The following is a 144179-nucleotide window of genomic DNA, read 5'->3' on the forward strand; positions in this document are numbered from 1 at the left end:
CAAATCAAAAAAAGGTTTGCATCACCTCGGTTCCAAGAGTTCCGGAACTTGTACAGAAAATTGGAATAGAAATCAACATAAACATCATTTCCGCCCTTTTTATTGCTCATGAAAACCATACATTGCATGTTGTACCACCATACAGCAAGACCTTCGGAGGTGGTGGTCCAGATTGCTGTACACACTGGTACCTCTAATACCCAATAGTACGTCCTCTTGCATTGATGCGTGCCTGTATACTATCCACAAGTTCATCAAGGCACTGTTGGTCCAGATTGTCCCACTCCTCAACGGCGGTTCGGCGTAGATCCCTCAGAGTGGTTGGTGGCTCACGTCGTCCTTAAACAGCGCTTTTCAATCTATCCCAGGCATGTTAGATAGGGTTCATGTCTAGAGAACATGCTGGTCACTCTAGTCGAGCAATGTCGTTATCCTGAAGGAAGTCATTCACAAGATGTGCACGATGGGAGCCCAAACTGTCGTCCGTGAAGGCGAATGTCTCACCAATATGCTGCCAATATGGTTGCACTATGAGTTGGAGGATGGCATTCACGTATCGTACAGCCGTTACGGCGCCTTCCATGACCGCCAGCGGCGTACGTCGGCCCCACATAATGCCACCACAAAACAGCAGCGAACCTCCACCTTGCTGCACTCGCTGGACAGTGTATCTAAGGCGTTCAGCCTGACCGCGTTGCCTTAAAACATGTCTCCGACGATTGTCTAGTTGAAGGCTTATGCGACAGTCATTCGTGAAGAGAACGTGGTGCCAATCCTGAGCGGTCCATTCGGCATGTTGTTGGGCCCATCTGTAACGCATTGTGTGGTGTTTTGGTTGCAAAGATAGATCCCGCCATGGACGTCAGGAGTGAAGTTGCGCATCATGCAGCCTATTGCAAACAGTTCGAGTCATAACAACACGTCCTGTGGCTGCACAAAAAGCATTATTCAACATGGTAGCGTTGCTGTCAGTTTTCCCCCGAGCCATAATCCGTAGGTAACGGTCATCCACTGCAGTAGTAGCCCTTGGGGGCCTGTGCGAGGCATGTCATCGACAGCTAATGTCTCTCTGTATCTCCTCCACGTCCGAACAACATCGCTTTGGTTCTCTTCGAGATGCCTGGACACTTCCCTTGGTGGGAGCCCTTCCTGGCACAAAGTAACAATTCGGACGCTATCGAACCGCGGTATTGACCCTCTGGCATGGTTGAACTACAGGCAACACGAGCCGTGTACCTCCTTCCTGGTGGAATGACTGGAACTGATCGGCTATCGGACCCCCTCCGTCTAATAGGCGCTGTTCATCATTGGTTGTTTGCATCTTTGGGCGGGTTTAGTGACGTCTCTGAACAGTGAAAGGGATTGTGTCTGTGATACAACATCCACAGTCAACGTCTATCTTCAGGAGTTCTGGGAACTGGGGTGATGCAAAACTTTTTTTGATGTGTGTATATACCACGTAACAACTTTTTTTAGCCCAACTACTCTACAGCAAGTCACACGTTGTCAGTTCCTTTACTTTATGATGCTTGACTTGACGACGTGACTCATGGTACTTCTCAATCAAACGAACCCAATTCCAGCAAAAAAAAAAAAATGTAATGACCCTCCTTAATTAGACTAGACTAGCCCACCTACCCAAATTAACATTAAATGAAAGTGAATTTTTGTTACAATTTGTAAATGGTTCTGATTCATCCTTAGTTATGTAAATTATACTGTTTTCCTAGACTTGCAATCCTGGATATCAAACACCCCAACAGTACTACAAAAAAGACAGGTAATTTTATACCTAGTATCCTTCAAATGATATGAATTATTTCTCTTAAAATAAATATAAAAATGTGTCTCGCACATTCAGCAAAAGTTTATTCGCACACATAATATTCAGTAACGGCGAAATTACTAATTAAACTTGAAGCAAAGTTGTCCTGCATTGGATTAGTTGCTTTGCGTTGGTGTTTTTCAATTGCAATTGGGACCATATCTGGAACGTCCCAGATTCCTTGACGCATGCATTTCTGTTCTACTACAAAACGATCCTAGAACCACTGACTATTACATTTAATGAAAACAAAATTGATGTGTCTGCAGTTATAACGCTGATTGAAGTTGACTATTTTTTGTCTGATAAGTTTTTTTGGGATATTGCGTTGTTTCTGTGATGTAAGCCAAAAACACACCAAACTGTATTCGTTTTTCATTTGCGAAATGTTTCCTTTTGGCTGTGTGTTGTGTGAACTGGTAATTCGTGGATTTCTGCGTATCTATGTACAGTCATGTATTGGATTTTAAGTGCATACCTTTTTCCGTAAATGGATAAAGTGCATTTTCCGCCAAGTTCGCCTAGTTCTTTGAAGGAATGTAAAAAGGGTCGTCGCTTACGAAGAGAAAGAAGCTACACAATATACTTTACCTGATCATCCTGAAAACGCATAAAATTTCGCACTTTACGACATTAACTCACAAGGTGATTCGTAACAAACCTTCTGTGCTATTGATCAAAATTCGAAAGGTAGCAACTAAAAGAAAGCGACCTCTGTTGGCATATATCGGATATTACACCTGCAATGTTGTGATTATGTGTCATTTATTATTCGCTAGACGAGTCACGACTATGCGGCATTGCGCTGGTTTTTGACGTCATGCGTTAAGTCTTCTTCGTCTTCTCCTTCTTGAAACGTTTCTCTATATGCAGGTCGATCTCACAATCTTCTCTTTTCACCCCAGCATTTCCTCCCATTGTAGTCATCTTCGATTCACCTCACCCTTGACTGGCCTCTCCATCTAGTTACTAGTCTTCCGATTGGTCTTCTTCCAGATTCTATTCATTCCAGAGATCTTCTTGGTAGTCTTTCTTTTCCCATTGTTTTAACATGACCAAACCATTTCACCTTATTTCTCTCCATAGTTTCTTTTATGGGACTGAGTTGAAACATTTTTTGTATTGTTTCATTCCTCATGCCATGCCCTCTCGTCTTAGACAGGATCCCTAGCACAAAGCGCATATCTGTCGTTCATATACTGCTAAGATCTTTCTTTGTCCAAGTTCAACATTTCGATTGACAGATCAGAAGTGGTAGATAATACGACTGTATATCAAGATATTTGCTAATTATTGTTGCACGACAGATCCAGTTCAATTCCCCGTTGCACATACAAATTTTTAAAATTATTACTTGGCGCATACGACAGACAACCAACCCGGCTCATACTTTGTGTCACAATCGAAATCTGGAGCTCGCAAAGAATGCCAATGTTACGGAAGGCAGGGGGCCGCTCGTGACCTATTACCACTACGAGGAGTGCAAATGGCGCAGTATGATAACACCCAATATGTCATTCATCAAGTCACACAATAGGGAGTAATAACATGTAATATCCAAGCTCAGCCGCTCCACAGAATCCTAGCACTGATGGAAAGCGCGAAGGCAGGGACGATATTATGTCCAGCTTAAATAACCCCATTTTGGACTCAGCGTTTTATCTTACCACCTGCATCTCTGGTTCCGACAGAATGACAGTCTGTTTGGTTACCTGGTAACTTGGTTGGCGAATCGTGAAGTGCTACCTGCAGCCTATGCGAAGACTTTGCCTATGAGCACTCAGCCAGTCTGCTGAGGTGGGACAGTTGCTCCAGGCTGCCACTGCTGTTTAGTCACATCCGTGATGGATAGAAAAATGTGGACGAACTGGGCCTTCCTCTGACGAAGGGCTGTACCAAGTGCCACTGCCTTCAAACTGTTAGGCGAGGCAACTGAGAACCACCTCACCAACTCATAGTAGGCCAGAGTCCTATTTAACCTGACCAAAATGGCAAAAATATGCTCCAATATGGCCAAAAATGGATATAATGGGGTTTATGACCCTTCTGCAACGAATTTTAAAACAAAATTGAAAAATTCAAAATGGTAGATCCATTATTGCGAAAAGGATCTGGAAAAAATTAATGATGTGGGCAAAAAATGTTTTCAGTGAACGTTTATGATTTTAATTGTAAACTTTATCACAAATCTGCTTCTATTAATGCCTTTATTACAGAAAATACAATTACACTAATAAAAAAATTTTTAAGTTCTTCCTCTTGTGCTTTTTATGCTTCATCGCCATTTCCTTCTTCATCTTCTTCCTGACCGATATTTGTATCCTCTGCATTGTCCTCAGCATCTGATTCCTCGTAATCCTCTACATCAGATACCAAGAGGGCAACAGCTTCCGATGACAAAGTTTTCAGTTTCCTCGAATATTATTTCCACAAAAAAGAACATGCAGTAGTAAAATACAATTTGACAAAATCAAATTTATCATCGAAAAGCTTATAGACATGAAATAATGTAATTATTTTGTAAAGAGTACTTTTTTTATAATTTTAATGTATTTGAAATATAATTTTACGTTTGATAATTATATTTTTATTTTGTAATAGCTTATTGGCAATGTTACAGAAACAATAACTGTATTATTATGAGTGTATTTGTGTTTTACTCCCAATTCAGTAAAATTTTAAATTCTACTTTCTCAGTGTAAAGAACGGCATTTTGCAACTATCGCTTAAAAAATGGCTCAAAGCCGGAGTTGCGGCTAGCAGCTGGATTTTAAGGCTAAATCTAGAAGATAGTAGTACATACTTAAGGACGGAATGAAAAAGAATATTAGAATTTTTTGGTTGAATTCCACCTAAGAAGTTAATTAACAAAAACCAATTGTTAATTAATGATTAAAAATGAAATGATTGTTCGTAATTAAGTGGAATAACCTCCATTAAAAAATTCCTTCTGATTATGCTGAACGAAAGTATTTCATCCCAACGAAATTCAACCTTCATAAGACACAACTGGCAGGTTCTGACACCGGAGTTCAACAGTCCCATTATTACTCTAGCCAACCTATTAAATGAAACTTCTAAACTCTGAACTTTTTTAAAATTTATGACCACTTTTTCGGGATTCTGGCCCAATGTGCACCTGTACCTAATACCACTTGCCCGGCTGTACACTCTGTTGCTGATTGGAGTCCTGGGCTTCCGCCTTCCCGACATTCGCCACCAATGGTACGCCGTTTGTACAGACATGTGCCGCACTCATTGTTGGTCAGCCACCGTAGGCTTGTGCCCGCAGACAACCGGTCCATATTACCTGCACAACATCGCTGCTGAGTCCCGACCTGTGGCAACGCCCGTAGCTTAATGGTGCATTCACATTCCTCACCATGCACGGATGGGCATGTCAGCACACCTTTTGTCACGCCAGAGAAGCCTATCCATGTTGCGGAACCATGAAGAATAAATACGTTTCCAGACAAGGCTGGTTAACTGATGCCTTTGGGCATGTGACAGCCACCCTCACCCTGAGCTCGACATCCTGCACCTGTAGTGCCACCACCTCACCTACTCAACTTATGTGCCCACTAAAATCCTGGACCTGAGGATGACCACTACTGCCGGCGGTTAGAAGTGATTCTGCCGCTGACGCAGTTACGAATGGTGCCAGTTTGTGACATCAACGTCATAACCACAGCAGTTTTGCTCATCTTGCAGTCAAAGCTTCACACAGCGCAGAGTGGTTGGTGAGTGATAAGCATTTTTTAACCTTTAATTTGAAGGTAACTCTTGTACAGCAGTGTGAACCTTCTGACCTGTCTGAGTTTAGGGATAATTTTTGTGAGTTGTATTTTACACCTGTGAGGTGTGTTTTGCAGTATTTCTGGACACGAATTGCCATGCACGAAGCTGTTCCAGCAATATGTTTCACTTGACGACCTTGTGGTCATTTCTCATGAGGTTGTAGTGAATGCAGATAGGCTATGACATGTCAACAGGACTAAAGTAACTTTTTGTGTACTGCATACTCTGTAGTGTGAATCTGGTGTTCACTTCCTTTTGTATTGTATATTCCTTTCTGGTTTGGGCAGTAGTAGAATATGCGAGAAGCTGGTAGAATCACGCACCATTAATACGGGTGATTCTCTTGCCTCTATGATAGAGCAGACTGTTTGGTTACAAGTTGAACTTGAATAGAAAACTGGGCAAGTAGAATATGTCAAAAACCAGGCAAAAATACAGTGTGCTGAGAAACAACAAGTACTGGGGTAACTTGGGGAAATTAAGACTATACTTAGTGTTCCCTCCCCTTCTATAGACTCTGCAACAGCAAATTTGATACCTGCTTTTTCTAGAATGGAGTCACTAACAGGAAGGTACCGGCAAAAGAGAAATGATTGTAGAGCATAAACACACACTCCGGTGGTTACATGGTTCTGCACTTAAAAATTTTATGTTGTTAAAGCCGCAGGGTTTCTGAAGTATTAGTCATGCAGAATGCAATGCTCTTAATACCCTAATGCAAGATATATTTGTCCAACATCAGATAAACAACCACTCAGCAAGTTTCCTACCCCAGTCACTATGGTGACAAACTTTGAAATGATAAAACAACTTTCCTCTGCACTATTCTGGTGTTCTAGGAAGGCATCGACGGTGTGTATTCACCACTCAAGCTGCTTATAAATCAACTAGAATGAAGTCTTGAGACTTCTGTTCTGCCTCTTAGGAAATTCTACCTCTTTTTAAGTCGGAAATGTATGTACCCTCAATCATACTTATTGAGGTAACACCCACGCCCTTCTGCATGAAAACGCAAACAAAGAAGAAGCAACTTCTTAGGAGGGAATAACCACCACGATCAGTAGCCAAAGGAGAGGTAACAGTCTTATTGCTATACTTAGAAGGAGAGACAGCATTGGTCGTATTTTTTTGTTTTACTAACCGCAAAATCGATTTTCGGTCACTTAGTGACCATCCTCAGTGCTGTAATATACAGTTTAAATTGGTAGGCACTGGTGTCAACAAGCTTAGAGCGATCAATTTATGCGATCGCTCTAAGCTTGTTGACACCAGTGCCTACCAATTTAAATTGTATATTACAGCACTGAGGATGGTCACTAAGTGACTGAAAATCGATTTTGCGGTTAATAAAACAAAAAAATACGACCAATGCTGTCTCTCCTTCTAAGTATATCCATTATCTGGTCGTGGTGCACAGGACTCTCTATGGAGTCGCCAATCAATGGTCTTATTGCTGTTCTCAGTGGCATCACCGCAGCTGTGGTCGCAGTCCTCTTGCACAAAGAAGTCCAGGTCCGATGTTACGTAATTTTGCTCATATCTAGGATTATATAGCAATTTCATCCTAACAACACATCTCTCGAGTACACCACCCACACACTATTAAAGCTATTAAAGGTGATATATGTGGCTTCGGTCCACTCTCCTACAGAACACTCTAGGGAATGGCTGAAGTCTGATAAACCCATTGGTTCTTCTCCTTAATACTTAAGGCATAACCAGTGCTGTTTTTCTGGAGGAACGCTGGGGGATGCGTACCCCTAAACTTTTTCGTCAACAAAGTAATTTTTTTACGATGTTGAGAACTTGGAAGAGTGCCAAAGATTTATTTAGCGGACGTAAATTTTTTATTTCGTTTTTTCGTGTTGGTAATTGCAATATGAACGATACCAGTGCAGTTTTTGGTGGGAAAAGCGATGTCATTGACATTCTATTAATGTACGTTACACTGTAGTTTTATAGTTAAATAAATGTTCAGCTGTATTAAAAACTGGGTCAGTTGAAGCACGGGATACCACCCATCATCTATGCCATTTCGGGAGCCAAACAAGGTTACAAAAGATTTTTGTAGTGTAGTTTCTAGTGTTGTTGATGATATGTGTGAATGGTTTTTGTGGTATTGTGTCTTTTAGTAGTGTTTTATATGTTAAAACATGTGTTCGGTAATATTTGCTTGTATTGTTTTGTATGTCGGAGGACTGATTGGACTCGCCTGTTTCATTTCAGGTGTATTAACGGTCAAATGAAGTGTACGACACCATTTTCTTTTATTGTTCAGGGGTTGAATCGCATACTTCATTTGAGGTGATATAAACTGAAGTGTTCGATACCATATTCTCTTGTATGTTTGGGTGTTTCTCGGTATCGCCTGCTTCCTTTAAGCTGAAAGTCCTTTAAGCTGAAGAGTCCGATACCACTTTTTTTTGCAGTTCGACAAGTTTATTATATCATGGCTAAAAGCAGACTGGTGGCATCACATACTTCAGTTATAAGTAATTTGAGTTGCATTATATCCAATGTCGGAGTACCCTCAAACTTTTTTTAGAAAAAAAGCACTGAACACCACTACTCGTGAGATTCAACCATAATTCGTTAACATCTATATTCGACTGCATGTGTGAGAACACAGTTATGGATTGGGATAGTGAGATTCAACCATAATTCATTAACATCTATATTCGACTGCATGTGTGAGAACACAGTTATGGATTGGGATACATATGTTTTGCATGCTTTAACATGGCGCCTCTATGTAATACTTATGTTGCCTTTGTTGAAGTATGTGTTATGAAAACCAACCTAAGGGGGGTATTAAAACTGAATGCAGCCAGAGAATAGAAAAAGCTTTCCTTGGTCTTGAGTGTCTGAGTATCACCAATCCACCTGAATTCCACGCATTTCATCGTACTTTTTCTCTAATTTGATGTATTCTCAGTCAGTTAATGTAATTTTGCACGTTTTTTTCGCGATTTTACACGTGTCATGGTATTTCCCTCAATTTTACTTATTTCCCATTCATTTATCGTAATTATACCAGGTTTTCCTCAATTTTATGTAATTTTTTCATGTTTTTTATATTTTTCCGTTTGTATATGGTCATATTGCTGGCATACCCATGCATTGTTTGATATTATATGAGGATATTTGCATGTCCTATACACCAGCATACCAAAAAATCCTAAGAATTCGCCTCTTTCCGATGATACATGCATGCATTTTGGGTAGGAAGATCTTGGAAAGTAACACACTCTCGCACCTAGATAAAAGTCAATGTGTGGTGCAGATTAGAAACTCGAAGTCTGGTAACAAATCCGTGTACTACTATGGCACATCAGAGAGGTTACCTGCAGACTCAAGTCGCGAAGTACTTGATGGAAACTGAAAGTCTGGAACAGTTCTACACGTTCGTTTGACGGCCACTCTACCATGAAGGGAATTGCAACAGTGAGCTGACATTACTGTGCCACTATGATATTTTTTTCCATAAGCATACTCCCAAATTACTAACCAGATGAGCTTCACTACCTTCTGTTTGCACCTTCCAACTCTGATACGTCACCACAACCATGTCAGGTCATCTGCAACCTGCAGACTTTGGGTATTTTTCTTATTCTAGTAATAAGTTATTCGTTAGTTGACAGTATGTCGACTGCACTAAGCATGCTGGACTGTGAGTGTTCTCTCCCTGTACCTACAGTGTGTGCACTCCCAGCAACGTAATACATAGACGAACAGTTAGCAAATTATGCATTCGAACCGCAAACATCCGGCGCTGACAGCTCTACACATATATCACATTGTTACTGATATGGATAAGGTAAATGTAAGTGGATATAAGCTCTCTGCACATGTAATGAGAGAAAATATGGAGAAAGGAGGAGTTGCCATATATGTCAAAAGTTATCATTGTGCAAAAAGTATAGAAACAAAAAAGTTTTGTGTAGAGAAACATATAGAAGCATGTGCCTGTGAGCTTAAATTAAATAAAGGCACATTTATAATTGTAACTGTATATAGGTCCCCATCAGGAAATTTTCATCTATTTCTGAAAAATTTGGACTCCTTGTTGTGCAATCTGTCAGACAGGGGGAAGCAAGTTATTATTTGTGGGGACTTCAATGTAGATTCTCTGAAAGAGGGTAATAGGAAAAATGACCTTGAAGTATTACTCGGTTCTTTCAATTTGACACCCGTTATTGATTTTCCTACTCGGGTGGTAAAGGATAGCAGCTCACTGATAGATAACTTCTTTATAGACCAAGATAAGTTTAACCAGATAAATGCTCAGCCTGTTGAGAATGGTCTTTCTGATCATGGTGCACAGCTAGTTACAATATATGACATAGCTCCATTCAGCAATACTAAACAGTCCTCCAAAGTAGTACGCTCAGTCAACGATTTAACAATTGCAAATTTCAGGGAAAGCCTACAGCAGTTAGACTGGGATGAGGTGTACCGTGAACCTGATGCCAATTTAAAATATAATTTATTTCATGACATTTTTGTAAATGCATTTGAAAACTGCTTCCCCAAGAAAATAGTTAAATATACTCGTAAGAAACCTTGTAACAAACCATGGCATACTAAGGGTATAAAAATATCTTGTAACCGGAAAAGGGAAATGTATCTGACAGCAAGAAAGAGTAGTGACCCAGAAACTATCAAAAATTATAAAAACTACTGTGTTATATTAAGAAAAGTTATTAAAAAATCCAGGAGTATGTGTATCATGTCTGAAATCAGCAACTCTGATAATAAAATTAAAACAATTTGGAATATTATTAAAAGAGAAACAGGTCAACCAAGAGCAGAGGAAGACAGTATTACCATCAAATTGAATGAAAACTTTACGAACAAAAAGTCAGAAGTTGAAAATATTTTTAATAATCATTTTCTAAATGTTGTGGATATAGTAGGATCCAGGTGTTCATTAGAAGATGCTAGGCTATTAATGGAAGAGGCCATACCAATGCAATTTGATACAATTGAAATCTCACCCACTTCTCCCTCTGAAATTAGGAAAATAATAAACTTGCTTAAAAGCAAAAACTCACATGGAATTGATGGCATTTCCAGCAAAATACTAAAAGCTTGTTCTCAACAGATAAGTAAGATTCTCAGCCACCTGTGTAATAGCTCTCTGGAACAGGGCATTTTCCCTGATAGACTGAAATATGCTATTGTTATACCTTTGCATAAAAAGGGGGATAGATCTGATGTCAACAATTACCGTCCAATCTCCCTTCTAACAGCTTTATCCAAAAATTTTGAGAAAGTAATGTATTCAAGAGTAGCTTCACATATCTGTAAAAATGAAGTACTAACAAAATGTCAGTTTGGTTTCCAGAAAGGTTTTTCAACAGAAAATGCCATATATGCTTTCACCAGTCAAATTTTGAATGATCTGAATAACCGAACACCACCCATTGGGATTTTTTGTGATTTCTCAAAGGCTTTTGATTGTGTAAATCATGAAATTCTGCTAGACAAGCTCAAGTATTGTGGCATGAGTGGGACAGTGCACAAATGGTTTAATTCGTACCTAACTGGAAGAGTGCAGAAAGTAGAAATAAGTAGTTCTCGTAACATGCAAAGATCAGCACATTCCTCAAACTGGGGAACTATCAAAAATGGGGTTCCACAAGGGTCAGTCTTGGGTCCTTTGTTGTTCTTATTATATATTAATGACTTGCCATTCTATATTCATGAAGAGGCAAAGTTAGTTCTCTTTGCTGATGATACAAGTATAGTAATCACACCTGACAAACAAGAATTAACTGATGAAATTGTCAATACTGTCTTTCAGAAAATTACTAAGTGGTTCCTTGTAAACGGACTCTCACTGAATTTTGATAAGACACAGTACATACAGTTCCGTACAGTGAATGGTATGATGCCATTAATAAATATAGACCTTAATCAGAACCATATAGCTAAGGTAGAATATTGCAAATTTTTAGGTGTGTCCATTGATGAGAGATTAAATTGGAAGAAACACATTGATGATCTGCTGAAACTTTTGAGTTCAGCTACTTATGCAATAAGGGTCATTGCAAATTTTGGTGATAAACATCTTAGTAAATTAGCTTACTACGCCTATTTTCACTCATTGCTTTCATATGGCATCATATTTTGGGGTAATTCATCACTGAGGAATAAAGTATTTATTGCACAAAAGCGTGTAATCAGAATAATAGCTGGAGTCCACCCAAGATCATCCTGCAGACATTTATTTAAGGATCTAGGGATATTCACAGTAGCTTCTCAGTATATATACTCTCTTATGAAATTTGTTATTAACAACCAAACCCAATTCAAAAGTAATAGCAGTGTGCATAACTACAATACTAGGAGAAAGGATGATCTTCACTATTCAAGATTAAATCTAACTTTGGCACAGAAAGGGGTGAATTATATTGGCACTAAAGTCTTTGGTCACATACCAAATAGTATCAAAAGTCTGACAGATAACCAACAAGTATTTAAGAAGAAATTAAAAGAATTTCTGAATGACAACTCCTTCTACTCCATAGAGGAATTTTTAGACATAAATTAAGGAAAAAAAACAAAAAAATATTTTTAAAAAATTAAAAAAATAAAAATAAAAAATAAAGAAAAACAAAAAACACAATAAAATAAAGTTGTTATATTAACTTAAGTATGTTGTTAAATTGACCTAATTATGTCATGTATTGGAAAATTCGACTCGTTCCACATCATTATGAAATATCGTATTCATGATCCATGGAACTAGTATTAATCTAATCTAATCTAATCTAATATACATATAGAGACTATGCATGCATAGTCGCGAAGTCTCGATTTCAACCGCTTGCACTTTATTTTCTACAGTGCCACAGTCCCACAAATAGCGAAAAACTCGGCGCAAAACGATTCTGTAGGGGATGTAAGCACATTTAAATTCTTCCTGCTGAAGAGTAACATCTTCGATGCAAGTTATGTTACCGATATTTCGTAGCAATAATGTCTAGATTCTCCAGAAATAACAACGAACCAAGACATCCTACTGAGCCTATCACACCTTCTTTTGTACTCTTAAAGACCCATGATGACGACACTTAATCATCCCAGTTCCACTATTTTGTGTGTTGAATGTCTGTTGGATGGAAGGAGACAGTCCTTCGTGAGTATTGTGTTTATGTACAGTGCAGAAGAGCACATTAGTCGAGCGGTATAGCACAATACTCGAATGTGTTCAGTCATCAACAACCATGTATTCTACAGATGCAGTGTATTTGCTCTATTTTCTGTATGTAGACATATCTTGAATTACAGCTTGTCGTGAAAACTAGAAATGATAGTGTTTTTCCCGACAGGTGAGTAGATTGCATGAAACGCTGTGATGATCAAATGTCTTACAATCTGTTGTATGATAGAAGCGTTACAGACATGTCTGAAGAAGGGAGTTATGGAGCAAAAATGTCAAATGTAAGCAGGTAGATGGTACTTCCTGGCAGATTAAAACTGTAGCTCAGATGGTAGAGCACTTGCCCGCGAAAGGCAAAGGTCCCGAGTTCGAGTCTCGGTCGGGCACACAGTTTTAATCTGCCAGGAAGTTTCATATCAGCGCACACTCCCCTGCAGAGTGAAAATCTCATTCAGGTAGATGGTAATTGGTTTCGATGTAATGAAAGGGAGAGACACGTGGTAAAATCTCATAGGAGGTTCTATTACAAGACAGACTCTCACAATTTTTTTCATAGATACAGTTGTGATATAGCATTGCATTGGTTAAATGGGACCTGCCATAGTGTGCAGAACAGCAACATCCTCTTGAATTACAGCTTCTTGTTGCCGAACGTAAAATGTTTATGCTTTTTTCCGACACGTGAGCTAATGGTGTGAAACATTGTATTCTCTAATGTTATTTCACATGTCTGAAATGTCTATAATACACACATGCATGACAATTTATTTACAGACACTGATTTGAACGTAAGAGACGCTCTCAGGTTGTGTAATTTGTCCATCAAGCTGAATGAAACTGCGTAACACAGATGTTTTTTCTTCAGAGTTTAAATTCTCGCTTTTTCTTTACTTCGAGTACGTTTTTGAAAGAATGAGGACATTCTACGGCGATTAGTAGTTCTCACGGAAAAATAGTGGACATGCAGTCTGACCATTTGTAAACGGCTGCGGTACAAATTAATGAGATGCGAATTGTATCCTGCAGCTGAACGTAAAAAAACATTCCGATTTTGCTGGTAAAACTAAAAGAAAACGGACTGCGCCTATTGTCGTGGAAGGAGGACATCTATAATCGTCAATACTGTGTTTTCCTTTTTAAAAGATGCTTGTTTATAAGAGATGCATTGACATTAAATACATTTGTTACAGTGCACTGTTCTCCATCACAGAACAGCAGACGCTTGCGGGAGGGGGGGGGGGGGCCTTGTGGGGGATGGTTCAGTGTGTGTGAAATCACTAGATCACTGACGCATCTGTGCCCGATCAGGGGTGCAGCGTGTAGGATGGGGCAGTGCCACTAAATTTACCTTTTGTGTTGGCAAAGGACCTTCCCCTCAACAAGACCGCGAGCTCATGGCATGCCCACTCATCTGCTGGGGAAGGAGAGAGGGAGGGAGCAGGAGGGAAGAGGGGAGGTAAGAGGGAGTGTAATTTTGCTAGTGCCTGGCTGTACATCGAGAAGAATGCAATTCCAACTACCACTCATCTGCAGTCTTTTGGGATGAAGATTTTCCCCAATACATACATTGCATTGTGACATGTTCATTATGAATGCTGTTTTTTTCACAATAATTTCAGTGTGTAATTGGAAATGCGATGCATTTTTTATCGGTTGTGGTAGCGTATATTGGCTTCAATTACCTGCACTGCAGGGTGATTGTCGAGCAGGCTTCTGTAGTGAACTCTGTCGTCAAACAGCGATAGATACCGTGCTCAGCTTTATGCTTACGGGGGATACACTCATTAAACTCCTCTCTGTACAACGCCAGCATCTCGTCAGTTGAACATATTTCCCACCAAACAAAATGAAGATAGTACCTTACAGCCTAGCCTTTTTGCCGCCAGATCATAGGTGAAGGTTAGGGTTTGAGTACATATTCCACTAGATTCGAGCGGTGTTGTGAAATTTTTTCCAGCAGGATAACACCATTTGTATTGCATCGTCAATTTTTGAGCTGTATTGCGATTTTAGGCAGTCCTTGTGTAGCGCTATGCATACAGTTGTGTGATTAGGGCCGATCTTTTGGTTAATTACTTAATTAGGACCGGTTATTACGTCAGTTTCCCTACCAAAATAAATAAAGTACTCTAATGTAACCTTCTTTTTCTGCATCCGGTTAGTTTCTATGTGTTTGGGGGGTACACTTGGGCTTTCTGTCCAGAAGGACCAGGGTTGGAGTCCCGAAAATGGCACTGCTATTGTAAATTTCCCACCAATTCCAGGGTGGGAAGGGGTGGGATGGGACATCAGTTCAGCCCTGGGACAAAGAAATTCCTGCAAAATTCGAAACTCCCGCCAATAGGGTAGGTGGGGGAGGGAAGGGAGCAGGGTCCCATATGGCAGCTCTGGAAAACACGTGGCGTCATCGGGAAGGGATAATTAATTGATAAATTTAATTTGCATATCAAGTTGATATCAAGAGTGTTCCAGCACCACCATCTCCCTAAAACTGTAATCGACCTCTCAAAGCATGTCCCGTCATACCTGAATGTAGGACCGTGTTATGCCATCATCATGTATAATGGCCAACTTCAAATGTGTTCCATGTGCAGACAAGAATTCATGTTAGATCAGCATGCCTTCTGTGTTGTCTTAAGACCTCTCCACAACAGGGTGTAGTCGTACCCATAGAGACCACTATTCTTCCCCTCCATTACATCAAGTTTCTCACACCTCCCTTGGCAGGTGATGACCGTTGCGGTGTGCTGAAGGAAACAGTAGCCACAGGAGGGCAGGACACCACGGCACTGGAGCTTCCAACAAACTCGATGACATCTACTGTGACCATAGGCCGCAAGCTGCCTGTGGTTGTGTCTCAAGAGAAGATTGGTGTGGATGCTAGGCTCATGCCAGCATCAGCCTTCCTTATGTATAACAAAGTACCAATGGAGTGTCCACCGCCAATACTGAAATCCATGTCCAGCAACAGTGATCATCTCAGTGCCACAAGAAACAACAGTGGGCTTCTTCAGATAAACGCCTTTTCACGCATGTGACCTGGAAGAGGACAATGATGATGATGGTGATTTGGAAGATATGCCAAACAACGATACTAGATGACCAGTTCCCCACCTCAGTCATGATACTGGTGTCACATTACTACCCAGCCATCCAATGAAACAGCAGCCCTCAAGGAATGGAATGGGGAGTCATCCATCCATCTAACACCAGCTCTTACTCAGTATACTGATAACGTTGAGGTTGTGGATGATGTGGCGATGGGGGAGGTAGAGGGTCATAGCATATTGTCTGCCACTTCTGACCACCATCTCCTTTAACCGTGGTTGTGGTCTGTGAAGTTCAGGGATTTTCTCTCTCGGAGTTGTCTGCTATGACGACACCTCCAGCTTTTGTGCTTAGACAATAGACTTTCTGTATAGTCACTATTGACATCAATACAATACACACATGATATAAGCTAACATTTGTCCAACAAACGCTCAATGCAGCAGATGTCAACATTTCTCCTTCTTACGAGAAATCCATGTAGCAAGCTTCCCCAACTTTTCTGAATTGAAGGCGTGTGTCGCACATGTGTGCCCCTCAGACAGAAAGGTTGGCATCCTTATCCATGAAGTTCTGATGGCACCGACGTACAATACGTGCAGAATGCGAGGGGCATGGCCTTAACAGACAATGCCATGCAGTTTGTTGACATCTACACTCCTTATAGCTCAGGACGACACTAGCGGAGAAGACACTGCAAGAGCCATGAGAGTGGATGTTTCAAGGCCACCAAAGGCAATAAACAAGATGTGTACAACTACAGAAGAATTGCTTTACAACCAGTTGCATATAACATACTCTCCAAGATCCTACTAAACAGAGTAGAAACAACATTATAGAGTAATTTAGGCGAATATCAAGGTGGTTTTGGGATGGACAGATCATGTCCTGGACAAGTGTCTAATCAGAAGTCAATCATTTGCCGCAGAATACTGAATTTAAAAGGTCAGTATTTTTCTTTGGAACTGCATGTTGCATATTGAGCTAGCATGTGGTATGAGGTATTCTTAAAGCGTCACTTTCGTGATGGCACTATAGGTAGATAGTCTCAGGCTCATACTAGAAATTCGATAGCCTGATCCCAAAAACTTCTCTTTTTTATTTTTTTGTAATATTAAAGTGCTAATGATAAAATTTTAATATATCTAGACAGTTCAGTTGCTACATGTGAAACTAATGTAATCAATTTAGTTATGTTACTACCCTTGTAAGTCAAAAGGCTACAGGCAATCACACTGTAGCCCATTGGTATATTTCTGAAAAAGTCGTCACTGAGTATGTGGACCGCATGAATCATCTATTTGGTGCTTATAAATTTTTTGGTGATGTAAGGAGGTGTAAATTTTTCTTGTCCACCACTGGTGTTCCTGTGTTTGATCTTGTCAAGCCACTTTTTCTGGATAAGAATCCAAGTGGCTTGAGTTTTACAGGCATAAAACGTAAAATAGACAAATATTTTCAGGATAACCTTGCTCTGGTGGCAGTTTTTCCTTACATATAAACAATCAGTGCCATCATATACCGAAGGTATGGCCTCCTTGCAAGGTCTAACTCGTGACTGTTAGTTTCGATGCGAAAATCCACACTGTGCCCTATCTTACACAGATTCCACACTCAAGAACATGCTGCTTGTTCACACATCAGACTCAGGGCTCAAAAACGACATCTTCACTTAAAGTAACCCACTTTACATAATTGTTTATTCATGGTTCATGCTTTTGAACAAGCTCAAAGTTCTGTACGGGCATTTGAATGCAGTGATCCTGATGTTTTTCAGATGATTTCCAGCATTCTGCTGTTACTGACAGTCGTTGGTCAGGTCATCAGTGCCAGCCCCATGGACCTCAATAACCACTCCATCCCCCCACCCCCTCTACTGTTGGTCATCCACCACTGAGGCATCAGCAATGCTTTGGGACGTGGATTCTGGTTCACCTACAACTAACTCACCACTGCAACCTTAGGCTTATACTCATTTGAATATTTTCTCATTTTATGAAAGCATCATAGATGTATAGATCTTTAGATATTTTCTTTGTTTTTGAGTTTGTTTACTGACTCATGTGGTATGGTATAAGTAACATACAACGCTCAGTATAAATAGAATGTGAAAATTAATTTAGTTCATATTTTATGAGAATCGATATCAGAAGTTAGGAGATGTCGGATTGTGGTGGTTGTCAAAAGGTTCAGCTGATGAAGACAATGTAAGATGGATCTAAGGACAGGATGTAGACAACAGTTGTTGGAAGCACAAGGATCCATCAAGATGGACAGTATTTGGACAGTGAAGCTGATGATCAGAACAGCAGATAGGATGTCTCAGTGTAGTTTGGTTGCATCTCAGGGAGGCAACAGGTAGCCCATCATATTCAAATTACATGTTACAATTGTACAAGGGAATCAAAAATATATAATTTATGACTCACAGAAGTTGTGCTGAAAGACAGAAATTTGTTCACACACAAGAAATCTTTCATTTAACTAAGAATAACATGGAATGACTTAAATACATAGGGTCTTCAGAAGAGATGAAATGGCATAAACGTACTATGTACAAACACTATTAAAAATAATACTTGGGGCATTCAGTATCTGTATGTAAATATACATAGCAACCTCAACAATTACATAGAAACACATTCACTCACAGTTGTTGTTGTTGTTGTTGTGGTCTTCAGTCCTGAGACTGGTTTGATGCAGCTCTCCATGCTACTCTATCCTGTGCAAGCTTCTTCATCTCCCAGTACCTACTGCAACCTACATCCTTCTGAATCTGCTTAGTGTATTCATCTCTTGGTCTCCCTCTACGATTTTTACCCTCCACGCTGCCCTCCAATGCTAAATTTGTGATCCCTTGATGCCTCAAAACATGTCCTACCAACCGATCCCTTCTTCTAGTCAAGTTGTGCCACAAACTTCTCTTCTCCCCAATCCTATTCAATACCTCCTCATTAGTTACGTGATCTACCCATCTTATCTTCAGCATTCTTCTGTAGCACCACATTTCGAAAGCTTCTATTCTCTTCTTGTCCAAACTAGTTATCGTCCATGTCTCACTTCCATACATGGCTACACTCCATACAAATGCTTTCAGAAACGACTTCCTGACACCTAAATCTATACTCGATGTTAACAAATTTCTCTTCTTGAGAAACGCTTTCCTTGCCATTGCCAGTCTACATTTTATATCCTCTCTACTTCGACCATCATCGGTTATTTTACTCCCTAAATAGCAAAACTCCTTTACTACTTTAAGTGTCTCATTTCCTAATCTAATTCCCTCAGCATCACCCGACTTAATTCGACCACATTCCATTATCCTTGTTTTGCTTTTGTTGATGTTCATCTTATATCCTCCTTTCAAGACACTGTCCATTCCGTTCAACTGCTCTTCCAAGTCCTTTGCTGTCTCTGACAGAATTACAATGTCATCGGCGAACCTCAAAGTTTTTACTTCTTCTCCATGAATTTTAATACCTACTCCGTATTTTTCTTTTGTTTCCTTTACTGCTTGCTCAATATACAGATTGAATAACATCGGGGAGAGGCTACAACCCTGTCTCACGCCTTTCCCAACCACTGCTTCCCTTTCATGCCCCTCGACTCTTATAACTGCCATCTGGTTTCTGTACAAATTGTAAATAGCCTTTCGCTCCCTGTATTTTACCCCTGCCACCTTCAGAATTTGAAAGAGAGTATTCCAGTCAACATTGTCAAAAGCTTTCTCTAAGTCTACAAATGCTAGAAACGTAGGTTTGCCTTTTCTTAATCTTTCTTCCAAGATAAGTCGTAAGGTCAGTATTGCCTCACGTGTTCCAACATTTCTACGGAATCCAAACTGATCTTCCCCGAGGTCCGCTTCTACCAGTTTTTCCATTCGTCTGTAAAGAATTCGCGTTAGTATTTTGCAGCTGTGACTTATTAAACTGATAGTTCGGTAATTTTCACATCTGTCAACACCTGCTTTCTTTGGGATTGGAATTATTATATTCTTCTTGAAGTCTGAGGGTATTTCGCCTGTCTCATGCATCGTGCTCACCAGATGGTAGAGTTTTGTCATGACTGGCTCTCCCGAGGCTATCAGTAGTTCTAATGGAATGTTGTCTACTCCCGGGGCCTTGTTTCGACTCAGGTCTTTCAGTGCTCTGTCAAACTCTTCACGCAGTATCTTATCTCCCATTTCGTCTTCATCTACATCTTCTTCCATTTCCATAATATTGTCCTCAAGTACATCGCCCTTGTATAAACCCTCTATATACTCCTTCCACCTTTCTGCCTTCCCTTCTTTGCTTAGAACTGGGTTGCCATCTGAGCTCTTGATATTCATACAAGTGGTTCTCTTCTCTCCAAAGGTCTCTTTAATTTTCCTGTAGGCAGTATCTATCTTACCCCTAGTGAGACAAGCCTCTACATCCTGTATCTGTATGTAAATATACATAGCAACCTCAACAATTACATAGAAACACATTCACTCACAGTATAAAATCATTTCTCAAATGAAGTTTTTAATTTTTTTCTTAATTTCTTTTCTTGTTCCAATGTCTTTATGTAAGTTGGCATTTCACTTGTTGCAAAATACAATTTCAGAGTCCCTCATATATTTTAGAGAGTAACTTCCTTTTATTCCTTAGTTCCTGTAGTTCTAGCTACAACACCAAGTAATCGTTTTGGAGCTCTCTAAAGATGACTCTCATTGTTAGCAGGTCTCATTTCTTCACTATGAGTGTCTGGGATGAACACTGTACTTATTTTAATTTAACAATTTCATCTAATTTTAATTCCAAACAATTGTGCCTGCTAATAGCATACAATGTACAGAGTGTAAACGATAGCTGCCTACAACATTCAATGGTGGTGCAGGAGAAGTCGATATCAACAATCTGGTACAGGACATATGTGCTCCATTAAGCTGGAAAACAACTTTAGGCATGCTTACAAAAGTTACCTAACCTACAGCAGATGTGCACCACGAGAGATTTTGAATATCATTTCGCTGTCTTATGCCACCAGCTTAGAAGTGTTAACTGACTGAAGCTTACTTCTTTTTCACTAGAATCTACAGCTGTTCTCTGCAAACTGTTATGAAATTCTGAATTTAACGTTTGTGTAAATTTTTGCTCAAAACTATGTGAGTTTTGACAGCTTAGCCCTTACAAGCACAATATTCTTGTAGTATGAAGGCCACAGGAATAAAACAACTTAATTGTTAAGTTCGTACTCTTAAAACTCACAAACTTTTGAGATAAAATTTACACAAATCCAATTTCACTGTGCAAGAAAAAATTCGAGGACGATTTTAGTGAGGAAAAGGAATGAGCTTCAAACTAGTAAGATTGATGTAGCTGATGGTGTAAGAGGGTGAGAAGATATTCAAATTATCATGTGTTACACATGTGCAGTAACTTAGGTGACTTTTGTAAGCCAATTTGAGATGGTTTCCCAGTTTGACATAACATAAATCTCCTACATAAAACTATCTACGTCAATGTGGTACATAGTTAACAGTTATCATGTACACACAATGAATATTAATAAAACCGACTAACGGCAGAGATGTATTCCTGATTAGAAATGGAGGAAATCTCATGTGATTTTGGTATGTCGCATTTTCGCCCATATAGTGCTTCGCATATTTTAAGTGCTAGTCCTTCGCTGCTACAGATAGATCTCTTTCTGAGGTACTGTGAAACTTTGTACAGTTTACAGACATCTTAACAACTAGATAATAGAATCTGAAGTTGGCTTAAAGACATGAAGAGGAATGGTACTGTGCTATTTCGCCAAGAGCAACATACAACAATTACTCAAGTCACAAAATGTTGCCAATAAACCTTTATTTATTCCTCCTAAAGCAAAGAAGATGAAAGAAGTTAGTAGTAACATGGCATCTTTATGTAATGAGTTGACGAAAAATTGTGAAATCTGCATATATTCTGACAGTCATAGCAAAGGAATCTCAAACGTTTTACGAAATGATCAGCAAGTAAACGCCACTAGTTTCGTTAAACCAGGACCTCCTATATGTGAAATAGCTAAGAACTGTACCAATAGCAGATGCTGCACGATATTAATAGCAGGTGCCAACGACGTTTATAAAAATGATGTCAAAGGAGCCACAAGATGCTTAAGGAAAACACTGATGTTACTCGAGAAGCAAACAACGATTGTTGTAGGAATTCAGCACAGATACGATCTTCCAAATTTTCCCTGTGCTAACAAAGCAACTGAGAAAGCAAACAGATTGTATTACAAAATTTGCCAAACCTTTCACAACATATGCTTCCTACACACAGAGGATATGAACCGTCGACTCTTTACCAGACATGGTATGCATCTCAGTGGGAGGGGAAAAACTGTTATCTATTAAAAAATGGTGGAAATTATAAAGTGTACTCTTTGTACATCTAGTTCAACTACCATTCCTCTATCCCAGACAGTCCCAGCAGTTCTGGTAAGTGCTACTCATGTTCGTATTAAGCACAGTGAAGTTCCCATACCTAAAGAACATCATCAGAGAAGTCCTCTCAGACTGAAAGTACACAAGCAGTGTTAACACCAGATACCTCTCATCGGATATGACCCAGAAATAGTTATGCTATAGTCTGATCTATGAACGATGCCAGTTCGTGCATGTCGAGGTCTGGATGGGGATGGCATTGTTGATGATTCCAGCGACAGTTGCTTTGTGAGCATGAACGTGCTTCCCGCTTGAAGGACGCATGTATCCTTCAGAATAGATCTCTCACTTGTTTGTGCACATTTTATCATTTACAACAACCATCAGGGATAACAAATCGCAACAAATGTAATAGAAGTTCTCGAAATAACTCGCTATGATTAAGTTTCATGATCACATTAGCTACAGCATTCAGAACAGAGCGCTCCGAGCATTTACTCAACACTCATTGGCTGTCAGAGTATGCGTGACGTAGATGTGTAGAACAAGCCTAACTTCGATCGCAATCGTTCGTGACTCCAACCATAGTACTTTGAAGACAGCGACATCAGTTCCAACCACTTCTATGAAAACGAATATACAAGAAACAGCACCAGCAGCAATGTCCAATCAGGTGACTTGAAGGAAAAAAGTGCCTCCTTCCCATCTGAACGATTTTTTAGAAGAAAGCAGACCAAGGAAGTACATAAGCTAAACAGAATAAGGATGTAGGTAAGTGGTTTATCAGAAATGTCTAAAAGTAGTAGTAATAAACAAAACAAAACCAACTTTTTCCCATTTCATATAATGCATCATAATCTTCAATCTCTAGCCAACAAATTACAAGTACTAGAAATAATACTAGACTCTGACATAAAAGTTGAGCATTGAATACAAAAAAATAGAAACTGTAAATATATCTGGTTTTCTCCTAGGCAGTTCATTCTGGAGGTCTCATGATAAACATGGTAGTTCAGCTGTCTTTGCAAATTAGAATCTAAGGTATAAAGAAATCCAAATACATTCTGATGTTATTAAGGGAAAAGTATTTGAAATGGCAGCTATTGAACTTACGGACATCCACCTTTCTATTCTAACTGCATACAGATCACCTGATGGCGACTTTGAGGACTTCCTGGGTAAATCTGAAACGATGTTAAGTAGTCTAGATCCAATAAAAAAGGAAATAATTTGTGGTGACTTAAACATTGATTTTTTGAAACCTTCAAACTGCAGATATAAATTACTGAGAATGGCAAATCCCCATGTGAATGCCAGCAAGAACTCCTAACCATTGTAAAACAGCACTAGACCAAATTTGTATTCAAGAAACCCACTCTCCAAACATAATAAAGTAGTAAATATGGGCTACAGTGACCATGAGGCTCTGTTTCTAATACCTTCCAAGAGTACTTTAGCAAATGATCTCATCCAAAGTAGCTTTCAGGTCCATAATATGCACCACATTGAAAACCACAAATCCCCAAGTGGGTCTCTGTTTCTGAAACAGGTCACATACAATGAGCAAATACTGGCAGTTAGATCATTAAAGAAACCATCATGTGATTTTGGTGATATTCCAGGCTGTTTTATAATCCAAGCTGGATATTATGTTGTAGAACTACTGAAGCATATTATTAATCACTCTTTCTCCATCGGTACATTTCCAAACACCCTTAAGGTTGTGAAGTAACCCCCTTGAACAAAAGGGAAGCCACAGTCAATGTTAACAATTACAGGACTGTAGCTCAGATTAGTGGCTTCTCAAAGATCTGTGAGAAGCTCTTTTACAATAGATTGCTAGAGTTTATTAACAAAAACTCTTTTCTGTCAAATCATCAGTATGGTTCCAGCCAATCAAGGTCCACAACCATAGTGGTCTATGAATTCCTGCATGTTGTTTGATGCAGCTGTCCATGCTACTCTATCCTGTGCAAGCTTCTTCATCTCCCAGTACCTACTGCAACCTACTTCCTTCTGAATCTGCTTAGTGTATTCATCTCTTGGTCTCCCTCTACGATTTTTACCCTCCACACTGCCCTCCAATACTAAATTGGTGATCCCTCGATGTCTCAGAACATGAAATGGTGCATACCAAACAAGAAACTTTATTTGTTGATGGCACCAATATTTTGATTACAAGTTAAACCAAAAAGACCTTCAAATATCTACAGACACATCATCGCTGAAGCTAACACACTGGTTTGGAAGAAATAAACTTATCATAAATGTTGAAAATACGATAGCTTTGAACTTCCATGTATCCCACACTAAGCAATAAATGTTGTCCCACTGATAAACAAATAACAAAAGTTTAAAGTTGGGTGATGATGTGAAATTCCTAGGAAAAGCTTTGCAGAATTACTTAAAATGGAACACACATGTTAAAGTTCTTACACCTAAAGCTGTGACAGAGAAACAGTAATACAGGCATCTCATACACACCTCCAATCAGCCGTCAGATATGGAATAATATTCTGGTGGGATGCACCTTGTAGTCAATCCATATTCAAAACCCAAAAATGAGCTTTCAGAATCATATGCAATGTAAAGAAACAACAATCATGTTACCCTTTTTTCCCAGCATTAAAGATACTGAACATTCCATGTCAGATTCAGATTCTTTATTGGTCATTCAGCATTATTACAAGCAATAGACTTCGTCAGTTCACTTAACCTATTAATTTTACAAAATAAATTTTTACATTTTTAAGTTGATATTGGGCATTTCTAAAAATTCTTCTAATGAATAGAATGGATTAGTTAACAAGAAGTTATGCACATTTTCTTTAAGTAATTAGTGAGGCTTGATTGACGCACTTTTAGACAATTTGTTATATATTTTAATTGCCATATACTTATGACTATTTTTAGTTGTACATATTTCAAACAATAGTCTTTACCAGAGAATATTACGAAACCTCCATTGCATTTCAGCAAAACAGCACTGTGCATAGTTATGGGGCAAGAAACGACAATAACATTCATTTCTCCTATGCCAGGACATCAACCTACCAGAAAAATGTTCTTCATAGAGGTACGCAATTATATAATGACCTTCCTAAAAACATCTAATTATTAAAGGGTGTAAGCTTGTTCAATATATATAATATCTTTATCCTCTCGGTATTCTTTATTGACTTGTCCTATATCAGTACAAAACGTCACAAGACCAAAATTAAGTAAATAAAGAACATACATATACAACTTCTATGGTAGAATCCAACGTCGTTAATTTAAACTCGTTGGTAGTATCTGTGCCAAATATCACATATCTTTGACTTGTTTTTGTTTTGGGCTGGTGTTGTTGGACGGACACTAGTAGACAGTAGTAGAGGCGCAGAGTTCTGATTGCAGTCTGTAGGAAATTATGTATATGGCACCTAGAATTATAGAATAATGTAACTATTCCCATTTGATGTACAACGAGCTTCAAGACGAATGTTTCAGGTTAATGACAAGAGATCGAAATAATGCCGTACGGTCTTTCAAAGAAATATTCTCATTGACCAGTGAACCGAATCCTGAACAGACTTAGGAATTGCATATTTAAATGTTACAGATGTATTCCGTTTTGTTCAGTATGCAACAGTCCTGAAGTGTTGAAAACTGGTAAGCTGTAGTTTCATTACTGCTGTGATATTTTACACAGAAACGAAACTGACACTTTTATGAATGTTACGGCAGGGCTCTTAAAGAGGAGTTGTATGTATGTGTAGAGTTCTACTAACCCGAATTTCTCGAAGTTTAATATCATGGGTATTACGCTACACGTATGTAGATCATAGCATCTGTCTGCCTTATATCTTTACGCTAATGTCCAGAAATTTATGCTGGGTCCCTCTAACTCCTTGCTGATCTTTAATTAGTATTCCACTGATTCGTAGCTTTACAGATTTGTGCAGTTGTCTATTGGAATCACATATTTGTGGAAAATATGAACCAGAGGCGCACTAATATCAGCAAGGAGTTAGAGAGATCCTGCAAAAATTTCCTGGACATTAGCGTAAACATAGAATACAGCAATCATAAATTTAAAATTACCGAAGAGACTCCTTTGCTGATACATTTATCGCAGTTTCTCCCAACATTCTACAGCCTATAACAAGCAACATTCTACCATATGATCGACCACCTCCTTTCTATACCCATGTGAAGGATTTGACCAGCAACTTAATACAATAGCCGCAGATAATGAATTTGATTCCCAACATCACCGACAAAATTCTAAGTTAAAAGATGAAGAAGCGAACCAGATCCCTATTTTCCCTAATAAACAAAACAGACAAACTGGAAAAGAAATTGAGCAGATTACCTTTTATAGGGAAAATGTCAAAACAGGATAATTAACATTTTGAAGGCAAATGGTTTCTCTGTGCTTTTACGTCTCTCAGACAATAGGTAGCTGATTGTTCAGTGCAAAAGACAGACAACCAGCCATCGCAAAAAGTGGGGTTTATAAGATCATATGCTGGGAGTGTCAATTTTGCTACACTGGACAGACTAGGAGTTCAGTCAGCACCAGGCTTAAAGAACATAATAGAATGTGGAGATTGAAGATGCCTGATTCAGCCTTTGCAGAAAATTTCCTTAACAAAAACCACAAATACATAATAGATGTACAGGTTTTACACATAGAGGAAATGGGGGCAAAACAGCCAGTTAGAAATCCTAGAAATTAAGAAACAGATGTGTATATCCTGACACAAACTGAGCAAACCAATTCAATTATTCACCTCTTTTAGATGATATCACAAATCCCAGATAAAGGTAGAACTTTGGGCCACAGTCCATAAGTAGATAAAAAGTTCTAGGGCGATGCATAACTTTATTCCGAGGTATATCTAGTTGTGTTAGTGTAATTGCTTAATTATAGTAAGTCTGTATGTAATTTGTCTAAAAATGGTCATTTGAGTAATTTTGCATTAACCCAAGGTTGTGCAGTAACCATAATAAAATTTGTGAAACAAGGCAAAAAAAAGACAGTGTTTGTTTAGTTAATTACCTATTCTTTTACTGATGGTGACATATCGTTCACATACAATATAAATATTAGTGTATTGGGCGTTGGGCCTTGTACTACCCCCATAGTTCACCACTTGAAAATCAGCACAGTCAAAGGCTTTTGAGATATCCAGGAATACACTACAAACTATCTTTTGTTCTTCTAATGTTCTGATTGTCATGAAGCTTGCCACTGCTGTTTTTGTAAACTTTCCTTTTCTAAATCCATGTTGTGTGTCATACAGAACACTTCGTTTTTCTATAAAACTCTGTTTTCAGTAGCCTGTTTCTATAATTCTTTGTAAGGTTGGTGCAATCGTTATAAATCTATAGTCTCCAGGATCACCCCCTTGTCACCACCTTTATAAATTGAGTCTACTTTACTCTTTTTCAGATACATTGGGAACCAACCATTCTCCTTTGTGAAGTTAAATAGGACTCTCAGGAGCTTTGCTAGATACTGTGAGCAATGTTGGATTCCTTTTTCAGATATCCTGTATATATTCCCTGTGTCTTTGTTTTGCAGTAATCTGACTAGTTTTTTAACATCTGTTTCATTTGTTGGAGATGAAAAGGCATCTTTAGGGTATGATCTGTAGAACATGATGAAAGGTTAGAAAGAAGGGGTCAAATTCTTGAAAAATGTCTCCATGTTATACACTTCATTAGTTTTTGTCTGCTTCTTGTCAGTAGTAGTGCATCTACGTCTACATGGAAACTCTTCAAATCACATTTAAGTGCCTGGCAAAGGGTGAATCGAACTACCTTTACAAGTGCGGAAAGAACGAACGTATATCTTTCCATACGAGCTCTGATTTCCCTTATTTTGTCGTGGTGATCGTTTCTCCCTCTGTAGGTCGGTGTCACCAAAATAATTTCACATTTGGAGGAGAAAGTTGGTATTGGAATTTTGTGAGAAGATTCTGTCGCAATGAAAAACGCCTTTGTTTTAATACTGTTCACCCGAAGTTCTGTATCATTCCAGTGGCACCCTCTCCCATATTTTGCGATAATACAAAAAGACGTGCTGCCCTTCTTTGAACTTTTTCGATGTACTCCATCAGTCCTATCTGGTAAGGATCCCACACTGCGCAGCAGTATTCTAAAAGAGGAGGGACAAGTATAGTGTGTGCAGTCTCCTTAGTAGATCTGTTACTTTTCTAAGTGTCCTGCCAATAAAACACAGTCTTTGGTTAGCCTCCCCCACAACATTTTCTGTGTGTTCCTTCCAGTTTAAGTTGTTCGTAATTGTAATACCTAGGTATTTAGTTCAATTTATAGCTTTTAGATTAGACTGATGTATTTTGTAACTGAAATTTAAAGAATTCCTTTTAGCACACATATGTCAATGCAAATTTTCGCACCATTCAGATATCTTTTCTAAATAGTTTTGTTATTTGTTTTGATCTTCTGATGACTTTATTAGTCGATAAACAACAGTGTCACCTGCAGTCAAGCTAAGATGGCTGCTCAGATTGTCTCCCATATCGCCGGCCGAAGTGGCCGTGCGGTTCTAGGCGCTGCAGCTGGCACCGCGAGACCGCTATGGTCGCAGGTTCGAATCCTGCCTCAGGCATGGATGTGTGTGATGTCCTTAGGTTAGTTAGGTTTAACTAGTTCTGAGTTCTAGGGGACTAATGACCTCAGAAGTTGAGTCCCATAGTGCTCAGAGCCATTTGAACCATTTTTTTGTCTCCCATATCGTTTATATACATAAGAAACAGCAAAGGGCCTATAACACTACATTGGGGAATGCCAGAAATCACTTCTGTTTTACTTGATGACTTTCCATCAATTACTACTGAAAGGTATTCAAAGTTTTTGTATGCTATTATAACATGAAGATTTTATGCCTGTAATTTTATTATATGTGACCATAACTAAGAGTTAAGTAACCACTTCAAATGTCTTTTTCAGAGTTACCACAACTGTAGTTCGGAGAAGCTAGACTTCAGTTAAAATGACACGTAAACAATATGGATACTCCTGGGAAAGTTACAAGACCAGTAGAAAGCAGATTACATGCACGTAAAGGTAATACTTCCAGCAAGTTCTGTTCCCAAGCCCACTTCACCTGATATCTGTTGTGATATCTCATACACATTTTATTTTTATTTCTTATATTTATTTCCCACTGAACTCACTGGCGTGATCTGTTTTGTGATATAGTCTTCAAGAAGTATCATCATAGAATGTTATATATAATGAGAAAATAATTTACTTGGGCCTGTGCTGTATCTTTTTCTTGTATTTTCTAGTGAAATGTCCAAAACAACTTTAAAAAACTTACTACAGATAAAATTTAAATATAGAAGGTAATAGGTCATTACTTACACCACAGAGGAATCGTGAGCTATGAGGAGAAATGGTGTTCAGTGTTAATAGTTCCTCTAGTTAGGAATTATGTTTTACAAAAACAATGAGAACAGTAGGAAAGGGAAATACTGAAATATTTAATACTGGCAACGCATTTGGTTCACAATGTTATCAAAATGGTGAGCATAAGCAACTCGTGTAAATATAAAATGACAACTGTGACATCACACATATAATAAAAATAATAATAATAATAATGATAATAATAAACACAAAACAGCACTGGTTTCCTGAAAGCGAAAATATTTGAAATTATTGGGAAACTGGGACTGAAGATTTTCTAGGCGAATTTCATTGACAAAATCTTCTTGTTACATCACAAATCAAAGAAGACATCTAGTACTGGAGGCTTCCGTTGACCCATAGCAAGCGCACTTTTGTACATCTGTGATGTGATAGCGCAGAATGGGATATATGATTGCATGGGATACAAACTTATTAAGCAGGGTAGGGGGAGATGTCACTAGGTAATAACTGTAAAAATAATATCAGGAGCACAGAGAAAATGGATTAAAGACAGAGAAACAGAGGTATGCTAATGTTCATGAAGAAGTGGAATTGGATGGATAATATCTTTCTGCAACACATTTGTGTTTGGCTCTTTCATTTCATTACTAGTTAATAAGATTAATTATGTTCTTCAAGACACTACAAGCCCTACATCTTCAACAACAAGCTATAGATATCCAGCATCAGGCTCAGTCTCAGAAAGCGTCTGTTTGTTGTTGTTGTTGTTGTTGTTGTTGTTTTTTCATTGTATCTCATTCTGTCCTTGTGTCATCTCTAAACTGAAACTGGCACAATGCTTACTACTACATTCTTTTTACCACCTTCTTCCTCTGATGCCTCTTCCATCATCTTTGTTTCCTGTCGCCGTCACAACAGGTAGGTTTCTCTCATTTTGGGGTCTGAGTGGCCTTCCTTTCCTTTTTAACCTTCCCCAACCTATCCCTCTATACTCCCTGAAGAAAGAACTTACAGTTCTGAAACCTAGGAATAGTTTTTTTAATTGTATTTATTGACAGTACAGAAATTTTACCTCTTGAAGGTAATCCAGTTACTTTAAATGCTTTGGTGTTCCAGTAGTTCACTGCCTTTTTTTATTTGTCTGTGGCAGTGTAGGTATAGTTACTGCTATCTGACAACCTATCAAGTCATCATCCCATTTTTCTGATGAGGCATGTAATTAGTGTTCTCAAGCATCTTTGCCCCAAAGGGAGCTCAGTAGCAATACTTAGATTTTGATGCCAAATTAATTATTCATAGTACTTTGCTATCAGTCTATGCAATCTTTGGGATTACAGAAGTGTCAGATTCCACCCATCTGCTTTGACCCATGATGTCATCAGTATTGTGGAAATGGCTATTCTAAGTGTCTCCATTATGGTGCCATGATGTAACTATGTACACATGCAACAAACACGAAAATACAAATAAATAAGACAATAACATCTCCCTCCAGAAATACAATCAGACTAACGGGACAACTGTGGGAGACTGGGGGTTTAAAACCTAATGATGGGGACAAGCTAAATATAATAGCAGTAAATAAAGAAATAATCTAAAAAAGAGTTGCACACCATGATCTCAAAACAAAAAATGATGAAAATTACAACATTCCACTACAGGAATCCGACAATTCCCTTGACCTGTATAGGTAAACCACATCTGATGCACCTTCAACTAAAACTACAAAAATTGGAATCGATTATTTCTCTTGACTTATATAGATCAACTGCAACTATTGATGCCAAAAGACCAACACCTGCAACTATGAAAAATAAAAGCAAAACCACACCACCTCAAAAATCCAAAAACCAAACATCCTTACATAAATTAAAACACATTCAATACACCGTAAATACACAAAACCTCACAACCCGAGAAGAATAGACAAAAAACAAACTTTGGTGTGGAATATCATCAAATGGTGTAGAACCGTCTTCATTGATGAGTCCCATTTTGAAATGAGCTCCGATGGCCAGCAAAGACGTGTCTGGAGATGCTCTGGCCAACAATGGGATACTGACCTGCCCGTCGCCTGGCATGCATCCTGACTACCAGGAGTGAAGGCCCGAGGTGCCATTTCTTTTCATAGTAGGACACCTTTGGTTGGAGAGTTTCTACCGCATGACTTCGTGCTTGCCAAACACTACTTTGGCCAATGAAGAATGTTTGGAGAATTGTGGGCAGGACCTTCACCCATCTCGGGATTTCGATGATCTAACTCATCACTTGGACAGAATTTGGCACAATATCACTTAGGAGGATATCCAGCAATTACCTCAATCAATGCCAAGCCAAATAAGAGATGGACAAATGCATGACTGACTTGCTCAATTTGTGAAGCTCTTGAATAAATCATCCATTTTTTCTGAAATTGTAATCATTTATTTGATTACGCATGTACATCACATTTACAAATTCCTGTCCCATTTGAATAATTCCTTTGTGGAGCATTGTTTTTGTATATTCTTGAACTGAATGTCACCGCAAATAGGAGGGGTGCTTTGTGTGTGTGTGTGTGTGTGTGTGTGTGTGTGTGTGTGTGTGTGTGTGTGTGTGTGTGTGTGTGTACTGTAAATATTGTGTTCAGATTTGCTATGAGGTGCATTGTTGTCATTTACAGTGTTTGCCAGCATATATGACACGCCAGGCTAAAGACTGCTCACTTTTTAAGACTATTTTTTAGGGATAAAATTTCTCACTTATTACATCTGCTGCAAAACAATTTTAACACACACGTGCACGTTCATCAAATATCTAGGCAATATAAGTAGAGAAAGGTGCTTACCTTTTAATTTTTCTCCTCAGATCTGCAAAACTCATCCTCAGGGCTGAAGGAAGAAATACTTGAAGCCGCCATGTCAGACTTTGAATCCTCATACAATATCCTCTGCACCATCCAGTGCATTACTGATTCCATACATTATAAACAATTTAATCACTGTTTCAGTTTTTAAATAGTTCCCTGATGTTTTCACCCTCCCCCAAACTAGAGAAATACTAGGTCTCTTCCTCCTCGCTGACAGTGTAGTTTCAAAATCTGAAGATTGCACCCATCTGTTCCACTTCGTCCTTCATAAGTCCCTTAAATGCTCTGTAGATACATACATCTAATAGCTGAAGTAAACTAGTTACCCCCCCCCCCCCCGCCCCCCTGGAATTACAACTAACAGTCTTCAATTCATTCTGTCTGTTGTTAATGTCTTCTGTTCTGTGAGAACGAAACTGATCTATACTAACAGGACAGGCTTCTTCAGCAGGCTCCATGTTGCGTAGACCAAATTGTATCTATACACAACCTCATTTTTCGTCCATCCATCTTCCCTTTATTTTGTACATGGACAAATAATTCTTTTGGCAATTGTTCCTCAGGAACTGTCACTTGATACAAATCTAGCAGGATAAAATGGCTTTGCAGTGACTCCTTTCATACCCTGAAGTTTTGACATTAACACTTTTTGTGTCCTCGGATTCCACAGGTATATTAGAAGGCACATCAGAGGTTAGCAAAGTCTCATCCATGTTTCCAGTTTGTGAAAGTAAAAACTTTTCTCTTTTCCTTGTGTTAATGACAGATCGGTGAAATTCAACAATTTGTTCTTTATATTTGACTGGTATCTTCTGTGTTTTTTTTTTTTCTCTTGGTCTACATACAAAGCCAATACCTCTTCATAAATCTTGAACACCATGATGATGATCCAGTTCTTAAAGGATGGGGCCCCTCCACGCCCGCACCAACGTGGTGACCAAACCAAAAGTTCTACTGTCACCTCCGTAAACATGTTAGTTTTTGAATCAGGCGTCACAGGATGCAAGCTGTGATGTTATCCATGCGTCTGGGTAAGATTACTCATTAACATGGTCCATCAGGAGATAGAAGTGGTCGAAAACGATTGAAGGGTAGCGGTTGTAAGGGCAGAGGAAAAAAAGTGCCAAGGCCAGCGCCAAGGGAAAAAAACCTCTGCGACAGTAGGACGGGTAGTAAGGGCAGTAGCGGCTTGCTAGCTGCGACAGAGCATGCAAGGTGAGGGAAGGTTAGCGTGAGGTATCGTGCATCGTTACCTATGTGCTGCGTGGTCGTTAGCTGGGTCTGTCCGGGTGCCGCGGCTGGGCTCGCTTGTAGTCTCCTGGGCCGGCCGCAGTGGCTTCTTCCCTGTAACATAAGAGTCCGGCGCGGCAACGCATGCGTTGCTGTTAGGCCCTCTGCTGCGCCTTGTCGTCAGTGACTTGGTGCAGCTTCATCAGGCTGGTGCAGAACGGCGGCGATCGGCTACCGTTCAGCGTCCTCCTCTACTGCACGGCGCAGGACTTCTGCACTGCAGCTTCGAGCAGCTCCGCTTGTTCAGTGAGCTGCGCCGCTTCAGCGTCGGAGAAATGCAGGCCGTTCGCTCTCGCTGTCGCGATGAGGGTCGCTCCCGCAGTCGTCGGCGTCGCCACCGGTTCCGCTGGGGCGGCGGTTGTCTTCTTTGCGCCTCTCACCTGCGGTGCTGCTGGGACAACCGCTGGGATAGGCGTGCGAATGTCCTTCTGCGAGGTCACAGGAGTGTTCGCAGGTGCGACTGCGCTGAGGCCTTGGGCGAAGACTGCACGCAGTTGCCTCAAGGCCTTTTCCTTCTCTGCAGCCATGGCGGCTGCGAAGGCAGCCCTCTCCGCCGTCATGACGGCTTTGAGGGCTGCTGTGGCCTCCTTCACGGCGGTGCCGAGTTTGAGGTCACATCTCTTCACGGGAGAGCGAGCTGCGTCCTGGCTGCCCGTTTCCGAGCGGCCATCCCCGCCCCTGGCAGGTGGATCTGCTGCTGTGCCGTCCCTCAGCTGCGCCGGGCTGTTCTGAGCCCTACGCCGTTTCCGACGTCGTCTTCTCTTCTGCTGCTGCGTCGGTGCGGCCGCGGCCGCTTCGCCGCCCCCGGCACGGTTGCGGCTTGAGAAAACTGCACAACCGCGCCAACTGGCGACGTGCAGGCCGCCACACCGGACACAAGTCGGCAGAGCGTTGCTGCCGCGGTCGCAGACGCGGCTGTCGTGCTCACCTGAGCACTTGACGCACTGCGCCGCGTTGCGGCAATACTTCGCAACATGGCCCTCGCCCTGGCACCTGAAGCACTGGGGCTGAGGGTCCATGGTGGTCGGGAGAGCCTCTGTCATAACCAGGAAGCCCAGCAACTTCCGCAAGTCGAAGATGTCGCTCCCGCCGTCGACCGTTTGCACGGTCACAGCATAGAGCGGCGCCCTCTTCCTGTTGGTCCGGTTGTGCAACCTTGCGGCTGCATTACCAAACCCGGCTCGCAGCAGCCCTTCCCGGACCGCTGCCTCATCACAGCACCAAGGTAACCCCCTGAGGAGTGCCTTGGTCGTCTTCATCCTTCCTACGGAAGGTGCCTTCTCATGCGCCGGCGGCGCGTCGACGATGTGGTCGGCCACTGCAGCCTTGATCGCCCTGTGGTCGGCCACGTTTGCGGCTCGAACGCAGATCAGCGAGTCTGTATCAACAGACTTGTAGACCACCTCGTTCCGAGCGCAATTCGTCATGGTGTCGAACAGCGCTGTCCACCCGCCTTTGCACTTGACGTACAAAGGGGGGACAGGCCGTGACTCGTCTTCTCGGGAGTTCGTTGCACGGTCGGCAGACTCAGTGAGTTGCACAACCGAAGGACCCTTCGTTGCGGCAAAGTCAGTGATTCCTTTGGTAGTAGATACTGAGTTTGCTTGATGAATGATCAGTTTCTTAGAAACTGAAGTTCCTGTTTGTCGTAAAATGCAATTATGAAGTTCTGCTTCCAGTTTTGGCCATTTAACTGTTACATGTCTTGGATTATGTTTACTGCAAGGTGCTTTCTTCAAAACGTGTTTCTGATTCTGCTAAGTTCTTGTCAGTATTTCAGTTGGAGATGGCCCTAAATGCCTTTCTGCCAACCTGGTTCCATGCTCCTTAGGATATGCAATCACTTGCACCCTAAATGCAGTTGTATAGCAATGCTATTTTTCAGCCATAGACTGCAAATATGACCACAACATAGGTACAACACAAGCGTATCTCTACATTAAACACAACAATAACTGAAGCTTGAATGAACAATATAAAAACCATCAACAGTGCGACATGTACATCCACTAAACTCTGTACAGCAGGAATGCTCAAAATTCACAAGGAAGCTAACAATGAATTGCTTCAAGCTGAAAAATAGAAATTTTGAAGAAATGGAGCTTGTAGTATTATGTTAACTTGCTACCAGCATCTAAGATGCATCCAATTTTTGAGACTATTTTTTAAGGAAAAATGTGTGTCTTATGCACTGGCAAATACAGTATATTGGTGCTAATACCGAGATTTTTTTATGTCTGCTTACTTAAACTGAGTTAATTTTTTCCACAGAAAATGATGTCACTTCAAAAACAACCAGCGTTTATGATGATATTCCAGAAAATGAGATTTCTAGTAGAGAGGCTACACGTGTGGGACAGTTACCAGCTCAAGTACATTGCTCAGACTATCTACAGCAAACTTTAAGTGATCTTATGCAGTTAAATCCTGATGATTTTGTAACACATGATCAGCTGCGACAATTTTCTCATCATGTGCCACAGGTCTGTTCCATATCTAACATAATTTTTCAAATTCTTACAAGCAAAGGTTGACATATAAGTAAACTTAAGTTGAAGATTGCATTGTGTACTAGTCCTAACTTTGGTTTGACTGCCAGTGCTTCATTCCTGTTCAAGGTGGCAACTCATTTACACATGAACAGTATAAGCAGTTTCTCATCAGCACAGGTTCCTTAAGAGCTCATCAGAGTATTCAACAGAAGTACCCAGCAAACAAAATTTTCTGGAACACGATTTCTTATTACAATGACATGGACAGAATACATTGTTTGTTGGGTACCAGGCAGCAATAATGGCGAACAAGCTAATCTGGCAGCCAGAGGCACTGATGTAGACCCTCTCAGTGATACAGTGGTATGCTTTTACCTCATGGCATAGGAGAATCATCAAGGCTCAATAGGATAGTGTCTGGAGATGTAGAGAAATAAGCTGTGCTGCATGATGACAGCTTCAGGGTCATGCCAAATGTCACTCTCATTGTTCTAATGGAAATGCTTTAGCACACAGTCACCTTCATCAGGCAGGAGGCCCACCAGTTTTGATATGGCACAATGTAGCTGATTGTTTTGTGTTCTGGCAATAGGGCGACAGTTGGCATTGATAACAACGTGTCCATTATGTTTGTTTTGTGGAGAGAAGTTTTTATCATTTTATGCATTGTATAGATTTGTGCCCAAACTAGTATATTTTAATTTGAGATACAGTGGTTGGTCCATTGTGAGTGATCAACCAATCATGCCCATCTATTATTTTAGTTTTGAGTGGTTGGTCTTGCAAATTTTACTTTTAATTTTACCAAATACTCATGTTAATATTTATACTTCACTAAGCACTTTTCTTTGTATAGATATCTGTTTTTTTTCAAATCCTGAATGGCTTTTATTGTTTTATGTGAAATATATTCAAAAGTAGAACAGTGGAAATTCCAGGTAAGAATATCAATGTAGGAAAAGACAAATTGCTACTTACTGTAAAGAAGGCACATTAATTTGCAGACAGATACAATTAAAAGACACTAACATATAGCTTTCGACCACAGCTTTCATCAGCAAAAAAGAAACACACACAATTCATACACAGAAGCAAGCACACCTCTTACACACATGACCACCAACTGCAGCATCTCGGGCTGGAATGCAGCTATCGTGTGGGATGCAAGCAGCAATCTCGGGGGAGTGGAAGGGATAGTAGTGTACGGGTGAGGAGAGAAATGAATGTTGTGTGGCGGAGTGTGCAGGGTCTAGAATGCCTACAGGCAAAGTGTCATGAGGTTATTGGGCAGGGATGTGGGGAAAAAAGGAGAGGAGTGGGGAAAGACAGGCAGGTGCGTTGGCAGAGGGCGGCAAATAAACAGGATGGGAGACAAGAATGAGAATAGTCGTGTATGTTTGTGTGTGTGTGTGGGGGGGGGGGGGAGGCACACGTGCATATTGTCTGTTTTTAATGAAGGCCTTGTTGGCCAAAAGCTCACTTTCTGACAGTCTTTTTGCTGTGCCTATCTGCGACTTGGCATCTCTACTATATGGTGAGTAGCAACTATCCTTTTCATAATATCGTTGGTACAAAGGCATAATTTTAGTTCACTCCAGTCTAAGACAGTTTTGTAAATTTATAATTCTTGTGCAGTCATATATTTTCTACAATGCCTTATTTATTGTTCCCATCGGAACTGTGCACACAGAGGCATTTAAGAAGTCATTTCTTCCTACAGTCCATCTGCGTGTGGGATGGAATGAATTTTCAATATTTGGGACACTGGGAAGAATCCTGTGGCATGCAACTGTTCATGGCTTACAGCATATGGATATAAATGTACAGGATGCCCAGGTTAAACATTTAACAATATTAAATGTAATTACTTGAGACATAATTGAGATATTTGTTTGTACAAGTATGGCAGCTCGAAATGTTTTTTGGGTTTACTTGCGGCAGTTGGTACCATGTGTGCATGCACGTAATGCTTTGTTCACGTAGTAGTCCTGTGGACTCTACTGTAGAAAGTGTTCCATGTGCTTTCTCTCACAAAGCTAATGTGTGTTACACTGGTACAATGTCATTTTCAGCATGAGTATGGACTGTGAACAACTGACGATGTTACCACTTGTGTAACAATCAAGAAATGAGAAAATCTGCTTTGGGAAACTGGGAGTTTGCCTTTGATATTGGGCCACCACATCAAACGCACAGTTTCAGAGGCTACTGTTGAATTAATCTCTATGTCCTTCAGCGGAGCCCTCACAAGTCAATCTGACAAGAAATTAAGCTGTTGGTTACCTCATTTGACAGTATGTGATGTTGTCCATTAAAGGTTGCACCCATGAGTGTACAAACTGCAGTTTAGTCACAAAATCAAGCCTGAGGACAAGCTGTGATGGAAGGCATTTGCAGAGACAACTCTGGCAAAAATGGATGAAGATGAGGCATTCCTTGATTTATTCTGTTTCTCAGATGAGGTCACATTTCACACTTTGGCATGGTAAACACCCACAGTTGCCTTGTATGGGGAACTGAACCCCCCCCCCCCCCTTATATAATTGTAGAGTGTAAACATGACTCTCCCAAAATAAGTGTATGGTGTGGATTTTTGAAGGACAGGGTTATAGGTCCATTCTTCATCGTGGCCAGCAGTTAATGCAAGAATGTACATAGACATGTTGGAGCTGTATGCTGTGCCACTTCTTCTCTCGTGATGTGATCTTTCAGCATGATGGCACACCATGCCATTTTGTGAACATTGTGATGGATTTGTTGGACCGTGAGTTGTCAGATCACTGGATTGGGAGAGGTAGTCCATCAAGTTGCTTGGTCCCCTAGAAACCCAGACAGTAACCCAGTTGATTTTTTTTTTTTTTTCTGCGAGGCTTTGTTAAGAATCAGGTGTACCAGATGCCAGTTTGTGATCTACCAAATCTGTGCCATCACTTATATGCAGGTATCACAAATGTTATGCCAGCAATGTTGCAAAACATGGAGAAAAGTGGAATACAGTGGTAGTGCCAGTAATGGTGTGTGTATTGAGGTGTATTGGATGTGTAAAAAAGTATCATAAGTTACCATACTGCAAATAAATACCTCACTTACTTCTCAAATTATTACATTTTATATTATTATGTGTTTAACTTTGACAGCCTATGTACGAGCTGTGGTCAACTGATCAAATGTCTTGGTAATTTCTTGGCAAGTTGAAAACTGCCTTAAACAGAGTCAAGCCAGTGGCATTTTTTGCTAGTGTTCCTTTCTTTTTTTCCATTACTTACTCTTTCTGTATTTGTCCAGTCCATTGGTGGTGGGTAAGGATAATGGATAAAGATGATGGAAACTGATTTTAGGGGAAACTGGAAGTCTCTAGTTTGAAAGTGCATGCAGGTGGCAGATGTATGATAATCTCCTTCCTGTAATTCAGATTTGGTTTGGTGTCCAGGCAGCCCTGTTCAGAATGCTGGTGGCCACCTCACACATGGATGGTCCTAGGAAATCTGAGTTAAATGCCACATTTTAAGTCCAATTGGACATCTGCACCCACATGGTCATCACGGTTAGTAATCATAAAATGAAATAATTAAATTAGCATGAATTTGGAACATAAAATGTAAGAATATTACTGGCTAGCACACATTAATGTTGGTTATTGCTCTGATTAAAACCAGGTTCCTAGATAAAGGAAAGTTCATTGAGGGCAGTACAAGTTATGTCATACTTTGCAATAGTTACACAGAAGAGAATGCCACATCTGAAGTCTTCATTTTGCAGCGAAGACCAGTTTGATGAATGAACAGTATTAATGGCTCATGAGCCTTTGCTTACCTTCTTTGTATACAAATTCATGACATTCATTTGGCTAAAGTTTAGATAAGGGGCACTGCTAGTCGTGGCCGTCTACTGTTGGAAGATTGAGAATGCATCAGTTTCACCAAGCCAGTGGGATATTTTCATGTGACCAGTGAGAGGTAGGAAAAGAGGCAGTGAATTTCTAGCACCCCCCAACCCCACCCAGCCCCTATCTTACAGGATGATGAGGATTGTAAGAACTGTTTCTACAGCTATCTAAATGTTGTTCTTGCCAAAGTGCATCAGGCAGATAAACTCTTATAACATGATGATCTATTGCTATAGTGGGAAAAGACAATCAGTTGTGGGGAAGTGCCACTAGCAAAAAAGGAATAAGAATATAAAAGAGTAAGCTTTCATGGTCAAAGGCAACTTCAATAAAATTCTTCTGGTTACGTGACAGCATTCTATGTGATGAAACTACTGATTTTTTGCCTACTGCATCAGGGTGAGCCTTACGGAGGCTGCATGCTATATTAGACAAGATGTTGGTAGTCTTATGACTTAAGATTTGGTCTCACAACCAGAAGAATTTAATCGGAAGGAAAAAAAAAAATGAGTAGGAAACATCTGTGCCACAGAATTACTGCTTCTTCGTCTTTTGCTGACCAAAGACCTCTTTATCACTAGCATCCATTTCCATGTACCTGAATGTTTCAAGACTTCATGGGTCCATCCATGTTCCAAAAGCTGATGTTTTACCTTACTACGCAATAAAAAAGTTATCATCACAGAGATTGAATGGAACAGTGATGACTGTTTGGCAGGCATCAGGCTTCTTATCACTCATCTCTAGTTTCCTGTCCATTGAAAGCGTCTTACCCATTTCATCAACCCCTGTGTTTGCAATGGGCATGTAATATTAAGAAGCAAATAAAGAGTGTTAAGATCAAATGCTTATAAGCTGCACTGTTCATCTAGCCTATAACGCTAATTGTGGCTGCTTTGAAAGAAAAAAAGTGTTCACACAGTGAAAACTGCTATCAACTACAAACCATTTCTGATAGCCATTTGTGTGTGTGTGTGTGTGTGTGTGTGTGTGTGTGTGTGTGTTTTTTTTTCCCCTCCCAGTGTTTGTATTGTTGGTGACATATGGGTGGAAGTAATTTCACTTGAAAATCACAGTCAATACTATTACTTCTGTTTTAGGACACAAATTCAGAAACAGTGGAATATGTAGTCTCTGCTAGTGATAATGTGGAATCTAATCTAAGAGAGACTGCAGATGCTTCCTACAGTAACAGTAATTCTCAGCCTGCTGATATAACAGCAAAAAATGATGATGCTAGTGAAGTCTATTATTCACATATTTACAATTGCATTGTGAGTGATTCCTACCCAGAAGACTATTCTGAGAGCTACTACACAGCACTGAAGAAGAGAGCTGGGAATTATTGTGTGAGTAAGGACTGTATTCCTGAACTGCATGCATGTTGGATCTTTTATAAGCTCTAGTCAGTTCAGTTGTTTATAAAAACCTTAATAACTTTTGAGTAATGTTAGTGCTTCTAAGTTAGGTGTTATGATTGTAGTTACTGAAGCAAAGAACTCATAGGTTTTAAGAATTATTTCTGCCTTGTAAGTTGTAGTGTACTTTGACATTTGATGCTAGTATGTCAAACCTTCTGAGGTGGCTGGGGTATGTGGGAACATCCATCACATTCTATTCCCTCCAGTATCACACCATTCATGAGTATGGTGTATTGTAAATGTGTGATTGGTATAGTATATTATGGTAGTTTTAACTCATGCGGAAGGAAGATTTAGACTTTGACATCCCATTGACTATGAGGTCACTTAGAGATGCAGCTTGAAGCTGGGGATGGGGAAGGAAGTTGGGCATGTCCTTTATAAAGAAACCATCCTGGCATTTGTTTGGAGCTATTTATGGAAGTCATGGAAAGCATAAATCTTTTTGGTTGGCCAGTAATTTTAACCATGTCCTCCTGAATGCAAGTCCAGTGTTGTAAGCATGTTGCCACATTGCTTAGTTTCAACTCTTCCATCAGTGGACATGGTAACGATGTCACGTTGGTAGCTGTTCTCTAAAAGTCACAACAATAGCTGATGGAAAAATAATAAATTTACCCTTTGACTGCTGGAGGCGCACTATCTTCTTGGCACACTGAGGCACTGTGGCCCGCAGTGTAATCCGGCTACCTGCTCTAAGTGCCTGTTCCTTGAGCTGCCACTGGGGCCAGAGCGGCCTGCTCTCCCTCACCCGCCCTGTGCTGAATATTTCTGGAGTGACTGGGACTCGAGGTGAAGCACTGTGCCCTCTCAAGGCTGATACAGAATAAATGCTCTCACTACAGAGTTTTCTCAGATGAATTACTGCATAATCTAACTAAATCGTTAAAACTGTTTTCCATCACTAAGAATTATATCTTGCTTGTAGTTTTTTTACATGATTTTTGTAGCTTATGCTGAAAGCGACTTGATTCGTTAGATTTACCTCAATAGTTTATTGTTCTTTCTTGCATAACCATTTATAACATATGACTTTCTCTATGGGTTCCTCACTGTACTAACTCAAGAACGAATAAAATAAGCCACAGATAACAGTACATTGCTTTTGTTGTTCGAAACGTTGTATTATGTCGTTTATAGGAGAAAGTGATATACAGGTCTTCATTCATAGCACACTGCAACATCAGAATTTACTGTGAGCAATGGCAAGAACAATTATACTTCACTTCGTTAAATTAATTTTATGGTGTGTTTGGAAATTTCACATGGCCTACTATTTATTTCTGAGAATACAACAAACTGAGTTGTTCGTCATCTGCAGTCAGATTCTTTACCTGTTATAGGTACACTGTGTAAAGTGTTCCATCCAGGCACAGAGATGCAGCTGTCCATTGCAGATGGTAATCAGTGCTGTTATAATTTGGAATCGCCGGAAATGACTGACTGTCTGCCACAAATACTTTTTTCTTGTGCCATACTTTAATCATTGCACATAAGTACTCAACATATATTCCAACATTTGAAAGCTGTGAAATATGTCTCTTTTTGTAAATTTAGGAGTTTCTTTTACACTTTGTGAAGATATTTTCCATCCTTCTTTTTGATTGGGATTTCAACCAGCACTGGTGAAGTTAAAAATATATTTTATCTTGTTTTTTACTTTTTATATTTTTTTTCATTTTCAAAGTTTTTTTTCGGATAGCATTGTTGTATTTGTTCTGTACTGTGACTAGTAATTTTTTTTGTGTGGTAATTTTCAAAACAAGGTACGACACACAATGGTACCTTGCAAGTTTTATATTTGTACATGCTTTTTTGATGCACTTTCTGTTTCCAGCATCTATGCGTTAGCACAATTTTCTTGGAATGCTCACTTGTTACAATGTGTGAAAAATGCCTTCTGACAAACTGTAGAGGATTATTATCAGAACGCCTTCCGCTGCGAGCTTTTCAGTGCTCTGATGCATAAATTTGTGTAAGTTCCCTTACCAGCGACAGGTTAAACACTGCTGTCGACGTTTCGTGATGTGTTAGTGACCTGTGTAGGACATGAGTGTTTTGAACACACAGATCAAGAACGTGAAAAACGAACTTCTTATAGCACTTCATTGTTTTTCGTATACATCTGACAGAGCTAAGCAGAATATCATTACTGTCATCTGCTCCCATATTTGAGTCATAGTCTACCATGTTTTGTGGTTTCCTAATTTTCTCTCCAGTATTTCTCTTTTGCGTATCAACCCTTTCTGTGGTGCTACTAGTGAGCAACATCCACACTTCCTTTTGTCACCACTTGATAGCAAGCATTGTAGTACTGCACATAAATTGAATATCTCCTTGTTTCAGTTTCTTTTGAAGTTTTGGCAAATTGCCTGTTTTTACAGACAGTACTGCCTGCATTTGTCCCATGATTGTGAAGCCAGGAAAATAAATCTGGGCTTGAGTACCAATTATTGAGGTAGAGGACATGTTCATGTTCTAAACAGGGCATTATAGTAGCCACTATGTTACCACTTTTCTTCAAATTGTGGAACTCATTTTCTGTTGATGCCCCTGTATAAACAATGAAATCTAAGACATAGCCAGTCTTACAGTCACATAACACAAATGTTTTTATTCTGAGTCTACTCTGTTTTGATGGAATGAATTGTCTACAAGATAAGCATCCTTTGAATAATAACAAACTTTCATCAATGTAGAGTTTCTGATCTGTATTAAATGCACAATGGAAAGATGTACGAACTTTATCGACAATGTTCCTAGTTTTTAATAATCTGTCTCCTCCAGTATTGACAGAGCTGTTACTGAAATGTAACATTCTCATAAAAACAAAAAGCTGTCTTTTGACATCAGTGCACTAAAAATTGGAGTATTTAGGAGAACATCTCTGCTTCAGGATTAGCTAATTTTCAGTTTTTTCACGTGAAGCATGAGGAGACAAACAGCTATGAAACAATACATTTCTTTATATCCAGTATCTTTCCACACTGATTTTCCAGAATGCAATGATTCTGGAGTTTCTCCTTGGTGAATAAATAAAACCGGTTTGTTTTGTCGGCTATACAGGGTGTCTCACTTAACTCTGCCACCTCAGATACCTCTGGAACAACAATAGATATTCAAAAACGGTTTTCACCAACATGAACGTATGGCAGGGGCCTAGGAAACCAAATACTGTGTGAAATTTTAAAATGTAAACAAATGCTATTTTCAACACAAAATTGTGTATTTTTAGATTTACACCCCCTATTATTTTGTATGCAATCAATAGCATGATAAATCACAAAAATAATGGCATTGGTTGCATCGCAATACGTCAGTTACAGCCTGAGAAATTGCGAAGTGAAGTTGATGCTTGAAATAAATGAAACGCACAGCTAACACACATCCTGAGACTCAAGTGTGCACCTTACGCTGCCTGTGTCAGGGGCTCTCACAATGGGAAGGTATGCACAATCCACAAAAATAAACAAGTAACACGTCCAATGCAAAGTTACATTTTTTAAATTGTAAATGTGTGTTTATTCTAGCAAAATGACAACTAGAGCTACAATTAGAGATGACACACTTGAATTCACTTTGCTAAACACATTTACTAGTGCCCTGTCACACACAGAAACTGTATTGTTGTTCATTACATCCAGTATAGAAAATACACCCACATCTTGGCCAGTGAAAGTGTGTCATGTCAACATATGTTCAAAGTGCCCTCCATTTGCGTCAATACACGTTTGCAGATGGGTAATGAGAGAGTGTTGCACAGATTGTAGAGTTTCTACAGATATTTCTGCACACGCTGCAGTAATACGATGTTGCATACCCTCTACTGTCGTTGAGGGTTCTTGATACACTCTGTCTCTTACTACAACCCACGGAAAGAAGTCCAATGGCGTCAAGCTGGGGGGCCATGCTGGCCATTGCACAGTACCTCTCTGCCCCATCCACCTATTTGCAACGTCTCTGGCAACTTTTGTATTGTGTGTGGGACACCCATCACGTTAGAACCACATCGATAGACGAGTTTCCAACCCTAGATCCTCCATGAGGAGCGCTCGTGTGTGTTGAAGAAATGATGCATATCACTGTCCATTCAATGTTCCTTGGTAAAAATAGGGATCTACAATACAGTTAGCAATGATACCACACCAAACATTGACACTCCACTGTCATTGATAAGCAACTTGACGAATCCAATGGGGATTCTGCAGGAACCAGTAGTGCATGCTCCGCATATTCACATTATTTGTAAATGAAGCCTCATCCATAATCAACGTATTGCTTAGGAATACTGGATTACCTTGCAACTGCTAAAGTGCAAAACGACAGAATGAATTCAGGATTCAAAGCATTCCCATACGTTCTTGGTGCAGTGAGATATGGAACAGATGAAACTGATGCCCATGCAAGATTGTGCACGCACTACTGTGGCTTATTCCTACACCTCGTGCAATTTCTCATACACCCACCTGAGGATTGTGTGCTATGGCAGCCAGAACAGTAATTTCGTTTCCATTGCCAGTCACTGGCATTGTACGTCGACATTTTGTGGAAGCTCACCTTCCTGTTTCCGTGAGTGTCTTGCAGATGTTGCCAGTGGTTCAACTTGATGGACACCGCCGATCTGGGTAGTGTTCAGCATACATTGTCACAGCTGTGGTTGCATTTCTGTAACATTCACCATAAATTAAAACAATGCCTAGTTTTTCTTTGTTACTGAAGGCTGGCATATCGACTAGATGAATGCAATTGTAACAAGCCACAAGAAAACAGGTTTTAATGTGGCAACGTATGTGAATTACGTTACAGTATGAGAGCAGTTCAGCAGACCAGATGAGGAGACACTTGTACACTGAAGGTGTACCGTGTGCCGATACAGTTATCAGTGCAGGCAACCCCTGCTCTGAGCACAGTACTGCATGCGATGCATTACGTCATAAACTGTGACGCGGTAGCGGTAGCCACATATTTCAGAACGTATGATGTTTAGAAATGTGAAACCAAGTGTGTTACCACTAATTGTACCTTTAGCTGTCATTTCGCAACAATAAACATTATACGCAAGACATCCATCATTTTGATACCGCATTATTTGACACACACAAGTGGACCAGTTCAAGTAAGGTACAGCTCAAAAAGGGGCTAAACTATCACCCTTTTGGAGTGCCATCAATGAAATACAGGCCAATGATGTGTTGTCATACAATACCACACCATACATTAATGCTCCACTGACGTGGTACATCAATCATGTCACAATTACCGGCAGCATGAGGTGCACACTTGAGTCTCAGGACTTGCGTTAGCTGTGCGCTCCATTTATTTCAAGCATCAACTTAGCTTCATAATTTCTTGGGATGTAATTGACATATTGCGATGCAACCAACGTCATTATTTTTGTGATTTTTTTATGCTATTGATTACATATGAAATAATAGGGAGTGTCCATTTAAAAATACTCAAATTTATGTTGAAAATAGTATGTGTTTACATTTTAAAATTTTGCACAGTATTTGGTTTCCTAAGTCCCTGCTGTACATTCATGCTTGTGAAAACCGTTTGTGAATATCTATTGTTGTTCCAGAGATATTTGAGGTGGCAGAGTTAGGTGAGACTCCCATAAAAAATAACATGAAAACTGACAGAATGCTTGGCTCATTCTCTATTTTACACATGTCCCGATAATGTATCATCAAATGTGTGTGATCAACTGGCTGAAAATCATTTTCTTTCCAGTCAAATTTATCTCTTAAGACGTGATTTGTTCGTAGGCATTTCACTATCACTTTCTGCGTGTTGAGATTGAGATCAGCCAACGTCTCTTGTTGAAAAAGGAGACTGCATTGACACCCCTGCTGACTTGGACAGTTTATGACTACAGTTTTCTGATTCTGTGGAAGAGCTATCATTTTCCTCAAGATCAAGTAGTTCATCCTCATTGTCGCTCCTCATAAGAATCTCCATGATTTCTTCCTCAGGGCACCCATGACATCTTGCCATTTTCTTTGTAAAATACAGGACCCAAAGAACACTGAAATAAATTCCACTGAACAGTGAACTGTATTGTGAAGCCTAGGCTCACAACAGACAAAGAATCGGACAGCAAGCTATCGTCCAGAAAAGCGAAAAGCTACTGAGGCATGGGGCAGAAGGTCCGCTGTGTGAGTTATCTCGTCATCAGCACTCATATAGTGCTCAGGGGTCAGCAAATGGGTGCGACTTGACTTGTCAGCAGTGTTCAGGGGAAAACTGGTGGCCGGCAGGCAGTGTGACAAGTAAACTCGTCAACAACAGTCATATGATTCAAAATAGTGCCTTGCAATAACACTACTCCAATATTTTTAACTGTACTGTTTTGAGTTATACTGTGCTCTCATTTTCCTTTTTAAGATTATGATGAGATGCAACAGAATTTAATTAATTTTAAATATGGAAACTCCAGTCATCCATTAACGGTTTTAAAATTTCATTGTCAGTATTATTATGACATTATGTGTCCTCCACCAGACTGAATTGAGGGAGCAACAGAAATAGATAGAGAGGAAGAAAGTATTGGATGGACTAGATGTGGATGGAGGGGAAAGAGCAATAAGCAGCCTGTTGGTTATGTTATAACCTTACACTTTTCATACCATTTGTGGCATGTCTCAGTGTGTACTGAAATCACAGTTCCATGAGAACTAAAATCTCATCTAATTTGTGAGAGATATAGTGAAAACTTCACATAGTTTTTAAATCTGTGACTCATACAACAATTCCCTTCCTCAGCTTACCTCCTCTGATGTGCAATTCTTAATGTGTATTTTTTTTATGACCATGCTATTATCCACTATGTTCATTCTTTTAACTTTTAGATGAACATTATAGAAAAAGGAAACAAATAGTGTGAATTGAGGTCATTAGTTAGTTATATACATGCTAAACAGTGCAACACATTTTGTCTGATTTGCATCTGTCTTCTAATTGATAAATGGTGTGTCACTATCCATAATTATTTCAGAAACTAGGTTTACTCAAAATTTCAGACACTAATCACAGTTCCAGGTCATTAACACAAGTGCAGATGACGGTTTTCAACAACAGTGAAGTAATTAGAGGCACATATGAGCAACTTTAGAATGTCGTACCTTTTCTGAACTTGAACTTGCTACAGCATAATGTCTAAGCATTCAATGTGCGTTATATAATGGAGCTATTTATATATGTCACTCAACAGAATATTGTGTATGCTCTCTTCCTTATGAATTAACTCATTCTTACTCAGTCACACAATGTCCTTACAAATCTCATCACAAAGAAGAGCCTTCAGGGATGGGGAATGAACAGAAGCAGCCCATCCTGGTTTCTTGTGTAAAGTGCTGACATCAAATTATGATCGTGCAACTCTATTTAGACTGATAGCTATGGAAATTACACTTGTATTACTGTACATAAAACAGCATTTTTGAATGAAAAAAACCTCTGTTCTTGCTCTTATACTACTTACCGTATTTACTCGAATCCAAGCCGCACTTTTTTTCCGGTTTTTGTAATCCCAAAAACCGCCTGCGGCTTAGAATCGAGTGCAAAGCAAGCGGAAGTACTGAAAAATGTTGGCAGGTGCCGTCACAACTAACTTCTGCCGTCGAATATATGCAGCGCTACACAGGCATGCTTTGTAGGCACAGAGATAAATACTGGCGCCAAAACCTCGGCGTCAGTAAAAAAAAAAATTATCCAACGAAGTAAATACAAATTCCGTATTGTTCATCTTCGAATGTAGCAGAATTTCAATGTACTACGAAAATCCGACTGGCAAGACTGTTTGGGATGTTTATCAATATGGCCAACTCTACGTTCTGAATTTTTTCCTACCGGTGAGAAGAGATGGTTGCTAATAGTAACCTGATCAAATGTGAATCACATGCAGTATTCTCTTCACCATAAGAACAATACGAGTATAAACATTTTGTCATGTATTCTTTCATGTTTGCTGCTATCTCATTTAAATCCTTCTGCCTAATAAACTACGAAAATAGAGTGAGACAACAGCAAACGCGGAAGAATATACATATCGTGTCATGTTTATATTCGTATTATTCTTATGCCTAATAGTGATACAGTCAGAAACGAAGCACGGCAACTGACTAGATTTTTAAATCTAAGATGACTATAATTTCTGTGCAGAATTTGATGTACTAAAGCAGCGGCCGCAAAGATTTTCAAACGGAGAAAAATTTTCGCCTAACTTTCAATCAGAACATGTTCTATCATTCGCAGTCTATTATTTGGTTCTTGTTGATCATTATCAAAGAAAGCAGCAGTGTAAGTAACAATAAATAGCAGTCTCTTGCCATTGTTTCGCTAATGAGACGATTCCTCTCTTTTTTTTAAAAAATTGTAAGCGGCGGTTGCGCGCACAAAAGCAAGCCATGCCGCGAGCGGCGACAGGCTGTAAACACGCACTATCAGAATGCGACAAACAATGCATGACACAGTACAGTAATGCATTTTCAGCTTAGAGTGACGTAAACACCTATAACAAAGAAAACGGCACTTATCAGATCAAAGCAAAATAAGCAATCGATTCAAACCAGACGAAGCACATAAAAAAGGAAGGGTACCCGTATAAATACGGACGGAGCGCATGACGCATAGCAATGGCTACCTGGTAAAGCTTAACTGCTAAGCTTACGACTCGAACCAAACTACTGTAGCTGTATCGTCATTCATTCGACCTAAATTGTGTCTCATATTACAATGGACCAACTTTGTTTCGATTTGGAGGTGCGGCCTAAAACTTTTCTCTCCTCTTGAATTTCGAGTCTCAAATTTCAGGTGCGGCTTAGATTCGGGAATTTTTTTTTCCCCTTTATTTCGAGTCTCATTTTTCAGGTGCGGCTTAGATTCGGGTGCAGCTTAGATTAGAGTAAATACGGTAGCTCAATCAAAGCCTTTATGTGACTTAGCAGAGACCACTATCAACTGTCAGCCAAAGAAAGCATTCCAGTATAGATGGCAATCAGTACCACAAGCATTCAGTCAATTTCAGATCACTCCAGTTTCTTGCAGGGATATCACTCTTACAAGTGAACTTCTCATGGGATTGATCATATTTCAAGCAAAATTTTGAAAGGTTGTTGTTCTGAGGTAACTACTATACTCAGTCGCGCATATATTTTACAAAGTATCTTTCCAGACTAAGTACTCCATTAAGAAAGGTGGTAGGACAGATACTAAGTAATCTGTTACAGTATAACAACCTTCTCAGAAGTTTTGTAAAAGATAATATACAAGCGTGATTCAAATGAAAAACTTAAAAGTGCTATAATATTTTTAACTGTAACAGTGAACAAGAAACAGACATGTCATTAATCGACAAAGTATGTACGTATTTCACCACTTCTGAAGTGCGTAGATACCACAATGAAAGAATTCTTTTAGTCGTGCACCAGGGTTTTCACCTCTTCATCTCCTGCCTCCCATTGCTTCTTTGCCAGCACCGAACAGATAGTCACTAAGAGCAAGGTCTGGTGAATGAGGACTATGTACCAGACATTCATATTACTTTTCTGAATAATCTAAGCTGTCTTACTGGCTGTATGCAGTCGGGTGTTGTCATGCTACAGCAATATTCCTGAAATAAGAAGACCCCATTGTTTACTCCTCATTGCAGGATGAAGCTGATTTTTCAGCATGTCTGAATAAGAAGTACTGGTTAGTGTCAAACCCATATCTTTGTAGTGCGCCAAAGTTACACCATTTGCATCCCTGAAGAGAATGAGGATGATTTTTTCAGCAGACTGTGCATTATTTTTTTGTTTTGACAGTGAGCTGTGGCACCATGCTCCGCTTGACCTTTTTGTTTCTGGTTGGTGGTAGTGAGCCCACAAGCAAACGAGGCAAAAGTTTTTCACAGGCATCAATGCCTTTCGATTTGACAGTCAGTTGATGTGGCACCCATCTTGCAGACACTTTTTTGAAGTGCAGTGCATTGTGATCAGTATTCTGCACTGAACCATTACTTATCTTCAAACTTTTGACAATGTCATTAAGAATTATGCATCTGTTCTCCTTTACCAGTTCCTCTAGTAATACAATGTTCTCATCTGTCACTACATGGTAATCCTGCCCCGGTCTTGGGTCATCCGCTACAGAAGTTACACTGCTTCTAAACTTCCTACACCACTCATACACTTGAAGAGAATGACCACTACATTTCCAGCAGACAGTTGAGCATTTATTTTAGCGATGAGCTGTGGCACCGTTCCTTGATTGACTTTTTCGTTTCTGGTTGGTGATAGTGGACCAAAGTGGTGATAGTGGACCAAAGTGGTGATAGTGGACCAAAGTCTCATCACCAATTTATTGCTGTTGGTGCCTGGGTATAAAGCTTGAAATGTAAACATTTAGTAAGACAACAAAAAAATCATCAAATTCATCAGCGAATGTGATGTTATGGCTTTGGAGAAATGTTGGAAGCAGAGATAAGTATTGTATACAAGAAGACACTTAGTGTCAAATTCCAATGTTGCTTACATAATTAACACTGACTAGACTGGATGCCAGCATATAATAGGTTACTGGATTGCTAGGGTGTAATGACCATTTTGGTGAAAAACCTCAATCTCTCCAAAACTACCCACTCTTATACAGCACAGCACTGTTTCACTGTTTCAGGGAGACTGTTACCTCATGTATTTTTATGTATGCAGGAGCTTGCCACTAAATTTGGTCCACTGCCTGCTGGTACTGTAAAGAAATTAGAAGGAAACTATAAGAATGTTGTTGTTAATTGCTCGAAGTCAGGAAAACTAACAAAAAAACTTTATGCAAAGTTCTTGGTAACAATATTAAAGTCATACATTACCAACAATGGATTTCTTGTGTTGGTGGGTCTGAGGGGTGGCCAAGTAGATTTGACATTGTGTCATGAGATGTTTATCAATGTGAAAGATGAAGTAACGTGTACTATGAAGATCATTCCACCCAAATGTGCATCTCTTTTCAACTCTGTGATGCATATTTCCATCACAAAGGGAAAAATCAAATTAAAAGACTACAAAGTGCCCATGAATTCCAACAACAACAGTGAGAATTATTGACAAGAGAACATGCAATTAAAGTACATTCAGTCTAGAGATGGGCAAAACTGTTCTTTTCAGAGATTGGATCAGAACTGTTCACTCCCTGAAATGAATTAGCTCTTTTTCATGACTCACGACTCATTTACAAAAGAAAATAAATGAAAGGCACATTGCCCTTTAAACTTGGTTTATTTCAGTACTATACCTGTATTTTGATCTTATTTGATCCTATTTTGAAGTAACACAGATAATGAGTAAGAATTTTGTATTGTTTATTGAAATTTCCACGATATGACAAAGTTTTTGATTATTGATTTATTTTGCACTAGCGTGGTTTTTTGGGTGATCGGAAAATGTTGTAACTTGAGATTTACATTAACAATATATTTGGCTATAATGTATTAAAATTTCATTAACCTCATACAAATACATCGCAAGCCATATATTTTTCCTTTCGAAGACGCCTAAAATCGCAAAATCCGTACCAGAATAAGAAAAAAAAATATAAATTTGACTGTAAAACGAAAGTGATGCATATAGCCTTACGCAGAATAAAACAAGGAAAATATTGGTGTATCACATTTTGCGATACGTTTATCGGTTCGCTCGTAATTAAAGCGTAAATTCGAGTGTCCATAATAAAAATCCTATAGTAAGAGGTGTCATCAGGAACCTAATCTAATCAGTTTAAACAAATAAAAATAAAATAAAAACAATTGATGTATACATAACATAATAATGTAATATACATAGCGGTATTACTACGAAGAACAATATCCAGTGGGGACAAACTCCGATGCAGAGGCGCTGAGTCGAGCAGGTCGAGCCGCGAGCTTTATTACTGCGTGAGCTGAGACCGCAGAGACCAGAGTGACACCAGAGCCGCTTTGCTCGACGCTCTGGCTAGAGTCGAGACGGTGGGGTGAGCGTTGAGCGGGCGAGTTCCGAGGGTGGGGGAAGCGGTGAACTCACCCGCTCGGAGCCAAATCGTCCGTTCCCTTGCGAGCCGGTTTTTGCAAGTAGTTCCAATGTTATCCGCTAGGTGGCTCTCTGTCCTGTTGCTCGCATCAACTGCCCAGAGGGCAGGACGTGCGACTGAAACGATCGCCGACAGAGTGCGATGCGAAGTTAAGCTGCGCCAGACACTGCACAGTGCACACGGCAGACGACGCACAGAGACTGCCCGGCATATGTGAAACACAAAATCCAATGGGGCACTGCACAATGCAGGCAGCCAAGGTAGAAGCAGGGCAGAGGCCGGCGCTGGCTGTGTTGTATGGCGTGCACTGTGCTCTGACCAGCAGAGGCGCTGCTGATATGCTCCGTCTCTCTCTCTCTCTCTCTCTCTCTCTCTCTCTGCCGTGGGAAACGTTTGGAGCTACCGTTCTTTTTTTCTGAATCACTGATTGTTCACTCCTTTGAAAGATTGAACTCTATGAATTAGTTCAAGAGCGGATCCCCCATCTCTAATTCAGTCATGCAGCATCAATTCAGTACTCTTGTTTTCACCCCAATGATTGGATATGCTTGGTATAATTCAAAATTGACAGAGGGAAGACCTTCATTTAAACACTTCAACAAAAAATGTTGTCCATTGAGGCATATTTTAGAAAATGTTCTTGTTAAAAAAACGCTTTCACAAAATGTGCATGGTTTGAATAGTATTTAAGTTTTAACTATTTCTGATCAGTACTCTAAAAAAGTAATATACCCTCTAATAATAAACAAAAAGCTGATAATTTCTAGAATTTTCATAAAATTTTCTTTCATTCAGTACTTCACGCAATTATGGAAATTAACTTTTAAATATGTAGAGGAATTAAATTAAAGTAATTTTAATTAAGTTAAATATATTAATGAGTGTGCCTGACCACTTCATCACATCACTAACTTGATAGTTACTGGGAAAAAAATCCCACACACTGCCCTTTAGAGAGCATTTTACCTTTTCCTATGGCCCAGTCAGGTGAGACACTTATCTGTTTCTACTCACACAGTTTCAGTGAAATTGTTGAGCCCTGCCCCATGCCCTCCCTTGTTAGTCATTTGTGTAATCTATATCTTGGGAGTATCTAGAGTTGAAAGCATGTCCATCTCAACTTTTTGCACCTTATTGTTCACGTATTTCAATGCTTCATATTTCCCCTGAAGTAATCCGAATTACTGACAGTGTTCTGTACTGGGACTTGAACCATGATCTTTACCTTATACACTGAAGAGCAAAAGAAACTGGTACACCAGCGTGATATTGTGCAGGGCCTCCACGAGCATCCAGAAGTGCCGCAACACAATATGGCATGGACTCGACTGCTAGAGGGAATTGACACCGTGAAACCTGCAGGACTGCCCTTAAATCTGTTGAGTGCAAGGGGGTGGAGATCTCTTCTGAACTGCACTTTCCAAGGCATCCCAGATATGCTCAATAATAATCAAGTCTGGGAGTTTAGTTGCCAGCGGAAGTGTTTAAACTCGGAAGAGTATTCCCGGAGCCAATCTGTTACAATTCTGAAAGTGAAGGATGTTGCATTCTCCTGCTGGAATTGCCCAAGTCCATCGAAATGCACAGTGCACATGAATGGACACAGGATGTCAAATTAAACACCTTTCAGCTGTGTAGTTTCCAAACTTATTTTATTTGCCGACCAGCTTCAGCGATTTTCTATACCATCTTCAGGCCCCTGACCGACGAGTAGGAAGATTCCACCTTGGTTCCGATCAAAACAGGGGCCAGCAATTCTGTCTTGCTACAACAGATAGCAGTATTGCCGGCTCCTGTTTTGATCAGAATCGAGATGATATCTTCCTATACATTGGTCAGGGGCGTGAATATGGCATAGTAAATCACTGAAACTGGTAGCCAAATAAAATAAGTTTGGAAACTAGATGTCTGAAAGGTGTTTAATTTGACATTCTGTATTGTACAGCTGAGTCCCACAACCATCTCTGAGAAGATGGATGTACAGAGACTGAATGGATGCAGATGATCAGACAGGATGCTTACGTGTGTGTCACCTATCAGAGTCATATCTAGGCATATCAGGGCTCCCATATCACTCCAATTGCACATGCTCCACACCATTACAGAGCCTCCACCAGCTTGAACAGTCCCCTGCTGAAGTGCAAGTTCCATGGATTCATGAGGTTGTCTCCATACCCGTACACGGCCATCTGCTCGATACAATTTGAAATGATACTCATCAGACCAGGCAACATGTTTCCAGTCATCAACAGTCCAATGGCAGTGTTGATGGGCCCAGATGATGCGTAAAGCTTTGTGCGGCGTGCACTTTGGGGTTTTTTAGGCTAGGCAGTAGTGCGAGGTGTCCTGATGAACACTCACCAGTCGACGTGCAGGCAGGGAAATCAACACGCGCTCAGTGTAAAGACACGTCAGCTATCAAGATATTAGCAGTAAATTTTCAGAATGTTCGGAATAAAGTTCCTGAATTTACTGCCCTGCAGGAAGCGTGTGGCGTGCAAATTATTCTCAGGACTGAGACCTGGCTGAACCCTGAGATAGGAAGTTCTGAAATATTTAGTGAGGGTTGGAATGTGTATCGGAAAGACAGATTAGACACTGTAGGAGGTGGTGTCTTCATTGCAGTTGACAAAAATATTGTGTGTACTGAGGTCGAAGTAGAGTGTGATTGTCAAGTTATGTGGACACGTTTAACAGGGCTAGGAGATATAAAGTTAATTTTTGGGTGTTATTACCGGCCACCAGGTTCCACCGTGACAGTTCTAGAATCATTCAAAGGTAGTCTACACTCTGTATCACAGAAGTACCCGGATCATGCTATATTAGTCAGAGGCAACTTCAACCTAGTATAGACTGGGATGTCTATGGATTCATTACAGGCGGTACAGACAAGCCGTCGTGTGAATTACTTTTGAACACATTAACCAAAAACTGTCTTGAGCAGCTAAATCGACAGCCAACGTGTAATGGAAATATTTTAGGTCTGGTAGCCACGAACAGACCAGACCTCATCGACGGTGTCAGTGTTGAGACAGGGATTAGTGATCATGATGTTTTCATTACGACTATAGTTACGAAAGTTAAGAAGTCAGTCAAGAAGGCTAGGAGAGTATTCTTACTAGAAAGAGCAGATAAGCAGTTGTTAGCATCTCACTTAGTAAATGAATCGACTTCATTTACTTCCGGTACGATGGACGTGGAAGAATTATGGGCAAATTTTAAACACATTGTAAATCACTCATTGGAGAAGTATGTGCCGAAAAAGTGGGTTATGGACGGAAAAGACCCACCATGGTTTAACAGCGCAATTCGGAGAATGCTCTGGAAGCAAAGACAGTTGCACTCGCGGTACAAGAAAGATCGGGAGAATGAGGACAGGCAAAAGTTAGTAGACATTCATGACGCTGTAAAAAGAGCGATGCGCGAAGCGTACAACCACTACCACCGTCATACCTTAGCAAAAGATCTTGCTGAAAACCCAAGGAAATTCTGGTCTTCCGTGGGTCAAAGGCTTCCATCCAGTCACTCACTGTTCAGTCTGGCCTGGCAACGGAAGACAGCAAAACGGAAGCAGAAATTTTAAATTTAGCATTTGAGAAATCTTTCACGCAGGAGGATCGTACAAACATACCTCCATTTGAGTCTCGTACAGATTCCCGTATGGAGGACATAGTGAGAGACATCCCTGGGGTTGTGAAGCAGCTGAATGGTTTGAAAATAAATAAATCACCAGGTCCTGATGGGATTCCAATTCGGTTTTACAGAGAGTACTCTACTGCATTGGCTCCTTACTTAGCTTGCATTTATCGCGAATCTCTTGCCCATCGTCAAGTCCCGAGTGACTGGAAGAAAGCACAGGCAACACCTGTATATAAGAAGGGTAGAAGGACAGATTCTCAAAATTACAGACCAATATCCTTAACCTCGGTTTGTTGCAGGATTCTCAAACATATTCTCAGTTCGAATATAATGAATTTCCTTGAGACTGAGAAGTTGCTGTCCATGCATCAGCACGGCTTTAGAAAGCGTTGCTCCTGCGAAACGCAACTCGCCTTTTTTTCACATGATATCTTGCAAACCATGGATGAAGGGTATCAGACGGATGCCATACTCCTTTAATTCCAGAAAGCGTTTGACCCGGTGCCCCACTGCAGACTCCTAACTAAGGGATTGGTTCCCAAATATGTGACTGGCTCAAAGACTTCTTAAGTAATAGAACCCAGTATGTTGTCCTCGATGGTGAGTGTTCCTCGATGGTGAGTGTTCATCGGAGGTGAGTGTTCATCGGAGGTGAGTGTTCATCGGAGGTGAGTGTTCATCGGAGGTGAGTGTTCATCGGAGGTGAGTGTTCATCGGAGGTGAGTGTTCATCGGAGGTGAGTGTTCATCGGAGGTGAGTGTTCATCGGAGGTGAGTGTTCATCGGAGGTGAGTGTTCATCGGAGGTGAGTGTTCATCGGAGGTGAGTGTTCATCGGAGGTGAGTGTTCATCGGAGGTGAGTGTTCATCGGAGGTGAGTGTTCATCGGAGGTGAGTGTTCATCGGAGGTGAGTGTTCATCGGAGGTGAGTGTTCATCGGAGGTGAGTGTTCATCGGAGGTGAGTGTTCATCGGAGGTGAGTGTTCATCGGAGGTGAGTGTTCATCGGAGGTGAGTGTTCATCGGAGGTGAGTGTTCATCGGAGGTGAGTGTTCATCGGAGGTGAGTGTTCATCGGAGGTGAGTGTTCATCGGATGTGAGTGTTCATCGGATGTGAGTGTTCATCGGATGTGAGTGTTCATCGGATGTGAGTGTTCATCGGAGGTGAGTGTTCATCGGAGGTGAGTGTTCATCGGAGGTGAGTGTTCATCGGAGGTGAGTGTTCATCGGAGGTGAGTGTTCATCGGAGGTGAGTGTTCATCGGAGGTGAGTGTTCATCGGAGGTGAGTGTTCATCGGAGGTGAGTGTTCATCGGAGGTGAGTGTTCATCGGAGGTGAGTGTTCATCGGAGGTGAGTGTTCATCGGAGGTGAGTGTTCATCGGAGGTGAGTGTATCATCTGGAGTGCCCCAGGGAAGTGTGGTAGGTCCGCTGTTATTTGCTGTCTACATAAATGATCTTTTGGATAGGGTGGATAGCAATGTGCAGCTGTTTGCTGATGAGGCTGTGGTGTACGGGAAGGTGTCGTCGTTGAGTGATTGTAGGAGGATATAAGATGACTTGGACAGGATTTGTGATTGGTGTAAAGAATGACAGGTAACTCTAAATATAGATAAATGTAAATTAATGCAGATGAATAGGAAAAAGAATCCCGTAATGTTTGAATACTCCATTAGTAGTGTAGCGCTTGACACAGTCACGTCGATTAAATATTTGGGCGTAACATTGCAGAGCAATATGAAGTGGGACAAGCATGTAATGGCAGTTGTGGGGAAGGCGGATAGTCGTCTTCAGTTCATTGGTAGAATTTTGGGAAGATGTGGTTCATCTGTAAAGGAGACCGCTTATAAAACACTAATATGACCTATTCTTGAGTACTGCTCGAGTGTTTGGGATCCCTATCAGGTGGGATTGAGGGAGGACATAGAAGCAATTCAGAGGCGGGCTGCTAGATTTGTTACTTGTAGGTTTGATCATCACGCGAGTGTTACGGAAAGGCTTCAGGAACTTTGGTGGGAGTCTCTAGAGGAAAGCAGGCATTCATTTCATGAATCACTACTGAGGAAATTTAGAGAACCAGCATTTGAGGCTGACTGCAGTACAATTTTACTGCCGCCAACTTATATTTTGTGGAAAGACCACAGAGATAAGATGAGAGAGATTAGGCTTCATACAGAGACATACAGGCAGTCATTTTTCCCTCGTTCTGTTTGGGAGTGGAACAGGGAGAGAAAATGCTAGTTGTGGTATGAGGTACCCTCCACCATGCACCGTATGGTGGATTGCGGAGTATGGATGTAGATGTAGATGTAGATGTAGATGTAGATGTGTCATGCAGTCATGAAGGGTACACGAGTGAGCCTTTGGCTCCAAAAGCCCATATTGATGATGTTTCGTTAAATGGTTTGCCCGCTCATGCTTGTTGGTGGCCCAACATCGAGATCTGCAGGAATTTGCAGAAGGGTTGCGCTTCTGTCATGTTAATGATTCTCTTCAGTTGTCATTGGTCCCGTTCTTACAGGATTGTTTTCTGGCCGCAGCGATGTTGGAGATTTGATGTTTTACCAGGTTCCTGACATTCATGGTACACTTGAGAAATGGTCGTACAAGAAAATTTCCACTTCATTGCTACCTCAGAGGTGATGTGTCCCATTGCTTGTGCCCCGACTATAACACTACATTCAAACTCACTTAAATCTTGATAACCTGCCATTATAGCAGCAGTAACTTATCTAACAACTGTACCGGACACTCACTGTCTGATATAGCTGTTGCCGACCACAGCGCTGTATTATTTCTTTTTACATATCTATGTATTTGAATATGCATGCCCATATCAGTTTCTTTGGCACTTCAGTGTATCTTAAATACTATATTAGCACTTTGATAATGCAGTACAAACTTTCAGTCTGACATAGCTGTCTTCTACTGTCACAGCTTCCAAGAGGTTCTCCTACATTCGTGGCTGGTCCCATGTAGTTCATGATAGACTAAGATTCTTGTTCATTCATTAATTTGTTTGTCATATTCCAGAGATCATGCATTGAAAGACGATGTTCAGAGATTTTGAACGATGCTAGGTATTTATTAACAAAAGACAGAGAGGTCTAAAAACTGAATCTGTTTACTGCATTATAACACAGTATAACTTTTTGTTAACACTGTGCATGCATCAGCTAAATGTAACCCAGTGATTTATTAGAAAAACTGCAACTTTAGAGAAAAGAGGTTGATTTCACAATTAAATTAAATAGCTGATGTATATCTTCTAATGATAGCCAAATATTTATTTGAATGCATTGGTATTTTTTAATGAATGTAGTTACACATGTCTGTAACATCAATACTGTTTATGAGACACAACTACTTCTCTTGCATTTTTACAAAGGCCACTTCTACTTCCAATGTAGCTAACAGGAATTTTCAGTCCTTGTATGTAGAACATCAGATGATGTGCACCCGAAGCGACTAATAATTTTTTTTAAAGTTGTTCTCAAGTCACAGTGTTGTGTAGAATTATAAAGGTATCAGACACATTCAACTTGTGTACTGCTTTTCCTAACCATGAGCTACTTATTTTAATCAGCATTTCAGTTGAAGTGCATATAGTGTATTTATGAGCATCAGCATTTACTATAAATGTATTCTGTTCTGCTGTGTGTGTTTATTTACTTCTCTTAAATCTTAATTCATTCTCTTTTTTGAATCAGTTGTAATTCATTCTCCTAGACTTTTTTTCTGTCTTCAGCTGAGTACCTAAGTAATGTTTTTACCTTACACAAATATACAGTCTACCTGCCGTTTTACTTTTCATTCTTGCCAGTAACATAGGAAAATTCTTTTAGTTCTGCAAAGCTGACATTGAATTTTCATTTCTAATTGCTTTTTGAACAGCCCTATCTTTCTTTGAATATAGGTTTTTTGCATGATATATGCTGTGAAGTTTAACTTGGGGATGTTTTAGACAAATGCTTACTTTTACCATTAAAACTGTATGTAGATTAGACTATTTGAAATCACGAATAGAAATTGTCAGTTTCTTCTAGTAATGGATTTTGTTTGTGTGTCTGTTAGGTTATCAATGGAACCTTATATTATAATCATAAACAACCCAGGGAAGTCATCACCAAAAAGCACCACCAGCAGAAGATACTGCAGAATGCACACATAGAAAGTGAAACAGGTAATGATTTAAAATAAAAACGGCCAAGACATTTTGTAGAAAATAAGTTGCTTTTTTGCAACTTTTGAGCATTATAGCTTTTGTTTATTATTATTATTGTTATTGAAACTTTCTGGCAGATTAAAACTGTGTGCCGGACCAAGACTTGAACTCAGGACCTTTGCCTTCTGTGGCCAAGTGCTCTACCAACTGAGCTACCCAAGCACGACTCGCGCCCCGTCCTCACAGCTTCAATTCTGCCAGTATCTTGTCTCCTACCTTCCAAAATTTCATTCTGGAAACATTCCCCAGGCTGTGGCTAAGCCATGTCTCCGCTATATCCTTTCTTCCAGGAATGCCAGTTGTGCAAGGTTCGCAGGAGAGCTTTTGTGAAGTTTGGAAGGTAGGAGACGAGATACTGGCAGAATTGAAGCTGTGAAGATGGGGCGTGAGTCGTGATTGGGTAGCGCAGTTGGTAGAGCACTTGCCCGTGAAAGGCAAAGGTCCCGATTTCGAGTGTCGATCCGGCACACAGTTTTAATCTGCCAAGAAGTTTCATATCAGCGCTCACTCCACTTCAGAGTGAAAATTTCATTCTGACTATTATTATTATTTCCTTCTTTCTTTCTTTTCTCAGACGTTATGTCTGGTCAAAAATGGAAAGTGACGCGGACCTTGATCAAGCGTGACTTCCTTTTAACTGTTCGGTATATGTTATATTGCATTTAGGAACTTTCGGGTAGTTGAACATGTATCAATAATTACTGATTTCTGTAGTTGTATATATAAGTTTGGATGTAGCTGTATTGCATTGATGTACTGGTGGATATTGTGTGGTATGACTCCTGTAGTTGATAGTATAATTGGTATAATGTCAACTTTATCCTGATGCCACATGTCCTTGACTTCCTCAGCCAGTTGGATTTATTTTTCAATTTTTTCTCCTGTTTTCTTTTGTATATTTGTGGTATTGGGTATGGATATTTCGATTAGTTGTGTTAATTTCTTCTTTTTATTGGTGAGTATGATGTCAGGTTTGTTATGTGGTGTTGTTTTATCTGTTATAATGGTTCTGTTGCAGTATAATTTGTTTGGATGTAGCTGTATTGCATTGATGTACTGGTGGATATTGTGTGGTATGACTCCTGTAGTTGATAGTATATTATTATTCTTTACTTTCTCAGACGTTAAATCTGGTTAAAAATGGAAAGTGACGCGGACCTTGATCAAGCGTCACTTCCTTTTAACTGTATGGTATGTGTTATATTGCATTTAGGAACTTTCGGGTAATTGAACATGTATCAATAATTACTGATTTCTGTAGTTGTATATATAAGTTTGGATGTAGCTGTATTGCATTGATGTACTGGTGGATATTGTGTGGTATGACTCCTGTAGTTGATAGTATAATTGGTATAATGTCAACTTTATCCTGATGCCACATATCCTTGACTTCCTCAGCCAGTTGGATGTATTTTTCAATTTTTTCTCCTGTTTTCTTCTGTATATTTGTTGTATTGGGTATGGATATTTCGATTAGTTGTGTTAATTTCTTCTTTTTATTGGTGAGTATGATGTCAGGTTTGTTATGTGGTGTTGTTTTATCTGTTATAATGGTTCTGTTCCAGTATAATTTGAATTCATCATTCTCCAGTACACTTTGTGGTGCATACTTGTATGTGGAACATGTTGTTTTATAAGTTTATGTTGTAAGGCAAGCTGTTGATGTATTATTTTTGCTACATTGTCATGTCTTCTGGGGTATTCTGTATTTGCTAGTATTGTACATCCGCTTGTGATGTGATCTACTGTTCCTATTTGTTGTTTGCGAAGTCTGCATTTATCTGTTGTGGTATTGGGATCTTTAATAATATGCTTGCTGTAATATCTGGTGTTTATTGTTTAATCCTGTATTGCAATCATGAATCCTTCCGTCTCACTGTATATATTGCCTTTTCTTAGCCATGTGTTGGATGCGTCTTGATCGATGTGTGGCTGTGTTAAATGATTCGGGTGCTTGCCATGTAGTGTTTTCTTTTTCCAATTTATTTTCTTCGTGTCTGTTGATGTTATGTGATCTAAAGGGTTGTAGAAGTGGTTATGAAATTGCAATGGTGTAGCCGATGTATTTATATGAGTGATTGCTTTGTGTATTTTGCTAGTTTCTGCTCGTTCTGTAAAGAATTTTCTTAAATTGTCTACCTGTCCATAATGTAGGTTTTTTATGTCGATAAGTCCCCTTCCTCCTTCCTTTCTGCTTAATGTGAATCTTTCTGTTGCTGAATGTATGTGATGTATTCTATATTTGTGGCATTGTGATCGTGTAAGTGTATTGAGCGCTTCTAGGTCTGTGTTATTCCATTTCACTACTCCAAATGAGTAGGTCAATATTGGTATAGCATAAGTATTTATAGCTTTTGTCTTGTTTCTTGCTGTCAATTCTGTTTTCAGTATTTTTGTTAGTCTTTGTCTATATTTTTCTTTTAGTTCTTCTTTAATATTTGTATTATCTATTCCTATTTTTTGTCTGTATCCTAGATATTTATAGGCATCTGTTTTTTCCATCGCTTCTATGCAGTCGCTGTGGTTATCAAGTATGTAATCTTCTTGTTTAGTGTGTTTTCCCTTGACTACGCTATTTTTCTTACATTTGTCTGTTCCAAAAGCCATATTTATATCATTGCTGAATACTTCTGTTATCTTTAGTAATTGGTTGATTTGTTGATTTGTTGCTGCCAGTAGTTTTAGATCATCCATGTATAGCAAATGTGTGATTTTGTGTGGGTATGTTCCAGTAATATTGTATCCATAATTTGTATTATTTAGCATGTTGGATAGTGGGTTCAGGGCAAGGCAGAACCAGAAAGGACTTAATGAGTCTCCTTGGTATATTCCACGCTTAATCTGTATTGGCTGTGATGTGATATTATTTGAATTTGTTTGGATATTAAGTGTGGTTTTCCAATTTTTCATTACTATGTTTAGGAACTGTATCAATTTAGGATCTACTTTGTATATTTCCAATATTTGTAGTAACCATGAGTGGGGTACACTATCAAAAGCTTTTTGGTAATCAATGTATGCATAGTGTAGTGACCTCTGTTTAGTTTTAGCTTGATATGTCACCTCTGCATCTATTATCAGTTGCTCTTTACATCCTCGTGCTCCTTTGCAGCAGCCTTTTTGTTCTTCATTTATAATTTTGTTCTGTGTTGTATGTGTCATTAATTTCTGTGTAATGACTGGAGTTAATATTTTGTATATTGTTGGTAGGCATGTTATGGGGCAATATTTTGCTGGGTTTGCTGTGTCTGCTTGATCTTTAGGTTTCAGATAAGTTATTCCATGTGTAAGTGTATCAGGGAATGTGTATGGGTCTGCAATGTAACTGTTAAATAATTTAGTTAGATGTGAATGTGTTGAGGTGAACTTCTTTAGCTAGAAATTTGCTATTTTATCTTTTCCAGGGGCTTTCCAATTGTGAGTAGAATTAATTGCTTGGGTGACTTCATGTTGCAAAATTATCACTTCAGGCATTTGTGGTATCATCTTGTATGTGTCTGTTTCTGCTTGTATCCACCGTGCATGCCTGTTATGTTGTACCGGGTTTGACCATATGTTGCTCCAGAAGTGTTCCATGTCTGTTATGTTTGGTGGATTGTCTATTTTAATGTGTGTGTTATCTATTGTATGGTAAAATTTCTTTTGGTTTGTGTTGAATGTTTGGTTTTGTTTCCTTCTATTTTCACTTTTTTTGTATCTTCTAAGTCGTTTCGCCAATGCTTGTAATTTCTGTTTCTTTTCATCTAATTGCTCTATTGCTTCTTGTTGTGAGATTTTACCTAACCTTTTTCGTTTTTTTTCTGACATTTCATTTCTTATAAATTGTGTTAGCTGTCCGATGTCCTTTCTCAGTTTTTCTATTCTGATCTGTAGCCTGTGTTGCCATGCTGGTTTTGTGGGTTTCTTCTGTGTGTTGGTTGGTTCTGATCTCTGCCTAGTGTGTATATTTAGTGTAGTGAGTGCTCCTATGTAAACCAGAAGTTGTAACTCTTCCGTGGTTGTGTTTTCATTTATTTTGTTGTGTATGATTGTGTTGATGGTTTTTATTGTTGTTTCGACTTGTGGGTTATTTGGCGGTCTATGCAAGAATGGTCTAATGTCTGTATTTGTGTCTTTGTATTCTATATATGTTAGCTGAAATTTTTCTTATATATCTAACATCTGTGTCACTTTGTGTTCTATTTGTGCTTGTTCTGGTGGCTGTCTTAAGATTTCGTTTTCCTCTGATTGTTTAATTGATGCGTGTTGTTCTTTGTTTGTTTGCTCTGGGAAGTTTGAGTCCATTACTGTATTTTCTTCTTCTTCTGATTGCACATTATTTTGTTCCAGTATTTGTTGTACTTGTTGTTTGATGTTTCCTAATTCTGACTGGGGTATCCTGTTATTTTTGATTATTACACGGATCTGATCAGCTAGTCGTTGTTCTGTTAAAAATTTTAATTCTGGGTATCTGGTAATAAATGCTGTGTATACTTGTGATCTGTATCCAGTTGTGTTGGTTCCTAGGTTTGTTGCTCGGTAATAACAGAACATGAGGTGTCGATTAACTTCATCTGACCATCTCATCCTCTGTCTTTGTTTTCCTTCTAGGGTGGTTGCAGGAAGCATATCCTGCAAAACACCTCTATTTGGATTTAAATCATTTTCCAGTTGGCTAGCAGTGTCGTTACCACTGTGGGCGGGCATAGGGTTCAAGCGTCGTCCCCGACCATGACGGCGCTTGTCCGAGGCTTCTTTAGTTCTGTCCTGAACCAACTAATCACACTAAAAGGGGGGTTAGCCCTATTAGTGGTTTGTTCTTTTCGTCGCCTTTTACGACTGGCAGAACATACCGGAGGCCTATTCTTTTCCCGGGCCTCCACGGGGGTTATTATTATTATTATTATTATTATTATTATTATTATTATTATTCTCCTCTTGTATAATACCCAATTTCTTGATTTGTTTGAAAATAGCATATCCATTCACAGTGTATCTTTTTATGTCTATGAGAGCCATGTAATCTTCTCATAGTTGGATATGAAGAACTGTGTGAAACTACACACAGAGTGAAGAAACTTTCTGCGTTTGATTAAAACACACTTTGTACCAAAATGTCCGGCATTTGATATTTGGCTTATAACAAATACATGCATGCTGTTGTCTGTATAGATGGCTCTTGGTCATCAACATGGCTTATGGCTTTTATCAATATTTGTGGTTACTGTTTGGCATGGCCAGCTCCCTGGTGATTTTTCAGCGGCTTCTCGAGCAACTCATGAGGTGTGGCTGTGCCAGCTATCTTGATGATATTGTGGTCTCCGGCTCGTCCACTGCTGAACATCTTGACAACTTACAAATGCTCTTTTTGGTGTTACAGGCCACTAGGTTAAAATGCAATTTGGAAAAGTGCCACTTCTTTCAGCCTTCTATTGTTTATCTTGGGTTCAGGGTCTCTACTGCTGATATCAAACCTCTTTGTTAGAATGTCTCTCGTATTATGGCTCTTCTGCATCATACATCAGTCAAGGAACTCCAGGTATTTTTTAGGTAAGATTGCTTATCATCATTGGTTTTTGCTGGGTGCAGCGTCGGCTTCACAACCGTTACATGCCTTGCTGCATAAGGAAAAATGTTTTCACTGGTTGCAGACATGTGAAACGGGGTTTTCCAAACTTAAGACTACAATACAATCTGCAGGTACACCAACCTATGCAGTCATCGTCCTGTTTCCAGCCAGGGGTGGCTACTTGGGCATGTGGGTTTGGTTGGCGCCCAAAATGTTTCCTGCTGTCATCCCCGATTCTACAGCTGCTCGCTCTGCAACGTCCACAAGGAAGAGGGCCTCTGTGCACATCATTTCAACCAGATGCACCTATGTGTGGATGACTGGACAACCCTGGCCAGGACACCAACATCACCATGGCAGTCTGCGTTGCTCGATGGATCACCTGATGCAGCTGGGTCCCTGCCATGACATATGAGGGTCCCCTGTCATTGGTGGTTGAACCTGGTGCAGCTTCTCCAATAGCGCTACCAGTGCCAATGCAGCTGCCATTTATGTCGGAGCTGTCTCCTCCATCTCAGCCACCAATTGCGGGTACACTATCACCACCAGGCCCTGGATTTGATGTGGACATGGAACTTGCGCGGACGTCACCCATCCTACTTTACGTGTTGACACGAGAAGGCGGACTGTGAAGCTTCCTGTCCAAACGCCCCAGTATCAGCAAGTCATCTCAGTCAGAGCCTCGCGGAGGAAGACACCATGGATATCTCACGAATCCGAGCTGTTGCCAAAGGGAAGAAGAATGAAGTAATGTGCACATACTTGAAAGCTGTGCGCATTAGTAATATTTCATCATCCACGAAAGAGCAATACTGTGAAGTACCAATAGAGCCCACCACAGACGAGGGCCTATTTAAACCCTGCCGCACTATGCTTGCACTCAGTTATTGTTTTACTGCTTGCAAGCATTTGCTTATCTTACTGTGTTCAGTGTATGTAATGGTGATTTGTATACATGCCACAGTCTAATAAAGTCATACTAACATTCTTGGTTATGTTTTGTGTGTCCAAGTTTCAACAACATACTTTTTGGCTCACAAAATATTGGCTTGGATTGATGTGTTACCCCCAAAAAAATGATACTGACTGACATTATGGAATGATGTGCTTCAACAGTTCTGTAGTATGCTCCTCCCAATTGAATTTATTAGCAATCATTGTACACTGTGAAAAGTTCTGAAATGCATATAGCTTTAGTGACCAAAAAATTAGCCAGGATATGTTCATTAATTTCCATGACAGTTTCACCAAACACTATTTCTGAAATTGTACTTTATTTGCTTTTTATTCCAATTTTTGTATCGCCTGCAAACAAAACAGACTTGGTATCTGGTTATGCTGCTGATTAAAAGTCATTAGTATGCACGATAAAAAGTAAGTGCCCTAAGGTGGAACTTTGGGTGACACCAAAATAACTAATTCCCAGTTGGATTACAACTCATAGTTTAATATTGGTCTTATTCCTATTCACACCCATTGTTTCCTGTCAGAACTTGAACTGTTTTGCAACATTTTCTTGTACACCAAAATATTATTCTTCTTCCTCTTCTTTTCCCGGCCATATTCCATATCGTCACAAGTGCAGCATGCTAATCTGGTTTTGGCACTGTTAGTGGTAGAGAGAGGGGACCAGATGCTGCTCCTGTAATCACTCCCCCCCCCCCCTCCCCCCATCCTCCTCCCCCAAGGACAGAATTTGTGCACCCTATCTATCTACATCTAGTGTTATCCCATTTGAAATTGTGAGATTGTTTCCAAATGTTTGTAAATTGTGAGACAGCACGTAGGTATTACATTGTGGGAAACTGTCTAAAAACAACTTCCAGGCTGGCTGATTGTTAATCTGACAGACGGATTCAGCCATGGGCCGGCACGCCTACCCAAATCCTTGAAGTGATGTGCTAACGAGTGTGACTATTTGGGCAGGTTGCATCACAGTACTCTCATTTACTCAAAAATATATTGTTATTTTTACAGCAAAACACCTCTGACAGTTCATAGAATATATTAATAGCTTATAATTTAGTGTCCAATGAATTATGTGTACCATTTAGAAATTCAACCTCTGACTCTGCCAACACATTATTTGTAGTCAGATGTGTGGCAGTGTGCCCACGCAGTCGGCCACCACAGTATTTGTATCTGGCAGCAGCAGCGACTGGGTGAAGCAGGCAACCCACCATCATCTGCAGCCAGTGCCCAGCTGGCAAACATGAACACATTGTGACTGTTTCGCCTTCTTTGTTTCTTCGTTTGGTTTCCTCGGCGTCAACATACTGCGTTGCTACACTGGCTGAAAAATGGGTTGTGGAAGTACAATGCTGACTACTTTGAATGATGTAGCCAACAGGTGAACGTTTGTGTTTCACAGTACTTTACTTTCACTGTTTACAACCTCCCAATAATACACAGTTATATATGGCCAGTAAACTATTGTTTAAACTTTCCATAAGCCTCATTAATAGTTTTCATGCGAACATCCACATACTGCTACAGTAGTTTCCAGTTGAATATCTACGAGCAGGAAAAACCCCATCACAAAGTTCACAGTTCTTGAAGAATAGAAAGGTACGTATGGAAACACACTGTCATTGTTTTAACACACGGCCTAATTGTGTTACACTTATTTCATGGATCCATTGTTGTTGATCTAACCTCGTCTGAAACTTGGCCATGGACTGACTGTCTCGAGACCAAAGATTGGGCCCTTATGTGTCCTCACAATAATAGGTACTGAAACTTCACATTGTTCGATGTTTAATTTACAGAAATTACATTTAAAACTTAACTCATTAAATTAACTTGAATACATTGAAAATTCCGTCTTTTTAACAGTTTCTTCAACTACAAGAGTTAGGCTGAATTATTTGTTTAAATCATGAAATTAACAAATATAAGTTGGACAAAACTGTTAATTACTTTGGAATTAATTAATACATAAAAGTAAGCACAACATTAGATCTGGTATTGTCTTCTTTAAAAACTGAGTGCCAGCCTTTCTCTTTTATGAAGATGCAAATTATACTCGTGTATGTGAATGTTACTTAGTTAAAAGTGAAAAAATGAATTTTGAGGAGGCATATGGCAAAACAACAGGGGAAGTAAAAATATCCCAGCTTGCTTCGTCACATCAGGTTGCTGCCAGCGAGATTTCATCCTCTTCCATCTTCTCCACACAAATGTTCTTGAGTCAGACCAGCTCCATGCCAATGTGCATTCAGTCGTCAGTGATAGGACACTGTACTTGGACAGTTAATAGTTCTGTTAACGTTTCTCTAACCTTGTCATTATTTGGCTTGCAGTTATCAGCCTACATAATTTTTGTATGTGTTGTGGTTGTTAATAAAGAGTGTATATGCAGAAAGGTGGATAAGAAACCACTTGTACATTACATTACCTAATATTTTCGAGGACGCTGGCGAAAATGAAACAAGGCAAAAGTTTGACAGTATTTCTGTATCTCCTTTTGTCAAAGAGACTTACCTTCAGCATACTTTAGCCAAGTGGGAAATGATTCTGTAATAAATGACTTGTTGCACAAATAAATCACTATGTTACTAATCTCAGAAAAACTCCCTTTAATTAACTTTATTTATATTTTAATTTAACCACAACATTTTTTTTTTATTTTAAAGATTTTGTGGTGGAGGTTATGTCCTCTGGTGTGTTAAATATCATATTCGTTCTATGGGTATTATTTGGAGTAACTGGTCTGATATATTCAATGGCAGTATATATTGAAACTGAAAACCCAGAATTGTCAGTATTGAAGTCATTAATGCTTATTAGGGGCTGCACTGGGTAACATTCGAGAACCTGAGAGCTTAAAGATTGAAGATTGGGTAATCATCTAGTGCAGTCCCCAACAATCAGTCTTTCCTTCGCATCACGTCCAGTAAGCCACCCCCAACCCAGGGTTCTGGGTGACTTTTTTTGAACTCTTTCCATTTCATTCAGCATCAACAGGAAGCTGTAAATATGCTTGAGGGAGGTTGATCTTGGAAAAATACTGATCGCCAGCAAGCTTAGCAAAAAGTTCATCAGGGCACGGCAAAGGATATATGTAAATGATAGACTGAGAATTGACAGAAACTTTGAAATCACTGAAAAGGCGTAACTGTCCTGATGGCTTCTTGACAATGGCTAAGAGGCTAACCCATTTGCTGGATGAGATTGGTTGGAGGACCCCAAAGGGGGGGTCAAGCTCCACCTTGGCCTGGTCATGGAGCACCATCGGCACCTGGCGAGCCCAAAAGAAACGGAGTGTGGCCGGAGGTTTCACGGTAATGCGGGCCATGAAATTGTTAGCAAAACCCAAACCCGCAAAAAATAGGACAGAAAATTCAGAGCATAAAGAGTAGAGTTGTGTATAAGACATTTGAGCAGAGACAGTTGGGAAAGGAGTTGATACATGTGAGGCAATAACTAAGACAAAAAGAAAGCACAGCATAAGGTAACATCAGTCAATATAGATGGAAGAGATAAATGACCAGGGTAATGAAAGGCGAAACAGGAGGTGCAAGGGGTGACACAGCAGGTGACGTAGATTGAGATGGACCCAAACTGGCAAAAATGGAGGCAAGCGTTTGCAGTACCTGGATTTGATTGTGTTACTCTTTGCTGAATGCCTTTTGCTTCTGTCACTGTGACTGACGGATGCGTGGCAATGCTCTCAATGCACTGTATAAGGTGTAGGGAGTACTTCTTCATCAGTCTTCGATGGCTCACCTGATGATGACTGGCAGGTGTCCAGTCAAAACATTGTGGCTATAATCCCGAAATCTCTTTGAATACCTCTGACCTGTCCTCCATATTGATATGTGGGCCGAGCAGGAAATCTGAATCACAGTTGGATACTCAACTGGAGATACTACTACCTACTTCCCAATACATTTATCCCAGTATATTTGTTCATTAATAAAATTTGTTATAGTATATATCTTTCACAAACCAACAGCTCAGTTCATGGAATCAGTACTATCAGTAGATACTAGAACAATATGCATACAGATTTATACTCACTTACTTTGGTCTAGAAAGGTGTCCACTATTCAAGAAGACACATTGTCAATGACTCGCCAGCAGCCATAAAAGATTTAGATACAAATAATCTTCATATTAAGACGAGACCAGATGATTTACTGGTTGTCAACTCCTATACCATCGACAAATTTACTAGTGGAACCAGTTGAAGTATTTATTATAAATAATATCGAATAATGTGAGTTAAGAATACATGTGGCTGGATTCTTGAATGTAATAGAAAAGATTTGGTGAATAGAAAATTCTTTAATTCACTCTTTCCTCTGTACATTTAATAGTCTCTGATACTTTGTTAAACACATTTGTACCCATGTATTTGCCTGCATCTGTGCTTATGTTAGAGCTTTGGAATATTGGTAACGATGGTGTTTAGTTTAGTTGTAGTAGCGTAATAATGTCCTGTAATATTGTTGGGGAAAAAAATATTGGTAACATCAAAGAACATTAAAGAATTTATGTTTTATGAAACATTTGTCAAAATACCAAGTGCTTTAAAGAGATCTCTGCAGGGCAGTCTAGGACTGTCATGAGAGTTGATTTTCATATCACACTTCTTTATCCATAAAGAGTCCGACCCGTTAGCTGAGTGGTCAGCACATCTGACTGCCATGCCTGATGCAAGATCAATTCCTGCCAGAGTAGGAGATTTTCTATGCTCAGGGACTGGCTAGTGTGTTGTCATCATCATCATCATTGACAAGCAAGTTGTCCAATGTGGTGTCAAGTGAAAAGACTTGCAACTCGGCAGCTGAACTTGTCAGGTGGGGACCCGCAACTGTCAGTGCCAGATGATGATGATGATGATATGATGATGATGATGATGGAAATATGAAGAATAAACTAATTCATTCAATGTAAAATCACTTCTAGTTGTAATCATATATACTCCAGATTTAGCACAATGAAAGTGCTACATTAAATCTGGGGTATGATTTTACAGTTCAGATTGTGATGTATTTGTAGTCCCAGAGGCTGATTGTATACACGTTTTTGATTTCATTGTAGTACATTCTGCCATTCTGTGAGAAGTACCAAACAAAAGTTCCAAGTCTTATCAGAATTTAATGGCTTTTGGCTATGTTAAGAGTCACACTTTGTATAAATTAACAGAATATCTAGATTCAAGGATTGAAAAGAAGCTACATGACATACAGTAATATTCATTGTAAAGTAATAATGTACTGTAAACAAGATTCAGCATTTGAAGATATAGGTAACTATTTTCTTTGAAAAATACCAATTAATCAAAAAGGTTCTTCATGTTTTTTTTTTTTAGTCCCTACACTTGTTTTATCTTCTAAAAACTAGAAATCTTGTGTCATTTGGTACTGAATCTCTCTACTTTCCATTTCCTGCACCTATCTTTCATCTCCCCCCCTCCCTCCCTTATGTATGCCAGATAATATTTGGATAATATATCAAATTTTGTAAACCTTTTTGTTTTCTTTTAATCTTTGATTGTGATCATTATTTATCTTTGTTAGTGTGATCTGATAAACACAGTGTCTCAACATCTAAATATATTTACAATACTTGTTTCATGCTTATGGCTCTAGTTTCTAAATCAAAGTGACATTTATTTTTTCTTATAGTGTAATTTTTTTTTAATAGGAATTCATCTTGGTGCCAAACGAATGCATGAAACACTCAATAAGACTTACTTTTGGCGAGGCATGTATGTGGATATAATCACTTTTGTAAGAGGTTGCCATATATGCTCGGAGTCATTCTGTGGAAGTCATTTACAGTCTTCTGCACAGCGTAAACTTGACAAAACACATGAAAATGACAACGAAGATGATCTCTTTGCAAATAATGAGAACTCATTAGATACTGATTTGCAAATTCGAAACAGAGTTTGGCAGAAGGTCAGTTATATTCTGTGATTTAAAACATCTTTATTACCATAACACTTATTTCCAGAGAAGTTGTAAGTAATAAAACAATCCTCTGAAAATAACTTACATTTCAAAGTTTTGTATTAGTTAATTGCTTTTGTTTACTGCTTAATAATCAGACAGTTCCACAACTTCAGTGGTTGGAGGGCAGTCATGGCATAATACGATTATTGATATTAAAATAGTTTATCAGGATATTGGTGGATGATTGTGTATGTCAGTAGAATGACACTTTCTAAGCACATGATGCCAAGAGAATAGTTGGAAAATGATGTACCAGTAGAGTAGAAGTATTAGTAAATAGCAGAGAGGATAAAATAGCAATCTGGAATTAAGAAGGCGCAATTTTGATTGTAATAGGAGCTGATTAAGTTCGAAGTAGGAAGAAAAAACACAAAATACTGTGGTAACAGTTCATGAATACTGTAAACGCTTCCACTAAACCGACACAGGTATGGGAGGTTTCAGGTCGGGTGCTACACGCCACATTAATGATGCAGTGAGATATGGAAATTCATTGATCAACAAAGAAGACATTATTAACAGTGACCATAATGGCTGAGTATAGATCCAGTTACTGTTAGAATAAATTGTGTGTTCTGTACTGCAGCCAGTCATATTGTTTATTTTGTTTTAATTTGAAACATTGTGATGTTTCATCAGGGATTTGTTTGCATGTATATTTGTTTGTTTATACTGTTTAACATAAAATGCTTTTAACACACACAAATATTTGTTTCTTAAGATGCATGTTAAATAGTTTTCACTCTAGCTTTCCTTCATTGAATTGCGAAATTGTCATGTCTCTCCTAACCACCTCTGACGAGGTGCCACAATAAAATTTAATGTATTTGGATGTGAACTGATGCCATATGAAGTGCCATGGATGACGCTGAATCTAGCTCATACATGGAGAAAATGCAGTGTTAAACTGCACTATTCAAGGAACTAAAGTCCCAACCCATATTCTCAGCAGTTGCTCAGTAGTGTTGCTAAGCCAGATCCTCTCTGGCAGTAGCATTTATTTCACTGAAATATCTGGAAAATGTTGCTTTTAAAATATGTGTTTTGAATTGTTACCACTCACAGTATTTATTTTGTTAATGTTCAACACATTCTTTTGCATTTCAAGCACAAATTAAAGTTACTAAATCAATATGAAATTAACCATTTGACAAATATTAAACAATGTTCACTGTAATGTGTTAAAAAATTCATGTTAGATGATGCAAGTGAAAAAAGGAAAGAAAAAAAAATTGAGAATTGTGTCTGTGTATGTGCGGATGGATATGTGTGTGTGTGCGCGAGTGTATACCTGTATTTTCCCCCTAAGGTAAGTCTTTCCGCTCCCGGGATTGGAATGACTCCTTACCCTCTCCCTTAAAACCCACATCCTTTCGTCTTTCCCTCTCCTTCCCTCTTTCCTGGCGAAGCAACCGTTGGTTGCGAAAGCTTGAATTTTGTGTGTATGTTTGGGTTTGTTTGTGTGTATGTTTGGGTTTGTTTGTGTGTCTATCGACATGTATATTTTTCCCACGTGGAATGTTTCCCCCTGTTATATATATGAAAGTGTTGGTATGTTGATAGAGACACTAACAAACACAAACGCACACGCAAAATTCAAGCTTTTGCAACCCATGGTTGCTTCATCAGGAAAGAGGGAAGGAGAGGGAAAGACGAAAGGATGTGGGTTTTAAGGGAGAGGGTAAGGAGTCATTCCAATCCAGGGAGTGGAAAGACTTACCTTTGGGGGTAAAGGGGCAGGTATACACTCGCTAGCGCGCGGCGCGCGCGCACGCACGCACACGCACACGCACGCGCACACACACACACACACACACACACACACACACACACACACACACACACACACACACACACACACACACACACACACACACACACACACACATCCATCCGCACATATACAGACACAAGCAGACATATGTAAAGGCAAAGAGTTTGGGCAGAGATGTCAGTTGAGGCGGAAGTACAGAGGCAAAGATGTTGTTGAATGACAGGTGAGGCATGAGCTGCGACAACTTGAAATTAGCGGAGATTGAGGCCTGGTGGGTAACGGGAAGAGAGGATATATTGAAGGGCAAGTTCTCATCTCCGGAGTTCTGATAGGTTCGTGTTAGTGGGAAGTATCCAGATAACCCGGACGGTGTAACACTGTGCCAAGATGTGCAGGCCGTGCACCAAGGCATGCTTAGCCACAGGGTTATCCTCATTACCAACAAACACTGTCTGCCTGTGTCCGTTCATGCGAATGGACAGTTCATTGCTGGTCATTCCCACATAGAAAGCTTCACAGTGTAGGCAGGTCAGTTGGTAAATCACGTGGGTGCTTTCACACGTGCCTCTGCCTTTGATCGTGTATACCTTCCGGGTTACAGGACTGGAGTAGGTGGTGGTGGGAAGGTGCATGGGACAGGTTTTACACCGGGGTACCCACCAGGCCTCAACCTCCATTAATTTCAAGTTGCCGCCGCTCATACCTCACCTGTCATTCCAACAACATCTTTGCCTCTGTACTTCTGCCTCGACTGACATCTCTGCCTAAACTCTTTGCCTTTACGTATGTCTGCTTGTGTCTGTACATGTGCGGATGGATATGTGCGCGTGTGCGTGTATACCTGTCCCTTTTGCCCCCTAAGGTAAGTCTTTCCCCTCCCATTATTGGAATGACTCCTTACCCTCTCCCTTAAAAACCACATCCTTTCGTCTTTCCCTCTCCTTCCCTCTTTCCTGATGAAGCACGTGTGTGTTGCGAAAGCTTGAATTTTGTGTGTGTGTTTGTGTTTGTTAGTGTCTCTGTTGGTAAGTTACATCATCTTTGTTTTTAGATATATTTTTTCCATGTGGAATGTTTCCCATTTATTCGACTCATTTGACAAATATATTATACTAGAACTGATATGTGATTACATTTTCACGCAATTTGGGTGTGTAGATCCTGAGAAATCAGTACCCAGAACAACCACCTCTGGCCGTAGTAACAGCCTTGATACGCCTGGGCATTGAGTCAAACAGAGCTTGGATGGCGTGTAAGATACAGCTGCCAATGCAGCTTCACCATGATACCACAGTTCATCAAGAGTAGTGACTGGCGTATTGTGACGAGCCAGTTGCTCGGCCACCATTGACCAGAAGTTTTCAATTGGTGAGAGATCTGGAGAATGTGCTGGCCAGGGTAGCAGTCGAACATTTTCTGTATCCAGAAAGGCCCGTACAGGACCTGCAACATGCGGTCGTGCATTATCCTGCTGAAATGTAGGGTTTTGTAGGGATCGAATGAAGGGTAGAGCCACGGGTCGTAACACATCAGAAATGTAACGTCCACTGTTCAGAGTGCCGTCAATGTGAACAAGAGGTGACCGAGATGTGTAACCAATGGCACCCCATACCATCACGCCAGTATGGCGATGACGAATACACTCTTCCAATGTGCATTCACTGCGATGATGCCAAAGATGGATGCGACCATCATGATGCTGTAAACAGAACCTGAATTCATCCGAAAAAATGATGCTTTGCTATTTGTGCTCCCAGGTTCATCATTGAGTACACCATCACAGGCGCTCCTGTCTGTGATGCAGCGTCAAGGGAAACCGCAGCCGTGGTCTCCGAGCCGATAGTCCATGCTGCTGCAAACGTCATCGAACTGTTCGTACAGATGGTTGTTGTCTTGCAAATGTCCCCATCTGTTGACTCAGGGATCGAGACGTGGCTGCACGATCCATTACAGCCATGCAGATAAGATGCCTGTCATCTTGACTGCTGGTGATACGAAGCCGTTGGGATCCAGCTCGGCATTCTGTATTACCCTCCTGAACCCACCGATTCCATATTCTGCTGACAGTCATTGGATTTCAACCAATGCGAGCAGCAGTGTCACGATATGATAAACTGCATTCGCAATAGGGTACAATCCGACCTTTATCAAAGTCGGAAACGTGATGGTATGCATTTCTCCTCCTTACACAAGGCATCACAACAATGTTTCACCAGGCAACGCCGGTCAACTGCTGTTTGTGTATGAGAAATTGGTTGGAAACTTTCCTCATGTCAGCACGTTGTAGGTGTCACCACCAGCGCCAACCTTGTGTGAATGCTCTGAAAAGCTAATCATTTGCATATCACAGCATCTTCTTCCTGTCGGTTAAATTTTGCGTCTGTAGCACGTCATCTTCGTGGTGTAGCAAATTTAATGGCCACTAGTGTGTGTGTGTGTGTGTGTGTGTGTGTGTGTGTGTGTGTGTGTGTCTATATATGACACAAACTGCAATGTTGATTTCGCTGTCAAATCCAGCAGCATTGTCTTCACTAACACAGTTGCTCCATTATGCCTTTGTAACATGCATGGCATGCTGCCCAACGTTGATAGCACATCTGAGCCAGCATGACATGCTTTTCTTATTGGGCAAGTAGCTGATTTTTGTGCGGGTCTGGAGAAGCACGAGGGGGGGGGGGGGGCATTACGTTATTATTGGGTGTTTTATTATGCATGTAGTGGAGCCCCTCAGAGGAGTAGCAGGCAGTTTGGGAAAGAAGTCTAGTGCATGTTTACTGGGAGGTTGCTCATGACTGCAAATTGTGGCTCATACTGGTCCAAATGTTGTTTCCCCCACTGAATTCTAAGATCATGTCTTTGGTACCTTTCAGTGGTTGGCTGAATCGGTGAAGACAGCTAGCCTCACACATGGGGTGGAAGCATGTCTAACTTTAGTAGTGGCTTACCCAAAATGAACCCCAATCCTCTGGTTTGTTGCTGATTAGAAGATCTAAACTGGAGGCTTATTTTTCTGTGATCTTAAAAGTTGATTTCTTGATTTCTAAACCACTGTTATCTGATGGAGCATTGTAGGGCTCCCTCAGTAGGTAAGGCTTGCACACTACTCAAAGGAAGCAGCTACTTGAGTGCCAGAGTATGTGGTATGACCATGAGAGTTCCTTGAGCTACAGAAACTTCTCCATAAGATCATCAATGAATTACCTTCAGTAATTTGCTGAAAGACCGGTCGTGTTACTCTTGGAAGTGAATATATGCCTCTGCAGACCAATAAGAGAAACTCTTTATGTGTTGTTAGTAAATGGCAGGAGAATCCACAATATGTCAATTATTAGTATTATTTATGAAATATAATAATGACGATGTAATATTAGAAACAGAAAGTGGATGGGAACCAGAAGTGAATTGCAGCAAAACACAAAATTCACAGGACAGGATAGGTACTAATGGTGTTGGCGCATTTATTGCCATACTGAAGTTGATAGCATTTAGTGAGGTTATCACAGATTTCAAATATGAAATAATCTGCATGATGATAAACATCAGAGGTGGGTCAAACATGTTAATTGGGTGTTTTTATAGACTATCTGCCTCAGGAGCTGCAGTGGTAGAGTGTTCCAGAGAAAACTTGGAGAATATCAAGACTAAGTTTTCTGAATATGCTATTCATTGTATTGCCAGTCTTCAGTTTGCCAGATGTAGAAAGGAAGAGTCGTGTGATTGAAAATGGTGTCAGATGGATGTGAAATAGCTCTGAACATTTTTTATTTTTTTACTTTTGTTATGAAAAATACTTTGAGCAGTTACATGGAGAACTGAGTTGCGAGGGTAACATCTTAGACCTGCTAGTAACTAACAGACTTGAACTGTTCAAAACAGTTAATGTAGAGAGCTGACTCGCTGAGTATAAAGCAACTGTTGCAACTGTGACTTCAGATATTACAAGGAATGTTAAGATAGTATTTAGTAAACATGACAGGAAACACATTGTAGAGTATCTGAGCAGTTGAAACCAAATATTCACTTCTGGGGGCAGAGATAAGAAAAAATGGATAAAATTCAAAAGCATTGTACAATATGCCCTAGATCTATACAATGATGAGCCAAAACATTACCACCTGCTTAATAATCTGTTTGTCCATCTCTGGAACAAAATATATTACTGATTCTGCGTACCAGGAATCTGACAGTTTGTTGGTAGGTTTGTGACGTTATGGGGTGTTAGATATCTGTGCACAGGTCATGAATTCATATAAATAATGGGCCACTGATTTGCGTATGCAGTGATAGCGCCCAGTAGTGATCCAGTTGGGTTCCACAGGATTTACATCAGGGAAATTTGGTCACCGAGACACCAATGTGAGTTCATTATAGTGCTCCTCAAACCACTATAACATGGTTCTGGCTCTGAGACATGGACAGTTATACTGCTGAAAGCCTGTGTACGTGGCGCACTGCGCATTTCAAGCCACCGTTCACCTCCATCACAATGTTGGTGGTGACGACCAGGTACCTAATGCAGCAAAAATGTGATTCACCCAAAGAGCCGTCACATTTACATTGTTCGATGGTTGAATCCTGATGGTGCAGTGGCCACTGCAATCGTAATTGATGATGTCATTGGGTCAACATGTGAACACGTAGGGTGATTTGCTGTGGAGCTCCATGTTCCACAATGTACGGTGAACGGTGTGCTCTGGAACACTTGTGTGTGCACCAGCTTTGTGCTCTTTCGGCAGAGATGCCACAGATCACCATCTAACCTACATTACAGAGCAGACAAGCCTCTGAGCCCTGCGTTCTGTGAAAAGTCGTAGACATCCAACCAGTTAGCGGCTAATGGTAGTTTCACTGTCCTTCTATCTCTTAACATAGGTGCTCACAACAGTAGCACAAGAACATTTGACCAGCTTTGCTGTTTTCGAGATAGTCATTCACAGGTTCTGCGTAATAATAATCTGCCCTTTGTCAGATTTGCTTATCTCAATGGATTTCCCCATGTGCAGCCCATATCTTCACTAAGGTGATTCCCTGTCTGTGTCTGTTCCACTTACATACTTTTGTTACCGCATCGCTTGCCCTCAATGCCACTAGGTGAGCAGTGGTCATAATGATTTGGTTTTGTTAGTGTGTGTGCTAAGCAAGGTTATGAGGGATGGGAAAAGAAATACCATGGCTCAATATCTGTGTTTAAAGGTCACTAAAAATTAAAGAGAACTTCATCACAGATGTAACTGAAGTAAAAATGTTGGCTACAAAAGCTAAATGAAAACAAAGTGAGAGTAAGGAGAGTAATGTAAGAAGTGTTCAGTGAATTTGAAACTAAAATTCTACCTACTGATCTAAGCTTTGGTCATATGTTAAATCAGTAAAAGATCAAAGACGCTCTAATGGTACTGAAAGGGAGGGTAATAGTAGGAAGGTCAAAATACCAAATTCCTTTTTCCTACACTGTTTCATGAGCAGAATCATACTGAGTTTCCTCCTCTCAATTGTCGCCCAAATGTCAAAATGACAGATATCAAAATAAATGTCTGTGAGATACAAAATCCACAAAAATAACTCATCAGAGGAAAAATGACTGGAGCAGATGAAGTACTATACAGTTCTAGATAGGGTATGTGAAAGAACTTGCTTCTCATCTACCAGCAGCCATCAGTAGATCGTTGGAAAAACGAGGTAATCATAGTGATTGGAAAGAAAGCATAGGTCCATACCATTTACAAGAAGGATAATTGAAAAGTCACACATTACATTAGGCCTATATCACTGACATTGGGCTGTTGTAGAATTTAATAACATATTTAATGCACTTTTATTGTGACATTTCTGAAGACTGAAAAATCTCCTTTATAGACTCAATATGAATTCTGCAAACAATGCTTGCATGAAACCCAACTCATTCATTTGTCTACAAGACCCAGAGGGCAGTAGATACCAGCCATCAGATTGATGCCATATTCTGTGACTTCTGTAGTTCCACAATACAGCCTAATGAACGAGGGTGTGGAATGTCACACCACCTTTGTGATTTGAATGAGAAGTTCCTAGCAGAAAGAACACTACATGTCACTCTTAAAAGGATAGAAGTCTTCAGACATGAAAGTAATTTTGTGCATACCTCAAGGGAGCATTACTGTTCACTTTGCATGCATGTAAGTGACTTAGTGGATAGTGTGGGGAACACTATAAGGTTGTTCACTGACCAGCTGTTGTATACAAAGAAATTGCAACACTAGAAAATTGTAGCAACTGCAAGAAGGCCTGCAGAGGAATGATGCTCGGTGCAGGGATTGGTGGTTGACCTTCAAAATAAACAGATGTAACATATTGTGCATAAATGTATGGAAGTATCCACTACTCTATGACTACACAATATCCGAACAAGCACTGGAAGCAGTTTCTTTCAGTAAATAGCTGGGGATATGCATACAAAGCAATTTACAGTGAATTACCACATAAAACAAATTACCGGAAAGGCATGTTCCAGACTGAGATTCATTGGAATTTTCCTCAAGAAACATAATGTACCGACAACAGAGGTATCTTACAAAACCCTCATTCGACTGGTAGCCAGCCTGGGATCCATATTAGAAAGTATTGATACAAGAATAGAGAATATCCAAAGAAGAGCAGCACTTTTCATCTCAGGTTCATTTAGTGACAAAGCATCACACAAAAACTCATACACCTGTATTAAGAGGTAATAGTGTTGTACTTGAAACATTTTGCTCTGTGCAGGAGCATGTAGATGAACTTTGGCAAAAAATTAGAAGAATAGTTGACCAAGCTGGATACGTGCGTACCTAGTAGGACAATTTATGTTGTGAAGGAGCCTCCATCATACACAGTTTCTGTAAATAGACTTTTAAAAGATACCGCAGAATGGGTGTAAAACAAAGCATAGACCCATATATATAGCTAAATGAAAACATGAAAAATCCCAGATGGAATACAACAACATGGAAAGAAAAGATTGCAATCCTATCCAAGTTGCTGAAATGGTAACTGAAGTGTGTGTGGCTGTACAGGAAACCTTCAACAAATGCCCTGCCAGAATATCAAAACACCTCGCACAAAACCAAGTGAAATTTTGCTCTTGTTTAAGGGCTGTCAGTTGTACCAAATTTAATGTCCACACATTAGTAGATGGCACAGGAACTACAATGGAGGGTAGCAAAGCAAAAGTGCTGAACCTCATTTTCAAATATTCCTTTATAAAGGAAAAGCTATGAGTACTGTCCCAGTTCAATTTTTGTATAACTGCTAGGATAAGTGGCATAGATATTAGAGTCAGTGGTGGATTTGTGAATTAGCTAGAATCACTAAAATTATATGTATGCTCAAAGTAATCTTATATCAGATTATATACAGATCTTGCATCCTTCTTAGCTCTCATTTGAATCATAATATACTGCAGATCTCTTGAATAAAAAACTGTGCCAAGTGATTGAAAGAAAGCACAGGTCAAACACATTTGCAAGAAGGCCAACAGGAATGACCCACAGAACTAATGTCTGATGTCTTTTACATTCATCTTCTGTAGAACTTAGAATATATTCTGAACTCAAACATAATGAAGTATCTCAAACAGAATGTTCTTCTCCATGCCAACCAGCATGAAACACCAAAAAGATTCCTCTTCATCTCTGTTCTGAATGTATATTTTATTTATAGTGTCACTTTTCTGCAGGACCACACGGTGTCATTCAATCTAGCGATGGACAGTGGTCATCATTTTTTAGCCCCGAAATTTGGTAAAGCAGATGGCAGATTTGGCAGGATGCTGGGAAAATGCGATCAGCCTACAGAGTAGATTGGTTAACAAAAATTCAAGAAATCCAGCCTAAACCATTCCTCAAGTATGTGGAATACATACCATATTGGACTATCAGGGAATACTGAATGTGTATGAAGAATTGCAGCACATCGCAGGTTTTGTTGATCCAAGAGAGAGTATTATGGAAATGCTGGAAGACTTGAACTGGTAGACTTGAACTGGTAGACACTTTAAAATAGACACCAACTACCCTGCAAAAGGGTACTTACCAAGTCTCAAGAAAGAGCATTGTGCGAGAAATCTGCAAATATTGTCTGGTTGAAGGCATAAGCGACACTCATCGGTGAAGAGAACGTGATGCCATCCTGAGCAGTCCATTCGGCATGTTGTTGAGCCCATTTGTACCGCGGTGTGTGGTGTTGTGGTTGCAAAGATGGACCTCGCCATGGACGTTGGGAGTGAAGTTGCACATCATACAGCCTATCGTGCACAGTTTAGAGTCATAACACAACATCCTGTGGCTACACAAGAAGCATTATTCAACATTGTGGCATTGCTGTCAGGGTTCCTCCAAACCATGATCCATATGTAGCAATCATCCATTGCAGTAGTAGCCCTTGGGCGGCCTGAGTGAGGCATGTCATTGACAGTTCCTGTCTCTCTGTGTCTCCTCCATGTCCAAACAACATCGCTTTGGTTCACTTCGAGATGCCTGGACACTTTCCTTTTTGAGAGCCCTTCCTGGCACAAAGTAACAACGCGGACACAATTGAACTGTGGTATTGACCATCTAGGCATGGTTGAACTACAGACAACACAAGCTGTGTACCTCCTTCCAGGTGGAATGACTGGAACTGATTGGCTGTTGGACCCCTTTCGTCTCACAGGCACTGCTCATGCATGGTTGTTTACATCTTTGGATGGTTTAGTGACATCTCTGAACAGTCAAAGGGACTGTGTCTGTGATACAATATCCACAGTCAATGTCGATTCTCAGGAGTTGTGGGAACTGGGGTGGTGCAAAACTTTTTTTATGTGTGTAGATAGAAATGAAATATTTTGGTGTGTTTGGTTACTTGTAATTTAGTGTCTTGTACAGATGTCCAGTGCTCTTATAAATTTATCAGAATCGAGTAATATTTACAGAACAGTGTTCTCTCTCTCTCTCTCTCTCTCTCTCTCTCTCTCTCTCTCTCTCTCTATGCCTGTGTGTGTGTGTGTGTGTGTGTGTGTGTGTGTGTGTGTGTGTGTTTGTTTGTTTTATTATATTCTCTATATTATACCCAATATTTTTCTTTGTAAGGAGTTACTTCATTGACTAGAAAAGCAGATCATTGCTCTTGCTCACAAACCATTAACTTGCCTTTTATTTTGCAGGTTCTTGTGAAGGTGTGTGGTCCTTACCCCAAAACAGCTGATCATAATGAATATTTGATTACAATAGTTGACCCAGTATCAATGTGGATTTGTGTGAAACCCACAACAAGTGAGAGAAACATAAAAACTGTAGCAACTTTCATCATAAAAATATTTTGTCTTTTGGGGTTTGCTGAATGCTGCTTCATTGGATTTACAACTCAGGAGTTAGAGAAAGTCCAACAACACTATAAAGGAGGCATGTTTGAATCAGAGTTGACATCATGTATGTTTGGCAATAAAACTACAAAAAGAGCAGAGATGGAACAACATGGGGCTGATGAATGTTCTTGGAGTACAAATTTGTTGAATGACTTTGTCAACTGTTATCCTTCTGACTGGGACAGAAAGATCCAGTCTTTTCTACTCACCTATCATGTTTCCTTTGGGTGTGATTCACTGTCTCCATTCTACAAGCTACATGGGCGAAATCCAAAATATATCCTGGAGGAAAATAAAGAAAATACAACAAAAGACTCACTTGTCAACAAAGTATCTGCAGTGTGCTCTATAGCAAAAGGAAAATCACAAAATTTTGTTCTACAGGTACGTATTTCAATAGAGTTACAATATTGAATTAAATAACTTAGTACTAGTTAACAATTTGTTAATACATACTGAGATACCTACACACCAAAAACACGTAATTGAACAATAATATTAAAGAGTTTACTGAAATAGTTATGCAAATCAAGGAATTTCAGCCTTAGGGTTAAAGTAAAGCATATTTTTATTATGACTCTTCAAAATTTTATGGCACATCTTTTGAATATACAATTCTAGTCTGCTGCCAGAGTTCATTGTGTAAATCCAACAGTTTTTCATCAATGCAGCTGCTTGACATCTTAATGTTGTTGCTGGCAAATAGCAACTGCTAGTGTTACTGTTTTCTTATGAAGGCCAATCCCAGAAGTCATGCATGCACAGCAGTGTTGCTAGCAAAAGGACGAAGCCACCATATCAAGAGTCTCACTGGGGATTGAGGTGTGGTGTTCATTGTACATGCAAAGCTACCAGTGTTGCTGTCAGTTGTTACTGTGACCAGAAACTGAACAAAAATTCTTTCCCATACAAGTCCTGCATTAGGGCTGTTGTTGAGAATTCTTATATTTACAGCTGTCTCTATACTATGGAAAGAACTGTGAAGTGTATGGATAATGATACTTCCCATTGTGCCAATTACTAAGGCTTTTGTCCATTATTTTCATGTATGGAGCGTGGGAAGGATGATTGCTTAAACGGCACTGTGTATTCTGTAATTAGTCTAAACTTGCCTTCATTATCCCTGTGGAAGTGATACACAGGAAGTTGTAATATATTCCTAGAATTATCACTTAAAGTTGGTTCCACAAACTTTCTAAGTAGGCTTTGACAGTATAGTTTGCATTGCTCTTCAAGAGTCTGCAGTTGAGTTATTTCAACACCCTCTCCATGGGTACAACAAATTTTTGATCCTTAGTGCTGCTTCTGTTTATGTATGTTCAGTACCCCATGTTAGTCCTATATGGTACAGGTCCGACGCGCTTGAGCAATGTTCTAGGATGGATCTCAGTCTTCCATTTCTGTAGTATTCTGTCAATAAACTGCAGTCTGCCACCTGCTTTTCTTATTATTTAGCCTATGTGATGTTGCGTTTGTGACCTGATGTTAGTTTTCTAGGGTGTACTTAGGCGGAATTGTAAATCAGCTTGTCTTTCATGGACATATATATTGCCTCCTTTGTACTGCAGTCCAAGAAGAATGAATCTGGGAATACAGCGGGTGAAGTGGCCACTGCCCAGAAGCGTTTGTAAGCTCATTAACAACATGAAGTCTGTTGCCCATGCTGAAGTCAGTTCGAACAACCTGCCATGAAATGTTGCATCTGTAGTGCCTCTGTCATCTTCTGGGATACCTGGTGTTACATTCCCTCTTAATATGCATAACTGGTGTGTTCACACTCACTTGAAACAGAATGACAGTAGTGAGGTTATGAATCTCTGAGTGCAAGGTGAGAATTGGTACTGGCTGGATGGCAGTTCTCTTACACCTTAAAAAACAGATTTTAGGCATCACTCATAGCAAAGGATACATTTGAGCCAGCATGGGATGCCTTGTCTGTTGGAATTTGGACCCATCTCCCTAAAAGATGTAGACAAGTGCATTGGATGCCTTTGAAGGTTTGCTGGTTATTGGGAGCAAGGTGGCACATCGGTTACGAAACTCGACTTTCATTCAGGAAGTTGATGGGTCAAATTCCCATCCAACCATCCAGATTTAGGTTTCCCACAGTTTTCTTAACCCCTAGTGCTTGACCAGCGGGTAGTCCCAACCACGTAAAAGTCACAATAGACTCACATGTCAGTTGTTCCCCAACACAAACATTAATTTACTATAACTCATTTGCCAGGGCTCTCACTGCTGTATTTCATGAACTGAAGTGTTCTGACATCTATCGGCTTGCGATATAACTATGAGGAAATACATTTGTCACATTATTGTTTTGTTTTCATGTTTCTAGTTTACTCCAAAGCTGGTATTTGGAACTACAACAACTAAATTGATGGATTTACATGATTATTCTAAAGCAATAGTGGAGATGTTGGATGAAAGTGTGAGTGATATAAGTGATTGGAGTGACGGCAACAGTAATTATAGTTTGCAAACAGTGACATTGAAGGTGAAAATATGGAAATTAACAAATGGACATGCAGAGTCTATAAGTTTTAGTGACATGGATGACCAGTTGCTTCTGACGGATGCCAAAAATATGGAAATCAGCTGGACTTCACAAAACCAATTTCACTGTTGTAAATTGATTCAAACCCACTCTTCAGCATTGTAATAAGGTTCTGGATTTTTTACACAAAAAGTACAAGTGAGTATGCTAAGGTTAAAAAAGAAAAGCAACTACTAAGGCAGAGATTGGTCTGAAGGATATAACTTTTGATGAAATGAAAGCATTCTTAGGCATTTGAGTCCTGAGCCTAATATTCAGAATGACTTCACTGAAGAATGGACACAAACATGTTCATTTTGTAAAGATGTATTCAGCTGAGAAAGATTTTGTTACATTTTTTTTTGGATGTTCCTTGGTGCAAGATGACCTCCAGCTGGAACTGTCACAAGGGGTCTACAACAAAAAACGTAGTGCAGTCAGTACCTTGACAACAACTTCAGAGAAATTTGCATTCCAGGAAGGCACATAAGCATTGATGGGAGCACTATTGGATTCAAAGGGTGTGCTGTTTTCAGGTGTTACAATTCAAACAAGCCAATGAAGTTGTGCCACGTGGGTTTATATTTTGGCTGACAGTCAAACAGCATAGCTTGAAGGATTTGAACCATACTTTGAAGCAACTACTACACAGGCATTGCTGAGGCCAGGAATCTCATTTAAAAAAAAAAGATTGTTTATGCATTTGTGTGACAAACTTACAAATGCTACTGGTAATGCCAGTGGTTACCATCTCCATATGGACAATTTCTACACTGTGTATGTTATGCAGCTGGTGGACATGGGCTATTACATAACTGATACGATTCAACAGAAAAAGAGGAGGAAAGAATTACCAGTTGAATTGACTGGCCAAGAAGAAATTGGAATTGAAAGAGTATGAAGTTTAATCTCCAGTACTGACAGTGTTGGAGATCACTGGACAAAGTTTGAAAGCATCATACAATACACTTTAGGCAGATATGAGCTGAGCAAAATTCTGAGAGACGGAAAAAAATCCACCGTGGTTTAACGACCATGATAGAAAGTTGCTACAAATGCAATCAGAGCTTCACTGCAAATTTAAACATAGCCAAAGTCTCACAGACAAACGAAAACTAAAGAAAGCCAAAATTAGCATAAGAAGGGCTATGTGTGAAGTATTCAATGAATTCGAAAGTAAAATTCTGTTTACCAACTTGACAGAAAATCTTAAGAAGTTTTGGACATATATTTCATCAAATGCATCGAAGCTATCTTTCCAGATACTCTGTGAACATAATGGCATTGAAACACAGTATTACACAGGTAAGGCCAGAATAATAAAATACATTTCTGTCCAGCAACCTCTAATTTTTCGAAATGTTAACTCGCACTCAAATTATTACCACATGCACAGTGGTAACGCAAGAACAATTCGGTGGGGGTATCTCAGACATTATTACGTTTTAAACAATGAACAATAGGACTGATATCGAGTTACCGAGTGAGTAGATTGTTTCATGACCTCTAGTTCGCCTGAGTTTTGCTGTATTTTCAGTGATTATAAACTGGTGAAACTTATGTCGTGGTGGCTTACATAATGGATTTACCGCAGAAGAAGAAGCAGTACGCTCAAATATATCGGGATGCGTGGGAAGCAGAACCTGAATTCAATGGGTGGCTGAAACTAGTCGTTGGAGACTTATCCAAGGCAAAATGTCAAGTATGTGCAACAGAGTTTTATGCTAAATTGTGTGATATTACAAAGCATTCGAAAACTATTAAGCATAAACAAAAAATTGATTAAAAAAACACAAACCATCCTAGCTGTGAAAATTGTTTCGAAAACTACAGTTAGAATAGCAAGCAGAGCGAAAGGCGCCCTTTCTTTATTTATTGCTGAACATTGTTCTATTTTAGCTGTAGATCATTTAGGAATACTGTGCACGAAGGTGTTTTCCGGTGATGAGGGCACTAAAAACATGCAATTACATCGTACAAAGTGCACTAACATTATAACTGAAGTTTTGGCTCCATATTTTACACAATCATTGGTTGAAGATATAGCTAACCAAAAATACAGTATACTAATAGATGAATCCACAGATGTATCAATATCTAAAATGCTAGGTATCATTATACGGAACTATAGTGTAAACAACCAAACTATTAGATCAGCATTTCTCAAACTCGCTGTAGTAGAAACTGGAGATGCAAGAAATCTGGTTGCTATTCTTGTGAATTCTTTGAAAGATCTCAAACTTTCAATCGCTAATATCGTAGGAATTGGCACAGATAATTCTTCTGCAATGGTTGGAATAAACAATGGGCTTTTCGAACAACTCAAGAGAGAATATGGTTTGAAGCATTTGGTATTGATCCATTGCATTTGTCACTCTTTTCAGCTTGCAGTTTCACACACCTCAGTGAATACCATACCTAGAAACATAGTGTTTCTTGTACAGGAAACCTACAATTGGTCCTCCATTTCACCCAAAAGACAAGAGGAATATAAAAAGGTTTATGAGACAGTAAATTGTGGAAAACAGCACTACAAATTTTGAAAGTCTGTGCAACACGTTGGCTTTCAATTGAACCAGCAATACGAAGAATTCTGGAGCAGTGGGAAGAACTAAAGCTACATTTTCACTTGCCATGGTTCAAGACAATTGTTACACTGCCGATCTTTTGTACAAGATGTATTGTGACAACTCAAATCATCTTTACATGTTTTACCTTAAACATGCTTTAAAAGACGTACAAATAGCAATAAAAGCTTTTGAAGGAGAAGACAATGACCCCACTAAATTACTAGATACACATGTATTTCTCATGCAGTCACTCGGACAAAACATAGTTTTTCCAACTGTTGATTTGTTGACAACACCAGTTCCAAGCGAATGTATGTACGCAAATCCGAACCTTGGCTTTATGTTTGAACAGAAATTGTCTGAGTCAAGTTTATCTGAAGAAAATTAAGTTTATTTGAAGAAGAGATGCATTCAGTTTAGTCTGAAACTCATAAAAGAAATTCTTTTACACAAAACTGTTTCACTATAGCTCCTCCTGTAGATTTTGATAAAACAACAGATATCAAAATAAGTGACCAGGGTACAGAAGAACTGAAGTCACACAACAGAGGAAATACCTGGCAGGATACCAGTTTGACTCTACATAAGAGTGTGCGAAGGAACTTGCCACTATTCTAGTAGCAGTGTACTATAGGTCTCTTGGGGAGCAAAGCATTCCTAACGATTTTCGAGAAGAGTCATTGAACAGTTGCAAAAACTATAGACATATATCTCTGACATTGGTTTGTTGTAGAATTGTGTAACATGTTTTATCCTTGCATATTATAACATTTCCGGAGACCATAATTCTGATATATAGGAACCAATATGAGTTCTGAAAACAACAAACGTGTGAAACCCAGCTCACTCTTTTCACCCTTGAGACCCAGAAAGCAGTAGATACTGGTGCCCAGATAGATGCCATCCTCCTTGACTACCAGAAGACATTCAGTGCAGTTCCACACTACTGCTAATGAACAAAATATGAGCGTGTGGAATATCAGAGCAACACTGTGATTGGATTGAAGAGTTTGTGGCAAACGGAACACAACATGTCATTATGAATGGAGAGAAGTCTTCGGATGTAAAAGTAACTTTGGACGTGCCCCAAGGGAGTGTCATAGGAGTGTTACCTTCTGCAATATCATCGGAAGTTCAGTGGGGCTTTTCATAGATGATGCTGTCCTATTGCTCTATACAAAGAAGTTGAAACACTAGAAAATTTGTAACAAAATGCAAGAAGTCCTGCAGAAGTACTGTGAATATATAGACAGAATGACTCTTTATTGTATGAGTGCACAATTGCAGAACAATCACTGGAAGTAGTTACTTGCATAAACTATCTAGGAGTGTGTGTACAGAGCAGTTTGAAGTGGAACGACCTCATAAAATTATTTGTGCTTAAGGGAGATGCCAGACTGAGATTCATTGGAAGAATCCACAGGAAATGTAGTCCATCAGCAAAAGAGGTAGCTCACAAGACCCTCATTCAACCAGTATTTGAATGTTGTTTGACAGTATGCGATCAGTACCAGATAGAGGATATCCAAAGAAGAACAGTACTTTTTGTTACGCAAGTGCAAAAGTGTCACAGAGATGCTCAGCCAATTCCAGTGACAGACACTGAAAAAAAGACATTCTGCACCATGGTGTAGTCTACTGTTAAAATTCCAAAAGTGTTAATTCCTAAAGAGTTCATTGCTTTATTGCTTTCTCCTATGTACACTGTGTGCTCAAAAGTATCTGTACACCTGGCTGAAGATGACTTAACAGTTCATGGCGACCTCCATGGGCAATGCTGGAATTCAATATAGTGTTGGCCCACCCTTAGCCTTGATGACAGCTTGCAATCTCGCAGGAATACGTTCAGTTAAGTTCTGGAAGGTTTCTTGGGGAGTGGCAACCCATTCTTCACGGAGTACTGCACTGAGAAGAGAGATGATGTCGGTCGGCATGGCCTGTCACGAAATCGGCGTTCCAAAACATCCCAATGGTGTTCTGTAGGATTCAGGTCAGGACTCTGTGCAGGCCAGTCCATTACAGGGATGTTATTGTCATGTAACCACTCCACCACAGGCTGTGCATTATGAACAGGTGCTCAATCGTGTTGAGAGGTGCACTCGCCATTCCTGAGTTGCACTTCAACAGTGGAAAGCAAGAAGGTGTTTAAAACATCAATGTAGGCCTGTGCTGTGATAGTGCCATGCAAAACAACAAGGGGTGCAAGCCCTCTCCATGACAAACATGACCACACTATAACACCTTCGCCTCTGAATTTTACTGTTGGCGCTACATACGCTGGCAGATGACATTCACCGGGCATTTGCCATATCCACACCCTGCCATCAGATCGCCACATTGTGTACCGTGATTCGTCACTCCACACAACGTTTTTCCACTGTTCAATCATCCAATGTTTACATTCCTAACATCAAGCAAGGCGTCGTTTGGCATTTACCGGTGTGAACAGCTTATGAACAGCCGCTCAACCATGAAATCCAAGTTTTCGCACCTATCGCCTAACTGTCATAGTACTTGCAGTGGATCCTGATGCCGTCTGGAATTCCTGTGTGTTGGTCTGGATAGATGTCTGCCTAGGACCCTCTTCAACTGTTGGCAGTCTGTGTCAGTCAACAGACTAGGTTGGCCTGTACGCTTTTGTGCTGTACGTGTCCCTTCATGTTTCCACTTCACTATCACATTGGGATGTTTAGAGGTGTGGAAATCTCGCATACAGACGTATGATACAAGTGACACCCAATCACCTGACCACATTCGAAGTCTGTGAGTCCCGCGGAGCAGCCCATTCTACTCTCTCTCAATGTCTAATGACTACTGAAGTACCTGGCAGTAGGTGCCACCACTATGCACCTAACACAAAAAAGTACATTTTTGGGGGTGTCCAGATAATTTGGATCACATAGTGTATGTATTGCAAAAAGACCATGAAGATAAAATTTGAGAGATTCGATCTCACATGGAGGCTTACTAGCAATCGTTCTTTCTACAAATCAGGTGTAACTGGAACAGGAAAAGGGGAAAGTGGCAGTGTTACACAAAATACCCTCCACCACACACCATAAGGTAGCTTGTGGAATGTATGTGTAGAAGCTCACAGATGTAAATGATATGATAATATCTAGTGAGTTGACTTTAGATTCTGATTGTGCTGTAATTTGGTTGAAAGTAGGAGTGTTGGTAAACATGGTAATTGGATGTTTTTATAGATGCATGCCTCATGAGGTGTGGTGGCAGAAGATTCAAGATAACTTTCGTGAAGGCTGCACATAAATTGCTTGGTTGTGTTATACACTGAAGAGCCAAAGAAACTGGTATAGGCATGCGTATTCAAATACAGAGTTATTTATTCAGGCAGAATATGTCACTGTGGTTACAGAATTGGTCTTTCACTCTGCAGCTGAGTGTGACTTTTTTGAAACTTAATGCTAAATTAAAGTTTTGTGCCGAATTAAGTCATGTATCTTGCCTGGATAGCTTTGTCAGTAAGAGAATTGCCCACAAAAGGTGAGGTTCTTTTTTGAAAATTCTCCATGCTAGACTATCCTGTGTAAGCCGCCTCATCTCTGCACGACAACTGCAACCATGTCACATTTCAACCTTCTTACTGTACTCTAATCTTGGTCCCCCTTTACAGCTTTTACCTCATACATGTCCCTCCACCACCAAACTGATGATTCCTCGATGCATCAGAATCAGTTCATCAACTGATTTCTTTTAGTCAAGTTGTGCCATAAATTACTTTTCTTCTCTATTTGAATCATTATCTCTGCATTAGAGATATGATCTACCCATCTAATATTCAACATTTTTCTGTATCACCAAGTTTCAAAAACTTCTGTTTGTATTTTTTTATTAAAAATATGTGAAATGAGAGTTCTAGGTAACCTTTTGAGATTGTACATGTATTGATTTGACTACAGCTGAGATTAGTGAATAGTGTAATTCATATGTGCCATTATTTCAGTGTCAGATCTGTAATCAGCTTTTCATGTCTAAAATGTCATAGCAGATTCATCAGAAGAATGATATTGAAAGAGCTCAACAATCTGAAACACAGATGAGAGAGGACTGTCCATTATTTCATAGAAAATTTAGAAGAAAAAACTCCGCAGAAGGTCATCAAGATAATGCTGGATCAGGTGTGCAAACAAGTAAGTGATTGTACTGCTCACATAATTTTTGACTTATTGATGAAACAAAGAATGTATTTTTTCTCATGAGAGTTGTCCATACTGTGGAATCACAAAACAAAGAATACAGTTGGTCAGTGTCAACGGTTCATCATACAAACATTTGTGTTTCATTGTGTGTTAAGTTATGAGCTTTGAAGGTAACTGGTGAGATGTAATATGTATAAAAACAAGTGTCTCACATCCACATGTATTTTGTGTTGAAATGTGTTCAATAGAAAATAGAGAATGTCTCATAGAGATGAGCTGTTCCATGGTTGCACAAATGATTTAAATAACCAGGTGAATTTTATGTTCTTATTCAGAGTAATGTATAAATTATCAGGTGGCATTGTGATTCATAGTAGAACATCTCTAAATAGTGTACACAACTGCCTATGCTGTTACTAATGATGAATTACATGTACAATACTTTATGAGATATGTACCCTAAATCACAGCAAAAGCCTATGACTGCAGCCAATGTATCTGCTTATAATTTAGTTCAAAAATATGAGAAAAACAAAGATGTTACAGTGGGTTAAAGGTCTTCTCTGTAGTCTAATAAACAAGGTGTGTTTGGGCATACAGGAAATAAAATTATAATTGCAGTTGTTATCTTCAGACAGCTGACAATATTTTTATTCACTAAAATGAAGCAGATATGGAAGTGAAGGAACAGATTTTACTAGGTGTCTAGATATAAACTGAATTATTTAAATGTTTATATGACGTTTTCAGATATCATGATACACAAGTGAACAATTTCTACTTATCATTTGATACTCCTTTGCTGAGGAGTTTGTCTGAATTGCTGACAGATGATAATAATTGGTGCAGTTCACTGATGTACCATCTGTCGACGCTGATATTGATGCTTCATTCTCTCCTTTGTGCACAGTTCACTGATTTGGAATATTCTGGCAGTAACATGTTGGACATGTTTTGTTAATAACTGAGTGCTACAAGGTTGTCCATTAGGAGTAGGTAACAGCATGCAGAGAGTATCACTCCAAAGAAATTGTACAGACTTTGTTGATATTTTAATGACATACAAATGTGAATGACAGGGACAAGCATATATTCAACACAATCACCCTGTCAATAGATCTATCTATATAAATGCGCATTGGTGTCAAAGGGATTAAATTCTTCATCTGGTGTAGATACCATTTAATAAATGTTCATTAACATATTTTTGAATGTGACATCGATGTCAATATTTCAGTATGCCACATTTTATAAGGGTGTGTTTTATTTTTTGACAAGAGGTTAGCTATAAATTTAAATGGTAATGTGACTTCTAGTTTAAGTGATGATGATATGAAAATGTGTAAAAAATTGAAAAATATTTTGTGTTGTCTGGTCTTCAGCATAAATTTTTAAGCTTGTGTATTTTAGTATGTTGTAGAATGACTGGTGTATCCATGCTTGTTTAGTGATCAGCCAGCCACCTGTATCTGTTGTCATATGTTAGTTGTTTGTCTCTTAACCTTTCTTCTTATTTTGTTTTAGGATAGATATCATGATTTTTAAGAATAGTGTATGTATGTGTGTGCGCGTGTGTGTGTTTTGTGGAACAATTTGATATTTGTTTAATTTAGTGAAAACACCTACATTTGTTGCTCCAGTTGCAATCACGGTGATGTAATGCTTTTTTTGTGTGAGTGCAATGGGCCAAAAAGTTGACTTCCTAATTAACTGACATCATTGTTGTCATATTGATGATACCTCTGATTTTGTTCATTTGTGTCTAATATTAGACACAGGACAGCAATGTGATTTTCTTGTGGATGTTTAAAGAGAAAGTTAATGGATGCTGTGTGTTGGGCTCTGTGAAGGTAATGAACATTTAAATAGTTCTGATATTTGAAAAAGAAATGTTTTGTTGATAAAAGAGGTTTATTTGTAGCATACCCATTTCTCACATTTTAAAACATTATTTGCCTTTACATGGTGTTGTTAGAAACAATCAAAAACAGCCATTCCTACTTCATATTCTTCGTACCACTATCATCTCTCCTTTGTCATTGTTCTGAATGTTGTTTAGACTCATTTTATGGGGAGAAAATCATTTTGGGGAGTTTATATGTGCCTGGGTTGCTCTGACATATGCTGGTGAAATTGGAGATGCTTCGTAGTTCTTATTCAGCAGTTTCCACTTAGTTACTTGTTCCATAGAGCATATATGCAAGTGTTATAATGTGGATTGTATCGATTTACTCAAGTTCTGACTTAGCCTTGGGCAGTGCTCAAACTAAGAGCCCCAGCTTCCAAATCCTGGTCATGATGTACAAAATTTCCACTGAATACCCTCTCAGATAATTTCCCATGTTGCTGGACTAGTAACAGTGCATCTAATTTGATGGCAGAGAGACTGAAAATTCTAAGCCTGTGTACCGTAATTATGGATTCCATTTACCTGCACAGGTTTCACAAGCTGATGCATTTGCAACAGTTGTTCGAGATATCATTGTCAATGCAGGCATGGTGTCATCAAACAAAGTTACGTCATAGCTGTTCTGATATCTCTGGTGTCATTCAAACAGTTTCACAGGGAGTAAGAACTCTTGTCAAGAGATCTTCTTTGGTCTCAACTGGTGTCTTGTACATGAGACTTTTCACATGGCCCTGCAAGAAGAAATCAAGTGGGGTGAGATCAGGTGAACCTGCTGGCCATGAAATAGGTTGAACATAAAATGCTTGATTTTGATGTGTGCTTCACAACCCGGTCCATTTGGATCCTCCACTCCACCACCAGCTTTCTGGAACTGCGCTGATGGAAGTTATCCTTACAATACGTTCGCTGCTCTCAAAATCATCCCAGCATCAACCTGCGGTAAACTACTGTCCCCGCCCCCTCTGTACTGTTGCCTCTTCCCAGTTCATGTCTCCTCACCTTCATTGTGCACCGTTCTCAGCCAATGCCCTGCCCTCCTCCCCCACCTTTTCCCCTTCTGTGCCCCTCTTCTTTTCTGCTCCCCATCCACCTCCTTCCCCCACAACCTCCTGATGCTGTGCATGGCAGTTTTGTCCTGTAATCATCTAGTCCCTGTATGTACACCAGGCTGTGCTGACTTCTCTGTCCCCACCAGTACCCTGCAATCACATCTCTTTTCCTGCGCTATTCTGTATTGCTACTTCGATTCTACACAACACACTTGCATTCTGGCTGGAGGAGCTGGAGTTGGTGGTCATGTGTGCATGAGGTGTGCCTGCTTGTGTGAATGTGTGTATATTTCCCTTTCTTCAGAAGGCTTTGACTGAAAGCTCAGTATGTAGCAGTCGTTTCATTGTGCCTGTCAGCAACTCAGTGTGTCATCATTACAGTGAGTAGCAATTTATCCCATTCATAATATTGTCAAATAACGAGTGCGATATGGTCCAGGAACCTGGTCAGTATGTCTCTGTCTGAGACAATATTGTGTACACTGGTGCATTTAAGTTGAGATAAAGGAGAAACAGGTCTAGTATATAATCACTTACTATGCTGCCCTCATGTTAATTGATAATGAGTGTTGACGGTTCTTCAGAAATGTTGTACAGGGATTCTAATTGGCCCAAACAAGACTACTATATGTATTTAGCAGTCTGTCTCTGGTGAAACAGATTTCATCCATGAAAAGCTTCTACATATGCAGGAAAGTGAGGATCGACTGTAGGGTGCTGCAAGAACTATTGATGGAAGATGACATGACATCTGAGGTCAACAGGTATCGAAGCAAGCACTTTCTGTGGGTGGTAGGGGTGTACCTTCATTTTCGGTAATATTTGCCACTCAGTACTCTGCAAAACATCAGTTTCACATGCAACTGATTGAGTGCTGATCGCAAGTGCCCTTGCAACTGCATGTCAGGAGACTTCTTAGAGTGTTGTCTTTAGCCATTGTAATGTTGTGAGATTTGTTATTCGACACAATTGACCAAAAATATTAACTCCCACACCCAGTTAGTAGTTAATTAGTTACTAATTCCTTATATCATATTCATGATAACTGTTAGGGTATGGAACGGGCCAATAAAACAAACATAAAACACATCACATATCTAAAAATGAAAAAATATTTATGACTAGTCTGTCAGATGTTTTCGTTTCCGTGGATAGATTATCAAACAGTTTTACAGCTGCATATTTCATCCTGTTCTGTGCCAAAATAAGATTCATTATAGGGAAATGTAACTCATTTTTCTCACTGGTTCTGTACGTGTCAATATGTCTGTCAATCTCAAACTTAAGGGGACTGTTGATAACAAATTTCACACATGAATAAATGCTCTGTGATGCTGTGGTTAATAGGTCCAGTCACTTAGAGATGCCTACAAGATGTACATGTGAGAACCCTACACATGATTACTTTCCTTTGTGCAGTGAATACTACTTGCCTAAGTGAGGAGCTACCCCAGAATAGCGTGGCATCCCATAAGACATGAGTAAATGAAAATACGCAAACTTACTGACTTCTGTATCCACAAATTAGGCAATTATTCATATGGCAAAAGAAGCCAGCAAGTCTATTCAATTCTGTTCAGAGATATTATTTTCAAAATATATGTCATTCTCCCTCTAAGTCAGTTGTATCCAGTGATGTTTCATTCATTCTCATATTTTCAGCACATTAAAATTTATTCATGGTTTTTCCACTGAGTACCACTGGGGCCAATGTGATCCCACCTTAAATTGTTTGTTTCTTTCTTGAACGTACCATTTATGAAAATAAAATGAATAATGTTATTTTGAATAGCCCTTACATGATACACCTGCAACAATGAAAATATTATTTCCCACATATTTGTACCCATTTCTAGGGTTCCTTGCATCAGTTGCTGTTGTACCATTCTAGTCAAAATCCTGGCAGAGAATGTAATTCAGCTGCTCCAATCCTGGATGGTACTGAGTCATAAGAGGAACACTCCCCTAGATGGGCCATGAATAGTTGGCATAGGATGGTACCACGCAGGTCTCCATAGCTATACCCTGAATTTGTTTGTAGGTAATGCCTTCAAAGGAGAAATAATTCAGGGTGAGAACACAGTTTGTCATGGCAACTAGGAAGGAAGTTGAAACTTCCTGGCAGATTAAAACTGTGTGCCGGACCGAGACTCGAACTCGGGACCTTTGCCTTTCACCGGCAAGTGCTCTATCATCTGAGCTACCCAAGCACGACTCACGCCCTGTCCTCACAGCTCACTTCCGCCAGTACCTCGTCTCCTACCTTCCAAACTTTACAGAAGCTCTCCTGCGAACCTTGCAGAACTAGCACTCCTGAAAGAAAGGATATTGCGGAGACATGGCTTAGCTACAGCCTCAGGGATGTTTCCAGAATGAGATTTTCACTCTGCAGCAGTGTGTGCACTGATATGAAATTTCCTGGCAGATTAAAACTGTGTGCCGGACCGAGATTCGAACTCGGGACCCCTACCTGTTGCAGGCAAGTGTTCTACCATCTGAGCCATCGTGCATGGGTAGCTCAGATGGTAGAGCACTTTCCCGTGAAAGGCAAAGGTCCCGTTAGCTCAGATGGTAGAGCACTTTCCCGTGAAAGGCAAAGGTCCTGAGTTCGAGTCTCGGTCCGGCACACAGTTTTAATCTGCCAGGAAGTTTCATATCAGCGCACACTCTGCTGCTGAGTGAAAATCTCATTCTGGAAACATTCCCGAGGCTGTGGCTAAGCCATGTCTCCGCAATATCCTTCCGTTCATGAGTGCTATTTCTGCAAGGTTCGCAGGAGAGCTTCTGTAAAGTTTGGAAGGTAGGAGACGAGGTACTGGCAGAAGTGAAGCTGTGAGGACGGGGCATGAGTCGCGCTTGGGTAGCTCAGATGGTAGAGCACTTGCCCGTGAAAGGCAAAGGTCCCGAGTTCGAGTCTTGGTACGGCACACAGTTTTAATCTGCCAGGAAGTTTCATATCAGTGCACACTCTGCTGCAGAGTGAAAATCTCATTCAGGAAGGAGGTTGTTTGATTCGAATCTGTCAAATGTTGGAAAGTAGTGTTAAATAGCAATAAGACCATGGGCATTAGGAATGTTAGTGTAAAGGGAGGGGTGTGTGTGTGTGTGTGTGTGTGTGTGTGTGTGTGTGTGTGTGTGTGTGTGTGTGTGTGAGAGAGAGAGAGAGAGAGATTCCAGTGAAGCCTTTTTTGGCCGAAAGCTTACTTGTTTGACAGTCTTTTTGTTGTGGCTATCTACAGCTCAACAACTCTGCTCTGTGGTGAACAGCAATCTATCCTTTTCATAATATTGTCATTATGCAGCCTGGATTTTCCATTGTTTGATATAAAATTTTTTTGTCATATGTAATTTTACTAATTGGATTAGGGAGCCTTATAAGATGAGTTACAAAATTTACATTAAAATCACCGGAAATTAATAATGCCTTATTTTTCTATGACAGAGAGCATGGTAATCTATCAAAATTTTTCATGAATATTTCCTAGTTACCCAGTGGAGATGTGTGTATTACGACAGTCACATTATCAAACAATAGAAAATCCAGGATGGAATGTAAAAATATTGTGAGAAGGAAAGTTACTTCTCACCATATAGCGGAGATGCTGAGTTGCAGATAGGCACAACAAAAAGACTTCCATACTTAAAGCTTTTGGCCAGTGGCCTTTGTCAAAACACACACACACACACACACACACACACACACACACACACACACACACACACACAAGCATATGTATGTATGGAAGGGACTTCTTGGTATGGAATGATGGAATGAGTGGCAGCTGTCAAAGTGGAGGTATTTCTGTTGGTTAGTAGGTTTGTGATATAGATGGAGGTACCGATGTAGCCATCTTGGAGGTGGAGGTCAACATCGAGGAAGGTGGCTTGTTGGGTTGAGTAGGACCAGGTGAAGCAAAGGGGGGAGAAGTTGTTGAGGTTCTGGAGGAATGTGGATAGGGTATCCTCACTTTCGATCCAGATAACAAAGATGTCATCAATGAATCTGAACCAGGTGAAGGGTTTAAGATTCTGTGTTTTTAGGAAGGAGGTTGTTGGTTTGTGTTCAATAGCGGTAAGGCCATGGGCATTAGGAATGTTAGTGTACAGGGAGTTGGCATCAATAGTGATGAGCAGGGCACCATGTGGTAAAGGGACAGGAACTGTGGAGAGTCAGTGGAGGAAATAGTTGGTATCTTTTATATAGGAGGGTAGGTTCCGGGTAATAGGTTGAAGGTGTTAGTCTAGAAGAGCAGAGATTCTCTTAGTGGAGGCAGACAGCAGAGATTCTCTCAACGGGGGCACAGTGACCGGCCACAATGACCAACTATATCCTCACCCACAATTACTTCTCCTTTGAAGGCATTACCTACAAACAAATCCAGGGTACGGCTATGAGCACCTGCATGGAACCATCCTATCCAATCAATTCATGAGCCATCTAGAGAAATCCTTCCTAAAAACCCAGAATCCTAAACCCCTCACCTGGTTCATATTCATTAATGACATCTTTGCTATCTGGATCGAAGGTGAGGAAACCCTATCCACATTCCTACAGACCCTCAACAACTTCTCCCCCATTTGCTTCACCTTGGCCTCAACAAGCCACCTTCGTAGACGTTGACCTCCACCTCCAAGATGGCTACATCAGTACCTCCATCCACATCAAACCTACTAACCACCAGCAATACCTCCACTTCAACAGCTGCCACCCATACCATACCAAGAAGTTCCTTCTGTACAGCCTAGCCACCCATGGTAATCGCATCTGCAGTGATGAGCAGTCCCTCTCGAAATAATACCAAGGGTCTCACTGAAGCTTTCACTGACCATAATTATTTTCTCAACCTCGTACAAAAACAAATCTCCCATGCCGTTTCTTTCCAGTCTCCCACCTTCCAAAGTTCCACCATCCGGCCACAGAGGAACATTCTCCTCGTATCTCAGTATCACCCAGGACTGGAGCAACTGAATTACATACTTTGCCAGGGTTTCGATAACCTCTCGTCGTTCCCTGAAATGAGAAATGTCCTGCCCATTATCCTTCCCACCCATCCCACAGTGGTACTCCACTGTCCACCGAACCTACACAGTATATTTGTCCATTCTTACACAACCCCTGCTCCTAATCCCTTACCTAATGGCTTGTACCCCTGTAATCTAGATGCAAGACCTGTCCCATATATCCTCCCACCACCACCTACTCCAGTCCGGTCCCTAACACCACCTATTCATCAAAGGCAAGGGCTACCTGTGAAACCAGTCATTTGGTCTACAAGCTAAGCTGCAACCATTGTGCTGAATTCTATGAAGGCAATGCAATCAAAAAACTATCTGTCCACATGAATGGCCATTGACAAACTGTGGCCAAGAAACAAGGGGACCACCCTGTTGCTGAACATGCTGCCAAACATGATATTCTTCATTTCAATGACTGCTTCACAGCCTGTGCCATGTGGATCCTTTCCACCAACACCAGCATTTTCTGAAATGCACAGGTTCCTTCCTTGCAGTACATCCTACATTCACGTAACCCTCCTGGCCTCAATCTTCGTTAGTCGCTGTCCTCACCTGTCCAGGCCCTTCCCTGCTCCCATTCCAGCACTACATAGCCATCATTCCACCACCACACCCAGCTTTTTTATTTATTTTTTAAATTTCTCTCTCTCTCTCCTTTTCCACTACTTCGCCCCCCCCCCTTTCCCCTCCCCACATCTGCTCTGCCCTCTGCCTAGCCTGCAGCACTTCATTGTCCACTATCCCCACCATACTATCCCTCCTCCTTTCACGCACCCAGTCGCCACTCACATCATGCAGTGGTGCTGCTGCTCGCTGTGTGGTTTCAGTTGCCTGAGACTGCAGCCATGTGCGTGAGTTGTGTGTGTGTGTGTGTGTGTGTGTGTGTGTGTGTGTGTGTGAGTGCACGCGCATGCACGCGCCCATTTGTGTGTCTGTTGTTGACAAAGGCCATTGGCCAAAAGCTTTAAGCATGAAAGTCTTTTTGTTGTACCTATCTGCGACTCAGCATCTCTGCTATATGGTGAGTATCATCTTTCCCTCTTATAATATTGTAACAATTACATTATTATATTTCCCAATATTAACCCACAAGCACATGCTTCTATATCCTAATCTTTACACAATTATTTATTTCTACATTTTTGCATTACATTGATTTTTTTTATTAATGTGATGATAACTCCATTATCCACATTGTCTCTACATGAATATGCGTCTAATTTATAACCACTTATGAGAAGGTTTTCTGTGCCTGTTGTTGCTCAGACAGACAATTGACATCAATTTTTTTCAGCTGCTAAGGGCTTGCAAGCAAATTAGCAACTTAATTACTTTGTTTTTTTCCCACATAATATGCTGATGAAGGAATCTGATTTCTCTTTTCATTCTATTATTATAAGACTAAATGGGACTCTCTGTCAGTTTGTTCCCTTAATACTGTCTTGGTGAATTCTGAATTTTGATCTAAAGTTGGTGTCTCGCCTGATTCCAAAACCACAAGGATATGCCTTTGTGTACTGTTGGACACCCTTGTGTCTTCTAATAGATCTGCTAATTTGTTCTTACCTCTTCTATTCAGTTGTAGCCCATAAGAAGTACAACCCCATATTGCATTTGTCTGAAGGAGCCTCAGCTCCTTGTTTACTTGCTTAACAACAGAGTTAAGCCAGGGCTCATCATGGTGCCACATAACTTCCATAAAACTCACATTTGTGTGCTCATTAGCTGCTCTTATTTTGTGTTTGGCACCACTAATAGTGTATTTTTCATTTTTAGTCAGGATATTTCCAGCTGTCCCAACTATCAACACCTGATCTTCTTTTTCAAAGTACTCATACATGTTTCCAAAGTTTTCAGTGAATATTAGTTTTACATTTGTATTGCTAAATTCTCTTCTGTACAGTTGGAAATTCCTGCAATACATTTAATGTAAGAATCCTTGAATTTGATCAATATTTTGTTTTGTTTTGCTTTAGGTTCTGCTCCAGGCACAGAAAGGAGAGCCCATCTTGTAAACAGAAACCAGCTGCAAAAAGTAGTGAAATTCAGTCAGCCATCTGAAATACGTGCAAGTACAATTGCTTGTGTTAAGAAGTTGCTTGAATGTGCTAGAGAGAAACAAAGAAAACGGGGTAGATACCATAAGTATTCACCAGAAATACGTGAACAAATTGCCCAGTATGTTACTGAAAAAGGTGCTAGTGAAGCTGCTCGCTATTTCTCAAAGAAACTTGGCAGAGTTGTAAGTGAAAGTACTATACGTAATATTTTTAAAATTCATAATAGTTACACACCAGAGCTGAAACAGGAAATTGGAAAATATGCCGTGATATATGGTGTTCGGGCTGCATCAGATCATTTCACTCAGAAATTGGGACGTGCCACAAGGTTGGGTATAGTACACAAATTTAAAAGATTATATCTTAGTCAAATTCCAACACAACTAAAGAAGAAAATCAACAAGAAAAGGTCTAATGCAAGTCGTAAAAGACATTACAGTGACGAACTTAAAGAAGAGATAGGAAATTATGCTTTTAAATATACTGTTGGTGCTGCTATACAGCATTATTCAAGAAAATTTGGTCATCCCATAACAGAAACTGTAGTTCGTAGATTCCGAAAAATGTATTTGCAGAAGACTTTTGAAAAACAGTCTCAATGGAAGCAGAAACAGGAGCAGTTGGCAGTTCAACAGAAAGGAAAACAACTGCAGCATGAAAGAGCACAACAACAAATACATTTGAACATCCAAGAAAATACTTTTAAACATCAGATGGAACAGACCTTTCCACAAAACCACATTCATGAGAGTTGTGTACAAAGTGCAGACACAGTCAGTGCAATGCAGACTATAAATATTTTGCAAAGTTCTATGAGTGTTCTAAATGACCCTCAGTTCAGTGACTCTCCTAACACTATATTTCCATCACCAGCTGCTGTGTCGTCCAACTGCGCCTCCTTCAATCAACACACTAGTTCTGTTCTTGATATACAGCCTTACACCCAGTGCAGTGGCTCAGTTATTTCATCATCATTAGTATTCCCGAGCCAGTTTAATCATATTGTGGATAGTACCCCAGTTTCAAATGATCCTAATATTTCTGTCCAAGAGTATCAGCATAATGAGCTTTACTCATATTATAATGAACACAGTCAGCGAGGAGACATAAACTCAATCTCAGGAAACAACTACATTTCTTCATTGCAGCTACCACCATTGTCACATTTTTCTGATGCTGAGCTTGCTAATAAGACAATATCTGCTCTCGATGGAATGCCAGCACATCCCAGAAAACAACAGAGTTTTCATCTATCAAACAGCAGCAGTCATGGCACTGATAGACTTGTATCACAAATTCATTCTGTGTTGTCACAAACTGGAGATGTCCTTTTCCAGCAAGAGGGTATTCCACAACTGACTGAGACTAATGCTACCATTCAGTTAAATTCAGATCAGGCTGGAGGGGGAAATACAAATGACACAATACCAACCACTAAATATTCAGGTGACAGTTGTCGGTTGCACACCAGTCCATCGTGTTTCTCTGTCAGTCATGTTTGTACTAAAGCATCAACTGAATATAGTGTGAACACCTTGTTCGATGACCAGAATAACACTTTTTTGCTGCCACCTAGGGGAGATTGTAATATTTTAACATATAACAAATGTAATGAGGTTAAAGCACTCAACGTACCATATCCATCTGGACCGGCGACAGTTCATGAAGCTAATTCCACCAATTCATCAACGTTTTTGTTGAATAAAGATGCCAAATCTCCAGTACCAGCTTCTGATGTTACTAACAGTCATTTATATTCAGTCCAGTGTACACCAGATACACTTCAGCCACTAGAGCCAGAGGCAACAAATGTCTTGCAAATACATGAGACAACTGCCACATTAAACTCATCACCACCGCTAAGTACTCTGAGCTCTCAAAACTCTGAGCAGCAATCACCATTATCTTTTGTAATAAGCAGCACTAATGCACCAGTCACTCAAAAAACTTTAAAAACATCTATCACACCTGCATCATCAGTGATATGTGAGGTAATAAAAAATATAAAACCAGTTACATCAGACCCATCTGTATTGCCAGCTGATGTTCCTCAGAAGCCTGCAACACCTTTATCTTCATCTTTGTTCAAAGAGAAACAAATAGATACATCAGCTACTATGTATCCTTCCTGCTCTGTATCAGTGCTAAAGGAAACCATGTCTTCTAGCACCAGTCACCCTTTTTTAGTACAATCACCAGTCAACCGGGCAGCACCATTGTATACTGTAGCTACCACATCTTCAAGGACTACAACAAAAAGTGTAGCATGTGCTTATGCAATAACTCTTGCTCAAGAAGAAAAAAAGAAAATAAAGGTACCTCTCTGGTACTTTTCTCAATCACAGCTCACAGAGCCACCACCTCTTGTTGCTATTACCCAGTCAAAACTATCTCTTGGACAGTCTCCTTCACATGTGACTGTGTTTCCAGTAACATCTGTAACAGAAACACTTTGTACAGTGGACTCAAGACTGAAAATTCCCCCACTTGCAGTGCTGTCCCACCCTACTCCCAGTCAATTAAGTGAATCAACTCCATTACAGAACTCAGTCATCACTGGTCATTCACACTCATCTGAAAAACAGTCTCCTGTGTATCAACTTGATTCAGCACATACACTTTACCAGCATGAAAAAGTGAAAACATTAAAGCCATTAATTAGTTCAGAGGAAACACTAGATCAGAGCACTGATAATCAGTCAAAATTGTCAGACAGGGATTCTTCGGTATATCCAATAGATAAGGCAGTCATGTCATCTGTGTCATCGGGTTCAAATACAGATCATGCTAAAAACAAATTCAACTCTATGCAGAAGAAAATTTCACCTTCAGCAGGGTCTTCATCTTCATTGCATTCTGTGAACAATTTAATAATAATGCAAAATCATGGCACAGTTTCACAATCACTATCATCATTGGTGGCATCACATCAAATGACTCTCATTCCTGAAGGTGCTATTACACATGCAGGTACTGCACAAACAAAACCAAATTTTGTAGAAAACATTCATCACAGTACCTCTGTATCTTCTTCAGTCCAAAATACCAACATGTTAGCTGCAAAACTGAATCTCTTGGGATCAGCATGTTCTGTTGCTCATATTGGTCATCCAAAAACTGGCTCATCACCAAAGATACCTGAGTTAGCAAACTCACCTGTCACAGACACAAGACCATCAGCTGCAACAGTTTCAGTGCAGGCCTTGACAGCTGTATCAGACTTTAAACACACTGTGACAACTGCTTCCACAAATTCACATGTAATTGTTATGTCCTCACAGGCCGCAGCTGTATGCAGGCCTAAAGTGTCAACAGTATTAAGCTCAACATCTGTGGACACTGCAATACCAGTAAATTCTTTACCAGATTTAACCTCTATTAATGTCCAATCAAGTACTGAGGAAATCCCCATCATTGTTGAATACCACAACGAAGAAAAGCAGGGTATGGAAAGTAGATCTGAGGTGCCGACAGATTCGAAACATCTAACTACATGCAGAAGTAAAGGTGAGGTACACAATCCAGTTGTGACACTTCCAGCAATACATAATTTAAATTATATTACTGTGGCATCATCAAACACACCAGTAATGAGTCATAAGCTTACAGTCCCTTGCAACAACACTGGATCAAATTGTACATCTACACAAGATTCTTGCATCACTTCAAACTCTTTGACAACACCAAAACCAGGGAATTCGTCCCCATGCTATACAGGCTCCATAAGTAGTAGTAATACTTCATGGAATGGTGTTACCAGAATACTTTCTACTAATAATTTATCAGATAATGCCATTATATCTTCTAGTAATGCTCCAGCAACTGCCACAGCTGTAAGCCCCTCGCTTTTGAATAAAAACTGTTTGGCATCAAAGAGTACTTCATTAGACTACTTGGCTGAAGTATCCTTAACTAATACTTCAGCAAGTACAGCAGCTACATCTGCTGCACTTCACATTTTCTTGGACAACCTGCCTGAAATAAGCTCTAGTAGAACTATTGTGAAACATTCCAATCCAATATCAAACAGTAAAAATTCATCAACCTTTACAGACACAACATTTTCGTATAAAAGTAAAGGATCCCTAAGCTGTACTGCAGCAAGTTATACAGATACAACATATTCAAGAAAAAATTTGTCTAGTACCAATGCTACACCACTCTCTGCTAATAACTCACTGAAAAGTACAGTCAGAGTTTCATCTAGTAAAGACTTGTCGACTGGTTTAGAGGCTCCTGACATTACCAAAGGTGATGATAAACCTAACCCTGTTGCTACTAAAAAATCTCAAAAAAAAGTGTTGTCAAGAAGTTTTAAAGGCTGTAAACGAGGAAATTACTGTGTATATAGCCCTGAACTACGTGCTGAAATGGGTAGATATGCTGCAGAACATGGAAGTCAGCAGGCGTGTTTGTATTTCAAACATGTTCTCGGAGTTGAGATTCCATCAAGTACAATGAGAACACTTAGAGACAAATATTTATTGAAACGTGAACATTGTACATTTGATCAGAAGGTTTTGAATAAGGAGGTAACATCATTGGGATATGGACAACGTGGAAGGCCAATGAGGTTGGGGAAATATGATGAGGAAGTTCGTCGGTGTATACAAGAAATAGTAAAAACAGGTGAACCTGTGTCATCTTACCTTGTCATTGAGACAGCAAGGCAAGTGTTAATGCAGTATGACCCCAGTCTTCTGGAAGAAAATGGTGGGAACATAAAATTGAATGTTTCATGGGCAAAGTCATTCTTGAGGCGCACAGGTTTAAGAAATAATTCATAACACATGTAGCAGCACAAAAAATGATTAGTTTCCTAAAAGGAAACAAAAAGTAATCGATTCTTGGAAAAGCCGGCCGCTGGTGGCCGAGCGGTTCTGGCGCTACAGTCTGGAACCGCGCGACTGCTACGGTCGCAGGTTCGAATCCTGCCTCGGGCATGGATGTGTGTGTTGTCCTTAGGTTAGTTAGGTTTAAGTAGTTCTAAGTTCTAGGGGACTTATGACCTCAGCAGTTGAGTCCCATAGTGCTCAGAGCCATTTGAACCATTTGATTCTTGGAAAACAACAAAACCTGAGCTTACACATTCTTGTCAGGCTGTGATATCATTTTATACCTGTTTTAAATATGTTTATGTTTTTTAGTAATAAGGATTTACTGTAAGTTGGGAGTGCTCTTGGTATCATGTATCCTCCATTTTAAATGCCACAGTTCTATGTGGCATATAAGTAGTGACTCAGAGCATTCATACTATACTATGCAACTTGTTGGGGCTGCTCATATTAGTTGAATGTTCTAAGATTGGCTGCACTCCACTATTTTGTAAAACGTGATTCTGAATAGTGGAACTTGACATTTTACTATTGCTGTTAAATGTTAGGAATGCTCATGGAAGTGTAAGCAAAAATATCTAGAAGAAAAGCATATTTTTTTTATCTTTGTAATTTTGGAAATCAAATTTCTGCTATTTCTCTTAACTGTTAATACATGCTTTTCCTACATGAATCACTGCTTGTCCCAAATGTTTGTTATTTTATATTGTTGTGTGTATGCTGTGTTTGTGAATAAAATACAATGAAAATTTGTTTATATAACACACACAATGTTGAATGAAATATTCATTTAAATATAGATCAAGCAGGAGCAGAGATATAACATACCAACAGCCATGAAATTGTTTGATATTAGAACCAAAATCAGAGGAAAGATATGGAGAAAATTGAACTAATCAGATGTTAATTTGGAAAATTGTGATGTGACAAGCTTTTGAGCTTGGTGGTGAAATGCGAGTATTCTGTGTGTGTCTATCAGTAGTGTTTTTGCTTTACCCAGAATGTAGACACAGGCTGGTTGCAGCTAGGTCATATGGTGAATAACAGCTATCAGAAGGTGTGATCTGAGATGCTGCAACCACCATGAGGAGGTAAGCCAGAGGGGCAAGGACTCAGGGTTTTCTGGTGGCGAGGGCAGTTATGGTCACTCGAGCTAGACACTGAGAAATGGCAAGTTTCGATATTTTTCTAGTAGAAGAGGGACAATATGGAGACTGAACTAGCAGAAGTATACAAAACGGAAGGCTGACCAAAGGAAAGAAATTTAGACCCTGATTTAATGAGATGTATGCCCGGTCTATCCTATTTGTAAGTTATGGCTGATTAAAGCTGATTGAACATGTTATATAAAATGCCAGAAACTAGAAATCGTTGTCAGTGTAATTAACTAATAGGTGATGCTAGATACCATGCATCTATGGGCACCCACCAAAAGAGAAGGAAAAGAATGACATGGGGTAGATGCCGTATATGTTTATGTACTATTACTAACTAGAAATTTCTTTTGCAAAACTATTTGGGGGTAGCAAGAACATGAAAACAGCCAATTATGCAATAAATGAATAACTACTTCAGATATTAAGTATATGATATCAGTGCCAATATTTTGGTAGTTTGAGTTTTTCTATAGACCTAAGGTGTAATAATCACTATAAAAAGTAGTTACCTAGCAGAAATTGCCAGTTTGCTAACAAGTAGTGCGAACGAGAATATATACTTCCAGAGCATGGAAGCATGGGCACCTTCAAATTTTTGCTGTCATAGGATGCAGAAGTTGACACTCTATGACAAAAAGGCCACACCAGGACGTAGAATTACATACTTAGAGAATCTCATGAGAGTGAGTCATGTCGATGTAGATTTTCGTCAAGTTGAGCTCATTTTCCATGAGTGAAGTCACTTGGGAATAAGAATTATGAGATGAAATCACAATTAGAACAATTTTGCGTTCACAGATTGTTGACTTTTAATGTTTTGTGGTATAGCAAAGAAAGACTGTAACTTTTTTCGCTGTAGTCAGGACATTAAAATTACAACGTGAATGGTTGCTGTTGGAATTGTGTTATTTGTGAGATACTTCGTGGAACTCAGGTGGAGTCTAACTTTTGTGGAACTTTGTTATTATTTCTGAAGTAAATGCTCCTCTTCTGACTGATGAGACTTAGTGCAATACAGCATTCTATCAACTGCTGGACATTCATAGGTGTACAAATAGGCTTTTATATTAAATTGAGCATTGACTAAACTTCAATACAGCTAGTGTCATCTACTGTTGTTTATTGACAACCTGCCACCACCTATAAAAATTTATATCAGCTTACATGCTGGTTAGTTAGTGGAACATATTATAGCACTCATTATATCATGTGAATAAAGACCCAGTTATGTTTCAGAGGAACAATATTTTCTGAGCTCGTGTTGGTTGTGTGTCAACAGATCATTTTCTTTGAGGTACTTCATAGTGTTCAAACACAGTGTATGTCCCAAAAACTACAGGAAATCAATGTCAGTGGTATGGCTCTTTAAATTAGCATATTCTACTTCCTTTCTTGTGTTGGTTTAATCTGTGCAATTTTCCAGTCTTCGTGTACAGAGGTTTTTTTTTTAAGTGAATGGTTGTATATGACTGCTAAAAATACAGCTGTTCCATGAGCATACTCTGAAAGGAGTATAATTGTACTTGGTCTGCACCAGAAAACTTGCCTTTGTTGTGTGACTCAAGTTTTCACTGGTTAGTACTTAGTTATACTAATATCCTAACAATGGTCTATAACAGAGTGAAGCTTTTAATGCAACAAAATTTTGATAGGTTAACAATTTAGTATTCACCTAAGATACTTCTGATGGCATCTGCAGCAGTATTAAACCTAAGAAAACTTTTTTGTCATATGCATTTTTAACTCAACAGGAAACATCTTCAAACAGTAGTTTTGCATCTTCTCATGTACGAGAAAAGAATTCATCTCTCCTTAAGCAAGAGAGATAGCAGCCATGAAAAATCTATTTGAATGGGGAAGTAAAGCCCTTATTGCTTTTGGAGCTGTGTGAAGTACAGGGTGTCTCACAAAAGAAGCCCGGGACGGGTCCATGGGTTACACGTCACGGCCACTGGCTGTCGCCACCGCATCTGCCGCTGCCCCCATGCCCAACTTGCAGACACTTATCTGCCGGTGGTCAGCTGTGCGCACGCTTCCCCTGTGTTAAGCATAAACAACGTTCCCATCTGACTAACTAAAGCTTGCCTTTATTTACAGTAAGTGCTCAAAATGATGTCCCACTATGCTACGAGTAACGTGACATCTCCTGAACACGTTAGCAAACAGTCAGTGAATTTGGCTGCCGAAAGCTGGGAAATGACTAACCGAACCCTATCCTCCAACTCTTCGAGCATGTGGAGATTGGTTGCATACATCTTGTCTCTTAACACATTCTTAGTTAACTGAGATTGTAATGCCATTTATTAAGCACCTCTGAACAAAGTATGTGACGTTAATATAACCACAGAGTAAAAAAGCCATCATGACACAAAATGGAACTTCAACAAGAACAAATTCTCCATTATGTATGAGGTAATGTTGTTATGAGAACTGGATCATGCTGGATAATGAAGGTCCACTATTAAGACAAATCTATCTTACAGACATACACTGACAGTAAGGTATAACTGCAACAAGTTTTAATGCAAATCTGAGCTGCATCTAAAGTTTAATGACATAAATAGAACTGTCCACACCAAGCATATGTCAAATTCAAAATATTTAAGTAAATACCGTATGGTCATATCATTACTGATACCTCCATTATCCACATTTGATGCATCTACAAATAAAATTTTGTTCTCTGTATCAAGTGATTTGTAAAAATAGGCAAAGTATGAAATTTAGTCGCCAATATATTAATACCAGCTTTAGTACCACCAATTAGACAATGCCTTTTCTTCAATATTTGAGAGCTGCAAGACGTAATGAACTGAAAACATTTATAACAGCATTGAAATAGATAGCTGAGAGAATCATATGTATCTCGTCCATGGTTCACAATTGTGAGCAAAGACTGTAAGCCCAAGTGTTGCCAAAGCCAATAGCATTTGCAGCATGCAGTGACTTGATGGAAGGAGTTGGTAAGGTTGATAAGCATCTATACTGTGATCATAATTATTTTGTGATTGAGAGATTGCAGTAGTGGGGAGTAGAGTTTCTGGCTCACACTCAACATTCCACATGCTCATACGATCATAAGTTCCATATGCCCAAAAAAGAATCGAGTTTTCTACATACCGACTGTTGCCAACATCTTTATAGGTAGTTGGGAGGGCAATGTTTGGAGCTGCTGCTGCTGCTGTAGGGATGGTGATGAGTAAGATTCCGTAATCACATGGTATAGGTAAATAATAGCAATAAGAGGAGAACAAATTTCTATATTTCCATCCACGATCAAAAACTTTTTAGGTCCTGAGACAGCTGGTTTTGATCAGCAATGTCCATCTTCAGATCTTGGTACTGGTTTACTACTTCAGTTGCAGCTTGTGAAACTAGTGCCATGTCTGGCTTACAAGAGAGTCAAAAGGCTCTATAAACTGAAGCAGAAAATCAGTACCAAGCTCTGAAGATGGTCATTGCTGCCCGAAACTAGTAGTCTGAGGACTTAATAAGTTTGTGATCATAGACAGAAATAAAGAAATTTCTTCTATACTTTCTGGATCATTGCTTGATTCATGACCATGTCGCAGCTTGTGCAACAAGATGAGTGATCAAGTCACACACGTGCAGGAAAATAACAAGTTATCCAATTAATCGTAGAAAATTGTAAGGGATGAATACAGATGAAATTCAGGTGATGCAATAAGCAGTAATGGATGCACACCACTTATATCTTCACTATCGCTGGTATGACCTCTATAAAAGTGCCATAATTTAGTGAAATAATAAGTCATCCAATGTTGTTTTTCACTACACATTAATTCCCCCATGATTTCATTATTACTTCCATACTATTCCATACAATATTATGCCAATCTGATGAAGTTGGGTTTGTAGTATTCTTTGTCAATCATGCCACTTCTGCCGGCCACATAACCCTTTATCTTAATCCCATGAGTTCAATGGAGCTGAAGTGGCTGTGACATGGTAGACATCTGAGAACCCTACAGCCATCCCCCCCCCCCTCTTTTCATGTAGGTGTAAAGGTGTTTTATTCTGGGCTGTGTGCTCCAGTAATGTGCTGTTTCTGCAGTTGTTTTTCGTTGTCACTAGTCAATAATGTCTTGTTTTCTGGAAGCTGCAGCAGGCGCCTTATCAAGAATAGTTGAATGATATGAGGTGTGATCCATAACTATTACCAAAGTTGCTTAAGTTTGTTGTGAGTGAGTTCTTAAATCACCACTGAAATGTATCCATTTATTTCTTTGTGGTAATCAGCAGCTTTCTTTGATCTAAACAACAACAACAACAACAACAACATACAGTTATCCATGAACCTTTCTGATGTACTTGAATGAGAAGAATCAGTCTGCAGCCTTTTCCAGTGGGTTGTGGTATGGTACTAGTTACTGAATCTTCTCTACAGCCTGTACTCATTGAATAGCTTGTATTTACCCATATTTTGTTGAACCAAACTTTTCTTTTTATACTACCCTCAAAAATTGACACAGCAATAGAAACAGTTATGCCTTATTTGCATAAAAATATTTTTATAGTAGCACAGAAGCAAATATGTGGAGCCATAGAAATAGCTGGGATTGGCTACTGTGTGGCCCTACTACTCCACTCACTGAAGCGTGCGTCACAATGTAATTTCAATTGGAATATAGCAAGCAATCCAGAAAATCAACAAGAGGAAAAAAAACAGTACAAAAAAGTGTTTTCCCCCATATAGAACTTGCTCTCTGAGTTGCATTTGTCCACTTTAATAAGCAAGGTGAGGGAAGAATATACTAGAGCTTCATATTGTTGTTATTGAGGAGACTTTTTAAAAACATCAAATAGGATGAGTTCAGCACAAAAACAGCAAGTTTTTCATCTTCAAACACCAACCCAGGTGTCTGCTTGAATGGCATCATTTGCTCTACCTACTGTGAAAAAACAAATACCAACGAGAACTTTATTGGTGTGCAGCATGTACATGATGATGGATGAAAGAAAACTAGCAGAGAAAAACATTACTGTAGAGGATAGTCAAATGTAAACCTCGACATTATTCCTTGCTTTCATGCAAATACATAGCTACAAACATTTAAATTATTGACAGATACATGGTTCATCTTCCAGTTTACTTTGTATCTCCAAAAAGTTTTGAGACAGAATTGCTGAATAACTAACTTTCAGGAGGTGAAATTTCACTACTGCTGATAGCAGCATATTGAAGTACTTGGAAAAAATTCATCATGAACAACTTTGTGGTCTTGGCTCATGGTGAAGAACAAAAACTCCACCTTCTGCAACAGTTAAACTTTTACTAATTCAAATTCATTTGAACCTTGTGAAAATCCAAAGCCATCTTCCTTGATGTTGACATCCAACCCACTGGAACCCACACCCAAATCCCAGGATGCACAAAACCAATTAATGAGACACAATACTTACACGTGAGACCTGAGTTTCTCCTGGCATGTACAGTGTTCCTTATGGGAATGCAGCTAGGTGATGTTGACAACTACTGATGTTGCAGCAGAAGACCACGGTAACTCCTCTTTCTCTTTAATTTAATATTAAAGATTAATTTATTTGATTACTGGCAAGAATAAAAAGCAGAATTATGTTCATGGTGGTAGCTGAGCCAGAAATCAGGGTCACTAACAGCGTGATACATGACTGTGAGGATAAATAGCGGTAATTCAAGGCCAGCATTTGCTTTGCATTTCAGTGTTCATTTAAAAGGTACTGGACTTCATCACAGGAATTTAGAAGAAATACACATTCTTTTATTGACCGTGTGGTAGACTTTCAAAGTTGCAGCACTACTGCCCAATCAGTAGCATCACTGTGTTAGTAACATCCAACTTAGCTCAAGGCTCACCAGTAAACCTCAAAATTTTTTAAAACCTAAGATGAAGACAAGGAACAATGACAATATTAAATAAATACAACATGACTCTCACACAATGCTTATTATTAGTCAAAGTAATACACTGATAAAACAAGACCACCTTATGGTAGCAGCTCAGTCAAAGAAAAAACAGTGAAATGGTGATACAGAAAGTTGAATAATAGTCTTCAATTATCTCTCAAACAAAAACAGGATGACTAACAAAGAGAGTTAGACTTCGTTAGGCTGTATAGGCTTTTTGTATATTGTTCTATTATACAGCCCTGGGATGATGTTGGCACAGTTCTTCTTGCAACTTGACAGTGCCATTCAACAAATTGTCACTCGATATCCACACTTGGTTAGTTGGTTTTTCAATATTTCACTGCTTGTTGTTGTTATAGCTCATTTATATTCGCAAATAGTGTAATTTCCCCATCTCTGGATTTAAATCATTCAGTGTACACACACACACACACACACACACACACACACACACACACACACACACGGTGGATTTACCTAGTTCACATATGCAAAAGAAAGTTACATTTAAGGTGATAAAATTCCTTTCAGAGTCCATGGACATCTTTACTTCCATAATTCTCATTTTTAATTCAGTATTAATATAAGAAGTTCAGGTAAACAGTTGGTCAACTTTTTCTCGACTAAGCGATTAGATGTTAATGTCACTGTTCATTTTATAAAAGATTGTGAAACCATTTTGTTAATGAAGAATACAAGCATTTAATATAATTTATATTTCACAATGATTTTTGTTTGATGTTGTAGAGAATCTTATTAGTTCTTTAATTACTCTGCACAACAATGTGTGTTTAATCAGCCTTGCACATCACTAATGATCAGACACAGGCACAAATGTCCTGTTGAACCTAGCTTCTTACTGAATATTTTTTAGTAGGCTGTGGGCATGACACACAGCACTGACAATCGAGTTTGTCTTGTGTCACTGGGAATGTTCTGGCAGGGCTAAAACCAGTGGGCGACAGAATAGTAGCTGCTGTGTTCATGTGTCTGCGCATCTGGTATGTCTTGTTGACCTGCTTACAGACATCCCTCTTCTACACATCGAACCACAGGCAACTAGCTGTTCACAGAGTTGAACCTAGGTAAGTGAGTTTTCCACTTTTGTAAAGCTTCTGCAGCAGCAAAATTATCCGGTTGCACTACACAACACACACATATCTCAAGATCCCACCTCACATTAATCTGCCTGCCAGTTGCCTTATCCACGTCACAAATGTTTAATTGCTCATTTGTACTCGCATAAATTTCACAACAGTTTTAACGCTTTTCACTATAAAGTTCTGTCATTCATATTACAGAGACATGTTTCCAGCTCTTCCCTTCGCAGATCTCATTATTTTTTAATGAGGCACAAAAATCTTTTCATGACATATACATAAAAAACATTAGTTTTACATTTGTCTTAACATTATTATTTTTTTTTTCCTAACAGTATTATGAAAAGGATAGTTGTTACTCATCATATAGTGGAGATGCTGACTCACAGCTAGATACAACAAAAAGACTGTCAGAAAGTGAGCTTTTGGCAAACTTGGTCTTTGTGGCAAATAGACTACATAAACACACACACAAATGCAGCTCACAACTAGATGACTACAGTCTCTGGCTACTGAAGCCAGATTGTGAGTAGCAGCTCATGAAGGGGGAAGCAACTGAATGGTGGGGGTTTGGAGGAGGCTGGGGTGGGAATGGGGAGGGGTACCAGGGTAAGGTGGCTAAGTGCAGTTGGCACGTTATATGGAGGGCAAGATGAGGTTGGTATAGTGGAAATGGAGGGAAGTAAAAAGACTGTGTGTGCATTGGGATAGAGGGCTGTGTAGTACTGGAATGGGAACAGGGAAAGGGCTAGAGGGTAATAACAATGACTAATGAAAGTTGAGACTAGAAGTGTTAAGGGAACACTGGATATATTGCAGGGAAAGTTCCCGCTTGTGCAGTTAAGAAAAGCTGGTGTTTGTGGGAAGGATCCCAGATGGCACAGGCTGTGAAGCAGTAATTGAAAAGAACGTTGTGTTGGGTGGCACGCTTCGCACCCAGATGGGCCAGCTGTTTCTTGGCTACAGTTTGTCGGTGGCCATTCATGTGGACAGACAACTTGTGGGTTGTCATGCCAACGTCAAATAAAGTGCAGTGGTTGCAGCTTAGCTTGTACAGTACCTCACTGGTTTCAGAGGTAGCTGATGATTGTGACTGGACTGCAATAGGTGGTGGTGGAAGGATATATGGGACAGGTCTCGCATCCAGGTCTATTACAGGGATAGGAGCCAAGAGGCAAGGGGTTGGGAGCAAAGTTTGAGTAGTGATGGATGAAGATATTGTGTAGGTTTGGTAGGTGGAACAATACCACAGTGGTGGAAGCAGGGGGTGGAGAGGGGGGGGGGGGCGGCTGTGAGGTGGGAAGGATAGTGGGTAGGACAATCCTCATTTCATGGTATGAGGTAGTCAAAACTGTGGCAGAGAATGTGACTGAGTTGCTCCAATCCTGGGTGGTACTGAGCCATGAGGGGAGTGCTCCTCTGTGGCTGGACAGTGGGATTTTGAGAGATGGTGGGTGACTGGAGAGAGAAGGCACAGGAAATTTGCTTTAGTACAAGGTTTGGAGGGTATATTTTGAGATGGACTGTTCATCACTGCAGATGCGATGGCCAAGTGTGGGACTTCTTGCTATAGAATGGGTGGCAGCTGTCGAAGTTGAGGTATTGCTACTGGTTGGTAGGTTTGATACGGATGGAGGAACTGATTTAGCCATCTTTGAGGTGGAGGTCAACATCAAGGAAGATGGGTTGTAGGGTTGAGTAGAACAACGTGAAGCAAATGGGGAAGAAGGTGCTGAGGTTCTGTAGGAATGTGGATAAGGTATCCTCATCCTTGATCCAGATCACAAAGTCTTCAGTGAATCTGAATCAGTAAAGGCGTTTTTGAGCCTGGGTATTTCTAGATGGCACGTGAATAGGTTGGCATATGATGCTGCCAAGCAGATGCTCATAGCTGTCGATGCCCGGTGCCCGGATTTGTCGATAGGTAATGCATTCAAAGGAGAAGTAATTTTGGTTGAGGATATAGTTGGTCATGGTGACTAGGAAGGAGGTTGTAGGCATAGAATTCGTCAGGCAATGGGAAAGGTAATGTTTAATAGTGGGAAGACCATGGATGTTGGGAAATGTAGTGTTCAATAGCGGTGAGGTCATGGGCATTAGAGATGTTAGTGGAAAGAGAGGGGGCATCAGTAGTGATAATCGCAGCACCATGTGGTAAAGGCACAGGAAATGTGGAGAGTTAGTGGAGAAAATTGTTGGTATCTTTTAGATAGGATGATTTTGCCTCGCCATCATTTCACAAATCCCTCAACATGTGAACTAACCTTACATCTGCAGAAACAACACAATCCACCACTTAAAAATTGATTCCGACCTTGTAATCCTACCTGATGACAAAGACTCCACCACTGTTCTTTGAACAGCAAGGATTACCTGGCAGAAGGACTCCGACAGCTGTCAGATTCATCTACCTACAAACCCTGCCACAGTGACTCCATTCTCGAAGTCCAGCAGGATCTCCAGTCTCTCCTCAAATCCTTAGGCCCATCCCAGAACTTCTCTCCATAGTCTATCACTCTCCTCACCCCTACCAATCCCCACTTTCCTACCTTCTGCATGCTTCCTCAAGTCCGTAAACCACATTGCAGCCAGTTTCACTGCTCCCAGTGAGAGAAGCTCCGGAGCCTATTACCCACAGCCTACCCTCCTATATAAAAGATACTAACAATTTCCTCCATTGAATCTTCACAGTTCCTGTTCCTTTACCACATCGTGCCTTGCTCGTCTCTGTTGATGCCGCGTCCCTTTACACTAACACCCCTATTGCCCATGACCTTACAGCTATTGGAACACTACCTTTGCAGTGCCTGACAGATTCCAGACCAACATCCTTCTTCCTAGTTGCCATGACCAACTACATCCTCACCCAAAATTATTTATCCTTTGAAGGCATTATGTACAAACAAATCCAAGGTACAGCTATCTGGACCAGAGTGGCACCATGCTATGGCGACATATTCATGAACCATCTACAGGAATCCTTCCTAAACACCCAGAATCCCAAACCCCACACCTGCTTCGGATTCATTGATGACATATTCATGATGTGGATCGAGGGTGAGGACACCTTACCCATATTCCTCCAGAACCTCAACACCTCCTTCCCCATTCACTTCACCTGGCCCTACATGACCCAACAAGCCATCTCCTTTGATGTTGACTTCTATGTCAAATATGGCTATATCAGTACCTCCATCCATATCAAACCTACCAACCAGCAGCAATATCTCCACTTCGACAGCTGCCACCCATTCCATACCATACCCTTACATGCAGCCTAGCCACAGTGCCTATCACATCTGTAGTGACAAGCAGTCCCACTCGAAGTATACCGATGGTCACATGTAGGCCTTCACAGACCATAATTACCCTCCCAACCTTGTACTAAGATGGATCTCCTGTGTCTTCTCTCTCCAGTCACCACATCCCTGAAGTCCCACCATGTGGCCACAGAGGAACATTCACCCTCATGATTCATTACTATCCAGGACTGGAGCAACTGAATCACATTGTCCGCCAGTGTTTTTGACTACCTCTCATCATGCCGTGAAATGAGGAATGTCCTATCTATTATCTTTCCCACCCTCCCAGCCCCCCCCCCCCCCCCCCCCCCCCCACGTCCTCCACTGTGGTATTCCTCTGCCCACCAAACCTGCACAATATCCTTGTCCATCCCTACACAACCCTTGCTTCCAACCCCTTGCCTGAAGGCTCAGGTCCCTTTAATAGACCTAGATGCAAGACCTGTTCCCTACATCCTCCCACCACCAGTTAATCCAGCCCGGTCACAAGCATCACCTATCCCATCAAAGGCAGAGCTACCTATGAAACCAGTCATGAAATCTGCAAGCTAAGCTGCAACCACTGTGTTTCATTTTACATGGGCATGACAACCAACAAGCTGTCTGTCCCCATGAATGGCACTGACACACTGTGGCCAAGAAGCAGCTGGACCACCCTGCTGCTGATCATGCTACCCAACATGACGTACTTCATTTCAATGACTGCTTCACAGCCCATGCCATCTGGGTCCATCCCACCAACACCAGCTTTTCTGAAATGTGCGGGTGGGAACTTTCCCTGCAACATATCCTACATTCCCGTGATTCTCCTGGCTTCAGCCTTCATTAGTCATTTTTCTTACCCTCTAGCCCCTTCCCTGTTCCAATTCCAGCACTACACAGACCTCTATCCCACCCACCCACCCACACACAGTATTTTTACTTCTTTCCTTTTCTGCTAACCCCCTCTCCCCTTGCCATTTGTCTGACGTCCCAGCTGCACCTAACTGCCCTACCCTCTCTCCACCTCATCCCTGTATGCCCACTGGACCGAGCGAGGTGGCGCAGTGGTTAGCACACTGGGCTCACATTCGGGAGGACGACGGTTCAATCCCATCTCCGGCCATCCTGATTTAGGTTTTCCGTGATTTCCCTAAATCGTTTCAGGCAAATGCCGTGATGGTTCCTTTGAAAGGGCACGGCCGATTTCCTTCCAAATCCTTCCCTAACCCGAGCTTGCGCTCCGTCTCGAATGACCTCGTTGTCGACGGAACGTTAAACACTAACCACCACCACCACCACCACCACCACCACCACCACCACCTGTATGCTCACTGTTCCCCACCCCTACCCTGCTATCCCTCCCCCTCCCCACATCAGCCTCCTCCTTACCCCCACCACCCAATTGCTTCTTCCATCATACACTGTTGCTCACAATCTGGCTTCAGTAGACAAATACTGTGCTTGTGAGATGTCTGCTTGTGTGTGTATATGTGTGGATGGATATGTGTGTGTATGTGAGTATATACCCGTCCTTTTTTCCCCCTAAGGTAAGTCTTTCCGCTCCCGGGATTGGAATGACTCCTTACCCTCTCCCTTAAAACCCACATCCTTTCGTCTTTCCCTCTCCTTCCCTCTTTCCTGATGAGGCAACGGTTTGTTGCGAAAGCTTGAATTTTGTGTGTATGTTTGTGTTTGTTTGTTTGTCTATCGACGTCCCAGCACTTTCGTTTGGTAAGTCACATCATCTTTGTTTTTAGATATTTAATTGGATAATTTGTTATTTTCCTGCATGTGTGCACAAGCTGTGACATGGTCGTGAATCAGACAATGATCCAGAAAGTATAGAAGAAATTTCTTTATTTCTATCTATGATCACAAACTTGTTAAGTCCTCAAACTACTAGTTTCGGTTGGCAATGACCATCTTCAGAGCTTGGTACTGATTTGCTGCTTCAGTTTCTAGAGCCTTTTGACTCTGTTGTAAGCCAGACACGGCACAAGTTTCACAAGCTGCAACAGAAGCAGCAAACCAATACCGAGATCTGAAGATGGTCTTCGCTCCTGAAACCAGTAGTTTGAGGACCTAAAAAATTTGTGATCACAGACACAAATAAAGAAATTTATTCTACATTTTCTGGATCACGATTCGATTTGCAACCATGCCGCAGCATTTTAAATGACTGCCATGTCGGGCTTATGACAGAATCAAAAGGCTCTGTAAACTAAAGCAGCAAATCAGTACCAAGATCTGAACAAGAACATTGCTGGTCAAAACCAGTTGTCTGAGGACCTAAAATTTTTTTGATCATAGATGGAAATATAGAAATTTGTTCTTCTCCTCTTATTGCTATTATTTACATATACCATGTGATTATAGTATCTTACTCATCACCATACCTACAGCAGCACCAGCCCCAAACATTGCCCTCCCAGCTACCTACATATGATTCTCTCTGCTATCTGTTTCACTGCTGTTATAAATGTTTTCAGTTCATTACATCTTGCAGTGCTCAAATATCGAAGAAAAGTCATTGTCTAATTGGTGGCACCAAAGCTGCTATAAATTTATTGGCTGACTAAATTTCAGACTTTGCTCATTTTTACCAATCACCCGATACATAGAATAAAATGTTATGAATACATGCATAAAATGTGGATAAATGAGTTATCAGTAATAATATGAAAATACGGAATTTACTTAAATATTTTGAATTTGACATATGCTTGGTGTGGACAGTTCTATTTATGTCATTACACTTTAGATGCAGCTCAGATCTGCATTAAAACTTGTTGTAGTTATTACTTATTGTAGTATGTCAGTGGAAGCCTATAAGATAGATTTGTCTTAATAGTAGTACCTTCATTATCCAGCACAATCCAGTTGAAGCTCTCCTGTGAACCTTGCAGAACTAGCACTCCTGAAAGAAAGGATATTGCGAAGACATGCACTCCTGAAAGAAAGGATATTGCGAGGACATGGCTTAGCCACAGCCTAGGGGATGTTTCCAGAATGAGATTTTCTCTCTGCAGTGGCGTGTGTGCTGATATGAAACTTCCTGGCAGATTAAAACTGTGTGCCGGACCGAGACTCGAACTCGGGACCTTTGCCTTTCGCGGGCAAGCTGTGAGGACGGGGCATGAGTCGTGCTTGGGTAGCTCAGATGGTAGAGCATTTGCCCGCAAAAGGCAAAGGTCCTGAGTTCGAGTTTTGGTCCGGCACACAGTTTTAATCTGCCAGGAAGTTTCATATCAGTGCACACTCCGCTGCAGAGTGAAAATCTCATTCTGGAAACAGAGAATTTGTTCCTGGCGCAGTTCCATTTTGTGCCATGATGACTTTTTTACTCTGAGGTTATATTAATGTCACATACTTTGTTCAGGGATTGTTCAGAGGTGCTTAATAAATGGCATTACAGTCTCAGATAACTAAAGATGTCCCAATACATTTTGTTAGTCTTGGTGCCTTTTCCTTTGTATATGATGAGAGACCACAAATACCCACTTTGGGGTGGGGTCCACAAAGCATGAATATCTTGATTCTGTTTATATTTTGCAAACAACCTTAATGTGTGTGTTAGAGGGTACTTCTGGTAGCACCATGTTTTTCCCCAGTCACTGTACCATTCACAGATGATATATGGGAAGAATGTTTGTTGGTAATCTACATATTAGCTATAATTTCTCTGATTTTCTCACTATGAACTTTTCACAAGACATATTTGGGAGGAACTAAAATATTGCGAGTCTTCCCAGGACATACTCTCTTGGAATTTCAGTGGTAAACCTCTCCATGTGCACAAGGCCTTTCTTTCTGCTAGTGGAGTTTCTTGAGCATCTGCATAAAGCTGTAGTGGCAGCTACACTCCCAGTGACAAAATGAACCACTATTTGTTGGGTCTTCTGTGCCTCGTATATTAATCAGTCCTGGTAAGTGCTTCAGATTGGTGAGTAATATGCAAGAATCAATTAACCAGGAGTGTTGCAAGCCACTTTTTTGTGGATGAATACATTCCCTCAAGAATCTCCAAACAAATCTCAGCCTTACATATATTTTTCCTAGAATTTGTTTTGTATTTTCATTCCAGATGATTACTCCTAAGTCTTTCACAATAGTTACTGTTTCCAGTGATTTGTCACCAGTAGAGTAATTTAACAATAGTGGGAATTAGAATGTGAGTGCGCTCCAAACATAATAATAATCCTCTCGTTACACAATATTATCCTGGACTAAAATTCAATAATCAGGGTTTGCTACAGATTTATGACCTTTTTAATGTTCAGCCTTGATTTTAAACTGGCACCATTCAAAGTACAGTGTGCCTCATCAAAGACACCTGGGAGGGGTCTATGGGTCGTGCAGCATGTTTGCCAGCTGTTGCCACTACATCTGCTGGTTGCCACTTAGCATAGTTCTCAGACACCAATACTTTGCACATCCCCTACACTGTGCAACTGAGCAGACAGGTGTTTTCTTTTTAGTTTTTTTGTCACGTTATATTGTTGCTAGACATTCTTATTGCAACAGAAACGCCATGCCTGAGTCTTCTGTACTGCACAACTGAGTGAAAGGAGGCAAAAATTAAGGAAAATGACAAATATATTATGAAGTCATCCAATAAAACTAAGTCCATGTGGAAAGCTGTGCAGGATCTTATGGGGAAGAAGACAACTCACAAAAATATTGTGATATCACATGATGGCAAGAATGTCACTGACCCTAGGAAAGTTGCAAACAGTTTCAATTCTTACTATGCAACTGTTGCTGGGAAATTAGTGAAGGAAAAATTTGGAAATCCACCTAATACAACATGGAAAGAACTTTCATCTATTGAAATAAATACTATATCCATGTTCCTCAGTCCAGTAAGCCCACCAGAGCTCCTAAATACCATTAATTCACTGAAGAGTAAGTATTCAACTGGTATTGATGATATTCCAGATTACATTATAAAAATAACAGCAAGACAAATACTTTCACCTTTATTGGACATATGCAATTCATCCTTATCAGGTGGTGTCTTCCCTCAGCAATTGAAAATGGCAAAAGTAATACCCCTATATAAAAAAGGTGATCATCAATGTATGGATAACTTTACGCCTGTGTCTTTATTGTCAGGTTTTTTGAAAATTATTGAAAAAGTGTTCCTTTCAAAACTAATTACATTCTTCGACAAGAATAATATTATTTCTGAATGTCAACATGGCTTCAGACCACAGAGATCAATTGAAACTGCCACTTTCAATCTGATAAACCATGTCTTAAATGCAGTGGACAACCACAGAAATATCTCAGGTTTATTCTTGGACCTAAGAAAAGCTTTTGATGTGATTGATCATTCTATACTCCTGAGGAAGCTCGAATGGTATTGTGTAAGAGGTGTGCCAAATCAGTGGATTAAATCATATTTGGAATATCGCTCTCAGGTAACTGAAATTAAGTACACGGAAGGAAATGAACTCCAGGTACACCTTTCAGAACCATGTGGCCTAAGTCATGGTGTTCCACAGGGCTCCATTTTAGGTCCCTTTCTTTTTTCTGGTGTACATTAATGATTTCCCGTCACACGTTAGGGATTCTGAACCAGTACTGTTTGCAGATGACACCAGTCTGTTGATTGAAGGGAATAATGAAGAAAATCTTACTGCATCTGCAAAAGATATTACAAAAGGAGTGTCTGAATGGTTTACCAGAAACAGGCTAATAGTTAATCCCCAAAAAACGGTACTCATGAATTTCCACACTGATCAAAATAAAAATCCGGCACAACCTGTAATATGTATAGATAACCAAAACATTAGTGCTGTCAATGAAACTAAATTTCTTGGGATTCATATCCAGGAAAATCTTAAATGGAACACTCATATCACAGCCCTAAATTCAAAACTAGCAAAATTGAGCTATGTGGTAAGAATTCTCTGCAACAGTACTAGTGCAGAAACAGTTAGTGCTGTATACTTTGCTCGTGTACATTCAATACTGAAGTACGGTATCATTTTCTGGGGAAATGTACATCAGGCCTTAACAGTTTTCAGGAAACAAAAGGCAATTATAAGAATAATGAAACAAGTGAGCAGTAGAAAATCATGCAAACCTTTCTTTAAAGATCTAAAGATCCTACCCCTTCCCTGCATTTATATACTGGAAGTAGTCACGCATGCCAAAAAAAGCATACTGAGAAAAGAAAATCTTTTTCCTCAAAACAAAAGTGTCCATGATTACAGACCAGGTCAGACAGTGACATACATGTTAATCATTGTAACACCACATTATGCCAAAAAGGTGTATATCATGCAGGAACAAAACTTTACAACAGATTACCAGGACACATAAAATCTCTTACTGAACTACAAAGCTTTAAAAAGTCTGTGACATCCTACTGAGGGAATATGGAATAGTTGTAGGTAAACAACTAGAATTCTCTCAGATACAGATTTATTCACACTTAGCTTCTACACAGATATAAGTCCGGAGGCTAACTGCCGTTAGCGTCCAACATCCTGCCCAAAGCCCTCTCCTCAAAGATAGCACACTTACACACAGAACAAATATCGATATTTATGGCGCTCTACGCCACATAGCCCCCCCCCCCCCCCCCCCCCCCGCACAGTATGGAGTACGTCCCTGTGAATGGGGGGGGGGGGGTGAGAAGTTAGGAAGGTAACGCACAGTTCTTCTGCGTCAGGCGGAAGCGGTCGACTGGTAGGAGACCGGGGGGTGAAACCCGGTATGTCGACGATGAAGTCAGCAAGCGACGCCGGCGGCTGAAGACGACGTCCCGTCCTGGAATGGAGGTGTAGCACTTTGTCAGCTGGCAGGCGGAGAAGCACCTTGCCAGAAGGCCTAACAAAGGCACGCAAATTGCCACACGCAGCACTTCTGCTCACTTTAAAGCGGCGCTCCACACGAGATTCTGCACTTCCTCCCTCAATATTGTCACACGCGAGTACCACACACACCGTATTGCCATCTACGACAACAGATAATTTATGTTTGTCATCAGGGTGCACATGTGTTGTGAATTCTTGGATGGCACCTGTACGAGCAATGGTAGGGAGGCAGGGAGGTGTGGGAAAGCCATGGCAGGGGGAAGCATCTGCTAAGAGGGGGGTGGCAGGTGCACTGGACTGCGCAGGAGACAACCTCGGGCGATCAGCTGACAGACGAGGGAGCGTGACCGAAGGCAACGAGGAGCCAGTGTGGATTGAACGGCGTGACAAAGAGCTGTCACACGAAGATGGTAACACAATGGTAGAATCCGAGTGGTTGGCAGTTCGACTGCGAGGGCTGTGAGGAGTGAAGCCCCGAAAAGATTGGCCACTCAAATTAGATGAACGCAGAGAAGGAGCAGTGCTCGGCAGAGAAGCATGCTGTGGAGAATCAATACCTGAATGCATGGTGTGGGAAGATGGATGGCCACTCAAAGCAGGAGTGGGAGAAATAGGGGCAGAATCAGGGAGGTTCACCTGAGGCTCAATGAAAGCTGGTTTCACTCGGTTGAGTGAGACCGTGGTTACAGAGTCTTTTATGAGGAGATCCATGTTATTCTCAGAGCGTTTGACGACCTTGTAAGGACCTGTGTAGGGCGACTGAAGCGGGGCTTTGACTGAGTCGTCTCTGAGAAAGACGTACTCACAAGAGTCTAGCCTGCACGGTACGTACACGTGCGGAGGTGTATGAGCAGCCGGAGGTGGCGGCTGAATTTTGCTGCAGTGCAAGTGCACCCGCTCGAGAAGTGAAGGGAGTTCAGAGGGCCGTGGAAGTGGGGTCAGAGTGACTAATTCTCCAGGCAAAACCAGAGGTTGGCCATACACAAACGCGGCTACGGAACCCATGAGGTCTTCCTTGAAAGTCGCACGAAGGCCAAGAAGCACGAAGGGTAGTGCCTCTGTCCATAGTGAGTCATGGCAACGCAGGGCAGACTTTAAGGTGCGATGCCATCGCTCGACAAGCCAATTTCTTTGGGGGTGGTATGCAGAAGTATGAATTTTGACAATACCACACATTTTACATAAGTCAGAGAAAACTCAAGACTCGAATTGTCGCCCCTGGTCAGTGGTGAGGTAAACAGGTGAGCCAAATCTAGAGATCCACGAATCTAAGAATGCTCGACTTACTGTCTCAGAGGAAATGTTCGGAATAGGCACAGCCTCAGCCCACCAAGTCGTCCTGTCAATAGCTGTAAACAAGTTACGGAAACCCTCGGAGGGGGGCAAAGGGCCTACGAGGTCGACATGAACATGGTGAAACCAGCCTGGCGGTTGGGCAAAACAGCCAAGGGGTGGAGAAGTGTGCCTGGAAACTTTATTCTGTTGACACACCATGCATGCCCTTGCCCAAGACTGACAGTCACGGCGCATGTCTCTCCAGACAAACCGTTCAGCTACCAGACGGGTGGAAGCTTTGACACCGGGGTGTGCTAATGTGTGTAGTTTGTCAAAGACCTGGCGTTGAAGGGGCTTAGGAATGAATGGCCACAACGTACCAGTCGATTCATCACACCACACTAAGTCAGACATGCCAGGGAAAGTAGAGCGTACCGGTTGGAGAGAGGAGCTGTGGTCTGAAATTTACTGCATAGTATCGGGGTCTGCCGATTGCAACCGAGGTAGGTCCGTTAAGTTAATTAAGGTTGTGACAGCACCAACATGCGAGAGAAAATCAGCGACCACATTGTCCGCTCCTCGGATGTAGCAAATGTCATTTGTAAATTGCAAGATGTAATCGATGTGACGAAAACGTCGTGGGGGCGGATCAGCCGCAGGATTTTTTATGGCAGGAACCAACAGCTTGTGATCAGTGAGCACATAGAAATCTCGTCCCTCAACATCAGTTCTGAAGTGTCTTATGGCCTCATAAACTGCAAGTAATTCTCTGTCGAATGCTGAGTATTTCTTCTGCGCGTTGTTTAGATTTTTTGAGAAAAACTGCAGGGGGGTCGTAACATTGTTGTATGTCTGACTCAGTACTGCGCCGATAGCATTGTCACTAGCGTCAGTAGTGATAAACATTGTGGCGTCCGCCCGTGGGTGAGCAATAGTGACAGCGGAGGCCAACAGCTGTTTGAGTTCACGTCTGGTGTCCATGGTACCTGACGGGTGCCAGAAGTTTGTGGGCCAGCAAGAGCATTTGTGAGAGGAGCCTGCACCGCAGAAGCGGCTGGCAAATGTTTCCGGTAATAATTAACTGTTCCGATGAACCTGCGTAATTCCCTATAGGTCTGAGGGCGTAGCATCTCGAGAACGGGCTTGATCTTGTCCTGTGGTGGTGTCAAACCGTCCGATGACACAACATAACTTTTCAATATCCTCCGGAGCCATAGGAATCTGATGAAATGCGTGCTTATAGTCCAAAACAAAGAAGTACTTTGCACCTGCGAGTGCATGATTGAAGTCTGCAACGTGTGGGACCGGATATTTATCAATGATGGTGCGGGCATTTAAACGCCTATAGTCTCCGACCATACGCCAAGTACCGTCTTTCTTTTCGGTCAAACAGGATAGGACTAGCCCAGCAACCGGAAGAAGGTTCAATTATTCCCTTTTGTAACAGATCGTCCAATTGTTCTTTTGCGATTTTGATAAATTCTGGCTTGAGGCAGCGTGGGCGTTGCGATATGGGCGGCCCATCGGTTAGACGTAACCGATGAACTGTGCCATTAGTGACTACTGCAATACGTGGCGCGGCACGACAGTCAGGTGTCCGTGAAGTGGAGCAGGCAGTGGCGGATGGGCCAATCTGTGGCACTGAGGGCACAGAAGTACAGGTGTGCCACCCGCTCGTAGGCTGCGTAAAGGCCGCACACATGTTAACATGGGCGAGGTTGGTACACTGGTTCTTGGTAGCGGGCCGTGCCGCTACGAGTGCTGTAGGCACGAGTGGGCGTGGCCGAACAGCAGATGGCCGTAGTTCATTGCCACGAGCTTGGCAAGTTAATTGTCTATTCGGAACGCAAGGAGCATGACCACTCGGGCATACGCTATCATTACAAAAGGGGGTGCTGACACAGTTTACAGAGTTCACGACATTGTCGTTAACGTGCGCGGGCACGGGAACACCAGATTGGCATGGACTGACCTTGTCTGTAGCCGCCGAGTCGTCTGCTTGTAGTGCCGCGAGGCGTTGTTGTGTGGAGGCCAACTCGTGGTGTATGTCGCGGAGATGCAGCAGCATTTCCGTACGTTCCATCCGCAACTTCGAAGACTTAGCGCACTCCACTAGCCACTTGTTTGTCCAAGATTGCAGCTCCAAGGATAGGTTTACACACTTCTTAGCACAGCACACATGTTTGGTGTTAGCCGAACTGTCACTCGGCGAAGCGAAAGGAATATGTTTGTTAAGGGGGGGGGGAATAAAACACAGTATTTTGCACAAAATCTAGTGACAATTGATAGTGCTTGAGGAAATCAATTCCGAGAATAGGTTCTTCAATTGTTGACACTAGAAACGTCCACTCCAGCTTGCACTCGGGCGAAAGTTTCACTGTATACAAAGTGGAACCCGAAAACTGTAGGGTAGACAAGTTCACTGCACGAAGTACTGTTTTGTGTGGTTGCACTTTATTGGTTGTTAGGCGAACTGGCAGCAAAGAGACGCCTGCGCCAGTGTCTACCAGAAAACATACACCTGATCGTAAATCGCGAACATAGACTCGACCACACTTACTGTTATTGTCCGAAACGGAATGCAACGCGGGATGGTGCCCGTTGTTTACATCTTAGGAGGTGGCACCGTAGCCTACCTGTGGTTGGAGTTTGGGTAAGAACACGGTGACTGGCATTTGCGAGCTTGCTCCCCTTATCTTGCGTGGAAGAAACAGTAAGGTTGGGCGGGCCTGTGCTCCTGTGGGTAGTTGCTAGGTGACGGAGTATGTGCCCCAGAGTCTTCCACAGAGGCCGATGCACTGTCGTTGCAGGGAGTTGAAGGTGCAGGCAGGGCGGCTAGTTTAACAAACTTGTTATTAGCAGCACCAGACAAGGGCGTGGCGTCAGAAAGCGACTTAGTGCGGTCACGTCCAAAATGCAGTGCACGGAGCTCATGTTGCCTGGCAGAGTATGCTCTGTTGGCGGCATGTAAACGTTCATTTACTGGCCTATCTTCATATGCAGAGATTGCAGTCTGGACAGGCAAAGGCAACTTTTCAGTCCAGATTTCTGCAAGCGTGTCATCAGGCATAAGTTGCTCATCGACGAGAAGACGGATGCACCGCCACAACTGGGACAGAGACCTGTCGCCGAGATGCTCTTTGTAGATGAGCTGTCACACATTTTCTCTCCTGGTTTTAGAGACGCACTCCAGTATCGTCTGTTTTGCCACAGCATACTTCCCTACTAGGGGGGGTGCTTTGACCAGATCGTAAATTAAATCGACGCGGTCGTGAAGATAGTTTATGAGGCAGGCGAAGCGTGCGTCGTCGTCCAAAGCACAGACATTGAATGTTTGCTCAACCAGGTTAAACCAGAACTCCGGGTGAGCGGGTTTGAAGTCTGGTAATTTCGGCAGATTCGGCACTGCAGTCACTGCGGAGGTGCGCCTATTACTTCTGACGGAAGTAGAGCATGCAGAAGATTGCGAGTCCAAATTATTGGCGTCCCATAGTGCGGGAATCGCGAAATTCACTTGACGCCGGGGAGGGGGGGGGGGGGGGGCGGCTGAGAAGCGACGGATGCTCGAACGGTGTGAGGATCGTAGTCACAATGTGCATTCTCATTGACGTGGTAGCTCGGAGAGAAGCCACAAGTGCTTAAGTACGCCGGTGAATGTCCGTTACGCACACAGTATGCACTCGACCATGAGTGGTGGGGCTGGTTGTAGATGTCGGAGTAATTACTGTCCAGCACAGTATTGTTGACTTGATTAGAAGCAACACAAGGATCCCACACACATCCACTAGGATGCACACTCGGTGTGATATTTGCTGTTTGGCGAGCATTGAACACCTGTTGACTAGCCGGTGCGGAAGGATACACACATGGCGGGAACTGATTCGAGTTTGAATTTACTACTGGATTTTCCAAAGTAAAAAAAACCTCGCTCGACGCCACGAACTGTATTGAATAGTGTGTTCGACACAGGAGTAGGAATGTTCCGACCAACACTCTGTGGAGAACACGTGGGAAGGTCCAGGCTAACAAAGCCAGAGTCCACGACCGTTGGCGGTTGGTAGAAACTGGCGGCACTCGATGAATTCCACTGCATGTTCTGGCTGAAGGATTCTGAAGATTCTTGTGGCATGTCCACTACTACGGCAGGAGTGCTGGAGAGATGTTGCTGGAATCCGGGCGGCGGTGAATGCTGAAAGGCCATTGTCTGGAGTTGAACAAAGGCCCTCGCGATCGCGGAGAAACCCGACGCGGTAGGCACGTAAATAATCTTCGGGCGGTAACTCGGACGCGTATTACACAAAAATGGGGTCACCACTGAGGGAATATGGAATAGTTGTAGGTAAACAACTAGAATTCTCTCAGATACAGATTCACACTTAGCTTCTACACAGATACAAGTCCGGAGGCTAACTACCATTAGCATCCAACATCCTGCCCAAAGCCCTCTCCTCAAAGATAGCACACTTACACACAGAACAAATATCGATATTTATGGCACTCTACGCCACACACTATAATTACTACTACTGGCTGCAAAGATATCTAGCCCACCACCACATTTCTCTTTTCTACTGAAGGCAGAGCAAAAGAGCATGGAATGTGGCTTACATACACTAATTAGCTCATCTGTGTACCAGTGTTCACTTATAACTAAAACATCAGGGTTATCAATTTCTGCAATGGTATCCAACTCGTTGTGCTTATTGCCAAGACTTTGAAAGTTCTGCTGAATTAATTTGAAAGTGAGTTTGGATTGTTGAATGCTTGATGGACGTGTCACCCTACCAGAACCACTTATACATTTATCCCTAAAAAAGAAATATCAGTTGACAGAATGGGTTTGGTATTTTTCACTATCCATTTATTCAAGTTGGTCTGTTTCCATGTACTGGAAGCCTGAGATGAATCAGCTTTACCTGGTGTTTTCAGCAGCCATTTGTCCAATGTCGTCTGTCTATACCCTGTGTGTGTTTTGAGTATATGTTGTTCCTAGAATTTACGACGATTTCACAAATAATGGACGCTAAGTGACTTTTTCTGTGCCGATTGAGGTGGAGGGCGTGAGTGGTGTAAAGATCTCTACTAAAATGTTGCACGTTAACCATTTGTACATTTGCGTAACAGTTGCAAATTTCTGCATATTGTCCGTTTGTATATGCTACTACCCTGTTTACACACGAGAATTGAGGCAAGTCACACCTGTGTCGAATATTGAGAACAATGACATTTGAGTCATTTAGATGGTTTAGAGCAGATTTCAGGGCATTAACAGCATGCAAACCATCATTTTGTGTGATGTCATTTGCAACACCACATATTACAGTGAAGTCTTCCTTCATTCTCTTTGAAGACATATTGTTTACAGTTGAAAGCACTTGGTCAAGACGAGCACCAGGTTTAATAAAACCTGAAGCATTTTCTTCACTGTTTACACTTTTTATTTCGTGTGCAAGGCCTCTAAGATGACTATCACCCATCAAACATATGTTTATTTTTCTTGCTGCATTTGTGGTGTTAGTTAACTGTCGTCTTGAATGTTGAATTTACCTTATTCTGGAAGTTATTTATTTTGATGAAGTGAGTGACATATTCATGTACCTGAAGCTATTTGTAAAGGCTAGTTTCAGATATTCAAGGGCATTATTTACTGATCCTGACAATCCCATTCTATCAGTAACGGATATAAAGTACTTGTTAAATAGATTTGTCACACTATGCCCATCAGTTACTAATGTGTCATCTACCCTTAATGCTATTTGCTCCTGTTCCTTTCTGGTTCTACCAGTCTCCTCTTTCACTATATCCCATATTGTTTTTATTTTGTTCCCTGACACTGCTATCTTCTTCTCATAGTGCATTTGTTTAGATGTCTGAATTACTTTTTTTTAATATTTTACAGTATTCCTTGTATTTAGCTAAATCATCAGCATTGGAGCTATTCTTGGTCAACAGATACATTTTCCTTTTTGTCTTACAGGAAATCTTTATTCCTTGTGTAATCCATGGTTTTATTATAGACTTCTGTTTAATATGAGTAACTTTTAGAGGAAAACAGTTTTCAAACATGGTACTGACATTGTTCATGAATGTGTTATATTTTTCAATCATGTCATGAGCACTATAAACATCTTTCCAGTTCCTATCTTTGGGCAGTTTTCTAAAACACTCAATTTTTGGTTGATTGACTACTCTCCTGTACTCAGATTTATCAGTCTTGATAATCTGCTTAGAATTTACATGTAAAACAAGGAGCTGCATGTCATGATCTGATAGTCCATTTATTACAGTTTTTATGATATGATTTTGTTCCTTTGATTTGTCTATAAAAATGTTATCAATGGTTGTCCTTGAGGATTTAGTGATCCTAGTTGGAAAGTGTACAGTGTGAATCAGATTGAAAGACAACATTACTAACTGCAGTAAATGTTTACTGGAAGATTGCATTAGAAAATCTGTATCAAAGTCACCAGCAATCAAAATTTCTTTGTTTCTTCCTGTTAAATAACCCAAAAGAGCTTCTAGATGATTTGTGAATAGATTATAATTTCCTGCAGGTGCTCGGTAAATAGTTTCTATTATATAGGATCTGTTATGGAACTCTACTTCTGTTGCACATGCTTCTAGATGCTGCTCTAAACAGAATTTATTAATATCAATGTTGTTGAATTTATGGCAGTTTTTAATAAATGTCAAAACCAAATGAAACATTTGTATATACCCTGTATAGCTTGTCTGTATCATTTGTTGCTGGCTTTACAAACAATTTTTGGTGTAATTGTTAATAATTTCAGTAATAGTAATTGATACACTGAGATGTTTTGCAGTATGTTGGAAGCAGTTTTTAGTGTGTTCACTGAATATTTTAAGTTTTGGTTTTAACATAGTCAGTACCGAGCCATCTTACCTCATTCCCTTAAATATGCAGTGTCACATTCTCCCCCCTAACAATTTAGGATTTCCAAGTTTCTGAGCTGCTGTGAACTGCAGAGTGGCCCCCACTGCTGCTCACAGTTTGCTGCAGTAGCTTGGGCCCTCTGCCCAGCATGAGTCTGACTTACATGGCTCAGCCATATCATGGCAACTTGCCAGCCACACACTGTTCAACCAAATATTATCCATTTACATAAATTCTTGGTGGACATGCTGCTTATAATGTCACATGTTGTGAGATGTGTTCACTGCACTTCAGACAGGACTTTTTAAATGAGTCTTGTAAGCATTTCCTTCACACTCAGCTTTTCAATAAAGAAGCTTTGTGGCAGTGTTACATCCATGATATTTTTAGGGCATGGTACATCCATGTTTCTAGAGCTTTTAGCTTTTTCTTTTTGGGTTTCCTTACAGTCCATGTTTCAGTGCTGTAGATGAACAATTGGGAAGATCAGTGTACTGAGCAGAATGAGATTGGTGTCACTGTTTGGACAGTTACTACTAGTTAATAATAATAATAATAATAATAATAATAACAATAATAATAATAATAATAACAATAATAATAATAACAATAAGCATAACTTTCCTGAAAAAATAAAGAATTGTTTTTGTAGAATTTTGTTTTTGTGTACCTAATTAAGAATAATTTTGGACAAGAACAACATGATGATGTTTAAGTTTCCATTATTCTCCTCTTCACATTTTTGTGTAAGTATGAGTTTTCATGTTCTTTTTTTTTTCAGAGAAATGTTCAAGAGCCCTAGCACATGTATTAGTTAGCAAATTAACATCTGGGCTGAAAATAGGACATTCTTACATTGTACCCACACAACAACTTACACTTATTGTACACATCTTTGTTAAATGTTTGATTATTTGCTTGTAGCCAAGCTTATTTGATTTGATCACTTTCTCAGACAACAGATCTGGTCTGGAAGGCCCTAGTTTCTTAGTGGCTAACTTTTCCTGGTAATCTTCTTTTCTGTTAGCACTTAAAACAGATTTAATGGCGCTCATGTTTACACTGCACGTTTAAGCTGATCCCTGCACACTAAACAACCAACTCCAAATACAAAACACTATTCATGGAAACGATTAAATTCAGGTAGTGCTGTCTATCAACAAGGGCACTTGGCTAGAATCAAATGAGATGCTGAGAACAATAATGGCCAAAAGCACATCATCTTTGATCCCACATTTAAGTGAATATCAGATAAACCAGTGAGACAGCTTTTCGTGAATATTCATCTGTACAATGTGGGCCTACATCGTAGAAAAACCTGACCCACCTCAAGATCAACAGATGTCAGACGGATGAATAAAGGCTACAGTCTCACAGCTGATGAAGATGTGCTTTATGTTCCTCACCACCTGAAATGGATTACTGTATGATAAAATCCATAACTTAATGTATTTTGTCTCATTCAGAATCCCACAAAATAGGTTTTTCTATCTGTATAACTATAACAAATACTGATGTCTGATCTAATTTTACTATACAGTGAGTGAATTAGTATATCTGAGGAGTGTGTTACTGTCTAGCAGGATTTATGTCAAGCGAATGGGGATAAAATTTGCTGCAGTGTGCTATCACCTTGTGGCATTGATATACATTTGAAGCTGAGTGTTTGGGGCTAGCTGTGCATGCTGTGAACTGTGCATGTTGTTTATCAAGTCTGTATGTATTTGGCTCTTAAGGTAATTATGTCATGCCAGTTGCACACCTTCAAAAGCTCCATAAAATGTGCACAACTGAAGGTGTGCTCATGAGCCTGATGTCAAGTTTCCCAGATCTAGAGGAATAACAATGTAGCATAGCACAGTAGATTTAGTGCTGTGTATTTCAGGTTACCACATCTATGTTGTGTTTAACAGCATTCAAAGAAAAATAACCAATAAATCTGCAATTTGTCAAAAGTTAGGGTGTTCACAAGCTCTTGTGGTCTTACATAACAGCAAGCACTGCTGTAAATGTATCTGAAATGGAAACTTTTCTACTAGGTTTCCACTTACCTGAGCTCAAGTTTCTCCCAAGGCCAACCTTAAGAAGAAAAACAACACCACAGCACATTACATGTTACAATGTACTATTCACTCACATCCACTAAAGGAGGTGTTCAGAGTGTCATTCTACATTTGGAGGCAATATTACACTGGTCTCTGCAGTGAGCTCTGAAGTCTTTCAAACAAGCCTGGATCATCTGATAAAGCTTGAAAAGACCATACAGTTCACTTCTTCAGTTCTTCCAACAGGAGTAGGCTACTGCACACTTTACTTTTGAGACTCATAGACAGAAGACTAAGGCCAGGTGACCGAGGAAGCCGAGGTACATCCCGTACTTGACCTATCCATCTTGTACTGTATTGGCACTTTAGATGTTGTCTTACATCAGCAGCAACTTGTTCTGCTGGCCCATCACACAAACACCATGTTTCCCACCGTTGCCAAGATAAGACCATGTATATAATTTGACTGGAATTGGATCGAGATTTAATCAAAAATGTTTACATTTCAAGTATGTATGTACTAAATAGGACAATATGTCATACTGAAGTTAATGTTGACTGGTAACCACACATTTGTAATTATTTCAAATGTGGCGCATGTTCATGGACCCATGTTTACTGGAATATTGTAGCTTCTTTTGTTGTATACTTTCCCATTTATCAGTTTTTGCTGTTAGCTGTGATCCACCCTGTATAAATAATATCAAAATTTGTATTGTAATGTCTACAGATACATAAGTAATAAATCTGTTGTTGCTCACAGCTTGGTGTAAATATTTTCAGATGGTGCTGTTTCAGTTGCAGGTGTGTCAATTTAAATTGGGGCTATCACCAGTAATCGAACCCTGCTTCTCTATGTCAATGCTGCCATTCAATGGCTGAGGGAGCTTTTATATTTATGACATTGGATATTATCAACCTCAGGGCATTATAACTAAACACTGCAACTGCTCTTCATAAGAAAATACCAAGTGCTTCAGCAATGTTTGTTGATATGGTATAAACTCTGTTTATGGACACAATGTACACCCTAGCCAGCTGTGATGCTCTCCTCCTCTCAATCCCCACTGAATTTCCAACAATGATATCCATACAATGTGGTAGCAACACTTGATTCCAGATGACGGTATTCAACAGGTCTAATAGAGTGGTCTTGTTCTGTGCTAGTAAATTGTTCTGTGTCCTGTTGTCCAGCACTTCTGTGCAGTTACTCTGTACATTTACTGTCTTGATAATGACAAACCAACTGATGAAAATGCCTGAGGAAAGCATCTACCTGGTGCACATCATCAAAAAATAAAAGCAGATGAAAGAAAGGAAAATAAAAAACAAGTTAAGGCTCTGAAAGCTTTTTTTATGTTGCCTTCAACAAGCAGCATGAAAGCCTTGTACAGACATTGTTTCACCAAATAGAAATACTGTGAGCTCTGGTGGTGACCTATCTGCAGCTAAACCTTTATCTTCAAGAGCTGAACCATTCCTTGTTGACAAGCATAGATTTTGTAATGTAGACTAACTACTTTAATATGAAAAATTGCATTTTAGTAATGTAATTTGTTATTTATATGTTATGTCTCTTTGTTCAGATATATCCGAAACAACAGTCACCATCTTTGATCATGCAGCTTTATATGACAATTAATCAAAGGCATTGAATTAAATTAGTGTGAAAAGTTGAAAATTTGTGCTGGAGTGAGACTCGAACCCAGGTTTTTCCATTTATCATGCACAGTTGTCTTGAATGCCTTGGTTAACAGTCCCTGACTAACCAAAATTCTCAACTTATCCACACACTACTTATATAGTGCCCCTGCCCATCACCTTCACTGCTCACAGTGATCACTGATTCCTATAGGAATTCAGACTTGTTCTTGCATCTACACTGAAAGGATCATTGGCTCTCTTGCCCTGGTTTTATATACTCTAAGACAAAAGAGAAAAAAAGGATGCACCACAAATGAATAACTGCAATGGGACAGAATTCAGCAGATGTGAAGTACATGTACAGACAAACAAATGAGCACAATTAAAAAACGGATGATTTATGCAAGAGAAAGAGCTTCATGAACTGAGCAAGTCAATAATATGTTGGTTCACCTATGGGTTTTATTAAAGCAGTTATTCGGCTTGGCACTGATTGCTGCAGTTGTCGGATCTCCTGCTGATGGATATCATGCTAAATTTTGTCCAATTGTCACATTTTATTTTCAAAATTGCAAACTAGTTGGATGGCCTGCCGATTATGCCTCAAATGTTCTCAGTTGGAGAGAGATGTGGTGACCTTGCTGGCCAAGCTATGGTATGGCAAGGATGAAGACAATTAGTAGAAACTCTCACTGGGTGCGTGCAGCATTATGTAGCTAAACTGTAAGCCCAGGATGGCTTGCCATGAAGAGTAACAAAATGGGATATAGAATGAGTCAACCTACAGCTGTGGTGTGAGGGACCCACAGATGCAACCATAGGGGTCCTGCTATGAAATGATGTTGCACCACAATCCGTCACTCCTGGTTGTCAGGTGGTATCCCACCACTGTGTGGGGCATCTCCAGAACTGTCTCCACTCATTATCAGGACCTATTTCAAAGTGGGTCTCATCATTGAACCATTCTACTCCAAGCAATGAGATTCCAGGCCAAAGACATGTCTGGAGACACACTGGTCAGCAGTGGGATACCAATCTGACTGTCGCCTACCATACATCCTGGCAACCAGGACTGAAGGTTTGGAGTGCCATTTCTTTTCATAGTAGGACCCCTTTGATTGTCATACTTGTCACCCTTACATCACAGCAATATCTTGATGATATTCTATGTGCTTCTTTGTTGCTCTTCATGGCAAGCCATCCTGGGCTTACATTTCAGCAAGATAATGCCTGACTGCAAGCACTCAAGTAGGAAGACAAGCAGTAGAAACTCTCACTGTGTATGGGCAGGATATATCTTGCTGAAATGTATGCCCAGGATGGTTGCTATGAGGGGCAACAAAAATTTAGTAGCTGGAATGTGGTAGGGAAGCTAGAAAATCTGAAAGGGAAATGCTAAGGTTCAGTCTAGATGTGGCAGGGTCAGTGAAGTGAAATGGTAAGAAGTCAAGGATTTCTGGTCAGATGAGTATAGGGTAATATCAACAGCAGCAGAAAATGATATAAAAGGGAGGAGGATTCATTATGAATAGGAAGGTAGGGTAGAGAGTGTGTTACTGTGGACAGTTCAGTGAGAGGGTTGCTCTTATCAGAAATGACAGCAAACCTACACCAACAATGGTAGTTCACGTATACATGCTGACATTGCAAGCTGAAGATTAAGAGATGGAGATAGTAAATGATGATATTGAAAGGGTAATACAATATGTAAAGGGAGATGAAAATCTAATAGTCATGGGGCACTGGAATGCAGTTGTAGGGGAAGGAGTACAAGAAAGGGTTACAGGAGAATATGAGCTTGGGACAAGGAATGAGAGAGGAAATAGGTTAACTGAGTTCTGTTATAAATTTCAGCCAGTTACTGCAAATACTCTGTTCAAGAATCACAAGAGGAGGAGGTATATTTGGAAAAGGCCAGGTGAGACAGTTAGATTACATCATGGTCAGACAGAGAGATTCTTAAATCAGATACTGGACTTTGAGGCATATCCAGGAACAGATATAGACTCAGACCTCAATGTAGTAGAGATGAAGGGTAGGCTGAAGCTTAAGAGATTAGTCAGGAAGAATCGGTATGTAAAGAACTGGGGTACAGAAGTACTAGGAATGATGAGATAGATATGGTTGAAGTTGTCTGAGGTTATAGATACAGCAGTAAAGAAAAGCTCAGTAGGCTGTACAGTTGAAGAGGAATGGACATCTCTGGCAAGGGCAATGATAGAAGTTGGAAAGAAGAACATAGGTACAAAGAAGGTAACTGCAAAAAAGCCATGGATAATTGAAGAAATACTGCGTCTGGTTGATGGAGAAGTACAAAAATGTCCAGAGAAATTCAGGAATACAGCGATACAAGTCCTTAAGGAATGAAATAAATAGGAAGTGCAGGGAAACTAGGACAAAATGGCTGCATGAAAAATGTGAAGAAATGATTGTCAGAAGGACTGACTCAGCATATAGGAAAGTCAAAAAGTAAGGGTTGTAACATTAAGAGTGCAGCTGGGATTCCACTGTTAAATGCAGAGGAGAGATCAGATAGGTGGAAAGGGTACATTGAAGGCTTTTATGAGTGGGGAGATTTGTCTGATGTGATAGAAGAAGAAACAGGAGTTGACTTAGAAGAGAGGATATCCAGTATTAGAATCAGAATTTAACAGAGCTTTGGAGGACTTAAGATCAAATAAGGCAGAAGGGATAGATAACATTCCATCAAATTTCTAAAATTATTGGGGGAACGGGCAACAAAACAACTACTCATGTTGGTGTGTAGAATGTACGAGTCCATGAGTCTGATGACATACCATCTGACTTTCAGAAAAATATCATCCATACGATAGAAGACTGTAAGAGCTGACAAGTGTGGGAATTATTGCACAATGAGCTTAACCGTTCATGCATCAAAGTTACTTACAAGAATAATATACAGAAGAATAGAAAAGGAAATTGAGGTTGTGTTAGTATTAAAAATCAGTTTGGCTTTAGGAAAGGTAAAGGCAAGTCTGATGTTGTGGTTGATAATGGAAACAAGACTAAAGAAAAATCAAGACACTTTTATAGGATATGTTGACCTAGAAAAAGCGTTCAACTATGTAAAATGGTGCAAGATGTTCAAAATTTTGAGAAAAATAGAGGTAAGGTATAGGGAGGTATGGGTAATATAGAATGTGTACAAGAGCTAAGAGGGCATAATAAGTGTGGATGACCAAGAACAAAGTGCTTGGATTAAAAAGAGTGTAAAATAGGGATGTAGTCTTTTGCTCCTACTGTTCAATCTCTACATCGAAGAAGCAATGGTGGAAATAAAAGAAAGGTTTGAGAGTGGAATTAAAATTCAAGGTGAAAGGATGCCAATGATACAATTCGCTGATGACATTGCTATCCTCAGTGGAAGTGAAGAAGAATTACATGATCTTCTGAAGGGAGTGAACATTCTAATAGTACAGAATATGGACTGAGAGTAATCTGAAGAAAGACAAAAGTAATGAGAAGTAGCAGAAATTAGAACAGTGAGAAACTTAATGTAAGTGTTGATGGTCATGAAGTAGGTGAAGTTAAGGAATTCTGCTACCAAGGCAGCAAAATAACCAATGATGGATGGAGCAAGGAGGACACCAAACACAGACTAGCATGGGAAAAAAGGGCATTCCTGGCCAAGAGGAGCCTACTAGTATCAAACATAGATCTCAATTTGAGGAAGAAATTTCTGAGAATGTACGTTTGGAGCATAGCATTGTATGGTGGTGAAACATGGACTGCAGAAAAACCAGAACAGAAAAGAATCAAACAATTCACATGTGGTGCTACAGATGAATGTTGATAATTAGGTGGATTGATAAGATAAGGAATGAGGAGGTTCTGTGTAGAATCGGAGACGAAAGGAATATGTGGACAACTCTGACAAGGAGAAGGGTCAGCTTGATAGGATATCTGTTTATACATCAGGGAATGACTTCCTTGGTACTAGAGGGAGCAGTAGCGGGCAACATATGTAGAGGAAGACAGACATTGGAATACATCCAGAAAATAATTGAGGATGTAGGTTGGAAGTGGTACCCTGAGCCGAAGAGATTGGCACAGGAGAGGAATTTATGGTGAGTCACATCAAACCATTCAGAAGTCTGAGGACTCAAAAGCAGCACTCATTTGGTTGTCATCCATGGTACCCTTACAGTGCAGTGGTACATCGACAATATTCTACAACCCTTTTTCTTACCCTTCATGGAAAGCGATCCTGGGCTTAGTGGGCTTACATTTCAGCAAGATAATGCCTACCCACACACAGTGAGAGTTCCTACTGCTTGTCTTCCTGCTTGCCTAACCATACTTTGGCCAGCAGGATCACCGGATCTCTCCCCAACTGAGGACGTTTTGGGACAAAATGGGCAGGGCCCTCCAACCAGTTTGAAATTTTGATGATTAAACATGTCAATTGGACAAAATTTGGTGCTGTATTCCTCAGAAGGACATCCAATAACTCTATTAATCATCGCCAAGCTGAATAACTGCTTGCGTAAGGGCAAGAGGTGAATCAACATATTAATGACTTGCTCAGTTTATGGAGCTCTTTCTCTCGAATAAATCACCAGTATTTCTGAAATTGTTATCATTTAGTTGTCTGTGTATGTACGTCACATCTACTGATTTCCATCCCATTCGGATAACTCTTTTGTGGTGCATCGCTATTCAGATAATATCTTCATGGTGCATTGTTTTTTTTTCTGTTCTTATGGACAGGTCTGAAAGAATGGACACCTCATAGGTATCACCAGGGTGACATGGGTAATCATCCTTCAATGCAGATGG

At 40.3% G+C, this 144179-nt stretch overlaps 1 protein-coding gene across 1 annotated transcript; it reads left to right on the top strand.

The window, feature by feature from the left end:
- The first annotated feature begins 25587 nt into the window (after positions 1-25587).
- On the top strand, positions 25588-109957 carry LOC126262313 (uncharacterized). Its single transcript, XM_049958864.1, has 9 exons — positions 25588-25890; positions 29200-29316; positions 36035-36246; positions 41242-41490; positions 61314-61422; positions 73667-73923; positions 84906-85490; positions 94219-94363; positions 104323-109957. The coding sequence occupies exons 2-9, from the start codon at positions 29259-29261 to the stop codon at positions 109191-109193; spliced, it is 6486 nt and encodes a 2161-aa protein (XP_049814821.1). The 5' UTR covers positions 25588-25890; positions 29200-29258; the 3' UTR covers positions 109194-109957.
- The last annotated feature ends 34222 nt before the right edge of the window (positions 109958-144179 follow it).

This window comes from Schistocerca nitens, chromosome 6 (assembly GCF_023898315.1).
Source record: "Schistocerca nitens isolate TAMUIC-IGC-003100 chromosome 6, iqSchNite1.1, whole genome shotgun sequence".
NCBI classification, from domain to species: domain Eukaryota; kingdom Metazoa; phylum Arthropoda; class Insecta; order Orthoptera; family Acrididae; genus Schistocerca; species Schistocerca nitens.

What these genes read in the sequence shown, in the direction of transcription:
- LOC126262313 (XM_049958864.1), top strand. Translation starts at nt 29,259, where the DNA reads ATGGATACTCCTGGGAAAGTTACAAGACCAGTAGAAAGCAGATTACAT. An exon ending in CAGATTACATGCACGTAAAG is followed by an intron (nt 29,317 to 36,034) that starts GTAATACTTCCA and finishes TTTTTTCCACAG; the next exon opens with AAAATGATGTCACTTCAAAA. An exon ending in ACACATAGAAAGTGAAACAG is followed by an intron (nt 61,423 to 73,666) that starts GTAATGATTTAA and finishes TTTTTTTAATAG; the next exon opens with GAATTCATCTTGGTGCCAAA.